Source organism: Camellia sinensis, chromosome 5, assembly GCF_055761805.1.
Source record: "Camellia sinensis isolate YWXY chromosome 5, ASM5576180v1, whole genome shotgun sequence".
Classification (NCBI taxonomy): Eukaryota; Viridiplantae; Streptophyta; class Magnoliopsida; order Ericales; family Theaceae; genus Camellia; species Camellia sinensis.
The window spans coordinates 14,780,171-14,924,349 of NC_138965.1; the positions used below are offsets into that span (position 1 = coordinate 14,780,171).

Here is a 144,179-nt window from a genome sequence, read left to right on the forward strand (position 1 = left end):
AAAAGGCATGAAAAGTGAATCTACTTGTATTAGTGTCTATAATTGATTTCTTATGTAATACTAATCAATAAGGCCTCATTGGTAAGTGCTACTACAAAGTGTAATTTACCTTATATAAAATGTATATTAAAATTATAAATATTTTTAAAGTCTTATTAACCGTCATTAAGTTTGTCATTAGCAAGAAATTGTATTAAGGGTAAATTACAGTAAATCTCTTTAAACTATGACTTATTTGCATTTTGTAACCCTAAACTTTAAAACTCAACGGTTAACCATTTCAAATTATTATATTCTTTCATTGAACCTTTTTTGTTAAAATCTATCAAAGATTTATACAAAATCAGATCATGTGTAAAGCACATGATATATTTATTAAAATTTTAAAACAATAATGTTCTTATCTGGTGATTCTATTTGCATTTTACAAATATGATAAGGGAGACAAAGTACAAATAAGATTACCAAAAAATGGTATTATTTTTAAAAAATCAATAACAAGTTAAAAAATCAATAAGTGTGTCACATGCTTCATACATGATCTGATTCAACTTAAATTCCTAACATAATCCTAATGAAAAGTGTCCAAAAATATAACAAAATAATAGTTCAAGTGGATTAACTGTTGAGTTATGAAATTCGAGAAGTAAAGTGCAAATAAATTATAATTTAAGGAGGCTTATTGTAATTTATCATTGTATTCAACTTAAATTCCTAACATAATCCTAATGAAAAATGTCAAAAATTTAACAAAATAATAGTTCGAGTGGATTAACTGTTGAGTTATGAAATTCAAGAAGTAAAGTGCAAATAAATTATAATTTAAGGAGACTTATTGTAATTTATCCTTGTATTAAAGCACTAAAGTCTCCTTTTGGGATGAACTGAAAAAGTAAACTTATGAGTAATTTTATTTTCACACACTAATTCTCTCCAATTCACATATTTAATGAAATTTTTCCTTAATACAATTTTGTCTTAGGATAAAAATACCATAATACTTTTTTATTCTTCCATTCAAACCCTAATTTTAAATACCACAACCATCCTTCATTGCCAGCTCCACCTCTCTCCTCCATCATTCCCTCTCATCGTCTATTTTCCCTTTCATTTGCCACCACCTTCTGCTATGAATCATATACTCCCACACATAACCCCCGCTACAAACCACCCAACTTTCGAGATTGATTATAGAGGTCTAGGATGGAAGGGAATGAGCTGAGAGTGGCGGCGGCGGCGATGGCAATGACGATGACGATGGAGGATTGAGAGTTGTGGCAAAGATGGTGTAGAAGGTGTTGGTGAATGGAAGAAAATTAAGATTTTGAAATCAAATATGAGGACATTATCAAAATAAAGAGATATATACTGAGATTTTACATTTTTTTGATGTGTGAATTGAGAATGTGTTCATTTAGTGTGTGCACCAAGAGAAATTGGTGTATATAAATAGAATTACCCAAACTTATTGGTTTATTTGGGTCAAATCACCTTTTTTACTTTTTGTATATCTTTTTCTAATGGAGGAAGATTCATTCCAGTCCAAAATCTGGTATGTAAGGGGTTGTTTGAGCTTGTGAAACTCACTACGGGCCTCGTTTCAATTATCCGAACTATTAATTTTATCGAACACTTCGTGTATTTCATCCACAAAAAAATTAGGTCGATCCGATAATTGCAAATTGTTCAATTTATTATTTTTGTCATAAAAAAAATATGGTTTATTTTTTATCATCTATTTTTTTTAGTGAAAAATTTGATAAATTGAATAAGTTACAGTTATCGGATCGATTTAATTTTTTATATGAATGAAATACATGAAATATCCAACAAAATGAACGATTCAAATTATCAAAATAGGACCTATAATGAGCCCGATAGGTTCAAACAACCCCCTTCAATTTAAATTTGTACTAAAGAGAATCCTCTTCTTTTTCTAATAGGTGAAACACCAATAAATCCCAAATAGTAATTTTATAAACAATTTGGTCCTCTTTTTTTTTTTCTTTTATTCTTATTTTTATTTTTTGGGAGACTTATTTATAAGTTCTATTTCGGACACTTATGCTATGTTAAGTCTTGTGTAATTTCTTATAGAGTTTTAAGTTCTATTTAGATAAGAATGTATTTCACAAGATCCTATTTACGAAACGTAATGTGACATGTTACATTACGTTTATGTAGGTGTCACGTTACATTACGTTTAGGTAGGTGTTACGTCACGTTACGTTTATGTAATATTCCATATGATATGGTCATGTTACGTTACGTTTATGTAGGTGTTACGTTACGTTTCGCAAACTTAATCTATGGTAACATTCAATTTCCTATATAAGAAATTTACACGAACAAGTAATATTTTCACATTCAATTTAAAAAATAAAAAACCTAGTAAATTTGCGAAACGTAACGTGACACGTTACGTTACGTTTATGTAGGTGTCACGTTACGTTTATGTAATGTCCCATCTGATATGGTCACGTTACATTACGTTTATGTAGGTGTCACGTTACGTTTCACAAACTTAATCTATGGTAACATTCAATTTCCTATATATGGTTTTATCATTATTTATGATATTAACAACTAATATTTAGGGTAAATGTGTCAACAAACTTCACACAGGACTTATGGGAACATAAGTTTTTTCGTAGGACCATATGTAGCATAAGTCTCCCTAATAGGACTTATAAATAATTTTCTCTTATTTTTTTAAAAAATTTTGTGGACTCATAGGTCCCATTCTAGTATGAATTACATAAAGGGTCAAACATAAACGCGCGTACTTTATGTGTTGAGAGACAAATGTGGGTCTTTTCATAATGTTGAAATTACTAAATGTAACATTTCAAACCAAAAAAAAAAACCCTTAATGTACTTTTTCCAAACGTAACACTCCAATGTAACACTCTAAAAATGTAATACTTTAAAATATTTCTTAGTATAGTTTTTCCAAACTTAATAACGTAATATTTCAAAAAAACAAAACTCATTGTATTTTTTCCAAACGTAACACTCCAATCAATGTAACACACAAAAAACTCTTTAGTATATTTTTTTTAAACGTAACACTCCAATATAACATACTAAAAAACTCCTTAGTGTATTTTTTCAGACGTAACATTTCAATTTAACATACTAAAAAATTGCTTAATGTACTTTTATCAAATGTAATAATGTAAAAAAACTCTTTACTGTATTTTTTTTTTCCAAACGTAACACTCCAATCAATATAACATACAAAAAAAATTTAGTGTACTTATTTCAAACGTAACACTCTAATATAACACTCCAATGTAACACTAGAAAATCACACTAATAAAATGTAGATTTTCACTCTCAACAACCAACATTTTAGCCACCAATCCCCCTCAAAAAAATCTTCCACTTCTCATCTTTCCATTCCTTTACCAAAAATTAAAAAATTAGCAAAACAAAAATGCTAGAGGCCTCAAAAACTTACCAAATGTCTCACATGGGTGTGGGATCCACATGGGACCCACATTGTGTGGCTTCCACACCCATGTGAGACATTTGGTAAACCTTTTGGTATAATATTTGGGGTCTCTAGTATTACTCTTAGTAAAATGAATCACAAAAATCATCCACATCTACCTTTCCATTCTTATATCAAAAATTAAAAAATTAGCAAAATGAATCACAAAAAGACATTCAAGAGCAATTTAAAAAGCTATAAAAAGCTAACTTTTTAGATTTTAACACAAAAGGACAAAAAAGTCAAAAAAAAAAACTAAATTTTAACCAATTTCTCAAATCATCCTTCATTTAAACTCAAATGGTATCAAATCAAATAAATATAATTTTTCAAAAAAAATGAACTAATTGATTATAAAAAAGGGGTAAATTACACTGACACCCCTTGAGGTTTATATTTATTACAGTTTCCTCCCTCATCTTTTGAAAATCACATCTCCTCCCTGAGATTGAAAGTTTCATTACAGATTCCCCCCACAGCAATTTAATTTTTTTAAATACCAATGTTGCCCTCATTAGGTAGATTACATTGATACCCCTCACATTTTAGAAATTACAATCCCCTCTCTAAGGTTTAAAGTAGCATTACCAATTACCCCCTCGATTAATATTAGTTGGAAAAAAAATTCATTGAAAAAAAAATTAATTGCAAAAAAAAAAAATTGTTAGTAAAATTTTTAAATTTTTGTTTAAAAACCAATGTAAACTCATTTTTTGAATTTACGTTTTTTTTCTCAAATTTATAAACTGAGACAACTATTTATAAATCAAAAAAATTATCAAATAAGTTTTTATGACAATTTTTAAAATTTTTGTAAATATAAATTGAAAATTGAAAACGAAATGGTTACCAAATAGGTCTCAGATGGTAAAAATGTCGTAAAATTAACAAATAATTAAATAAATTACCAACGTAACAAATGACTTATCAAAAGATTCTTAGGCTATATATTGTTTGATTTTTAGATTTTTTTTTAAAAAAATTAAAAATTAATTTGGTCAAGAAATAAAAAATAATTATCATTTAAGGGTAAAAAATAATTATCATTTTAACTTTTTGGCAGGTTATATACATACGTATGGCTGTTTCAATTTAATTTGTAAAGAATTATTTCTAACCACTGAAAAGATAAAAATTATATAAAAATGATAATTATTTTTTTATTTTTTATTTCTTAACCAAATTAATTTTTAATTTTTAAAAAAAATTCTAAAAATCAAACCATACATAGCTTAAGTAGGGGTGTGCATAATACCGCCGAAACCGCCGAAACCGCACCGAACCGCACCGCCAAGGCAAATTCGTTATTATTTGCCAATCGAACCGCCAGTTTTTGGTAAGAAAAATGGCAAATTCTAGTGACACTTTTATCAATCCGCCGGTTTCTATTTTTCTTCCAAACCGCACCGACCCGCACCGCTATTAAATCATGTTTTAAAAGATTCTAAAAATTCTTTTTTACTTAAGTTTGCTTATTGTTCTATACCTTAGAATATAGTATTACATTACTGTTCGAGGGGAATTCAAGATGTCGGTAATTCAAAATAAAGTTGGATTCCAATTCACTTTTCAATCTTTTTTTTTTCCTGGCCATGTTGCAAACTTGCATCAACTCACTTTTCAATCTAAATACTTTTCAACAGTAAACATTTTCAATATATTGTAAACCCTAAATGATATTAATTTTATGTATTGTATTTGATCATTGTAGCTTTCACAGATGCTTGTAATGAACTGATGGCATAGTCGTTGATATTATCATGTTGTTGCTACACTTGCTGCATCAGAAGAAATTTTCGCAAGATTCTTAACATCACGGTATCTCTCGTCTTTTTTTTACTCTTTGATTTAAGTTTTGTAATTTGAATTATATTTTTTATAAACCGCCAATCCGCCCGAACCGCCAAGGCAAATCCGCCATTATTTGCCAACCGAACCGCCAGTTTTTTATAAGAAAAATGGCAAATTCTAGTGACAATTTTATCAATCCGCCACCCGCCATACGGTTTCTATTTTTCTCTCAAACCGCACCGACCCGCACCGCGCACACCCCTAAGCTTAAGAATCTTTTGATAAGTTATTTTTTACGTTGGTAACTTATTTAATTATTTGTTAATTTTACGACATTTTTACCATCTGAAGCCTGTTTGGTAACTATTTCGTTTTTAGTTTTCAATTTATATTTATAAAAATTTAAAAAACTGCTATAAAAACTTGTTTGATAATTTTTTTGGTTTACAAATGGTTGTCTCAGTTTGTAAATTTGAGGAAAAAACATAAATTCAAAAGATGAGCTTACGTTGGTATTTAAACAGAAATTTAAAAATTTTACTAACAAAAAATTTTTTCAATTAATTTTTTTTAAATAATTTTTTTCCCAATGAATTTTTTTTCCAACTAATACTAATCGAGGGGGTAATTGATGCTACTTTAAATCTTAGAGAGGGGATTGTAATTTTTAAAATACGAGGGATGTCAATGTAATTTACCTAGTGATGGCAAAATTGGTATTTAAAAAAATTAAATTGTTGAGGGGGAATCTATAATGAAACTTTAAATCTAAGGGGGAGATGTAATTTCCAAAAGATGAGAGGAACTGTAATAAACATAAACCTCATGGGGTGTCAGTGTAATTTACCCTAAAAAAAACTCCTAAAACTAAATAGATTAACATTCCTATAGATAATTTACTAGTGGTAACCCCGTGCTATGCACGGTATGTAAAATAATTAATAATATATTTTTATACAAAATAATATAAATAGTTAAATTTTTATATGCAAATTATGAAAACAAAGAAGATTGGAATTTACAATTTAGGTCCCACAATTTTATCACAATTTATATATTATTTTTTAATTTGTCACAAATTCAATCATGTAACTTTTAACCCTCCTTGCTAGAATTACAAACTTAGGTAGGTTACCTAAGCAACTTGGGTCGAGCTTAAATTGTTTAAAGATTAACAACATAATTTTTAATTAAATGAGGGCCTGTACAGAAATTTAAAATTCAAATTAAATTTGAGTGGATTAAGCAGAAACACCAAATAACCTGAGCAATCAAAACCAAATTCTATATAAATATATAAATTATTTGCTAATTAATTTTTTTAAATAATAAATAAAATTAATTAAAAGTTTAATATTAATGAACAAAAGAAAAAGAAATATACTTAAGATTTTCAATAGAAATTTTCTTGAAAATATTTTTAAAAAATACACCTTTTAAAGAAGAATCATCGAATAAAGGGTTGCTTGAGAAGTGCTATATTAGCTCATTTTTTTTTATCTATTTATATTTTTTGGGTCACATCACATTTCTATTTTTTTACATATCTTTTCGTAAAAAATAAAAAAATAATTATTTTTTTAGGTCACATCACATCTCTATTTTCTTGTACATATTTTCATAAAAGTAAAAAAATATACTTATTTTGCACTTTCCAAACTATCACTAAGTTGGTATTAAAAATACTTTTTATAATGACATAAATAATTTAAATATGAAATTTAAAAATTACAATAAAATATAAAATAGAATAAAAACAAATTTCTTACTAAATAAAAGTATTTGAATTAAAAAAAGTAAGAAGAAAATTTAATATGATATTTTCATTTAATTTGAAAATAATTTTAGTGGAATAATAAATTATCACTTATAACTCCTTTTTTTTTAAATAAAAAAAATTTAACGAACTATCACTTTTAATAAAAAAAAAATTTAACGTTTCTTTTTAATTTATTTTAGCAAAAGTAATTTTTTAACAATTTGAACCAAAGATATCTTTATTCTTTATTTTAATTTTTTTAATTGACAAGTGAGATTAAAAAAAATCTAACAAAATCCACCATCTTTGGTAAGTACTAAAAAAGATATGTTTTGTTCTTTTGTTAAAAACAAAAAAATTATATTATAAAATATTATTATTCAAGTCCTTATAGTTTAGAATGATATAATTTTTTTTATAAAATTTAAAACAAAAAAAGAAAAAAAATTAATAGGGATAAATAATTTGAACACATGTGTTTAAAACAAATTATATTTAGATTAATAATATTATGACACATTATTATGACACATGTGAATATTGATCTCATTCTAATTGTAGTAATATAATTTGAAGAAGAATTTAAATTTGAAATTTTATTTTATAATTTAATAAATGAGGCAAAATTTAAGGAATGAATATTGATCTCAATCCGATTATAGTAACATAATTTAAGTAAGAATCCAAATTTAAAATTTTTATTTTAAGAATATAAATTAATTTATAAACCAATCACATTGTAACATGTATTAACAAAAATTTAAAAAAAAAATGAGAAAAAAGAATTACAACTTTCAACCTTAATGAAATAATAATATTTTGCAATTATAATAGTATATAGATAAATCATGAAATAGATAATTATTTAAAACTTATATATTATGGGATAAATCATTATAATTTTAAATTTAAATTAATAGAATGCTTTCCATATTTAGTGACACTCAAATTTAAATTTTAAAATGAATTAGTATACTTTCTGTTTTTAATTTTATATATTTGGTGTACTTTCCATTTGAAAGTCATAAATCAAGAGATATTAATTAATTTCTTTTGCTTGATAGAGAGATATAGAAGATTTTTTTAATTATTTAAAATTAAAAAATTAGAAATTTTAGTTTCAGATATTGAAGCTCTCACAAGACTTGTGGTTAGAAACTCTATTTTATTTATATAATATATAAATAGATAGATAGATTTAATAAGAATTTAAAACTGTTTTAGATATTTTTTAATATACAAATTATTTTTTTAGATTCTTTATAAAAATAATTTAATAATCACATCACTAATCATAGTGTATGGGAGAAGTTGAAAATGGTGTATCAATAGGTATGAGAGAAGCAAAAAAAACTTTGTGAGTTGGGAGAAGTCAATAAATGCTGAGTTTTTTTTTTAAATCAAAAAATTAAAAAATTAAGATTGAAATATTAAAATTTCTATAAAATTTGTGAATTAGAAATTTAATTTTCCTTATATAATATATAAATAAATAAATTTAAAACAATCCACTCATAAACCATATTTAAAATAAACGTAAATAAATAAAAAAAAATGTTTAAGTATACTAAAAATAGAATTCTAATGAGAGTTTTAATTATGTGACAGTAGACTTTACTGATAAATACGACTTTACTCATAAATAATTTGATATACATATTTTGTTTTTTTATTTCATACTATACCATTAAAGTCATTATTAAAATTTTAAAAGTTATGAATTGTTGTCATAAATAAAATTTTCACTGCCGTTCGCACACGTCACTCCGTACTTATAACGAACGTAAATAAATAAATTTTCCACTGCCGTTCGCACACGTCACACTTGGACCGCACCATACACAAAACGGGTAATTATTCAACGTATGGGAAGTTGAGTTTGAGGATTTTTTTTATAATTAAAATAGTTATAAAAATTAAAATAAATTTTTTAGATTAATAAAAAAATATATTATATTTACTCTATAATTATTATATATTTTTTTATAAAAAAATTAAAAAGTCAAAAAAATTAAAAATTCTTTTTAAATTAAGTTTTTTAATTTCAAATTAAAATAATTAAAAAAATCAAAAAGCAAAAACGTCAATCCACTTTCCAAATAAAGTTTTAATAATTTTAAAATATAAATTTATGATATTTTATAATATTATAATTAATGGAAAAAGTGTGTAGGTGAAATATTATGTTAAATAATTAAAAAATATTAAATAATAATTAATTAAAAATTACATACTCTGACGATATTTAATAATTTTCCACACAAAACACACCCACTCCGTACATCTCCCATACTCCACCGCCCACACAAAACTCCAGAAGTCCCCAGCAACGCCACACCAAAAGATCCCAACTCACAAACAACCAACAAACTCAAACATCTCTCTCTCTCTCTTTCTCTCTCTCTCTCTCTCTCTCTCTCTCTCTATATGTTCATCTCTCTCTTCCACCTTTATTATTAGGGCATACATATAACATGTACGTAATGTCTACAGAGACGGTTTTTTAGCTACACCTTCTCTTCTGAATCGCTCTGATGCGATCCACCTTCCGGTCACCCTCTACCATTCATTCACCGACTCTCACCGGTCCACCCGGTTGATTTCTGGCCCCACCCACTTTTCCTTCTAATCCTACCCACCTAAAAATCGTTTCTTTAATTCGTTTTTCCATTCAAAGCTGGTCCCAAAAAGTAAGTAAAAGTTGTTAATTATGGCTCTGTAATTCACATTCTTTTCATGAATGTTCATGCATGTCCTTTTCCCTATGTTTAATTTTGTCCGATCTTCTTGGTTGATGGGTTCTCAATGTTTAATTCAAACAATGAGGAAAACAAATAAATAAATTATGGGTTTAATCTTGTTTTTTGTGTTTTCCCCTTGTGTTTCTCAGCATTCAATTAGTGTATTAAGTTGGTAATTGTGTTGGGTTTTGAATCTTTTTGATCTGTTCTTGTTGTACACTGTAAATTTGGCATAGCAGAATTGAATGTGTTCTTTTATGGGCTTATTGTTGCCTTCTTTTCTCCTCTGTTTCTCATAATCCAACCAGAATTATTAACTTCGTATCTTTATGTCTCTTTTTTGTTGTGTTTTGGTATGTTCCATTGTGTACTGTGTGAACCTCTCATATCAGAATTGAATGTGTTCTTTTCTCTCTGGGTTTAGTCTCGTTTTCTTTCTCAGCATCCAACCAGAGTATTAACTTGATACCTTTATATATCTATTGTATTGTGTTTTTAATCTTTTGATCTGTTCTGTATTGTACTGTAAACTGGTCATAGCAGCATTGAATGTGTTCATTTATTTGTTTAATAATTCAATTATTTTTTTTAATGAATTACTTAAATATTCTTAATTAAACTAAAGATTTTTTACTACTTTCAATCCCAAACAATTAGGGTCTTTCTATGGATACTACTCAAAATGGTAGTGTTACTACTATAAGAAACATTGACTCACTATGTACAGTGGCTGAGATTGAAGGATGTGATTTCTCGAGGTTTTCGGATCGGCCGAGGCCATTGAATATGGAGAGGCAGAGGTCATGTGATGAAAGGTCACTTAGTGAATTGTCTGTTGGGCTTTCTCCACATCCCTCGTATAGAAATACAGATTTGTCTTTTCGATTCGTGGACCATTTTGATGGTGCATTTTCACCCGGTAGAAGGTCTGGATTTAATACCCCGAGGTCACAAAATGGGTTTGAGCCTCATCCGATGGTTGCCGAGGCTTGGGAAGCTCTGAGGCGTTCGTTGGTATACTTTCGCGGTCGACCAGTTGGGACAATTGCAGCGTTAGAAGAGAGTGACGAAAAACTTAACTATGATCAGGTGAATCCCCAATTTCTCTGCTACAATGTGTTTGACAGAAGTATCTTTAGTGTTCTTAGCTTTCTTGTCAATTTTGTTGAAGTTTTTTTTGGTAAAGCTATTTGAAAACAGAATAGTGATATAGAATTTTGGGTAAATTACTTAACCTTCTCTGAGGTTTGAGCTCTCGTAAGATTTTAATTCACATAACACTCTGTCGCCTTTCTGAGTTTCTATCAATTATTTGTTAGTAATATTGATGTTATCATCTCAATCAGACTAAAATATGTCTTACCCTTGATAATCTATGTGTCTTCATATTATCTGCATTATTTTTTGTCGCTTTAGCTTTCCTAAAAGAGAGATTCGTGTAATTATGTCAAACTTGTAGGACTTATTGTGTTTTTTTTTTTTCAAACCCTAAGGCTGTCAATGTAATTTACCCTATAATTTTTGTGTAGAATGATATGGTTGAACTAGGGAAAATCAAAACATCTATAAAGTTGGTTCCTAATTAAAAATTGCCATCGTCACATCATTCTAGATGCATTTTATGTATAATTTTTTCTGAAAATCTTTTTACTACCAGCAGCATGTTTTGATTTCTTGCACATCTTCTAATGTAAGATTATGATGGTGATGGTAAGGAGAAACCAAAAAGCTCCCTTATTTGAGTCGTTTATTTTTTATATTTATTTTAAATTTTAATCTTTTATTGCTAATGGGAGCATAGACAGACACGAATGGCATGCATGCATGAGTTTTAACATATTACCGCTTAAAAGGTGGGATATCTTATTATTCTATATAACTCAGGATGGCTTACTCATATCTTAAATTATGCTTATATTTTGGGATAGTTTATTTTGTTTCCACTGATAAGAAAGCTGCCTCTCTGCACCATTTGGTTGCTGTTGACATGCTGGAAGGAAAATCAGATATCTGAATATTGAATACATGCATTTGATGTTTTTCATTCTCTGTGGCCGTGGCAATGTCTTGGTGGACTTCTTGATTGAGCTTCCAGAATAATGGAATGCCTGGTCCTACTGGATGGTGCATCTTGTGGAAGCCAGTTCTCTGTAGGGCAGCTCTTTCATAATTTATATAGTGCAACCGGTAAACCAGCTGTTTGTGTGGTCATTTATTTTGCCAATTACTATTTATCAAAGCTCATAACCTCAATATACTTGAATCACTTCGATTAGTGGTAAATGATAAACAAATCACAGGGCTTTAGGGGCAGTAAGTTGATAAATTGACCTCTAACTTCTTCTGCCTGTTTAGGTGTTTGTGAGAGACTTTGTTCCAAGTGCATTGGCTTTTTTGATGAACGGGGAGCCAGAAATAGTCAAGAATTTTCTTTTGAAGACTCTTCGTCTTCAGTCTTGGGAGAAAAAGATTGATCGATTCCAGCTAGGAGAAGGAGTGATGCCAGCTAGTTTTAAAGTACTTCATGATCCTGTCAGGAATACTGAGACTATAATGGCTGATTTTGGTGAGAGTGCAATAGGAAGAGTGGCACCTGTTGATTCTGGATTTTGGTGGATTATATTGCTTCGTGCATACACAAAGTCTACAGGAGACTCTTCCTTGGCCGAAATGCCTGAATGCCAGAAGGGTATGCGCCTGATAATGAGTTTATGCCTTTCAGAGGGATTTGACACATTCCCTACCCTTCTTTGTGCTGATGGATGCTCTATGATTGATCGTAGAATGGTGAGTTTCTATCAGTTACTTCTTTATGTAATTATTTGTCGGCCATATTTGATATTTCTCTTAGGCTGTGCTTGGATCAGGGATTTGATTGAGGATTTGTAAAGGAAAAGGAACAATGAATGAAATATAAGCTATTTTTTTTTCACTTTTCCCCATTCTCTTCTTTCACTCTCCAAATCACCTCTCAATAATCCTTGATCCAAACACAGCCTTCCTAGCCACTGCTTGTCTTCGACTATTTGTTTGTGCCTTCTGATGTTGATGTGTATCACATGTGGAGATGAACTTTGTGAAGTATTACTTTTTTAGGTTTTTTAGTGGACCATGTAAGATCTGAGGCATTTGTTTGTGAACTTGTTTCGTTATGTGAATGACATACTTAGACTACTATGGGAAGAAAAGGTTATAGATGTGTTAATTGGTCAACAAGACTGGATGTGATTCAGTTAGGAAGTCAACAACTATCATGCAAGTGTTTGGTTTATATTTATTAGACTACAGCCTGCTTGAACTGGCTGTATAAGCAACATTGACATGTATAGTTATTATCTCATTGGCACAGGGCTTCAGCTCAATTTTCGACCGAACTGATACAAAGTATATTAGAAATCCATTTATTTTCTGAATTTAGATTTTATTTGTTTATTGAATTTCACTTCACCAATTGTTCTGATTTTTGGGTTGTATTTTTTGTCTAAATTTTGATGAATTCAAAATTTTGGTCAACTGATCTGAATCTTACGTTGTTTTTACTTGGGATTTTTCTTTATGCTTTTCTACAAGCCCCTCTTGCCACTTGATTAAAAAAATATGGGAACTCAATAGAATCTGATGAAGCTTTATACAAATTATATATCAAGAAATATTTTTGAGAACCTTGAGAAACATGTGCTGCTATTGTAGGAAACGATAAAATGGATATCAATAAACTTCAAAAACCTTGTACAATAAGAAGCTATCATTTCAAAGGGGAAAAACAAGATTGGTTTCAAGTGAAATATGCTTGCCTAAATCCATTAAGCTTTAAGAGTCAATGCAATGAGTAAACGGACAATAGATAAGTGTGTTGTGTTATCACGAAAGGAATATAAGAGAGGGCTGGGTGTCATGAGGCAATTGCCTCTCTTACCCATTCTTAGGTACAATGTTCACTTTGACCCAAATCCAAAAGCTTTACCCAGTTCCTCCGGACCACAGTATGTGACTTATATTACTTTTCAGTTTAACAATTCTATACTTATGAATCTATGATGGGAATCTGTACAAGATACGAAATTAGGGCTGCAAAATGAGCCAAACTACTCGAGCTTGACTCATATTTGGCTCGTTAAATGCTCATTGGAACTCAACTTGTTATGCAAACAAGCCAAGTTAGAACACATTTTAAAGCTTGTTAACTTATCAAGACAAGTTTGATCAATCTATTACTTGGCTTAATGAGCCTATATGTGCTATGAAAACCAAGCTACTCGAGCTTGACTCGTGTTCGGCTCGTTAAAATTCATTGGAGATTGGACAAGCTAAGCTTGAACTTTATGTAAACAAATGAAACTCTTTGGCCGAGGCAATGTAGTTGACAAAATTATTGGATGTTGGAGATGCTTAAATTACTTGTATTATTTTGATTAATTGTTTGGTTATTCTAAATTTTATTCTGTTTGTCTCACTGTATATTTGTTTTTAGGGTGTTTATGGGTACCCAATTGAAATACAAGCACTTTTCTTCATGGCTTTGAGATGTGCTTTGATTTTACTCAAGCAAGATGCTGAGGGGAAGGAGTTTGTAGAGCGAATAGCTAAGCGTCTTCATGCCTTGAGCTTTCACATGAGAAGTTACTTTTGGTTAGATTTGAAGCAGCTTAATGATATATATCGATACAAGACAGAGGAGTATTCTCACACTGCAGTCAATAAGTTCAATATTATGCCCGATTCTCTGCCAGAATGGATCTTTGATTTTATGCCAAAGCATGGGGGCTACTTTATTGGTAATGTTGGTCCTTCAAATATGGATTTCCGTTGGTTTTGCTTGGGAAACTGCATTGCAATCCTATCATCGTTGGCGACTCCTGAACAGTCTACGGCAATCATGGATCTAATAGAATCACGTTGGGAAGAATTGGTTGGAGAAATGCCGCTAAAGGTTTGTTATCCAGCTATAGAAAGCCATGAATGGCGGATTGTAACTGGATGTGATCCAAAAAACACCAGATGGAGTTACCATAATGGAGGGTCTTGGCCAGGTACGATTCTTTCATTGTAGGTTTTATTGTTCCGAAAATTGGGATTTGACTCAAACTGATAATGAGCCTTTTGGGAAACTGTAATTGCAGCTAGAAGAGTCTAGCTCATAGCATTAGTTAATCACATATGAGTTAAGAAGCACCGACACTCGAAGATGGGTACCGTGCCTGTGTCCGACACACCTGGGACACCCACATGGTGGGGACAAGTGTGTCCCATGTCCGACACACCACCTGCTTGCCATTTTTTTTAGGATACGTTGGGGACACCTCATGGACTCGCATGTCCTATGTTTGGATGTGCCTTAGGATACCTTTGTAGGGTTTGTGTTTTTTTTTTTTTTGGATGAGAAAATTGATTTGAGATCAGAGTAAAATATATGGAAATAAAGAGGGAATAAGTAGAAAAATAAAATAAAATACACTGGTTTCTCATATCTATGAATCTTAATTTTATATTTATATATGTAGTAAGGCCTCGTTTGGGAACCAACCCATTTAGCCAAAAAGCTAAAAAGTTACTAAAAAAATCAAAAAGCCAACAATCCATACAAAAAAGTCAAAGATTCTCTTTTCTCTCTACTTTTTGCACATCTTTTCGTAAAAAGCCAAAAAGTCATCCCAAACATACTAGTTTTTTTAGCTCATATTTTAGTCAAATAGCCAAAAAGTTACTAAATTAGTCTGTTCCCAAACGAGGCCTAAATAATAAAGGGTAAATTACCAATAGGTCCTAATAGTTGACATTCCCATCACATTCTATTGAAAATAAGTCCTAGTAAAATCGTCGCTAAAAATAATTTTTTGTGACGATTTTTTTGCATACGTCATTAAAAAGTTGACAATTAGTGACTTTTTTTTTTTGGGTCACGATTTTATAAATTGTTACTAAAATTTACAATTAGTGATGTTTTTCTATGACGAATTTTTCTAACTCTCGTTGAAAGTTGAAAATTAGTGACTTTTTTTTGTGACGATTTTTGTAAACTGTCGTTAAAACTTATAATTAGTGACATTTTTGTGACAATTTTCAAATTGTCGCTGAAAATATATTTAGTGATGTTTTTTTAAAAGTGTTTAATGCCATTAATTCTCACAGGCATCTTGGACAATAAGTCCACTTATTAGGACCTAGTAAGTCCTCCTAAATAAAAATATATAAGCATTATATATTTTTGTTGTGTTTCCTCCATGTGTGTCTTAATTTTTTGAGAATTAATGTCCTATGTTTGTTCTAGTGCCCGTATCCGTGTTTCTTGGCATTTGAGGAAAAAAAGCAAATATAGTATGGCATTTTCATATAATTTCAAAACAATTTTTTTTTCTTTTTCATAAAATTTTGAGATGATAATCACTTGATTTTTATCAAGATGGTCCTGTTTACAGTTTTTCAAGGATGATGTAATAATCAAGCATAGGAAGTTCTTATTATGGGGTGGGAATTGAGAAAGAGTGCACTCTGCTCAATGCTCCAAATTTTCAGTCTACTCCATTCTAATAATTTGGACATGACAATTTACGAAAAACATTAAAACTGAAAACCGCCTTATTATTTTCCTGTATAAACATTTTCTTACATATATTTGGCTCAACTGTTGAAAAATGTCCACACACACGAGGGAGAGAGAGAGAGAGAGAGAGAGAGAGAGAGAGGTGATTTCCGGCAACACTCCGGCAACCCATTTTACACTTCTAAAGTGTAGATCTACACTCCTAGAGTATAGATCTATTGTTTTCGGGTGTAGATCTGAATTTTTTATGTCCGAAATAGGAGTTTTGAGAGTGTTCCCCTATGATTTCGGTATAGATTTTTGGATCTTCAACACCTACAAGGGTTCCCTCCTCTCTCAAGCCTTCTCCCATACTATTGTGGGTATACTTCTTTCTCAACTCTTGCTTTTCTGGCTATGTTCAATATCCGGTGGCGGCGGAGTTGGGCAACAGCTAGGGGAACGACTAACTTTCAAGCAGATCTTACTTTCCAAACCACATCTTTGAGAAGATCGGTGGTTTTCCCTGGCTCGTTTTGGCTGATTTATTTTTTATTTTTTGTTGTTTGTTTTTTGTTTTGTTGTTTGGTTGGATGGCCCTCTGAAGTCTTATATTTATGTAATGTTGTTTATTAATATAATGTTTCCCATGTTCTAAAAAAAAAAGTTTCTGTTGTGGTTTTGCAGTGCTTTTATGGCTCCTCACAGCTGCATGCATCAAGACAGGACGACCCCAAATTGCAAGACGCGCCATTGAACTTGCGGAGAGCAGGTTGCTGAAAGACAGCTGGCCTGAATATTACGATGGTAAGCTTGGTCGATACATTGGGAAACAAGCTCGAAAATCCCAAACCTGGTCCATTGCTGGTTATTTGGTGGCGAAAATGATGCTTGAAGACCCGTCCCATTTGGGTATGGTATCGCTCGAGGACGACAAACATATAAAGCCCCTCTTGAAACGATCGGCTTCCTGGACTTTTTAGTACTTTTAGGTTTGAAGCTTCCTAGCTAGAAGTGGGGAAAAGAAATTGAAGAATAGTTTTCAGAGGCTTCGTCATGAAAAAAGTAGAGAAGTGAAGCTTTGAAGTTTGTTCATTCCATTGCAGTTGAGAAACTCTTTCAGCAAATAAGTTGTCTGTGGGATGCACTTTGTATTGTGCCCTTCATACAGGCAAAATATTACATTAGTTCTTTGAGTTAATCTTTGCTCACTTTTGTGGTATGTAGATGGTAGTGGAGTTATATTTGGTGTATGATATAATTGAATAGAGAACATTATAGAGAGACAAGAGTGGTAGATGTAGGTGGCAATTTGCTTGAATATGGGTAGAATGGACTTAACTAGTTAACTGGATAAATTGGTCTTTGCACATTACTTAAATTTAGGGTATAATCCACACCACAGCCTAGCCCTTCTCCACCCCACACCATCCTGACACCATAGTCGTCTAATAAAGAGAGGGATGACAAGAGAGATTGTGACACCACACAATCGCTACAAAGAGAGGTTACAAGAGAGGCTACAAGAGAGAGCGAAAGAGAGGCTTGGTGGTGTTATAGTGGTGCGGTAGTGGGTCGGGGGTCACAGGGATGGTGGTTGGGTGTGGGCGGGCGGTGAGAGGGATTGGGGTGGATAGGAGTGGGGCTGGAGGTAGTGGTGGCATTGGCGTTGGCGAGGTCAAGTGGGAAAGGGGCGGCTATTGGATGGGGAAGTTGGGGATGAATGGTTGGGGAAGATGGGGATGAATGGTTGGCAAGGGAGAGGGAGAAAGGATGGAGAAGGAGAAAAATAACTTTTCCTTTACTTCCTTGTTTTAAAAAAAAGGTTCTCTTCAAACTATACTCTTGTATAAAAAAAAGGGGTAAATTACAAATATACTTATTAAGATTTGCATAAAATATAAATTGCTTCATGTGGTATGAAAAATTACAAATACTCCTTTATTAGAATTTTTTATTTAACAAAATTAATTAAAAATATAAAATTTATAATTGCTTTCCTATACAATAATAAAATTACTTAAATTATTAATTGAAACATATTTTTAACATCATTAAAAACTATTAATTGACTTGATGATTTATTAATAAAAGGGGCGATTTGTTATGAAATTAGAAACTTCAAGAGGTGAAATGTAATTTTTAAAGTCACAGTAAGCGATTCATATTTTAATCAAATCTTAGGAAGTATATTTATAATTTACCCAATAAAAATAAAGAGATGGTTGGTGTTGGTGAACAACCACGAAGAAAAGTATCTAGATAATCTTATTGTTTGGTACATAGGACATAAACCGTTCTTTTTTATCATGCTTAACATCCGTAATTTTTTGAGATAGAAAATGCAATATATTGGTATTTGACAATTCAATGTTAAATTTGAAATAATTTTTGGTGTTGAATTCTGGCAATTTGAAGTTAATTCGAGCCTAATTTTGGTCTTATTCGAGTTTTATAAGGTATGCTGAAGTTTAGATAGAAGTTGGGTTTGACAAATTTTTTTATACTTTTAGAACTGAACTTAGATAAGTTTTCAATTAGAGAGGGACATCGATTGAGTTAGGTTAAAGTTAGAATTATAACGCATAAGAATATATGTGTCATCTCAAATTTAATTAATTTTACCTAACATTGAGTTTAATTTAGTCATTCCAAACTAATATTAAAATTTCTTTTTAGATGTTAAACAAGTTTACTTGATCTAGTATCAATGTAAATAAATTTTTGTTAACAATTTTTTTAAATTTTGACTTTCATACACGTGTCAATAGATATTTTGAAAGTAGGCATATATATATATAATTTAGTCTATGGCGTAATTAAATAATATAAAATTTTAAAATAATATTTTGCATAATATATAAAAATTTAAAATGTTAATCCAACCTTGTTATGCAGACAAAAATATTTACCTTACACTCTAAAATCATTGAGTTTGGTTGAGTGAGAAGGAAATTACTCCTTACTTTAATGTTCGAATTGCATTATTAATTTTTGTAATGATAAATCAATCAATGTGTAATTATTGTCAATTATTAAATTAAAATGAATGTCAGATTAATTTTAAAAAATTTATAATTTTTTTGGGTAGAAAGCAATATAATTTAATTTTCTACAAAATTGTTTTTTCATAATTTTTAGGATAAATTACAAATATACCATTTAAGATTTGCTTAAAATATAAATTACCTCATGTGATTTAAAAAATTATAATATCCTCTTACCATAATTTTATATTTAATATAATTAATTAAAAAATAAAATTTGTAACTGTTCTCCCATGCAATGATAAAACTACCTTATTAATTCAAATAAATTTATACCATCATTAAAAATTATTAATTAATTTAATGATTTATTAATAAAGGCGCCACTTGTTATCAAATTAAAAATTTCAAGAGATATATAATTTTCAAAATTATAGGAGCAAATTGTAAGCAAACCGCTGAATGTGTATTTGTAATTGGGTATGGCTTCTATCCAGTCCGAGACCGTACTGTTAGACTTGTGGGGGCCAACCACGGATCCTGTTTTGATAATTTGAACCGTTCAATATGTAGAAATCGTCGAGTACTATATGTTTATAAAAAATCACGTTGATCGGATATCGATAGCTATGTGATTAAAACAGTTTTTTGTCAACCATTAATTTGTTCACTGTCCAATTTTTTTAATACGAAACTGATTTGATCATATAGCTATCGATAGCCGATCAACGTGATATGTTTATAGGTATATAGTACTCGACGAGTTTTACACATTGAACGGTTTAGATTATCAAAACGAGACCCGTGGTGGGCCTCTACGGGCCTAACAGTACGGTCCAGTCTGATCCCAGACTGGACAGAAGCCATACCCTTTGTAATTTATCCTGATTTTTAATTTTTTCAAGGACAATAAAAGATAGTAATGGAATATTTTAACATGCACACCTTTAAACGAGGTGTACCAGATTGCACCTCTAATTATATTATTTTCTTATTTAATTATGACTAATGAGATCTGTAGTTATGTCTTATGTTGTGTTTAATTATGATAAAATATATTTTTTTTAATTATGACTCTAAAAATATGAAATTATTTTATTTTATTCTTTAGTTATAAGGTGCATATGGTAGAAATCCTTTGGATGTGTGTATCATAGTGTTTTTAGGAAATAACATATACGAGAAATACTAAAAAGTGTATGTCATATGCATCTTATAACTAAAAATAATATATAATTTTAATTTTTAGGTAAATTACAAACACACCCCTGAAGTTTACTTAAATTACAAATTACTTTTTATAGTTCTAAAAATTATATTATGCCCTCTAATGTTTTTAATTTCATAATAAATATGTCATTTTATTAATAAATCATTAAGTTAATTAATAATTTTTAATAATGTTAAAATTTTATTTCAATTAATAATTCAGATAATTTTATTATTGTATAGGTGAACAGTTAGAAATTTTAATTTTTTAATTAATTATGTTAAATAAAAAATTTTGATAAGAAAATATTTATAATTTTTCAAACTATAGAGAATAATTCATATTTTAAATAAATCTCAAAAAATTTATTTATAATATACCCTTAATTTTTTAAATCATAATTAAAAAAAAACATATTATGAGATAGATATGGCACACCTTTTAAAAGGTTATATATATTTTCATCTTATTATTAATATATATATATATATATATATTTTCATCTTATTAATCAAAAACTTAATATATATATATATATATATTTTTTTTTCATCTTATTAATCAAAAACTGTAATTACTAATTAGAGGAAGCTCAAAGACTCCAAGGCAAAGAACACTTTTCTCAGCCCGCAGTCGAAGGCACTTCTGGTTTTCCCACTATTCTCTTTCATTCCTAAATACCCCTTTCCCCACACTTTCCCTCACTTTCTCGCTTCCACATCTCCGCCGCTGACCGCCGCCCATCCACCGATTTGACCCACAGAGAGAGAAGAGAGAGCGAGAGGGGCAGCGGAGAGAGACACCATGAGGCCACCAAAGAGGCCGATCCACACCGTGTCGTTATGGGTACGGAAACAGCCGCCGAAGGTGAAGGCTTTCCTCGCGGTGGTGACGGGCATGGCGGCGCTGGTGTTGCTCCGATTCATTGTGCACGATCACGATAACCTCTTTGTTGCCGCCGAAGCTGTTCACTCCGCTGGAATCTGTGTCCTCATCTATAAGCTCACCAAGGAAAAAACTTGCGCTGGTAATTCAACAACCCTAACTATTCTGTGTTTGGTTGATGTTAAATAGAAAGGAAAAACTTACAGTCAATTTGAGTAATCTCAAACCTAGATTCCAAAGGAGACTTCTTTTTGATGTCTCGGTCCTTTGTTGTGCATCGGGTTTCTATTCATCAGGGTTTTTTTGGGTCCAGATTCAGATTGTTTAAATTATTTATTTATTTTGGGTTTCCTTTTTCTTATCGCCCAAGTCTAGGGTTTTATTTATTTATTTTATTATTATTTTTTTTGAAGGGGGAGATTGGATTAAATCGTTTCCAAGTTTTTATTTTTTTGGTGGAAAATTATTTTCTTTATCACTTTTTCTTGTGGGACAGATTTTAATCTGGCTAAATGAGTGCATATAAATTTTTATGTTGAGATTGTCACAGAGCTTTTGAAAGATACACAGTAACCAAAGACAAAGCTGAGGAAGCAGTTGGGAGACCTAAAGTACATTATATTTATTAAGGTTGAAGATGAAGTTCATGAAAGGCAGAGGAGTTATTTTGACCAGCTGTTTAATAAAAATTACTTAGGAAATTGAGTTTAAGTAATAAATTCTTTTGCAGTAGAATGTTAAGGATGCTATGAAGAATATGAAAGTGAAAATTTTTTTTAGAACCAGATGAAATTCCCATTGAAGTTTGGAAGTTTTTGTGTGATGAAGTGGCAATTTGGTTGACTAAATTGTTTAATAAGATCTAAAATTTTAACAAAAATATTTTGATGAGTGGAGGGAGAATCCGTTAGTTCCAATAATCAATTTAACGCAACCATAGATTTTCAGTTTGTTGATTCTGAACTCCCCACCCTAGTCAGATTTTTGCATCACAGCAACATAAATTTCCTTTTGGAAGTTTTAGTTTATTGACCATATGTTTACGAGCAAGAAAGATCGTGGAATCAGGGGTGAACTTTTGCTTCTGATTCTGTTTGTTAAAATCAATCAACCTCCTTGAGCCCCTCAGCAAGACAAAAAAAGCACAAAAAGGAATACAATTTTATTTTACCACATTGTAATTTGAAAATCTTAACAGGATTATGTGAAAAAGATCCTGCTTCACTAGCAACGAGTTATTTTGGCTATGCTTGTGAGATTGTATAGTCCATATATCTGCTCTGATTTCAAGATTATTCATTTTCTAATATTATCAAGACCTGCACAATAAATGGTTTTTGTTCTGTTGGGCATCATATTGATCTCAAGGGCTCGCTCTAAAAGGTTAAACTGGCGTGTCTATAAATATGTATGGTCAGTTTGATATTTGTGCATGCCCATATTTGCAAAACATTTATATACTAAGTTTTAATCTTACTGGGACTCGTGGTTTCTCCTTTGTGTGCCTATATGAATTTAAAATATCTATTTATTCTGCCTGATTTTACATATTTATTCACAAATTACAATCACTTGCTTAGTAGCCCACTCCTCATCTGGAAGCATGGACGATAGGTTATCATCTTACAGAGATTTATGATTACATTCGTTTTGCTTGACATTGAAATATCGGACCAATGAGGAGTTTTACATGAAATGGGACATAGAAGCCCAACTCACTTAAAAAAAATTCTTAATTAAGTCAATGGACTCTTTAACGGTTTGTCAGGTCCCCATTTTGTGATAATGATGTTGCATAATTATCAGTCTTGAGGGATGCATTGATATTACTCGTTACTTGTTATCAAGGTTTTCCTCTTTCTAGTGTGTGCATGCATATATTAACACATGCATTTCTATCTCATTATCCAACCATGAATGGATTTTGTGTGAAAGTTAAGCTCCATTTTAGATAATATTGAGTCTTCAGGGATGCATTGATATCATATCACTCGTTAGTTGTTATCAAGGTTTTCCTCTTCCTAGTGTGTGCATGCATATATTCACACATGCATTTCTTTTTCATTATCCAACTATCAATGGATTTTGTGTGAGAGTTAAGCTCTATTTTAGATAATATTGAGTTTGTATTTTCAGTTTGGATTCTAGAGCTTTATATAGTTGTCAAATCGGGATTTGAAATGGCTTTGTGCTGAATCACGAATCAAATCGGATTGTGAATCGTAAAGATTTAGTCACTTTTTCTATATTACTTAGAAAAATATATCTACACCTTTGAATGTTAAATATATCTTATAAATATGAAATATTTAGACTTAAATCAATAAAGATGTTGTTTTTAATGATGGTCATGTAGGTTAATAGGTAAGACGTTAACAAAGGTTCCTATGTAAGATCACTATCTTATCTTTTTCTTTTTTTTGATATTTCTTATCAATCATTCTTAATAAAGATAGTAAACAAAAACAAATTCTCAATTTTCAAAGTATCAATAATTTAACAACAATATTGATATTTAGACAATAAGTATGCATACTTTTCCAAGTAACAATGACCAAATAATAGAATTATTTAGAGTTTTTTTATTTTAAAAGCCTGAAACATTTTAAAAAGTATAACTGACCTCACTCATGTAATATTCAATTATATTTAATTTAATAAAATAACAATAGATAATTCATGGTGTAAGTTACTTTAAACTTAAAGAAGATATATTATGATTTTTTAAGGGAAAAAAAATGAGAAGAAACGTTAAAAACATGTTGGGTTTGACTGAATCTGATTAGATCCTATTAAAAATTTCGTGACTACTAAAATGACAACAAATCATGTATATGTATTGGTTATTTTGGTACTAAACGCTATTAGAAGTTGTATTATGTTATTTTCACTATAAAGATAGAGAAAAGAATAGTTGAAAATATGTCGGATATGATAGTTTCAAGAATTGCATGAATCGTAAAAAGTGAATTGATTCGTGAATCATTGTATTCACTTCCAAAATAGATTCATCCATAGATTCGTATTTATTTTGCAAAAATTGCGAATTGAATAGTGAATCAAATCACGAATTGTAAGATTATAATAACAGAGCTTTACATTATGTCACACATGATTTATTTCTTCTGAATAACCTGTTCCTGGATGTTTTCAGTGTATTTTTCCTTGTTACACAGTTTACTAACAGCACTGATTAGATTTAATTTACACTTCTGATTATTTGCAGGACTCTCACTTAAATCGCAGGAACTTACGGCTATATTTTTAGCTGTTAGACTGTACTGCAGCTTTGTCATGGAATATGATATACACACTTTGCTTGATTTATCGACATTGGCTACAACCCTCTGGGTTATTTATATGATCCGTTTTAATTTAAAGTCAAGCTACATGGAGGACAAAGACAATTTTGCACTGTATTATGTGGTGAGTCTACCTGTTACCATGTTTTTTTTTTGTGGGTTAGTTACATTTTACCTCCCGGATGTTTAGCTAAAGAACATAACCACATTCTGGTTGAAAAACCTACACATAACCCCCTTATGATCTGGGATGAAGTGCAAATCTTACGGAATCAGTTGAAGATAAACAGTGTGTTGCTCAACTGTGGGTAAGGTGCGTGGTGACTGTGTTTGAACTAATTTTGAGAGCAAAATTACTAAGTGCCCTTATTTAATTTTCCGCTCCTTTTTCTTCCATCTTCAGCTTCCTCAAGATTCAACCCCTCTTCCTCTATTACAGCAGCTTATATCTCCCCTTACGCCACATCCACTAACATGCATCACCACTTTGCCAACCAAGGAATCAAAACCACCACCAACCTCCACCAATAGTCCTCCTGGTGGAGCTACTGAGAAACTTGTCTAACTTGATCTTCGACGGAGATGATGTTGGTTATCCCTTGTACTGCCCAAATGGCTAAGATTACTTCTAAATTAAAATTGGGTACATGAATGCCATACATATATATACACATTAATGTATGTATGTAAAACAGGACTATCAGGAATGAAGTGTGTATTAATACATTAATATATGTTCATAATGTTTTTGTGTGGATGTATATATGTATGTATAATAGGCATCCGTGGTATCAGTTTTGGATAGAAGGATAGGTAGAAGTGTATGTACTAGGAAGAGGGATGACCTGGATCCATTTTTGGATCACTATTACTATAGCTATTTGTTCTGGAAAAAAGTTAGATCCATGTCCAATTACAATCTAGCTAAGCGGAATGAGTGGCTTGCGAGAAAAAAATCTTCACTGCATCTCCAATTAGTCTCAAGTCAGAAACCTTGATGTGCTCTACATTAAGACTCGTTGGGACAGTGAGATGCTAAACATATACATATATGACCATAAACAGAAATGAGATTTGTTCAGGGAGTGAGGGAAAGGGTGACTATTCTGGTTTAAATGGATGGCATAGAGAGAGATCAAAGGTGGGTCTAGTTTGGCTGACCATTTGGGCAATGAATTTTACAAACAAGATGGGGTTAATTTAGACATTTTGCATGAAACTTACTTCCATCCATTTTTTGCACTAAACCTTATACCATATGGGGGTTATGTGTAGGTTTTTAAACCAGAAGGGGGTTATCTGTTTTCTGGCTAAACCTCATGGAGGTAAAATCTAATTAACCCTTTTTAATGAACTCTTTTAACCCTCTTAGTTATTCTTATTCTACTCAATTTGTACTTATTGCTATCATTATCGTGGTTGCCAGAAGTTATGAAACCAAATGGCTACCGAGACCTTTTTGGTCTTAATGGCCAAAAGCCGAAAGTTCTGTACCTCCTGCATGCTGTAATTTGTCTTTATCTTTGCAATATATGCAGAATCTACATGCCTGTATTTATGTAATTTACATCACAACATTGCATCTTTTGTTTGATGACCTAAGTGCTGCTCTTGCACTCCAATTTGTTAGAAATTGCCTTTTAAAATTAAAGATTCATTTGTATTAGATTAAGGGTTGATTTGTACTATACCCATAATGTTGGACAACTTTTTGTGTGAATTGGGTTTGACTCCTTAATACCTCTAATATTCTATTTAATGGCTTAATACTTTTGTTTATTGTTGTAACCAATCTTGGGTTCTCAAATACAGCTTTTAAGATCCTTGTTTTAGATATTGTGCTAATAGTTAGGAATTAATGCTATAAATTGAAACAGTAGATTTGGTTTCTTTATAATTTTGCTTGGTAGAACCTAAGACCAACATTTGCATTATCATGTATAGGTTCTGTTTGACCATGGCACTGCATCTGGAACATCATCACATTTTCCCCTATATTGTGTTGATTTTGGCTTTTTACTAGCTTCAACTCAAAACATTATCGTCCATCACTACTTTAGCAAGTACCTCATCTTACCTTAGTAATGACTACAAGTTCTTGTCATTTCTTTTACTTTCCTGTCATTCATTCATCATTCATCCTAATGACGGTGCACATTTTGTTTATTGATTCCAAGCGTCAGGAAGCATGGGCAACTATATGACTTTTTATGACGTTATCCTGTTAGCAACGAAATGTGTCATGGATAATTATAAAGCTTCTCTTCATCTCTTCCATAGTGTAATAAAATAATCAGATACGCAGCATTCTGCAGTAAATGCTTATGCTGCCAAGCGTGAGAATGTGGGTCAAGTTTGGGTAATGTTCTTTTGCCAGCAGTATTGTTTTCCAGAACTTTTTGTAGGGTAGTCTAATTTTTAAAAAATAGCTCATAGTTTAAAGCTTATAAGTGCGTAAGGTATGTTAGATGTATTTACCTCGTATGAATGGATTTGTTGCCATACATTCCTTTCTATTTTTTTATTTTTATTTTCTTAATTTCCCTCACTTCAATATTGTTTTGTGCGTCTTACTTACATGTTGTACCTTTACTTCATTTTTTTTAAAAACTGATTACCTTGTATTTGATTTTATTTTCTGTTACTGATGATTGTGAATAAACCCCATGGATTTATGTTTTTGTGGTTGTTTTGAGCTGTGTATGTGGCCTATTCTGGCAGATCTCATAGTCCATTGTGTTGCTAAGGTTCCCTTGCTGTTTGATTGATTATGGGTTTAGTTCTTTGGCTGATTGTAAATAGGTACATTATGTGTGATTAAATCACTTTTACTTACTGAAAATAAATTTACCTTGTTTCTCATTTTGTTGTAGGCGGTGCCATGTGCTGTGTTGGCTTTGTTAATTCATCCATCTACGTCACATCATTTTATCAACAGGATTTTTTGGGCAGTCTGTGTATATCTGGAAGCTGTTTCTGTATTACCCCAATTGCGTGTCATGCAAAACACAAAGGTAAAATCTTAACATAAGTGTTTTTTTTTGGGATAAAGTATTAGTGCTTGGCTATGTAACGTCTTCCTTTTGCACTCTCAGATTGTTGAACCATTCACGGCTCATTATGTATTCGCATTGGGCATTGCAAGGTTCCTGAGCTGTGCACATTGGGTTCTACAGGTTTGATATGCGTACTTTTAATATCTAAATTTGTTTTGAGTGAGGAATTTGATCATATTCTTGTGTTTAAAAGTTTGTACATTGATCAACTTTTGACTGTTGGGGTAGTGCCGACAAACATCATCCCGTTCAACTTGAAATTTGGCCTGCGCTAGACCATCCAAAAACTACTATAATGATTATAAACTAGCATAAGTTTGCAATATTTATGGTCTATAGTAGTTGGGATTCATCCATCTTAATATTCCATCTATATTTTCTTTTTTCTCCTATGTACTTTCTTCTCTTCCTTGCCTTTCTTACATAATTTCTGACATGAAAACACTTGATATCTTGCTTGCTGGTGCATAGGTTGAGTTCAAACTTTGTTCACGTGGTGAACTATTTGATCTGTTATTTTGCATTGGTTAATTTCTATGAAGCACGGACACCTCCCTAGGCTTGCGTACGAGTGTTGGACACGAACACACATCGGACATGTTGTGGACACGGGTCCGGCAATCTCCCTAACGTGTCTTTTTTTTTTGAATTTTTCTAGTCGGACATGTGGTGGACACGCGATGACACGTTTCAGACGCACGAGGTGGATCAAAGATGCCCTAACTTGTTGGAGAGAGAGAAAGAGATTGAAGAAGCCCTAACATGTTTCGCGATGACCCGTTTCTTTATCTTCTCTATTCTTCTTATCCTCCTCCTCCCTTTTTTGATTTTGTCTCTCTCCCCTCTTTTGATTTTCTTTCTCTCTCCCTTTTTTGATTTCGCCTGTTTCCTCTCTTTCGTTTTTCTTTTTTTTTTCTCTCTCTCTCCTCCCTCCCTTTTTTTCCCTGATTTTGTCTATCTCCCCTCCTTTTAATTTCTTTTTGTCCTTTTTTTGGGTATCCATGTTTTTTTTCAATCTAAAATTCATAGAGCAAATTATTTTGACTTGAAAAAAAATCAATTTTTATTAAATTTTTTTAGGTAATGTGTTTATTAATTTTATTATTATTGTAATTTTATAGGAATTAATGATTTTTTTTAAAATTTTTTTTAGACGTATAATAAATAAATAAATAAATTTATATACGTGTCCCTAGCGTGTTGTGTCTCCCATTTTTGAAAATTTGTGTGTCCATGTTATGTCCCGTGTCCAGTGTCCGTGCATCATAGGTTAGATTGAGTTCTATTAAGTGGTTAAACTTTGTTCATCATCTCTGCAAATGGTGTGGTTGTTCATTATTCTGGCTGTTTATTATCTTGTGCACTTGGCTGGAACTTGCTGGATTTTGGACGTCCCACTCTGTTTGGATTGAGGAGAGAGTGAAAAGAAAAAGTTAGTTATGAGGGGAAGAGAAGGAAGGAAAAGGGAGGTATCCTTCTTGTTTGGTTAGACAATACTGGGAAGAAAAGATTATCTTTCCTTCTCCTTGTTTGGTTGGAGAATGATAAAAACAACGTCCAATTAGTAAACATTAATGTATGTTTGGAAAGAAAAAGATTGAGTACACACCTAACCTTTGGTATAGTGCATAAAGTGGTGGCCCCAAGACTTGAATCCATAACATTAAGGTTATTAAGTCAAGTTTTAACCATTGAACCAATGGTCACCCCTTGGAGAATAATCATAAAGGGAAAGTTAAATATGTATTGTTTAAAATATTAGTGGGGTTATACATTTATAAAAAAAACAATATATATATTAGTGAGGTTATAAAATATTATTATGGGATGCACTTCACTTCTATGTTTCCTCCCAATTTTGGAACGAAAGAGAAGTGCTCAAAATGTTTGTACTCTAAAAAAAAATCCAAACATGATGTTACCTCAAAATCCTTCAATTCCCGCCTAAACCATCACATCAATCCTCAAAATCCTTCACTTCCTTCCTAAACCATCAGTGCAAATGGAATCTTAATTTTCATAGAATTCTCCAATATGAAGGCTACATTAGAACTAGGGCTACATTAGATAGTGTTGGAACTATTGTGAATTTTTTAATCAATATAGTACTTGTGAAGGTATGTTGAATTGGTTGTTGACAATAATATAAATTTAGAGAATCTTGTGCATGATTTGAGTAGCTTTTTGCTTTCAGAAAGACCTGTTCGTATGGGTTGCTATGAGGGGTTGGATGTCCACTTCGGAAACAGTGTGGTCTCTCGAATGAATAAAATCAATTCCAATCCCGCACATTTATTATCAAAAAATTGGAGAAAAAATAAACAACTAAATAAGTGCATGGAGAATGCATAAACAGTGTTCTAAGAACAACAAATCTAAAAACAAACATGATTATGTTCATCACAAAAGTCGCAAAACTCCCATGTTATTGTTGGTAATAGACGTGAGTATTGGCCTAAAAAACAAATAGATAAAGATACGGCCCAACATAATGGTCAACAAAGAATTTTCAGGCCCAATAATGCAAGGAAAGGAAAGATACTGATGAAAACTGTTGATAAACCAAACATTCCTAATTCAAACGAAGCAAAGGAAGGAAATTGGAGTGTTGAACCATTTATTGAGCTCATAAACATAATCTTTAAAAATGAAGTGTTAATGCATTCATTGTTGTTCTAAATGTATGGGATTATGGGTCCCAAAATTATGATCAAGTGCAATCATGGTTCTTTATCTTTATGGACTTGACCTCTACAGGGGTTGTGAGTTTTCACTAGATTTTCGTTTTCGTGTGATTGATTGTATGATTTGCCATTATTTCTTTGTTTTTCTATTTCCTCCGAACAGGTTTTGGACAGTCGTGGCCATCTGCTGACAGCTCTGGGTTATGGATTATGGCCTTCAATGGTTCTTATCTCGGAAATTGTTCAAACTTTCATACTAGCTGATTTCTGTTACTACTATGTGAAAAGGTCAAATAAACTTTTTATGATGACAGCCAAACCTTTATTAAATGCATTTGTTTTTTCTTTTTCCTTTCTAAAATGTTTGTTATGGTTTGCAGTGTTTTCGGAGGACAGCTTGTTCTACGCCTTCCTTCTGGGGTTGTGTAACTGAAGATTGTACAAGCAATGCTGGCATTGGAAGGAAACCTTAAGTGTAACGCGCACTCTTCATTTTGTTACTCTCTCTTTATACTGTTCATGTTACTAGGTCTAGGTGGTCTGGTCCATCCATGACTGAAATCAAGTGGACTTTGTAAATTTTGCAATGGACATGGAGGGAACTTTGATGACGGGATAACGAAAAAAAAAAAAAAGCTTGGTTGCACCAGAAATCAGATTAATTTTTTTGTGTCAACACTAATATATGGTGGCTTTTATATAATGGAGTTTAAGTTATTTTTGGCTTCATGATGTTTTTTTGAGCTCTTATTAGTTGATAATGCTGACCTAAGTAGCAGCAGGAATATGGTGCTGGATTTTGGAGTGCCTTTACAAGTTCCATTTATTTTTGTTCTTAGTGAACTTTTGTTTTTTCTTATACTTTTGAAGTTCGTGTAAATTAGATGATACTAGGAATTTTTAGAAAGTGACGTATTTTCGGTTTATTTTTGTTCCTAGTTGCATCAATTGCCCTAAACCACCGTTACAAGAGTGGGTGTGGCTAATACTAATCCTAGTAAGAATGCGTGTTTAGTAAATAATATATATATATATCTATATTATATATAAGGTGAACACTTCTTATGGTGTCCTGAAGCCGGATTTAGGGTGTCTGCTGTGCTAGGTAGGCACTGTTGTGCGGCCTTATGGGTTTATTTTGGGATTTGTTTTAATTATTTGAACCGTTTACATTTTAGAGTACATTGATTAAAACATACTTGTAAAAAATTAAGTTAATTGGATATTGTTAATCTTTTCATCTATTTACATTTATATTTATTTTAATACTCTTAATCACACAATCATTTATTTTTGAAGATACAAATGTGAGTGAATGAAAGGGTTAACGATATTTGATTAATTTAATTTTTTACAGATATGTTTCACTTAATGTATTCTAAAATGTGAACGGTTCGAATTATCAAAACGGATTTCGAAATAGGCCCAAAGAGCTGCACAGCAGTGCCTGTTGTGCTGGGTGCATAGCAGGCACCCTAACTCTTTTGAAACCTTTATTTCTTATGCTGTCATGTATTCACTTTTTTATTAAAAAAAAAAAAAATTAGATAGATAAGAGGAAGAAACTTGAACTTTAAATTTATGTCAAATGAATATGAATCTTATTATTTGACTAGTACACAATATATTTTATTTTATTTTTATTTATTTAAATTGTACACGTTATGTGTGTCAACCGTCAGTACCGTTAGTGTGTATATATATATATATAATGTTTGTAGTTTCGAACAACAATAATGGATACTATCACGAGATGTTTTCATTTAATGGAATTGTCAATTTTTCATAATTTTTATTTTTTGGGTCATGTAATTATTAAGTTTTTTGTTATTGATTTGGCATTAAAAAAAAAAAAAAAAAGGTGGAATTCTTGAAAGGCATGATAATGATTTTCTCTAGAAGGACTTTTAAGAATAATGACTTTCTCTATAGGGTTTCCAAACACAGCACCCCATGTTTCGAGGGGGCATTGAATTGTATATATGTGTGTATGTAGGAAAATTTCAAATCAATTGAAAATAATTTTATTTTCATAAAAGAGCCATTGAATTGTATATATACATTTACTACTATTATAAAGTGTGAAGAATTTATTATGTTTTTTTTACTTTTTTTTTTTAAATTTTAATTTTATCCTCTCAATTTAATATATTTTTTAAAAGTTATGAAGAGTTGTATGTAAACCATCTCATTATTTTTGGAGTTGTACGTTTAAAAATAATATATCTGTTTTCAAGAATACTATATAAATATAAATAAATTATATCCTTTCTTATCAACAACCAAAAAAAAAAAAAAAAACGTCTCCCTATTTTTTATATTGATGATAATTGAAGAATAAAAAATAATTACTTTTTTAATTTTATTTTTTGTATCTGCTTCTATACTAATATATATAATATTTACAATTCTCCATCATGGATCAAATCACTGTAAATAATTTTGATTGAATCTTAAAGTTGTATGCATTTCTTTGAATTTAGATAGAGGAAAGCTCATGCATTTTTAAAATAGAGATTTGTATTGCATTTCAAAAATTTGCGGGTTATCTTTTATACACTTTCTTTTTTGTTTGAATTATATTTTATGAACTGTAACCAAAAAAAAAAAAAAAAAAAATCCAAACAAGAATCACTTTCGTTGGTTTTATTTTTTAAATATGTTTTTTAATTTTTGATTTTTCATATTTTTCAGTTTTGATGATTAAAGATATTGAAATTTCTTCATAGTTTATATTTAAATTATACTTTTACATGAAAATCTAATATCTAATAATCTAAATAGAATTAAAAAGTAAAGTATTGTGAAAAATCTAGAAATCCCCTAGATGTTGATTTGAGATTATGTATCAATTTTAAACAGTATAAAACAATCCCAATAAAATAATCAAGACAAATCGACACAATGATTTTACGTGGAAAAACCACAATTGGACACCTCCAATTGTGATAAAAAATCATGGGCAAAAGCCACAAAATAATCCACTAAAAAGACATAAAGGAATTACACAAATATACTCTCAATTACCTAGCGAATCCACGCCTGAATTGAACCAACCTCTATGTGTCTCTTCCAGCCCCGTCTTCACCTCGGAATTGTCTAGACGATGAGCCACTCCAGAATCCACCAAACCTTCAGGTTCAAATTCTTCAGAATCCACCGAAGAACAACTCTCTCCTTTGTATAGAATGAACAAACGAACCTTTGATGTATTCTTCTTAACCCATGAGTTGAATACTCAATTAAACATCAAAGAAAACTAGCAAAATATCCCTAGATATAAACTTTAATATCCAAAAAGAAGATCTGGAGCAGTAATCCTAAAATCTGACAGAAACACGTACTTATAGAAATCTGAGACTTCGAAGCTCGCTCGAGCGAAGACTCTCTCGCTCGAGCTAGGAACTAACCTCGCGTGTTTTTCCATAAGTGGCTTCGCTTGAGCCACACAACCTTTGCTCGAACGTACATTCATCCTTCTCAGGTTTTTTGCCAGACGCAGCCTTCGCTCAAGCGAGCTAGGGCGGACATGCAACTTCGAATGCAATTTTGCATTTTACTTTGGGGACGCTGTCCCTCGACCCCGCCGGGGCGCTGCCCCGGACCCGTCAAGGGGCGCTGCCCCTTGGACTCTTGCGAGCTGACCGAGCAGCTCGATCCCCATCATAATCAGCTAAGTGGCAATCTTGAAAGTATTAACATTACAAACTCCTCTGCAAAGCATAATTCGGGTTGGATTCGCATCTAAAAAACTCATAGCCTCACTAAAATAAAAAGTGCGAAAGCAAGTTCAACTGAAAGGAGTTTTGTCAACCGGGATTGTCAACAATAAAAACCTAACAATCTCCCCATTTGGCAATGCCGTGACAAAACACACCTAACAAATAAAATCTTAATCACCCCAACCCATTACAGCCAACAAAAACAAACTTCTTTCTCAAGGTCATAATCTGCAAAACAGCTATTAGTGCCACAATCTCCAAAACAACTATTAGTTCCACAAGAGTATATGAAAAAGCAATAAACATATGGTTAGATTATCTTGAAGTATGAGATGGAAAACATGAATAGATGCGACTTGGATGTAGCATGAATAGATGAAAACTAAGACATATGCACCCGACACATGACATGAATACATGAAATCATATGACACATGAAAAACAAACTTCTCCCCCTTTTTTTGTCACAAATTGACAAAGGAAGCTCAAACAACAAAAGTAAGATTATAAACCACACAAACAATGATATGATGATGTAAGTATCATGACCATGCAAGAAGGAAATAATGAACAAACAGTGCATAGCAACATGCAAAACAACTATAGCCAATCTCCCTTACCAAACAAATCAAAGTGTTCATGCTAACAAACTCTTGTAATGATAAACCAAACTCCCCCTCACTAAAAACAATGAACAAGAAGAAAACGACAAAAAATAATATGGTGGAGCAAGCAAGGAATTTCAGATTTGTACCTTGAAACACATAAGATTATCCAAGAAGCACAATTACTTGAAAACACAATGTGCACAGCCTCTAGAAAATTCATCATAAAAAAAAGTGATGCATTATGTAAAAAGCATAGATCCGATGAAAAAAGTGTGTGTGACTCTTAGAGTTCGACAAACATAGGATTTAAATCCTAGTAGTGATCTGATAGCTGGACCTCTGACAAGAGAATCTAAGCACAACTAAGGAAAGTCAAACTACTAGGAATCAAGGGGTATTTGTTGAGTAATAGCGGAGGCTTCCTCTCAATCAATGAATCCTTTATTTTGTCTTTTTTTTCACATCTTTTTCTTTTATTTCTTTTGTACATCTTTTTTTTCTTTTGCACATATTTTTTTCTTTTGCACACTCATTGGCGGCTGACACACTCAAGAGTATGGAAACCGAACCAGAGAAGCATGAATATAATAAGGATGGCCTGGTTGGTGACTCTGAGGTTGCCTTTTCCTTATGCCTGGACTACACAGAACAAAGGAGAAAGCCGTGGAGATGCAAAAAGATGGAAGGTGGTTTAAGAGATTCAACATCACCCATGATATGCTAGTATAGGTCAATTCCTCTAGAAAAACAAAAGATACAATGCCAGAAGTCCATAGAAAAAAAAAATCACTAAGGCGGAAGACTCCGATATTTGCTAATCCAAGAGTGTGTACAGAATGAGACATACTAATAAAAAAAAAACACACACTCCAAAATGAGTAATGACCACAGAAAGCACACACATATTAACATGTAATGGATATTCTTATCAATTCCAATATGCACCAAGGACCACTCAAAAATTTTAAGCTTGCAAACCATACAAAGAAAATCCTTTTGGTTTTTATTTATTTATTTATTTATTATTTTTCTAAACAAAGCAAGACAGAAAACGAATATGCACACGTTAAATGACTCAAAAAGAAAAAAAAAACACACAGAAACCTAAAAACTAAAAGGAATATACAAATTAACATAAGTCAAGTTTTCGCACCCAAACCGCTTTAGTATGAATAAAGTTTTGAGAATTGCGGTTCTTGGATGGTGTCTTGACGTTGTGGTTCCCTTCACTTTCAATGGGAACCCGTCTCGACTTGGTTTTCAGCTTCCTATTTCTAGGTCTAGGCAAATACAAACTCGCTCCAAGTTTGGTCTCAAGCTGATCAAAATAACGAGGTCTAATTTGACCTTTGACCTTTAACGTCATTGCTACCAATGAAGTGTTTCCTACCCCACGAGATGTTGTAATTTCTTACATCTCTATGAGACACTCTCCCATGCAACTTATAACAATAAGGGCGAATATGACCATGCATACCACAATGATGACAAATAAAAATAGGGTGTACAGGGTGTACCTTCTTTTCTATTACCTTACCAACTCTAGGAAGTTTGAGAAGTCCATCCTTATGTTGAATTTTTTGTTCTCCCTTTCCTTGAGTTCTTGTATCATGAGATGTAAATGCACTTTGTTTTTGCTCTTTGTTATCACCAAAGCCAATGCCACTCTTGTCACAACACATTTGTTGAGACCCAATGATATCCTCCAAAGTCTTTGATCCTTTGTTCCAAAGACCAATGGTAGCCATAGCATACTTGAGCTCTTCCTCATCACTTCTCGAGGATTCATTATGAGTGGCATTCTCAACCGGGCTCTTCGGATACTGTGTTCGTCCTTCAGTTTCGGAAGCCACCATGAAAACAAGGAATTGTTTATGTCCCTCTTCGCCTTGATCTTCATTGTCACTTTCATCTTTATCAGATTTTGATTCATCATCCCAAGTGATAGCGATGGTTTTCTTCTTCCTCAAATGAGTGGGGCATTCTTGAGCAAAGTGAACAAATCCTTGGCATTCATAACATTGGACTCTTTCAGAGTTTCCTTGTATCTTTCCTTTCTCCTTCTTGGCTATAGAATTAATTTTGAGTTTATCTTTACCTTTGGATTTATGAGTATGAGTAGATTCCAAAAGATTAGGATTCTTTTTCAGAAAAGATTTTTTAAATTGTTTTACAAAAGCATCCGTAATCTTGGAATCTATCTCACAATCTTCATCAGAATCCTCTCCAGCTCTATGAGCACTACTAAAAGCAACATCTTTTTGTTTCTTTTTGAAATTCCTATGTGCCTCATAAGTTTGGAGATTTCTAACTAAATGATCTAGCTTGAGGTTGTCAACATCTTGAGCTTCCTCAATAGTCGTAACTTTTAGTTGGAACCGATCGGGCAAGGACCTCAAAATTTTTCCTACAATCTTGGATTCCAGTATTTTTTCACTTAAATTGAAGCTGGAATTTACAATGTCACTCAACTTCGCATAAAATTCATCAAAGATCTCACTATCTTTCATTGAAAGGTTTTCGAAACTAGACGTGAGCCTTTGAAATTTTGAGCGTTTAATCGAAGGAGTGCCCTCATGAATAGTTTGTAAAATATCCCAAGCCTCTTTTGCGACTTCACAATTGCAAATCCGAGTAAACTCTTTAGGTGTGACAGCACAAAAGAGAGAATTGATAGCTTTACTATTCCAGCTACTATTTTGGTAATCAATTGTGTCCCACTTATCGATTGGTTTGGGGAAAGTTACTCCATCAACGGCAATCGTCGATTCAGTCCACCCATACATGACAGATTGCCAAACTTTTTCATCAATAGATTTTAAAAACGATCTCATCCGAGCTTTCAAAAACGAATAATTGGATCCGTTAAGTAGGGGTGGTCGAACCATAGAATTTCCCTCACGAATTGAATCCATTATCACAAATCAAATAAGATCTCGTTCAAAAGTTTTAAAAAACAAAAGAGTGACCCGCTCTGATACCAATTGAAAAATCTAGAAATCCCCTAGATGTTGATTTGTGATTATGTATCAATTTTAAGCAGTATATAACAATCCCAATCAAACAATCAAGACAAATCGACACAACGATTTTACGTGAAAAAACTATAATTGGACACCTCCAATTGTGATAAAAAATCACGGGTAAAAACCACAAAATAATCCACTAAAAAGACATAAAGGAATTACACAGGTATACTCTCAATTACCAAGCGAATCCACGTCTGAATTGAACCAACCTTTATGTGTCCCTTCCAACCTCGTCTTCACCTCGGAATTGTCTAGACGATGAGCCACTCCAGAATCCACCAAAGCTTCAGGCTCAAATTCTTCTGAATCCACTGAAGAACAACTCTCTCTTTTGTATAGAATGAACAAACGAACCTTTGATGTATTCTTCTTAACCCATGAGTTGAATACTCAATTAAACATCAAAGAAAACTAGCAAAATATCCCTAGATATAAACTTTAATATCCCAAAAGAAGATCTGAAGCAGTAATCCTAAAATCTGACAGAAACACGTACTTATAGAAATCTGGGACTCCGAAGCTCGCTCGAGCGAGGAACTAATCTCACGTGTTTTTCCATAAGTGGCTTCGCTCGAGCCACACAACCTTTGCTCGAACGTACATTCATCATTCTCAGGTTTTTTGCCAGACGCAGCCTTCGCTCGAGCGAGCAAAGGCGGACATGTAACTTCGAATACAATTTTGCATTTTGCTTCGGGGACGCTGCCCTGGACCCGCCAAGGGGCGCTGCCCCCTGGACCCCCGCAAGCTAACCGGGCAGCTCGATCCCCATCATAATTAGTGAAGTGGCAATCTTAAAAGTATTAACATCACAAACTTCTCTGCAAGGTATAATTCGGGTTGGATTCGCATCTAAAAAACTCATAGCTCACTGAAATAAAAAGTGCAAAAGCAATTACAACTGGAAAGAGTTTTGTCAACCGGGATTGCCAAGAATAAAAACCTAACATATTGATAAACAATTTATAAATTCAAACATGTATTGATTTTTTTTATTATATATATATATATATATATTTTGTTCTTGTTGTTGTTGTTGTTGTTGTTCATAATATTTTTTTTTCCAAAAAGAATACAAAACAAATATTTTCTAAGTGTGTTTAGATTAAATGAATCTAAATCTAAAAGTATTAATTAAGTGAATCTAAAAATAAAATAAAAGAGTTATTAAAAAAAAAAGCAGTGTTAAAGACAAAAAGCATGGAAATAAAAAAATTTAAAACAAAAATTTGAAAAAATAAATCAAACCAAACACTATCAACTTTTCTTTTTTTAAATCTCTCTTCACTAATCTCTAATTTTATACGAATTATGCACAAATTCATTTCATTTTTTATGTGAATTTAATAATCTAATTTAAAAATAGTGCATACACACAAAAATGTAACACTGAACATTTACATTATGACGAACTATTTAATTATGAATAAATAACTTCTCATTATCACCTGTATTATATTATTACAAAAGATTTCAAATATTATTTTTGTGATATCTTACATATATATACAAAAATATAAATGTAAATTTATATATGTTATTATATTCATACATTATCAATCTGTAATGCTACATTACTATCAGATACTTTAAATTTCTAACATGTATCGCTTTAGTAATATAGTTATATTTGCTAGAGAAAAACTGTGGAATTGTGTATTATTCTCCTATCAATTTATATTTAATATATATACGTACATGTCATATAAACAAGTGTCCACAACAAATATTTTCAATAACATGCCAAGACTTTGCAAAACACTTTTCTCATGACAATAATTGTACTTTTTTTCCCCTTACAAAAAAAATTACAAAGGAAATTGAATTTTGATATTCATAATAATATGATATCGCCTTAAACTCTTACTTATTAAAATATTTTTATTATAATGAGTTATAATAGTGAGTAAGAAGAAAAACAAGAAGATGATAAAACAAAAACTACAGAAGATCTATTGTAAGATATTCTCTAAGCAAAGTTAGACGAGTTGAAACATGAATTGTCCTATCTGTTATAAAGTTTAAGAAAAATAATATATTTCATGTACACATTTTATGTTTATAAAATTTCTCATTTATTATTTAAATTCTTCAGTCAAGTATGTATTAATTTCTTACTTAGTTATATTTTGGATACAGATCAATTTACCCATACAAGTCTTCATACTTTGTTTGTATACATATCACATATCAATTTAAGAGACATGTATAATTACAATATTAACAGTTGATGATGTTGGAACAATCTTCTGTGTAAATAAAATAAATTGAAACTAAATCAAACAAAATAAATAAACAACATACCGAATTTATTTATCGAACCGAATTTAAAAAATCAAAAATCAAGTCGAGTGTGTAACACTCTGTCCTTAAGACAGATTTGCCCGCTATAGTACTTATGGTTGAGTGGCGTCTATCTCCCAAGATACATTGATCTTCACAAATTTGTAGAAGCACTTCAAACAAATTTGTTCGGCGAACTAGAACCTGTGTTTTATACTCTCTTTATTATTTTCCTAAAACTAGAATGTAGAAAAATACACTAAATAAAAGAATTGGACAGCAACAAGGTATTTTGCAGATTTATTTTTCCGAATGTAAACACTGCTAGAATAGCAGGTATATATAGGCAAGAAAACCTGACCCGAACAGGTGTATTTCCGAAGTGAACAAGTGCAAAACATGGACAGATTCAGAATTTGAATTCAAACTATTTTACTGATCGTAGGGGTGGGCAATAGATATACCGATCTGCCAAAACCGACCGAACCGAACCGATCCGCCGCATTTTGGACGGATGCGTGATGACGAGCGGATGGTTGCGGATTGATTTTCTCCAATCCGCCAATTTGGCGGACGGATGGCGGATTTGAGGTTCCTTTGGCCACAACCGAACCGCCAAACCACGAGTACCCATAGTAATTTATAAGATTTTGTGTTTTCAATTTGTTTAAATATTTTGTTTGTGTTTTCAATTGAAAAAGAGTTCAAATATTCTGTTGAAAAAAAGTTTTCAACTTGAATATATTTTTTGAATTGAAAAAAATAAACGTATTATTTATCTATATTTTTTGGTTTTTAAATCTAACTCTAAAAGTAATAAATAGAAAATATGAAATATGTTGGTTGGTTTTAGTTTTCAAAACATATATAAATGTAATAATGCAGAGACATACAATCTCAACTATTGCTCTGTTCATGGTTTTTGTGGTTTGAATTGTTTTTATATTTGAAGAACCACAGATTGTAATACTTTATGTGGATGAGGCATGCTGTGATTGTAATATGTGGATGAGGCATGCAGTGATTGTGATATTCTAAAGTTTCAAACTTTCTTTCTTTGGATGAGGCATGCAGTAATTGTAATACTTTTTTAAGTCATTGACTGTAATACTTTTTTTTTTTTTTTGAGGAAGTGCACAAGTTGAACTATGTTGAAAATTTATAAAATTTCAAACCGCTAAACCGATTCGCATCCATCCGCCAAACCGCCAATCTGCCAATCCGCTCAATCCGCATCCGCCGGATTGGCAGACGGATGCGGATTGATTTTCTCCAATCCGCCAATCTGGCGGACGGATGGCGGATTGGAGATTTCGTGGCCGCAACCGACCCACGCCCACCCCTAATTGACCGTTACACATGGAACAAAATTCCTTCCAAACAATTTTGAAAAGTAGCCGTTGGTTTGTGGAACACAAATAAACCTGTCGAACTTTATTACATAAACTATTTTGAATATATATATATATATATTAAACAAATTGAATAGTTTAATAAATAAAGAAAGATGTACAAATTTTAGGAAATCACTTAGGAACCCAAAATTTGAATTTAGAATTAAATTAAATTCCCACAATTACAAACTTTAGGAAACCACTTAAGAACCTAAAATTTGAATTTAGAATTAAATTAAATTTCCATAATAATTTTTATTGAAAAAATTCAAATGAATTTTATCTAAAAAATTAATGTTAGACCCGAAAACGACGTCAACTTCCCATTCACTCATAAATGGTTTTGACGTTCCGTCTTTCCCTTGTGACTTGCCACGCGGCAAGAAACACTTCACCTCTTCGGACCCACCCCAAAAGACGTTTGGGTCCACTCAATTTTGGGCTCAAAGTCGGCCTAAAATATGCCTTATATAAACCAATTTTCCAATAATCCCCCACATGAATGGAATTTGACGGAGAGAAAATGCAACAACATGATCTAAATACAGAGAGTACAAAAATTGGTAATATTCTGCAAAGGATAGGTAGCTTTTGGCTTTGAACCTTCCCTTGTGAGACATTATCGGATTTACTAGCTAACCAGTGAACATGATGTCTTGAACTGTTCAGCCGTTTGTGTAAACCAAGACAATAGAACTCACACAGTATATACCCAGACACAGTTTAGCTCTCACTATTGTGTTCATTTTGGCCCTGAACAACCTGGTCTTTCATGAGTGTGCTAGAGAATTGTAGCCTTTCACAAAGCTCATAGAGCCGGCCCAGTTCACACTCACATAGGTGATTCTTATGAAGAGTATCCTACCATACTCCACTAGGTTTACCTAGTTATAAGAATCATTAAAATTTTACTTAATCTCAAACGCTGTAGACATCACTATTTCATCAAAGAAATGGGTAGGAGTTAGACTCCCCAGTGATCCTTCTGAGTCATTCACAACTCGGTTGTCCCTTTGAACCTAGATCTTGGGATCTCCAGTCAACTAGGTTGGGTTGCTGTTGTGGTAACTCTTATTTAATAGGCTTAAGTCCCATTCCCCGCGATGAATTCTCAACTAACTCTCTTGCTAACCCTTTGGTTAGTGGATTCGCTATGTTGTCTTTAGACTTAACATATTCAATGGAAATAATTCCATTAGAGGGTAGTTGTCTCACGGTGTTATGTCGACGACGAATGTGTCGTGACTTACCGTTATACATATGACGCTGTGCTCTACCTATAGCTGATTGACTATCACAATGTATGCATATAGCAGGCACCGGTTTTGGCCATATTGGAATATCTTTAAGGAAGTGGCGAAGCCATTCTGCTTCTTCCCCAGCTTTGTCTAATGCTACGAATTCTGATTCCAGAGTAGATCTAGCAATGCAAGTTTGTTTGGAAGATTTCCAAGATACAGCCGCCCCACCAAGAGTAAAGACATACCCACTGGTGGACTTCGAGTCTCTAGTATCCGATATCCAATTTGCATCACAGTATCCTTCAAGTACTGCTGGATATCTAGTATAATTAAGCCCAATGTTACGAGTAAATCGGAGATACCTTAGAACCCTTATAATTGCTTTCCAGTGCTCTACTCCCAGATTACTCGTATATCTACTTAATTTACTTACTGCATAAGCTATATTTGGGCGAGTGCAGTTCATCAAGTACATTAAGCTTCTAATAATTTGGACATACTCTAATTGAGAAATACTTTCCTGTACATTCTTAAAAAGATACAAATTAACATCTACAGGTGTTCTAGCAAGATGATCATCATCTTTATTGAATTTGTCAAGTATTTTCTCAATGTAATGAGATTGTGACAAAGCATAACCTTCTGATATTTTGGTAATTTTCGTACCAAGAATTACATCAGCAATGCCCATGTCCTTCATGTCAAAATGTTTATTCAACATTTTCTTAGTAGTTTTAACCATATCATTATTATTACCTATGATGAGCATATCATCTACATAAAGACATACAATGACATAACCTTTGTCTGTGTTTTTAATATAAACACATTTGTCACACTCATTAATTTTAAATCCATTTGACATCATTGCCTTGTCAAATTTCGCATGCCATTGCTTTGGCGCTTGTTTTAAACCATATAATGATTTAACCAATTTACACACTTTCTTTTCTTTTCCTGGAACAGAAAACCCTTCTGGTTGTTCCATGTAAATTTCTTCCTCTAACTCACCATTTAAGAAAGCGGTTTTCATATCCATTTGATGAATTTCTAGATTGTATAGAGATGCAATGGCAATTAGCATTCTAATGGATGTTATTCTAGTAACCGGTGAGTATGTGTTAAAGTAATCAAGACCTTCTTTTTATCTAAAACTTTTCACCACAAGTCTTGCCTTGTATTTGTCAATTGATCCATCCACTTTCAATTTCCTTTTGAAAATCCACTTGTACCCAAGAGGTTTACAACCTGGTGGCAAGTCCACTAATTCCCAAGTGTGATTTTGCAAGATGGATTCAACTTCACTGTTGACAGCTTCTTTCCATAAAGGAGCTTCAGGACTGGACATAGCCTCTTTAAAAGTTAAAGGCTCATTTTCTAATAAATATGTTAGAAAATCTGGACAAAAAGATTTTGAGGTTCTAGCACGTTTACTACGCCTAAGTTCCTCTTCCTCATTTTGATCTAACTCTTGTTCTTGATCATGTTCTTGATTCTGACTAGTAATAGCATTATGAGATCTTTTATTGTTACTAGTCTCTTGTCCAGTCTTATTTGGAAATACATGTTTTAAGAAAGATGCATTTCGAGATTCAATAATAGTATTTACATGCATTTCGGAATGTTCTGATTTATGAATCAAAAACCGATATGCACTACTATTCTTGGCATAACCAATGAAAATGCAATCAATGGTCTTAGGACCCATCTTAATCTTTTTAGGACTAGGAATAGTCATTTTAGCCAAACACCCCACACTTTTAAGTATTTGTAGGATGGTACTCTTCCATGCCACAATTCATAAGGTGTTTGATTCACTTTCTTTCGAGGTACTTTATTAAGTATATATTTTGCAGAAAGTATTGCTTCCCCCCACAAGTTCTGAGGTAATCTAGAACTTATTAACATGACATTCATCATTTCTTTTAAAGTCATATTTTTCCTTTCAGCAATTCCATTTTGCTGAGGTGAGTAAGGAGCAGTAGTTTGATGAATTATTCCATGTTCTTTACAAAACTCACCAAAAGGTGATTTATATTCACCACCTCTATCACTTCTAATTTTCTTGATTTTCTTACTAAGTTTATTTTCAACTTCATTCTTATATTGAATGAAAGTTTCCAAAACTTCATCCTTGGTTCGAATTAAATAAACATAACTATATCTAGTATAGTCATCTATAAAAGTGATAAAATATTTTTTCCCACCTCTGGTTTGAATTGATTTAAAATCACAAATGTCACTATGAATTAATTCTAGTGGTTTCGTACTTCTTTCAATTGAATGAAAAGGAGTTTTAGATAATTTTGCCTCAACACAAATTTCACATTTATGATTTGAATCAATGTCAAATTTAGGTAAACATTCCATATTATTTAATCTACGCAAATATCCATAATTAACATGTCCTAGTCTACCATGCCATAAATTTGAAGACTCAAGCAAGTAAGAAGAAGATGTATTATTATTAATAACTAAGGACACAACGGTCATTACTTGTAACTTGAAAAGGCCATCAGACATGTAACCTTTTCCTACATACATCCCATTCTTAGTAAGTACAAATTTATCACTCTCAAATACTAGCCTAAACCCATTCTTACTCAACAAAGATCCGAAAACAAGATTCTTGCGAATGTCCGGTACATGCAGCACATTGTTGAGAGTGAGTTCCTTTCCTGATGTCATCTTGAGAACAATCTTTCCTTGTCCTTCAACTTTGGAAGTTAAGGAGTTGCCCATAAAAAGTTGTTCACCATTGTCCACTGTAGAATAAGATGTGAACATTTTTTTGTCGTCACAAATATGATGAGTAGCACCAGGGTCCACCCACTATTCTTTAGGATTTCCGACAAGATTTGCCTTGGAAACAACTACAGAAAGATTGATGTCATCGACACCATTGGAAATATTGTCCACTTCGGTCATATGGGCTTGAGCAGGCTTCTTGCTTGTTCTCTTTTTGCTATTGCCTTTGCCACGGCAATCTTTGGCCCGATGTCCCTCTTTGTCACAAATGTAACATTTGCCATTAAACTTGTACTTTTTATTTTCCTCCCCTTTAGAGCCTTGTGATGAACTTTCTCCAGAAGACTTTCGTTTCTTGGTTTTGAAGCATGTTCCACCACATTTGCCTTAGACTCCATAGGATGCTTACCAACCCGCTTTTCAGAATTGTGGTTGTCCTCCTCAATCCTTAAACACACAATTAACTCGTCCATAGAAATTTCTTTGCGCTTGTGTTTGAGGTAGTTCTTGAATTCCTTCCAACCTTTTGGTAATTTTTCAATTAAGGCTGTAACTTGGAAGGATTCATTGAGAGACATGCCTTCTGCGTGAATGTCATGCAGAATGAGTTGGAAATCTTGAGCTTGGCTGATCACAGTTTTCGAATCAACCATTACAAAATCCAGGAATCTGCCAACCACAAATTTCTTTGAGCCGGCATCTTCCGTTTTGTACTTTTTCTCCAACGATTCCCAAAGTTCCTTTGCTGTCTTGATTTGACTGTAGACGTTGTATAATGTGTTGTCAAGTCCGTTCAAGATGTAATTCCGGCAAAGGAAATCGGCATGTTTCCAAGCATCAACCGCAGCAACCGCTTGCCGGTCGGTTTCATCCTCTTTCAGGATAGGAGCATCTTCACGGAGGAAACGAGCCAGGTTCAGAGTTGTAAGATAGAACAACATTTTCTGTTGCCGTCTTTTAAAGTCAGTTCTTGAGAATTTCTCTGGCTTCTCTCCATGATTTATTGGTACTGTCACCACGGGAGAGGGGGTTGGTGCAATTGCAGCCACCACAGTAGTACTTGTTTGGGCATTTGTTTCAGTAGCCATCAATTCTAATTTATAAAACAAAATTATAATTAGAATTTACACTACATAGAAAATTAAACCAAATTCACAGAATTAAATTCTGTAAAAAATAAAAGAAACAAGAATGTAACTTTTATTTTTCAATTAATTTGGAAATAAAATAAAATTTGATTCAACCAAATTAATTCCACACAGGAAATTAAATTCTGTAAAATAAAAGAAATAAGAATATAACTTTTATTTTTCAATTAATTTGGAAATAAAATAAAATTTTATTCAACCAAATTAATTCCACACATAAAATTAATTTCTGTAACACTTCAATAATTAAAAAACTAAAAACAGAATTTTAAGTAATGAATACTCAGAAAATAATTTCTAAAACCCAAAATTAATTTCTGAAAAAATTTCACAAAAATATATTCTGAATTGTTAATGACACCAGTATCGTACTACTAGTTGTCAAAGAAAATAGACAGTATATTACTACTATCTGTCAAATAGTATATAATCACTATTTGTTTTTCCAACCAGAATATTATTTTGTAAATTTACAGAAAATAATTTTCTTAAAAGAAGAAAGAGAAAAGGAAACAAATGAAAAAATTCTGTAAACAGAATAGATTCGAATCTGTCTTAAGATTGTTGAAACAATCTTCTGTGTAAATAAAATAAATTGAAACTAAATCAAACAAAATAAATAAATAACATACCGAATTTATTTATCGAACCGAATTTGAAAATTCAAAGACCAAGTCGAGTGTGTGACACTCTGTCCTTAAGACAGATTCGCCCCGCTACGGTGCTTACGGTTGAGTGGCGTCTATCTCCCAAGATACAATTATCTTCACAAATTTGTAGAAGCACTTCAAACAAATTTGTTCGGCGAATTAGAACCTGTGTTCTATACTCTCTTTATTATTTTCCTAAAACTAGAATGTAGGAAAATGCACTAAATAAAAGAATTGGACAGCAACAAGGTATTTTGTAGACTTATTTTGCTGAATGTAAACACTGCTGGAATAGCAGGTATATATAGGCAAGAAAACCTGACCCGAACAGGTGTATTTCCGAAGTGAACAGGTACAAAACATGGACAGATTCAGAATTTGAATTCAAATTGTTTTACTGACCGTTACACATGGAACAAAATTCCTTCCAAACAATTTTGAAAAGTAGACGTTGGTTTGTGGAACACAAATAAACCTGTTGAACTTTATTATATAAACTATTTTGAATATTATATATATATATTAAACAAATTGAATAGTTTAATAAATAAAGAAAGAGGTACAAATTTTAGGAAACTACTTAGGAATCCAAAATTTGAATTTAGAATTAAATTAAATTCCCACAATTACAAACTTTAGGAAACCACTTAAGAACTCAAAATTTGAATTTAGAATTAAATTAAATTCCCACAATAATTTTTATTGAAAAAATTCAAATGAATTTTATCTAAAAAGTTAATGTTAGACCCAAAAACGACGTCAACTTTCCATTCACTCATAAATGGTTTTGACGTTCCGTCTTCCCTGTGTGACTTGCCACGCGGCAAGAAACACTTCACCTCTTCGGACCCACCCCAAAAGACGTTTGGGGTCCACTCAATTTTAGGCTCAAAGTTAGCTCAAAATATGCCTTATATAAACCAATTTTCCAACTGATGAAAAATCATGTGTCACGTGTAACGCACGCGACCAATTACTAATACATTAGAAAATTTCAAAACAATTGAAAATAATTTCATTTTTATAAAAGTGCAAGTTCTTTTTTATTAGGTGCAAGTCCTAGTGCATTCAAAAGATTCTTATATATATTTTAATTATTTTTTAAAAATATTTCACTCAAATGCTATTTTTTTCATATGTATATAAATGGGGTTTTGATAAAGTGGCATTAGTGTTCCAGCTGGGAAGCACATACAGACATACTCTGGATGTTGGAGCTAGAGGACCCCTCCATAATATTTGCACAACGAACAAGTAGCTAGCTATTTGGTGAACCCATCACATTTTGACTTTGTCTGAATAGTCCAAGGCATCACATAATAAACAAATGTATTTATACAATCATCTATGTTGTTCATTGTTAGCTCACTCAAAATCAATTGGTATTAAGGTTGTAAAGGGTGGTACCTTCTGCAATTGTTTAATAAAAGCTTTTAAACCTGTCAACCACTTCAATAGATTTATTGGAGGTATTTAATTTAAAATCAATTGGTATTAAGTAGAGAGGCCTTTAGACTATATCACTATATTAAATGAGCTTATGTGACTTAAGAAAACATGTAATTATTCAGTAATTTGGGAGTACGGTCACGTGGTATTTTATGGTAATATGATTGGTAAAAAATGTAGAGTATTGATTATTTGTATTGAGTGATTGAGGAACATGAGAGGGTATAATGAATAGTGATTGGTGAATGAGTATGACCACGTAGTACTCTGGGATTATGACCACGTAGTACTCTGGGACTATTGTATAATTTTCCTAAACAACAATGTTGGACAAGTTTGTAATACTCCCTTACACCTACGATAAGGTCACATGTGGAGGTGATAGAAAGATAAGAGATAAAAGAAATAGATCAGGGATAAATTTATGAGGTCGTCTAAGATTAACTCTGATGTCATGTTAGATTTATTAGAAACATCTAACGCAAAATCAATTGACACTAAGTGAGGAGACCCTTAAACTATATTAACTAAATTTGGTGGACTTAGAGAGACGAAGTACAGCAAGATTCTAAAATGGACCTCGTACTATTATATGCTAATAATTTCTAGTTAGATGCATAATTAAAAATTAAAAAAATATTAAGTAGTCATAGAATATTACATGACATTGGGGTTGTTTGGTAGCACTTAAACGCAACTTAAAGCTGCTTTTAGCTTAAATTAAGTTATTTTGGTGTGTTTGGTAAAACTTAAAGGGATAGATTATAGCTTTTATTAAACTATTTTCAGCTTAAATTTCTAAGCACCTCAGGGGGTGCTTCTTGGTTCAGCTTATACGGGAAGTTGAAATGGGAGGTGTAAAATGACTTAAATGCCCTTCCTAATTGATGCTAATTACAAGTGTGCCATGTATATAAACCATTTCTTACTCTCTTACACAAACGAGAGAGACGATTTCCGGCAAGCTAGGGTGATTTCCGGCGAGCATGTCAATTTCCGACGACCGAACTCTGTCTCTGTCTTTGTCTCTCTCTCTTTCCAGTGTCCATCGCGATCGACAGCGTCAACCCTAGCTCTCTCTTCTTATTCACGATCGATGCCGGCGGCGCGATTTGAACCATCGCGATCGACAGCGTGAACTCTAGCTCTCTCTCCTTCTTCGCGATCGACGCCGACAGCGCAATTTGAATCATCGCGATCAACAGCGTAACCCTAGCTCTCTCTCCTTCTTTGCGATCGACATCGGCGGTCTATCTGGCTTTGGCTCTCCCTACGGCTTTGGCTCTCTCTCTCGGTCAATCTGAAACCCTAGCGCCGGTTTGTCCCGTCGGAGCTAGGGTTTTCAGTTTTTTTTTTTTTTTTTTTTTTTTTGTCGTTGGAAGTTTTCAGTGTTCTTTTTAATAAAAAAATAATAATAATTAATGAATAAAAAATAATAATTGATGCTATTTAATAATTTTAATTGACACTAATTAATTTATAATGAAAAAATGAAAAACAAATTATATACCATTAATAATTTTACTATTAATTGATGCTTATTAAACCATTAATTGCCACTAATTAATTTATAATGAAAAAATGAAAAAAATTTATAGTAATTGATCCTATTAATAATTTTACTATTAATTGATGCTTATTAAACCATTAATTGCCACTAATTAATTTATAATGAAAAACAAATTATACTAATTAATCCTATTAATAATTTTACTATTAATTGATGCTTATTAAACCATTAATTGCCACCAATTAATTTATAATGAAAAAATGAAAAAAAAAATTATACTAATTGATCCTATTAATAATTTTACTATTAATTGATGCTTATTAAACCATTGATTGTCACTAATTAATTTATAATGAAAAAAATTATACTTTTCATAATTAAAAAAATTATTTTTTAGAATTAATATTTACTAAAAATGAAATATTACTAAAAATAATTAAAATGAATAATAATAAAGAATAAAAATAATATGAAAAATAATAATAATTGATAGACAAATTGATACTAATTTTAATAATCGATTAATAAATTAATAATAATAATAATAATAATAATAATAATAATAATAATAATAATAATAATAATAATAATAATAATTGATGCTAATTTTAATAATTGATGAGCAATTGATAATTTTTATACTAAAATCACAATTAATAATAATAATAAAGAAAAGAAATACAGAGAAAGAAGAGAAGAAAAAAATTAATAATTTTGATAATGAATATATGAAAGATAATATGTAATGAAATCATAACATTAATATAAATTAGAATATGAATGTTAATTTTAATGAATTAATAAATTAAAAAAGAAAATAAGGTGAAAAAGAAAAGAAAATAAAATAAAATGAAAAAGAAAAAGAAAAAAATGTATTATAAATGAAATCACAAATTTTATATCTTATAAGGGAAAAAACGACAATTATACAAAAAAATCTTTTTACAGCTTATTTACCAAACACTACTCTGCTGCTTAAATCCATAATCCCACAGCTGAACCAAACAGGTTACTAGCTTATGTTCACAGCTGTTAGTTATAATCTGTTAAAGTTATAATCTATAATCACTTTCCCACAGCTCTACCAAACGGGGCCTCTTGATAAGTGAAAAGCAAAAGACATTATTAACCATCCTTATCTCTCAATTACCTAACAAAAGTAAGTGACAGTAATATATGTAAGTCTGAATCTACTGAATAATTAACTATGAAAATCTTTTGCTTTAAAACTTGACTTGGATGGTTGATTACTGCTATGAATTTACAATTACCAAAGTATATATTGTGCACACTTGGGGAGTTGGAATTTCTCAAGTTTTTGGTAGGTAGGTAGGCCATATTGCCAGCCTATATGCATAACCTCTGGTTTGCTTTCTGCCTGGCATTGCCAATAGTATGCCCATGCATGCAATGCCACCTTTCTTCAGTTTTGCTATCTTTTCTCCTCCCTCAAATAAGCCTGCCCACCTTTCTCTCTCTCTCTCTCTGAGACTATAAATACAGTTAATATCTTCATTCTATGTACCAAGCCAAAAACCAGAGAGACTCATAGGTTCCTGCATATTACACCAAGCTCTCTTGATCACCACCACTCTTTTCACAACAAATTTATCATCAATGGCAATCTCTAAAGCTCTTATTGCTTCACTACTCCTTTCTCTTCTCCTTCTTGACCTTGCCCAAGCAGCGACCAATCAAGCAGTGGTAAACCTCTCTCAATCCCTCCAAAACAAAGCACATTGCATTAATCTTTTTAGATCTATTGTAATCATATTTTTACTAACCATATGCTACATGCACTATGCAGACTAGCAATGGTCTAACAGATATCAGCAAGCCCATGGGTAATTGTGCTTGTTATATATATTAATTGTGATATCCATTGCAGCTTCTGGTTTCAACTATTTTTTGATTGAATTTGAAAGTGAATTGTATGTTTTTTTATGTGTATAGATTGCGGGGCAGCTTGTGCAGGAAGGTGTAGATTGTCAAAAAGGCCAAGACTCTGCAAGAGGGCATGTGGGAGTTGCTGTGGGAAGTGCCAATGTGTTCCTCCTGGCACCTCTGGCAACCTCAACGCCTGCCCTTGCTATGCCACCCTCACCACTCACTACAATCAACGCAAATGCCCTTGAAAACTACCTAGTTCTGTTTTTGTTGCGAGCAATGCTAAAAAAGCCGTTTAAATTTACAAAGCAATGCCAATAAAAAAAACATGAAAGTACGAGTAATTCATGTATTAGAGTTGTGTAGGCGAGTCTTGTACTTCCATGAATTTGAAATTTTTTTTTTAATTTTAAATTTCTCACTTTTTTGATATTCTCCCTAAAGTCATTATGGTTTTTGGATATGTAATTTTGTTGTCGTTGTTGTTGTTGTTTTTTTTTTTTCTTTTCTTCTTCTTGTGTGGGTTGTGATTTGATGATATAAATGGTGCTCAATAAAAACTTGTAAGAACATTTTAGAGATGTCAAATTTTTTGTGACAGTTTGACATCTTATAATTTTTTGTCTCTAAAAATAAAGAACTCTACACAATATGCCGAATTTATTATTTTATTTATATCTTACTTTTTCATTTCGTTTTTTCTATGAAATCTGAAATTTATTTTTATTGGGGAACCCCCTATTAAGTTAATTAAAAAAAAATCTAAATATGTTGTCACATGCTAGAAAAACCATTGTGTAACCTAAATTCATTATGAAAATATATGCATATATTTCACACACATGCTTCCAAGATAATCCCGAATCTTTTGACAAACCAAAAATGGGACATTGAATCTATGCCCCACCCTTATGGAAAAATTATTGAGGGTACCATGTGACATTGTTGGATGGTATCTTCCATCAATCACAGATGCACACTTAATATAGATGTAATGAACCACATTGTTGAGTCAATCACGGTAGATGAAGGTACCGCATGACATCTACACTCTGCACACAAAAATTTCATGGTCCTATGATCATGTCCAACATCACCTTCTAAGACCAAGCTCACACCTTTCAACTGATCATGGCGACCAAATGCACAACTAGTTTGCCAATAAATTACATCTACTGATTTATTTGTATACCCAAAATCACTACACAAATTGAAAGTAGAAATTTGATCATTACAATTGAAATTCGCCTTTATACACGATTGCATGCAAGCATGTTCAACCGATCTTAGAGAAGACAGGAATTTCAAAATACAAAAATTCAAGCCAATACAATTATAAGTAAAAAAATATTGGAGGGCAGCATTGTAAAGAGCAAATCAAAATTAAAATCAAACCAGTAATGTTTTGAGAGTCAAAATGATCAGAAAAAGAAGTATGAAGTGGTGGTGAGTAGGTTTTTGGCTCAAGCTTCCATTTGGTAACATAGGGAATGTGTCTGGAAGAGGCATTTCACAGTTGTCACCATTGAAATAAATTCTTTTTGGAAAGGCCCATCCATTTCTCAAGGTGAATGACTTCGAGTCCTTTTCCAGGAGTACCTCTGTTGTCACTGAGCCCAGTTGCTTTTCATCCGCAGTCAACAGCTGACTGTTGTAGTGTTCTAGTCCCCAGAAGAGTGCAACTTCATCTGCAAAATTCCCATGAATGAGAATTTCAAAAACATCTAGTACGAGAAAGGAAAACGGGTTGAAGCAATAGTTTTAGTAAAATGGAAGGATTCGGACAAGAAAACGTTTTCTACAATCATGAAAACAGGCTTTCTAGATTTCGCATCTAATTGAATAGTGGGAATATGAAAACCAACTGTAGCAGTCAAGTAATGCCCTTTGATTTCACTTCTTTCAGCATGTGCTTTATACATTACTTTTGCACGAAATAAGAAAGTCTCTCCAATGCATAAATGGTTGGAAGTTCACGTTTCTCATCATATTTGGTAAAATCAAGCCTACTATGGAGACTTTCATAAATTGCTCTGCCATAACATTTAGCATATAACCCCAATCTAAGTTTAGTGGTACATCCCAACAAGGAATGGCCGTGCTTGTTCAATTTATTTCTCATCTTTTGTGAATTATTAAAACCCAACTCATCAGACTGACAGATTTTTAGTTTCTAATCTGAAGCTAGTAATGAAAAGAAAGTCTACATTTTTTTTAATCTTTTGGTCTATTGGGATTTGGGAAATAATCCTGATTGCATAATCTTTTCCTAGAAATACAACAAACAGCGAGGATAGAGAATTCAATTATTAGGCAGTTTGATTAATATGCTGCCGTCATTGTCAACAAGTTAGCATATCACAAAATAGTACAAATGAAAATACGGACTAATGTCACAACTTTGTTGAGTTATATATCAGGTTTCTGACAGCAACTCCAACACTAATCGGCAATTTGCCCAACAAAAGTACATAAAAAAGTATACTTCGTATTTTGTCTAACCACTTTGCCTACTGTATACTCCAACAACACTTTCTATTCTTGAAATTGGTTTAACTAGGTTCCAAAACTCTTCAAATGTAGCTAGCCAAGAGAGGATGACGTAAAATGCGTACTGTGTTGTCTATGATGTTGGAGCTCCATTCTGTGATAAGGCTATGCAAAATGCCTAAAATTCTCTAAATGCTTCGCCCATTGAAGATCCTCTAGGCTCTGCCCATACAGTCTCAAATTTGCAAGGTTTGGGACCATAGGTGCCACAACTTGGCATAATCGTGCAAAAATGCTCTAATGATCTCTCAGAAAAACACACTGTTAACTGCAAACTTTCCCCACAAAACATTGGGATATTTCATGGCTCTAAACTAAATTAGTGGCCATTTCAAAAAAGGGCGACCCAATGCATAAGGTTCTCAATAAAGCGGGGACTGAGAGAACAAAAACTTGTCTCATGTGATACTGTTTTGACACCGGTAGCACAGTGATTCATAAATGTATTGCTAGGCTGTGCCCCAAAAAAAGGCTCATAGGAGAGGATCCAATTGCTTGATCAAAATACATACAGGCACAATGATATATGTATTTATCTCTATATATCTGTCGTTCTCTGCTTATGGAATTTCTGGTAATTTGAGTTGAATTTGAATACTGCTTTACTTCACAAACTCTAATCAAAATTCAATTAGTAAAAATCTGTTTTTGAAAGTGAAGTGAAGAAGTAGTATGAAGTACCTGTGATGCCAAATACTTGATCAACATACATACATGCACAATAATATATAGGAATCCTATTTTCCTTAATCCCTTTCCTAAAAGAAATCCTTAAACTTTTTTTTTTTATAATTATAGTTATTTATTATTGGATTTGATCCACTCCTTTTATTGATTGTATAGTATCTCAAAACACACAATACCTTCTCCGCTCCTACTGCTGTCCGGTTCTTTTGTCATTTTGAATCTAAATAGGCACAATTCAGTTCAGTTGAAGTACAAAACTCCTCCCCTTTTTGAATCTAAATAGGCACAACCCAGTTCAGTTGACGTACAAAACTCCTCCCCCTTTATCTTCTTCCTACCATCTGGGGGGAGAGGATGAGATGGAATAGCATGTCATTTTGGAACCATTCATGAGTGCGGCCCGTTAGAATGTGTTAGGATATGTACCATTTTTATTCGTTCAGTCTCTATATTTGCTGTAATGGGCCTTTATTTACGCCTTAACTTATGTTTATGATTTAATATAAAAGGGTATGATTAACCACTCACACCCTAATCTTTTCTCTTCTAAAATTAACATAGTATTAGAGCTGAACTAGAAGAAGAAAAAAAAAAAAAAAAAACTGTAGCCGTAGCCGTACCACCACCAAGCCACAGCACCACCACCACAAGCCCCCGGCGAAGCCACCTAGGGTTCCGACAGCCCAAGTCGGAGTCACGACTCCAGTCGCAGGCCTAACCTAGGGCTCCGACAGTCCCAGTCGAAGGCCCCTAGGGTTCCGACAGCCCCAGTCGGAGTCGCGACTCCCGTCGAAGGCACCCTATGGTCTGTCCTCGTGGACATCTCTCTCGGTCTCTACATGTCACTCCGTCTTCATCTTTCTCTGTATCTTCGTCATACGTAAGCCTCTCTGAGTCTGTAATCTCTCTCTGTCTTCTATAAAAAAAAACAAACAAAAAAAAAAAAAACCAAAAAAAAAAAAAAAAAAAAAAAAAACCCAAAAAAAACAAAACGTTCTATTAAATTTATTTTAAATTCATTATTATTTTTTTCCTATCTTTCGGGTTTGTGATTCACTCTGGATGTGTTTGTGAGGGTTCCGTCGCGACGTCATTATGGCCGAATTGACTAGTGAGTCTACTACCTCGTAGCCTGCTACACAGGGCGCGAGTCCTCTTTTGACTACTTCGATGACCGATTCTCTCCACCCTGGCCAGAAAATCACCACCTCTCTTTAATGGTCAGAATTATCTAGCGTGGTCACAGAGTTTGACTATAGTTTTGAAGAGTAAAGGGAAGATGGGATATGTTGACGGGAGTGTTCAAGCTCCCAATATCACCGATACAGGTTATGATCAGTGGGAGATTACCAATTCTCGTATCATGGGTTAGTTGATACACTCTATAGCTCTGAAGATCGGTGAGGGATACTTGTCTATGGACACAGCACAGGATATTTGAGAGGCTGTGGCCACTACGTATTCCCGCAAAGGTAATTTCTTACAGACTTTTGAGTTACGACGCTCTATTGACCGGTCTGTTCAAGGTGAGATGACTATTCTCCAGTATTTTACTTTCCTTAACAATGGGTGGAAGCGACTTGATCATCTTCAGGACTACAAGCCTGTCTGTCCCACAGATTCTACTGGTTACCGAAAATTTGTTGAACAAGTGCGGGTCTTCAAGTTTTTGGAAGGTTTGAATGTGGAGTTTGATCCTATTCGGAGTCGTGTGCTTGGTATGGATGCTCTTCCTTCTCTCCAAGAAGCGTTTGCTTATGTGCAGAATGAGGAGAGTCGTCGTTCTGCTATGCTTCCGGCTATCTCGTCTAATCGATCTGCCCTAGTTTCTGCCCCCTCTCGAGATGGGGATCGTGGTTCTCGCCCTCCTTCTGAGAAGGATACTCTCTTTTGTGATTTTTGTCGTCGCCCTCACCACACCCGTGAGACTTGTTGGAAGTTGCATGGGCAACCATCTGGAGGTCGTGGAGACCGTTCTAGTTCTCGAGGGGGTCGCTCCGGACAGGCTCGAGGCCGTGGGCCCAATGCCCGAGCCCATCATTCTGATACAGTTGAGCCACAGTCCATAGCTCCGGTTGATTCATCTGCTGATATCTCGGGGTTTGCTACTTCTGAGTTGGAGGTTGCTCTTCACCACTTGCTAGACCGCCGGGCCTCTAGTTCATCTTCAGGTAATATTGCCCAGTCAGGTAACTTAGCTTCTTCTACAAATGCTTTCCTCTCTCATCAAACGTTACCTTGGATTATCGATTCTGGTGCTTCCGACCACATGTCTGGTTCTTCTGATTTGTTTTCCGCGTATACCCCTTCTTCAGGGCAGGATAAAGTTCGAATTGCTGGTGGTACCATTTCTTCTGTGTCTGGAAAAGGTTTAATTCATGCCACTGCTTCTCTCCCTTTATCTTCTGTCCTACATGTTCCCAATTTTAGTGTTAATCTTTTGTCTTTGAGTTGTATTACTCGGGACTTAAATTGTAGTGTGACCTTTTTCCCTGACCATTGTCTATTTCAGGACCTTATCACGAGGAAGATGATTGGCAGTGGTAGACGCGAGAATGGTCTCTATATCTTGGATCAAGCAGACAAGCTGGCTCACTCATCCATTCAGTTTCCATCTACCAAGGAAGACATCTGGCTGTGGCACCGCTGTCTTGGGCATCCATCTTTTTTGTTACTTAAGCATCTTTTTCCCTCTGTTTTTTTGAAAAATAATGTTTTTGAGTTTCATTGCGAGTCGTGTCAACTTGGCAAACAACACAGAGCTTCTTTTGCTCCTTCTATTAATAAAAGTTTAGTTCTTTTTTCTTTGATTCATTCTGATGTATGGGGTCCCTCTCGTTTTGTGTCTTTAAAGGGTCAACGATGGTTTGTCACCTTTATTGATGATTGTTCTAGGACCACCTGGGTGTATTTTATGAAGGACAAATGTGAGGTGTTTTCTGTGTTTCAAAATTTTCATAAAATGCTTTGCACTCAATTTGGGGCAGTTGTCAAAATCCTGCGTTCTGATAATGGGAGGGGGGGGGAATACATTGATTCTGGACTTGCCAGCTATTTTGCCACTCATGGTATTATTCATCAAACTTCTTGTACTAATACCCCTCAACAGAATGGTGTTGCCGAGCGTAAAAACTGGCATCTTTTTGATATTGCACGTTGTTTATCCTTTGAAATGTGCATTCCTCGATCCTTTTGGGTGGAAGCGGTTCTCACTGCTGCGTTCCTCATCAATCGGCTTCCTACCCAGGTTCTTCATAAACAAACTCCTCTTCAGGTTTTGTTCGGCTTCCAAGCTTCTACTGCCTTCTCCATTCCTCCCAAAACCTTTGGATGTGTGTGCTTTGTTCATAATCATTCTCCTACCCGTAGTAAGTTGGATCCTCGGTCTCTTCGGTGTGTCTTCTTGGGTTACTCCGCCACTCAAAAGGCCTACAAGTGTTATCATCCCCCTTCTCGCAAATGGTTTGTCTCTATGGATGTGTCTTTCTTTGAATCTCAGTCTTATTTTCTCTCCTCCCCGGTGTCCCCGTCATCTTTTCAGGGGGAGCCTTGGTGTGAAGAGACTCCTGTATCACTACCATCACCATCAGTTATTGCGACTCCTGAGACTATTATTACTGATGATCCAACTATTGAGAATGCTGACTTTTCATCTGCAGTGAAAGACGGCAAAGTGTATGTCAGGGACAAGAGTAGATAGAAAGTTACTTGGGTACAAGAGACCAATTCAGATTCTCCGCTGCTATCTTCTTCTTCTGATGAGTGTCCAGAATCCTCTCCTTCTGGTGAACCTCCAAGTAACTCAATTCTTTCTGATCTAGATGTTCCCATTGCTAAAAGAAATGGGGTTAGGTCGTGTACTCAACATCCTATTTCTCATTTTGCCTCCTACACTAATCTGTCTTCTTCCTATAAAGTTTTTTTGTCTAAAGTTTCTTCTATGAGTCTTTTTTCCAATTTTCAGGATGCTCTTTCTACTTCTGGGTGGAAGCATGCCATAATGGAGGAAATGAGAGCGCTTGCTAAAAATGGCACTTGGGAATTGGCTGCGTTACCTAAGGGCAAACGACCTGTTGGATGTAAGTGGTGTACACTGTAAAGCACAAAGCCGATGGTTCAATTGAACGTTACAAGGCTAGATTGGTGGCCAAGGGTTTTAATCAGACTTATGGAGTAGACTACCAGGAGACATTTGCACCGGTTGCTAAGATGAATTCTGTCAGAGTCCTTCTCTCCCTTGCCTCTAATCTTGACTGGCCTCTCCATCAATTTGATGTAAAAAATGTTTTCCTCCATGGAGATCTGGCAGAAGAAGTGTACATGGACATTCCTTCTGGTTTTGAGGATGTTAAAACCACAGGAAAGGTGTGTCGGTTATGCAAGTCACTTTATGGCCTTAAGCAGTCTCCTAGGGTTTGGTTTGAGAGGTTTACTTAGGCCATGCTGAGATATGGTTTCAAACAAAGTCAAGCTGATCATACTTTGTTTGTGAAACACTCCTCAGATGGTAAAACGACAGCCCTCATCGTCTATGTGGATGATATTGTACTCACAGGGGATAATATTGAGGAGGTTTCTCGGTTAAAGGAGTATTTGGCTAATGAGTTTGAAATCAAAGACTTAGGCAAACTGAAGTACTTTCTAGGCATTGAGGTTGCTCGGTCCAAAGATGGTATCTTCATATGTCAACGAAAGTATGTGCTTGATTTGCTAAAAGAAACTGGAATGCTTGGAAGTAAAGCATGTGATACACCATTAGAACCCGGACTAAAGCTTAGTGAGGATGAAGGAGGCGAGCCAGTAGACAGGGGGAGATACCAGAGACTAGTGGGTAAGCTTATTTACTTATCCCATTCGCGGCCTGATATTGCTATTGCAGTGAGTATGGTTAGCCAGTTTATGCACGCTCCACGTGCAACTCACTTAGAGGCGGTTATGCGGATTCTGAGATCCTTGAAATCTTCTCCGGATAAGGGTCTTTATTTCTTAAAGCATAATCATCTCAGTGTGGAGGCATATACAGATGCTGATTGGGCTGGCTCAGTAACTAATAGAAGATCCACCTTTGGCTATTGTACCTTCGTTGGCGGAAATATAGTCACTTGGAGAAATAAGAAACAAAATGTTATTGCGCGGTCTAGTGTAGAGGCCGAATTCAGAGCTATGGCTCATGGTGTGTGTGAGCTTTTATGGATTCGATTATTATTGCGGGATTTGGGGATTCATCAGACAGATTCTATAAGGCTATACTGTGACAATAAGGCCGCCATTAATATAGCTCACAATCCGGTTCAGCATGATCGAACCAAGCATGTGGAGATTGATCGGCATTTTATCAAGGAAAAGCTTACTAGTGGCGCTATATGTATGCCTTTCGTACGGTCTAGGGATCAATTGGCTGATGTTCTTACCAAAGGATTAGGGATTAAACCCACTACAACAAAAAACACTATTGGCGACTAAAATGGGAATTTTCGTCGCTGAAAGTCGTAGAATTGGCGACTAAAATGGAATTAGTCGCCAAAATTGGTCACTTTTGCCGACTAAAAGAGTTTAGTCGCCGAATGCAATGGTTTTAGCGACTAAAAGGCAGTTTAGTCGCCAAAGGGGGGGGTTTTAGCGACTAAAACATTTTTAGTAGCCAAAGGTTAGGGTTTTTGGCGACTAAAACCATTTGGTAGCCAAAAATTAAGGTTTTGGCGACTAAAAACCACTTTGGTCGCTAATTGTACCTGTTTTGGCGACTAAAAACATTTTGGTCGCTGAAGGTCAAGCTTTTTAGCTACTAAAAAAAAATTAGTAGCTAAAAACAGGTTTATGGCGACTAAAATTCACTTTAGTAGCCAAAGGGGGAGGTTTTTGGCGACTAAAAACAGGTTTAGTCGCCAAAAGGGTAGGTTTTTAGGCGGAATAGCTTTCTTTAGCGACGGAAAATTAATTAGTAGCCCAAAAATAATAGAATTGGCGACTAAATAATTTTTTTAGTCGCCAAAAGTGATCTAAATTTTTTTTAATAAATAATTTATTTTTTACATAAATTATATTAAATATATATAAATACATTTATATATATAGTTTTGTATTAATACTAGTGAAAGTAATATATAAATAATATAAGTTGCAACTATAATTATGAGATGGTTCAGTGGCATAGTGGGTTGGAGTGTGTGGTTAAGGTTTGGAAACCTGGAGGTCTCAGGTTCGAGGCGTGTCTGAGGCACAAAGGGAAATTTTTTTTTTTTTCAAAAATGCTTTTGGCGACTAAACACTGTGGTCGCCAAAAGATTGAGCATTGCCGACGGAAAAAATAGTCGCCAAATGTATAAATAATAAAAAAATTAATTAACTATTGGCGACTAAAACCTTTGTCGCTGAAGACCTGTGTATTGCCGACTAAATGTTTTTTAGTCGCCAAAGGTATTGCCGACTGTCTGTTCGCGACAAACCCGGCGACTAAAAGATTTTGTCGGGAAAAGTGGAAATTTGACATTTGGCGACTAAAAAAGGACTTTTGGCGACTAAAAATTTAGTCGCCAAAGGTGTATTTTCTTGTAGTGACCGTTCCGTGACATTCTCGACAAGCTGGGCATGAGAGATATTTTCGCACCAGCTTGAGAAAGAGTGTTAGAATGTATTAGGATATGTCCCATTTTTATTCATTCAGTCTCTTTATTTGCTGTAATGGGCCTTTATTTAGGCCTTAACTTATGTTTATGATTTAATATAAAAGTGTTGGGATCTGGGATCCCGCCCAAGACCTTATAGAAATCATTGCAAGCAGAAAAACACACCCACACACAAGGAGACACAATATTTTACGTGGTTCGGCCCAATGCCTACGTCCACGGGAGAGTAACCGGTTATCACTATACCAATGAGGAGATTACAGAAAGATTACAATAGAGGAGGAGCTCACACTCTCCTCACTCAGCCACTCTCCCGTCTCCCTCGCTCACACCGAGGGAGACGGTCTCTCCGCCTCACATCTCTCGCACTCTTTGGTTCACGGTTTTCTTCCTCACTCTCTTACTCACACTTTGGCCTCTCCTCTCACCCTCCATTTATACACATTGGAGTAGGTGGGAGTGCCTTTGGGTAGCCTCCATGCTTGACTTCGGCAGCCTCCTTCTTTGACATGGTTGGTAGCCTCCTTCCTTGACCTTTGTGTGTGTTCCCATGGAAGAGAGTCACCTCCTTTACATGGGGTGAATTCAACAAATCACCCCCTCAACCCATGTGAGGTGATCCACTGCACACACTGCTGCTAATCTTGTCACGCCCAAATTCAACATAGTTTGCATCTCCTCACTGAGACGCTGCATCCCCTGAAGCTAGAGATAAAACACCAGAGATACAAGAGGAGGAGGGAATCCGACATCCTCAACTCAACTCACACCACTCTCTGATTTGGAGAGAGCCACTGCTCCTATCTCCCACAGATCTCTTCCATGCTTCCTGTCTCGGATGTCTATACCTGCTATGCTTGAACTTGCGCAACCAAGATATCCGACACCCCCTGATTGGATGTCCTGCACCCCCTGCTGGAATGCCCTTGACTGTCATGCATTACCTCGCAGGACTAGTCATTGGAGCAATAGAAAACTCGTTGTTTATCTCATCAACGTCCTCTGTCTTCTTTGCTCGGAGCTTTTCCTCTGAACTTTCAGCCTTTGCCCTCTGCACTTCTGAACAACCTCCTGGCGTTTCCACATACGCTTGTTGTCTGTGCCTTTGCAATCCCTGATTTGCTGTCCAGTAGATTGATGGTTGACAGTAGCTCCATCTGTCAAAGCATCGTCAGCTATGCAATTCCTTGCATAGTGCCCGTACCCATGGCTTCTGGTCTCCTTGCGTCGAGCTCGCCTGAGAGATCCGCATCAACTCTATCCTCCGCTGCCATGGAACTAAAGAAACCACCATAGAGAAATAAGACTTGCCACTCCTTGGCACGCACTCTTGCGTTTTACCTGTCTCAATTTCTCTGTCTGGAAGTTCCTGTGAACTGTCAACAACCCGCTGCTGCACACTCTTCTCGCGCCTCTGTACGACACTCTAGCGTACCCTTGCACTGTTGCACGTCTGCAATTGTACTTCTGCGCTTAGTATGCTCCTCTGCAACTATTGTTCTACATGTCCACATACCATTAGTACCTTCTCGTATACAGTAGCTCCAACAGCCACAATATTTCCCTGAGCCTGTACTGGTTGCCAAATCATCTATCCGTCGATGAATGGTCTTCTCTTTTGATTGAACCAGATCCTCCGATCACCTCAACAACCAGGAAAGTTCCCAGGAAAGACTGGTGGGGTCACAACCGGTCCCACTTAAGAACCAGTCTCCTTAGACAGTGTCTTTTTGACAGAACTTTCCTAGACCTTTGATCTTGAGATAATCATGTCTGCAATCCTCTGATCGCCCCTGACCAATCCTGATCTCCCTCGATCTGCCATTTGATCAAGCCTGATCTCCTCTGGTCTTCAATGATCTATCTCAATCTGTATCTGGTTGTCCAATCTGGTCAGAATCTGCCCATTCTAACCTCGTCAGTGAATCCGCAGCGTTCCACAATATCCGGCAACCTTCCTTCGAGTATTGAAGATGACAAACACCCATGTTTTGACAATCTTTCCAAACCGTTCAGAATTTCACTATTCTGTCCTCGCGGTTGCGTCCGGAGCGGTCCGTTTAGCTAGAACCAACCTTCGCTGCATTTCCAGGGACCTCACTGAAAACTATCCCCGAAAGCTGGGCCACACCACAATTTTCTGAAAATTCTGGGCCAAATTACAATTTTCAGAAGTTCAGGGAATATTCCGTGTACCAACAGAATATTCCGTCCACTGCCCCTGACGCCGTCTGCCACTTTAATCTGCCTTCTTTTTACAGAAACTCCATCTCCAAAATCTGACCGTACGGATGTGTCCGGAATACTCCAAATAGTCGGAAACCACTATTGGATCACCAAAAACGGACTCCAAATGGCTTATATCTAGCCAAAACATTTTGTACGCCTCAGATCTGCGGCTGTACCTTCGCCGCGAAACACAGGATTCTGCCTCCTGCGGATGACGTGGCTGCTGACGTGGCTGATGACGTGGCACGCGCGTGCCACACACGCGCCTCCCCCACTCGTCTTCTTCCTTCTTCCGCGCGTGGGGCGCGTGCCTGCGACTGGGCCGACGCGCCGGCTGCCTTCACGGCGCGTGGCGGCGCGTGGAGAGACTGGGCCTCACGCGCCTTCTTCAGGCGGCGCGTGAGAGCGCGTGATAGCTCCTCTGGGTGTCTGCTTTATATGGTTGGACTCCTCTTCTCGAGCCCTTGCTCCTGGTATGCTCAAAACCTGATTTCGAGCAACTTGATTTCTGGGCAGTTTCGGACAACACGCTGTTTTTGTTCCGAAACGCCACCGACGAGGCTCTGATACCACTTGTTGGGATCTGGGATCCCGCCCAAGACCTTATAGAAATCATTGCAAGCAGAAAAACACACCCACACACAAGGAGACACAATATTTTACGTGGTTCGGCCCAATGCCTACGTCCACGGGAGAGTAACCGGTTATCACTATACCAATGTGGAGATTACAGAAAGATTACAATAGAGGAGGAGCTCACACTCTCCTCACTCAGCCACTCTCCCGTCTCCCTCGCTCACACCGAGGGAGACGGTCTCTCTGCCTCACATCTCTCGCACTCTTTGGTTCACGGTTTTCTTCCTCACTCTCTTACTCACACTTTGGCCTCTCCTCTCACCCTCCATTTATACACATTGGAGTAGGTGGGAGTGCCTTTGGGTAGCCTCCATGCTTGACTTCGGCAGCCTCCTTCTTTGACATGGTTGGTAGCCTCCTTCCTTGACCTTTGTGTGTGTTCCCATGGAAGAGAGTCACCTCCTTTACATGGGGTGAATTCAACAAAAAGGGTATGATTAACCACTCATACCCTAATCTTTTCTCTTCTAAAATTAACACGGCCTTCACTTAAAAAAAAGAAGTAAAGGAGCAAAAACTCTTGAGAATTGGACCGAAGGCATCACAAGATTGAGAGGCGGTTGAGTCACCACTAGCTTGGGGAAAACTAAGGTAGGAGCTCCCTTTCTCTCATCCCTCTCTCTCTCTCTATATATATATATATATATATCTGTTTCTCTCTTCTTATGGATATTCGGGTAATTTTAGTTGAATTTGAATACTCTGCTTTAATTCAGTGGCTCTTATCAAAATTCAAATAGTGAAACTCTGTTTTTGAAAGTGAAGCGAAGCAGTAGTATGAAGTACCTGTGATCCCAACAGTGGGAAGCACTGTACTGTTGAAACTATAAGTTATTGGGGACTGGCTAAAACCAGGATGCTGAACTACCACATTCCAGTCTGAGTAGCTCTTCCCATAGTTGTAATTCGATATTGTCAACTTCACTCTCCATTGATCCTTGTAATTGTTCTTCAAGTGCCAGTGGACACGAAGTGGGCACATATGATCAGTGCATTGCACTATATCAGGTTTACTCGCAAGATCTGACTGCGTTACCGGATTACCTTTACTGTTAAAATACACATAAACATGCAAAAAGTGTCGATTAAATCTATAAAAAACTAGCATTGTTGATAAACATAGATATTCACAAAGAAAAACATGTTTTCACCCAATGCATGACATTGGATTCGGATTTGATGATCTGCAACAGATGCACTGAGGGCATGATGTGATGATAGGATTGTAGAATGTTGAGTAGGAAACACAACAAACTGGTGCTTTGTTAGCCAAGTAACTAGAGTATGTGCATGATGATTTCCATGTCCCTGTAAACCACAACATCATCATCAGATTCTTGAAAAAAAATAAAAATAAATAAATAACTGATTTTTGAGAGAATTATAATCCTAAAACAGTAACAGGGCAAAAAAAAGCCTTTCTAGTCAGTCAATTTCATTGCACAAAATATTCAATTTTTGTGCTTCTAAACACACTAGGCCGCCTTGCTTTTTCGTAATCAATTGTTCATCCCCAGTGCTCTCTTTTTGTTTAAAGAGTGGAAAGAAAGTATATTCATTTTTGTTTTTCATGTTTTTGGAAACAAAAATAATGACAAATTTAAAAAGACCCATTGTTTTCCTACAACTTTCATTTTTTGTGAAAGCAGTTTTCAAAAATTCGGAAGCATCTTTTTTTTTTTTTCTTTCTAAAAAGTGGTTTTTTAAAAAAAAAAAAAAATTAATTTCCGAAAACACCAAACCAGTTTAATATTGTGTGGTGAGTTTCAGGTGTGATTATGCAACTTCAATGATTGGTAACATGTTTTGACTGACTTCAATTTCTTTGGAATAACTTAATATTTGCTTCATTTCATCTATAACTGAAAGCCTCGAGAAAAAATCGAAGCATCATAATTCGAGAAAAAAGGGGGATTACAATCTCAAGGAGGAGATCGGATTTCACATTGTGGGGGTCAACTATTTTATCCCCAAAAAATATTTTTCAAGACCTACATTGTGATAGACAATAGCAATATCAACCTGATTGAGGAAGAACATTGCACCTTCTGAAGATCAAATGTGATGTAATACAGCAGTATATGTACCTGATTGTATGCAAAAATTCCTTAATGCCAAAACTAAACCTCATTTAATAATTGTATCTATCAAATTTATCAAATGCTTCACAATCATGAGAATCTTATATGCCATAGTATTGGATCACCAAACCAGGTTTACTTTTCATGTATTAAATGATTGTCATTAATATTAGTATCTAATTTCTAAGCATTACACTTTTGAAAATGTGAAGTTTCACAGTTTCAAAAACTGTAATGTGAGAATTCTCAGTTTTGACTTTGAATATAGTTTTGAAATTTTACACTTTTTTTTTTTTTTTTAATTATTTAGAAATTGAACTTGTGCAATTTTTCAGTGACAGTGAAGTACTTACTGAACACCTGTTCTTGTCTTCTACCCCCAATAACCGAAGAAACTGTGGGATCAGTGTCTTCCAGTTGGCCACAAGTGTAACCGGGTCCTGGTGCCATTAAAGTAAGATTTAAAGGTATGTACCGGTAGTATTCCCTTCTAAGTGGCCAACCGTGATTTCAAATGATGAGAATGATTGTAAAGGATTGATAGCCCAAGCAGAAAGAAGCCCACCGCGGCAACAGTCACTCGATTTGTTTTCGTTTGCAGCATCTGGCAAGAGATCAACTATAACGGGGTCTATCTTGCAGGAGTGTGGTATTTGGGACGTGAAGGTTGAGCAATCCCCTTGTTGGGTGGCAAAAGCACCGTTCATTGACCAGATGACCTCATTTTTGGTCCATGTCCATCCTAGTTGCCAACCAGGTTTATCAACGTGACGGTATTGATAATAGTTTTGGATAGTTACCCGTGCCTAAAAACAATGCCTGCGTTAGAGACGAGTAATTTAAATAATAATAGATGCAAAAAATTTGGTGACGATCCCATGAAAAATTAAATATCCACCCTGTATTACTGGCAATGGTACAGACAAGTTGAACGTGTGGAAAGGATTGGCCATTTCAATCACCTTATCAAAGTAGATCATTGTAGGAGAGGGTTCAAGAAAGGAGTTGGAAAATTCGAAGATCTTCAAAGATCCTTGAAGAACAACTTCGAATTCTCTAGAATATGATGAGAGGCTTAGATTCTTCAATAATCTCAACTTAGGAACACAACAACAAAGGAGATGATGGAGATAAGAGATTGGGTGAAGAAGAAGGCAAAATGGCTAGAGAATAGAATAATGGCAAGGCTCTCCCATTGATCTCCCACTTTCACTCTCAAGGTTGATAATGGAGAAGGGAAATTAGTTCTTTCCCAAGAGTTGAAAAAAAATCTCCAAAATTCATCCCTTGTAAAGCTATGGGTGGGTGCTATTTATAGGCACCTCATGATGTAGGATGGAGCCCATGTGCAAGGCACATGGGGGATATTTTCTCTAACCACCTTGTCCGAGGAGGTGACCTCTCCGAGGAGGTGACTTCTCCGAGGATGAGAAAACCCCGAAGAGGAGATCACTCCCTCGGCGAACCCTTCTTCTTAGCCACACCTAACCAATGATCCCCAATCATCCCAAAGGGTCAGGGGTAGTCCCAGAGGACGTCCTGCCGCAAAATATTGCCGAGTCTCATGGACCCCCCGGGGTCGTGCCACCTCGACCCGGGTATAGGCTAGTTTAACCGAAGAGTGAATTTGTCTCCACTCACCGTCCTCGGGATCGGGTCCTTTGTTCGAACTCCATTACGCCCATGGTTCTGGTGCGTAGATCCCGGAAAGCTCCGAGCCCGCAAGTGTTCTGGGACTCATTAACGGAGCGACTTCTAGATTACGTCTGAATCCGTTCGAAGCCAAGTGCTTCGGATCTCTAGATTCGTGGGTCCGAATCCTTTCGAGTCCGAGTGCCTCGGATCTCTAGGCTTGCTTAATACCCTTTCGAGTCCGGGCCCGAGTAAGTCTCTAGGTTCGTGGATCCGAACCCTTTCGAGGCTTAGAGCCATTCAGCCCGTTTGACGGCGATAAATCCAAGCCCACCAATCTTGGACTTGCGATAAATTTGGGCCCACTAATCTTGGGCTATTGGGCCTAAATAATTTAGTGGGCTTAAATTAGCTCCTCTTACATTTGCCCCTTGCGTGTGCGAGAAATTGTAATTTTCTCGGACATGCATACTGTCATTTCTTCGACCCTGCGTCGCGTCACGTTTTCCAAAAAAAAAAACATGTTGTCACGACAGAGCCTATGGATAAAGTTGATGACGCACTTCAATTTACAGAAAAAATTGACAAGCAAAAATTTTCTTTCCCAAGAGTTGAAAAAAAATCTCCAAAATTGCATACTGTCATTTTTTTTTTTTTTTTTTTTTTTTTTTTTTTTTTTTTTTGGTACAAAATTAGAATATATAGATGTATATGTTTTTTAACCAAAGAATAAAGAAGCATTTTTTTTTTTTTTTTTTTTTTTTTTTGGCTTAGAAAACAGTAGGCACATTATATATATATAGACTAATAGAATAATGCCACAAACCAAACTTCTTCTTTTCCAGGCTGGCAACACAACAGACCCCTTTTTTTTTTTTTTTTTTTTTAAAGAAAAGGGACCAAAAACCTAATTGATAGCTCACTTTTTTTTTTTTTGTTATAGCCATTGCGGCGCCTTTTTCTCTGTAAACTGAGAGACCACCCCAGGTTTCCTTTCTTCTTCTTTAAGAAAAACTTGTTTCTACAATACCAGAGCCCATTTCGGCATACTTTCTCTGCTGCGATTTCATCACTTCTTGCACACCACTGCTGCTTCCAGCCTTTGCTGTCCAGAGATAGTCTCGGAGTTTCCTTGCAGAACTTCCACGAAGATCTATTCCCCTCTTTGAATTCAAAAAGAGGAAGAGGAAGCTGCGATTTCGCCGGAGTCACAACACTGGCCGTCGGAGATTTCATCTCCGTTACCGGAGAAACTTTCAAACGGTCAGGACTCGGCGACGTCGTTGCTCTAGTTTGCTGTGGCTTTTCCAATTCAATGGAAACCGCCGGCGATCCAACAGAATCCAGGGAATCCACCGCCGCTGTGGGAGGTAGACGCTTCGTGGCGTATAGTCTCTTTCCTGACAAAATGTGGTTGCGATCAAAGCGCTGGAAAAAAACCAGCCATACAACCCATCTGTTTCTCTATGTGCTTCTCCAGATTTTGGTCATGGATTATACCCGTCGTCATTTTCCGGCGATCGTCGTAACTTCCAGTCAAGTTCTTTATCTCTCTATATGAATGCTTTTGCTTTATCTGCTCCAAACACTGTCTACTTTGCCACTGCCAATCGGTGCCGTTACTTCATCACAGCAATGTCTTTGCCGAGCGCCGTTCACCGCGCCGTCAGCCTTCAAGAGAACCAGCCGCAGTCTTGCCTTACGTGGACAATCTTGACTTATGGCTTATGCCATTTGTTGTTTCTTCCTTCTTTTAGCTTCACGCCTTAACCATTGTTACATTAGATCTGTGAGCAAGTATTTGAAGTCCTCTTTTTGAACTTTTTATTTGTATAAACTCTGATTTATAAATTTTTGGATAATGTAACCCATAAATTTCTGCTGTTGCACATCTTGATGAAGAGATCTTGATTTTTTTTTTTTTTGTGTGTGAATATTGGAATAATCAATGTTGAATCCTTGCTAATTTTATTGAAGAAATCTGGCTTTGTTGTCTTGAATCCATGCTATTGAATCTTGAACCTGTGCCGATAATTTTGACAATAATTTTGACACACATACAGGTCTGATGTTGAATAATTAATTATTGTCTTGTCGATCTTGTAGATGCTCGGAAGATAAATAGTGGATGCCCGATGCTTTGCCTTCGTCTTCGGCTGTTCAACGCGAACCACACGTCGCCCACTCAACGCGATATGTGGTTTTTTGCCTAACACCATCCAGCTCGTTAGTCTCACAGCCCGGCGCTATTTTTTTTCAGAGTTTGAATCTCGGTTTTTGCATACTCACTGGTTCCAGTTCCGATCACTGTTGACTTCGACGGTTCCAACGCACACCACACACGTTCGCCCTCTCAACGCAACGTGTGTGGTCCTGCCAAGCCTAGCCCAGTCTTGTTGATTACAGTCTGTAAAGCCTCTCTGATTTCAGCTTAAATTTCCAGTATCGGCTTCAGACTTCACCTCTCTAACTGCCCAAATTTGTAAGTATGAAATTCGGCTCCCTCTTCCTCTCGTTGAATAATAAAGATGATATATTGTTGTTTGTTTAAATAGATAATTATTATTTGTTGATGTTGCCCCATTCTGATAATGATATTGTTTGTCTCAGTTGTCGGCTTTGCTATTTCAGGCAAATGAATTCTTGATTGAAATCCACGACGTCGGGGCCTTTGGAACCCGAACTAATGAGAGCAAGGGCTGTTCCTCGGAAGTCCGAACAGAAGCAAGACTGTCCCTCGGGAGTCCGAAGGTAGTACACACCCTACTTTGGCAAGAAAGATTCCTCTGGAAGATAACCGAGTCTACCAAGCTTGCACCAACAGAAATAAAGATTGTCTCCCAGAAGTCCGAGCAGAAGCAAGGCTGTCCCTCGGAAGTCCGAGCAGAAGCAAGGCTGTCCCTCGGAAGTCCGAGCAGAAACAAGGCTGTCCCTCGGAAGTCCGAGTGGATGCGCACTTCTACTTCGGCAGCTAATGGAAGCAAAGGCTATCCCTCGGGAGTTCGAGCAGGAGACAAGGCTCTCCCTCAGAAGTCTAAGCAGAAACAAGGCTATCCCTCGGAAGTCCGAGTGGATGCACACTTCTATTTCGGTAGCTAATGGAAGCAAAGGCTATCCCTCGGGAGTTCGAGTAAGAGTCCACTCTACTTTGAAAAGAAAGATCCTCGGAGCTCGTATTGATGAAATCAAGAGCTGTTCTTCAGACCCGCACTAATGAGAGCAAGAGTTGTCCCTCAGAAGGCTCTCCCTCAGAAGTCCGAGCAGAAACAAGGCTGTCTCTCGGAAGTCCGAGTGGATGCGCACTTCTACTTCGGCAGCTAATAGAAGCAAAGGCTATCCCTCGAAGCTCGCACTGATGGAAGCAAGATCTGTTCTTCGAAAGTCGAGGCGGAGAACACACTCTACTTCAACAAGAAAGATCCTTAAAGCTTGAACTGACAGAAGTAAGGGCTATTCTTCGGAGGTCGAAATGGGAACACACACTCTACTTCAATAAGAAAGACCCTCTAAGCTTGCATTGATGGAAGTAAGGGCTATTCTTCGGAAGTCCGAGTGGGAGCACACACTCTACTTCAGCAAGAAAGACCCTCAAAGCTTGCATTGATGAAAGCCATGGCTGCTCTTCGGAGGTCCGAGTAGAAGTATACTTCTACTGTGTCAAGAAAACTCCCTTCAGGTTGGTAATTGAGTCTACCATTCCTTTTTCTTCTTTGAGGGGCAACAAAATTGAAAACTGTTTCAAGCAAAATAACACAATGAAGATATACAATGTAGAGAAAATAACTTTTAATGGAGATACATAATATGGAGGAAATAAATTTCTTCATAACATAAGAAAGATAGAACTTCATGGACAATGCAGTAAATGCAAACTGTAAATGTCATAGATAGACTTCTTTTACGGAATGTTGAAATTTGCCCCTAGAGTTGCAAGATCATTTGGAAAGCTTTCACCAGCTGCTCGGGTTGTGGCCATCATGCACCATCATAAATAGTACACCATCTTGCCTCCTTCTCGAACTTTCATCACCTTCCGAGGAATAGGCGGACTTTCTGGTCTAGACATTGCCTGCTTACTTGACTCTGCCATCAGCTCCTTGTCATCTTTGATATCCTCCCAACGAGGAATTTTGACCCCTCGAGGCTTAGAGGTGGTGGGAACTTCTTCGACAGCCAGTTCGGTGAAGTAGATGGCATCAGAATAATGAGCTTCATGGATCTCGAAAGGCCTTTCTGTAGCCTGAATTGTCACCGTCTTCTTTCCCCATTTTGCCTTAACACACTGATGATAACTCGATGGTACAGCCCCATATCTATGCATCCAGGTCCTCCCTAGAATGATGTGATAATTTGTCTCAGAATCGATAATATGGAACTTGGTGGCCGAGCGAATCTCTCCAACGGCTAAATCAACTGTTACGCATCCGATAGTAACTCTCCTTTCTCCACCGAAGCCAGTGATGACTATCGGCTGCTTCACAATGCGTTCTTCAGAGATTCCGGCCTTTTCTAGAGTAGCGCGAGTCATAATGTTGATAGAGGCTCCACTATCTAGAAAGGCCCTTTTGAACTCAACCCCGTTAATAAAAGCAGTCACATAAAGCGGGCGATTGTGAGAAAAAGGATACTTCCGATCAACCTCGGAGAAAGTAATGGCACTAGACTGCTCTTTTGCCTTCCTCGGGATAGATCCCTCAGTCGACATGCATCCCTCATGGTGTGCCTCGGCTATATTAATGATAGACTTGGTGATTTCTGTTCTTGCCTCCTTGGAAAGTCCAAACTGGTCAAAGAACTGCTTGAACTTTACACAGTCTTGCAAGGTTTTGGCATAGTGATCCGGATCTTTTTCCACTCTTGGAGGCTCGTAGTTAACCATCTCCTCGGTCTCTTCAAAATAAGATGCCACATAAACATGGTGTCCTCCTCTTCCGTAGTACTCTTCTCCTCCTTCTGGATCAAAGGGATCTTCGCCATGAGTCATAAATGTTCTGCCCTCTGGATCGAGAGCACTTCCATAGCAAACTTGCTCACCCTCTGGCTCGAGGATGTCGTCCAGATAACAATCATCGTCATCGAGATTGGCGATAGCCTCGATCATCGGGCCTTCATAAGCTATCATAGCAACATTCTTGCCCTTGCCTCGGTGTTGAGGATATGGTTGTTCTCGGATGTCTTGAGTCCCTTGCTTTTTGAACCTTAATTCGTCTGCCTCGACTTTATCTCTGAAGATTTTCCTGAGAGTCCAACACTTCTCTGTCGGATGTTTCAATGTACGATGGTAGACACAGAATTCAGGGCTCTCACGGTCCTTTTTTGATGGCATTTCTTCAACATAAGGCAATTTTAACTCTCCGTCAGCCACCCATTCCTTAACTAGAGCTTTCACTTCCTCGACTCCACATGGATAAGAAACATTCCCCTTTTCACCATTATATTGCTTTCTCTTCTGGCCTCTATGACCTCCTCCTTGTGAATTTCGGGTATCTGGGGCAGAGGCAGCAGCAACAATAGGTCCACGAGACGATTTGAAACTAGTCTTGTAACTGGCTTTAAATCCGGACTCCTGAGCCTGAGGAATGCTAATGTTCCGAGCTGCTTCTATTAATGCCGAGAAGGTGGGTAGCTTGTGATTAACTAGAAACATTTTGTACCTGCTCAATGCCCCTTCTAGACAAATTTGAACCAGATAACTCTCCTCAACTGCTTCATGACAATCCACGGCCTTGTCCTGAAACCTTTTGACGTAGTCAATGATGTCTTCACTTTCTTGTTGCTTCTCTTTACACAATGTAAGTGTGGTCACCTTCTCCACCACTTGAAAGAACTTGGAGTGGAATTTGTTAACCATTTCCTCCCAACTTCGGACAGAGTTTGGGGCCAAATTAACATACCAACTATATGCTCGGTCGGTGAGGGACTTAGAGAATTCTCTCAGTCGGAGGACGTGGTTTGAACCATGGATACCTAGAGTCTCGATGAATCGCACAACATGTTCTCGGGCATTTCCTTGTTTGCCGTCGAACTTGATGAACTTCGGCACTGTATACCCCTCAGGGTATGGATAACTCAGCATCTCAATGGGGTAAGGCGGCTTGACGTCTGGATCAGGCAAAGAGGGTAAGGTCCTCTTGCCCCGTTCGAGATCGAACATGGCCTGCACATCGGCGAGAGTGAGAAACTGTTGGGGGAGAGAGTTTGATGGTGGTATTCCCGGGACTTGGCTTATGTACCCGAAGACTGAGCTAGGGGCGTCTTGGCCATTCTGGTGCTGCGAATTCATCATTGGTGAGGACATTTGACGATACTGGCCATCAGCGCCTATAGACAAGCCAGTTGGTGATGGGATATTGAATTGAGGCCCATAGAGTCCACCGCACGGCGCCGCTATACCGGGTTGTGCTTGCAGATTTGTTGTCGGCACCAAAGGAGGCCCGCTTGGTGCTTGGGTAACATTTACTGGTGGCGTGACAAGATTAGGTACGGGCAGAGCTCCCTTTTGCGCCATCACGCTCCTTATGTTTTCCTGGACACCAACAGTCGCCGGAGCACCATTCATTACACTAGAAACTCCCCTAGTCACCATTGGATCTTGGCTTGGCACGCCATGGAGCCCGGGCATGGGCAAACTGCCGCCGCCTACTGTGGTTTGAGCATGTGTTACTGTGGCCGTGTTGCCATGAGCCATAGGCTGATTGGGGCCTGCTTCTCCTTGGATTTGATTTTGCGCTCCGGCGGGAATAACTCCACCACCCGTTTGATTTCCGTTTGGCGCCGGTGCAAAATTAGAACTCATCACTAACATGGTGTGAGTGAGATTCTGAAGAGTGGTAAGAATCTCTTGCTGAGTATTTTGAAGTCCTTGAATGGCTTCAAGTAAAAGTGGTTGATCTGGAGCCATGGTTCTGTCATCACCACCATTAGAGGATCCTTGTTGGTGAACTTCATCTTCTCCCGCCATCCTTGTTGGAGTTGTGTGGATTCCAGATCTCGTTGAGACCATTAACCAATCCGCCTCCCCAGCAGAGTCGCCAAAATGTAGGAGAGGGTTCAAGAAAGGAGTTGGAAAATTCGAAGATCTTCAAAGATCCTTGAAGAACAACTTCGAATTCTCTAGAATATGATGAGAGGCTTAGATTCTTCAATAATCTCAACTTAGGAACACAACAACAAAGGAGATGATGGAGATAAGAGATTGGGTGAAGAAGAAGGCAAAATGGCTAGAGAATAGAATAATGGCAAGGCTCTCCCATTGATCTCCCACTTTCACTCTCAAGGTTGATAATGGAGAAGGGAAATTAGTTCTTTCCCAAGAGTTGAAAAAAAATCTCCAAAATTCATCCCTTGTAAAGCTATGGGTGGGTGCTATTTATAGGCACCTCATGATGTAGGATGGAGCCCATGTGCAAGGCACATGGGGGATATTTTCTCTAACCACCTTGTCCGAGGAGGTGACCTCTCCGAGGAGGTGACTTCTCCGAGGATGAGAAAACCCCGAAGAGGAGATCACTCCCTCGGCGAACCCTTCTTCTTAGCCACACCTAACCAATGATCCCCAATCATCCCAAAGGGTCAGGGGTAGTCCCAGAGGACGTCCTGCCGCAAAATATTGCCGAGTCTCATGGACCCCCCGGGGTCGTGCCACCTCGACCCGGGTATAGGCTAGTTTAACCGAAGAGTGAATTTGTCTCCACTCACCGTCCTCGGGATCGGGTCCTTTGTTCGAACTCCATTACGCCCATGGTTCTGGTGCGTAGATCCCGGAAAGCTCCGAGCCCGCAAGTGTTCTGGGACTCATTAACGGAGCGACTTCTAGATTACGTCTGAATCCGTTCGAAGCCAAGTGCTTCGGATCTCTAGATTCGTGGGTCCGAATCCTTTCGAGTCCGAGTGCCTCGGATCTCTAGGCTTGCTTAATACCCTTTCGAGTCCGGGCCCGAGTAAGTCTCTAGGTTCGTGGATCCGAACCCTTTCGAGGCTTAGAGCCATTCAGCCCGTTTGACGGCGATAAATCCAAGCCCACCAATCTTGGACTTGCGATAAATTTGGGCCCACTAATCTTGGGCTATTGGGCCTAAATAATTTAGTGGGCTTAAATTAGCTCCTCTTACAATCATATAGTGAAATTTCCACTGTAATCCTAAAACATTTTTGACATAAATTTAGCATAGGGAACTGTTACGATCCCACATCGGTGAACAAAATGCCTTAGTTATGTGCATATAAATCTCTTGGGCACCCCCCCTTTCAAGCTCTGTTTTCAATGGAGAATTTTACCTAAGGGTTCATATTATTTGGTATCAGAGCTAGCCACCACATTGAGTATGGGATCGGACACAACCTATGCGAGTATGGGATCACATGGGTTGCTACTCAGTGGTCGAGTCACGGATGGAGCAACCTGTGGAGGGCTGTAACGTCTAAGAGATAGGGTCACCTAGCTGGGAACGATGGGCCACTAGGACGTCGGTTGCCTCTTGGGCATCCTCCTCTTGCAAGCCCCTTTTCAAAGGTGAGTTCTACCCAAGGGGTTTGTAGACTTAGCTAGATGGAATTAGAAACAATAATGGACTCATCAGATGTAGAACATAATATAATGGGATTAATCAATTTTCGTAAGATGCGCATACACTTACCAATTTTTAATGTTAAACAGCTGCAAGATATTTCATAAAATAATTGACAGCATGGTTGAACCAAATAACATCCAGATTATTAATTTTGATACCAACCACATAGCCATCTACTGTCCATTGGAGAATGTCGAAGGTAACTGTCACATTACCATTTGGATCCAAGGGGTCATAGCAATCTGCGAATCAGAGAAGTAATCTGATTTTTAGCAAACAGTTCTTCACCCAAAAGGCCAAAATCAAAAAATGAAAAAAAAGCAGCAAAGGAAAAGTATGATGCCTGAAAAACTGCACAGGGAAGCTAATAATATCAATATCAGTACAGAATGGCATATGCGAGAATTGATTAACCCCATGTTCCCTTGGAGATTAACAGGCTGAGATGGATTGATAGTTGTTATAGTCTGCTTAGATGAATAGGGTTTTCGTGGACTTTATTATCAAGGAAAAACATTGTTCTAATATATATCTATAACCTGCTGATCTATGTTGACCATCCTAGTTTGAAATAAACGACAATCATAGGAAACATCAACAAACATTAACAGACAATTTTAAAAGATAAAGTACGAGGCAATTGGATATTCTATCAATCCATGCAAACAAAATAAGCACCAGCACATTGAGGATTTGGAAGGCCTCCTTTGTCTTCTTCACTATCTTTTCTTATTCGAAGAAGGATGTACGGCACGCATAAAATTCAGAACACATGGCAGAGCAACATAAGATAAGTTAGATTACTAAAACAATTTAGAGCTGTTTCTGTTACCAATGAATAGATTAATAAGTATGAGTTGGCATTTGTTCTAGGAATAATTGGTGAAACTTCTGTCTTGCTTCCCAAACTAGTGGAATGAATATGCCTAAATAAAAATTCTAGTAAATCAGCTTCCAAAAACTAGTCTTTATATGGATAAATTTAAGGTATGTAAAAAATTTAAAACACTTTCTATTTTATTTGCTTTTCATATGTTTTTCTCACTATTCAAATCATTTGATTGTCAATTTAACATGGAAAAATGACTCGTCAAACAAGAAATTGAATAACAGTCAGTCCGAACCCAACTTCACCAGACCAAGGAAGGAAAGAAAAATCATTTTGCCACAAAATCTTGGCACACTGATTTGTAAAGTCACAATTATATTTCAAATTCAGTTTTCAACAAATAAATAATCAAAAGCACTGGGTAAGCACAAAATTTCAAAACTAACAAATGATATGTGTAAATCAATAATGAAACAGTATAAAAATTTAGTCATCATAGCATTATTATATATAAAAGCTCAAAACCATGTCAAAAAAGAGGTTGATTCACAGGACCCGAACCCATGTCAAAAAAGAACTGAGACAAATGAGCAATTGTCATCATGCTAAATCACGACCTTTAAAATCTAGTTAGTAAAAGTGTAACTTGAGATTTTTATCCAATTTTACAATTAAATCCAATAAAAAAAACAGTGTAGACACACCTATCAACAAATCAAATTATCCCAACAATATCAAAGCAATAAAAAAATTAAGATATATGTAAATCAGTAATGACACACATTATTATATATAAACGTTCAAACCCATGTCAAAGAAGAGGTTATTGATTAGAGTGACTCAAACCCATGTCAAAAAAACACCGAGACAAATGAACAATTGTCATAGCGCTAAATCACGATCTTTATCGAATTTTGCAATTAAACCCAATAAAAAAAGAGTGTGAGCACACCTCTCAACAAATCAAGCTATCCCAACAATATCAAAAACAATAAAAAATAATAATAATAATAAAGGACACATTACATTGAATTGTAGTTCAAGCGAGGCAAATTTTTTTTTTTTTTTTTTTGGTTTAATTGAATTGTAAGTAATGCCATTGAAGCATTTCTACAAGCATCTAGAGTGCACTGGTTGACGGAGATTTAAAAGAAACAACTGGTGAAGATGGCGTGATGACACTTGTCTTGCCTCGATACACCAATGTATGGAGAAGTTAGTCATTGATCCTGGGCTCAGTCACATAGTGCCACGAGTATTTAGAGAGAGTGAAATTCACAATTTTGTATTGGATGATTGAAAATATGAGCAGACATGAAGATATATGATTCATCATGTGTGGTATTAGAAACCCTAAAAATTCAATCAATATTTTTTATCAAAGGTCTCACACGTGTGTGAAATTCACACATGTAGGTCTATGTAAGCCTCACACTTATGTGAAATATTTAATAAAAATTTTAATAAAATTTTTAAAATTTCTAACATTTTTATTTTCCAGTGTATCTGTTGCAACTTTGGGAGACAACAAGGTGCCAACCAACCAAGGGTGTGGGAGTTCACACTACTGAGTTTGGTAGTCTAGCGAGTTGGAGTTCACTCTCACTCACTGAGTTGATGAGCAAGTGGCTCTAAGTTTACAGCAATGATTGAGAGTATTAATTTTGATATTCTAATGAAACACTAATGACATGATAAGGTGAAAAAAAAGAAAATGAAAAAATCAAGGCCAAAATATCATATCACAGTGGGTAGAGCCTACTGCCAATTCATTATAACTGACTTTAGAGCTCAAAAATTAGAGCTCTAAAATATTTTTCCTAAGTTTATATGGGCAACACGGTTTTATCTCTATCTCCTCTCCTCTGGAGTTTTGTTTGCTGGGACTCTGATGAGTCAAGTTATGTTACAACTCCAAACAAACCGAGTCAAGTTGAATCGAGTTGAGTTTTAAAAATTTTGAATTCTACTCTCTTCGTTAATATTAATTAAGTTTGAGCTTGAATCGGTAATGAATTTTTTTTATTATTATTCACATTATTTTGATATATAAATACTACATTTTTATATTATTTATAGTATTTAACATCTAAATCATAGATTTATATTATTATTTATACATATTTATATATTATTTAATATATAAATAATATATTTATTCTATAATTTGAATAAAAACAAATGAGCCGAGTTTATTCAAATTCAAATCCGACTTATTTACTAAATGAGTTTAAAAGTTAAGTTCGAACTCATTTATTTATTTAACAAATTGAGCCCTTATGAGCCAGGAGTGCACAAAAGGAATTGAATTAATTCAACCTCGTTGGGTTAGGATGGTTTATTTTTTAGTAAATTGATTTAATTGTGAATTTTCAAACCATCAACTTGACTCATATGTATAAAAGGCACGGTATAATTAATAATGAGATCAAAATATAATTGATTATAAAATTATTGAGTTAAAACGTAACTTATCAAATTTGTTGCTAAAAATTTGATGTGAAAATATAAATACAAGTCCGATTAGTTATCCGGAAATAAAAAAAAAGAATGTTATCTTTGTCACTGAGGTGGACTTTTTCAGTCTTTAAACAAATCACACCATCCCCATTATATGTCTTATCTCTCATTGTGAAAAGATTACATTTTAATAGTAAAACTAAACTATTTTTTTTTTTTTTTGCTAATAGAACCCAATTTAAATTTTGAATTCAAATTTCTTCACCAAAGAAAAAAACATTTTCCAAAAAAGCATCTTTTAATTATATTTTGATCTCATCATTAAATATAAATATTTCTAATGATGTTTCGTCTCTTAATAACCAAATAACTTCGATTTTTTTATTTATTTAAATTTTGAATTCAACTTTGTAAACTAAAAAAAAATTCCACATACATTTTTTAACATGACTATAATCAAACTCAACAGCACCAGCTAGCACACAAAGCAAATGCAAATGCAAATGCAAAAGCAAAAAAAAAAAGAAAAAGAAAAAAAAAGAGAGGACCAATTTCACATGTCCTTTGCCTCTAAATCCCTCATCCATACTTTTTCTTTTTTATTATTATTTTACCTTTCCTATACTAACTACAAAAACCCATAAATCTAGGGTATACTCTTCACTTTTAAGAGCATAAAACACAAAAACCCATAAATCTAGGGATGCCTGGGTTATAGAAAGAAAAAAATAAAATAAAAAAAGGGGCAAACTTCACTTTACCCCCTATGGTTAGGCCATGTGTGGATTATCCTCCTGACTTTCGAATATCACTACATAACCCCCCTGTGGTTGATGGAGTAATGTGCACCGTTAACACCGTTAATGGCAAACATAAAAAGACCAATTTGCCCTTATATGTGTGTGTGTGTGTGTATCTAAGCTTGCTTACCATTTTCACTTTCAACAGTCGTGCATCTGAGAAGAGGAAAGTGAAGAGAACAAGGGTTGTTCGATTAAAAGATTCAATAAATTAGGTTAGTTCGATTGAACAAATTAGGGTTTCAATCGAATGAAATAGTGTATAGATTTGAGAAAGTAGGGCTTGGATTGTTCGATTGTCACTGATTTGGAGATTTACGAAGCAAACGAAGTCCAAAAGTTCACGAAGAATAAGTTGTAAGGTATTTTTTCGATCATTACTTTTATTTTGTATTTCATTCGGTTCGATTTGTTGATATATATATATATATATATATATATAAAATGTTAGTTGATGTACTTTTTGTTACTGTATACTGTGGTCCCGTATATTTTGTATATTAGGGTTTGTGTGCCTCCTTTTTTCGTATCATTAGTGGTTAATTTTTTGTTATGGACACTGTGTTCGATGCAGTTGTTCATATCCTGTTGCTATGGTGGTTTTGTATATATGAAGTTGTTCATATACTGTGGTCCCCTATGCTTGTTTGTTTATTTGTAGTGAATGATGTCAGTGTATTACTTTGTTTGTTTATTGTTATTGTGTTTTGTGTGAGATATGCACTGAAAATGTGAAGTTTATCCCTAATTCTCAGTGTATTACTTTGTTTGTTTCCTTCTTCAATTAACTTTTAACTTTATGCCTAAAGAATAGGTTTTTTAATTCTATTACTTTATGCTTGTCATATACTGTAGGCATTTGTATTGTATGACTTTATGCTTTTATATTTTGTTTGTGTTTTGTGTAATTTGTTTGAGGATTAGAGATTATTTATTATTTTAGTTTATGTTGGTTACATGCATGACTATATCTTTGTTTAGCGTTTAGGGTTGTGGGTTGTAATCCCAAAATATATTGATAAAAGTCTTTTTTGCTTTAGGAGTGAATGCTGAAAATGTCAAACAAATTCATAATTGTTCAAATGCACCATGGGGGACATTTTATCATTCATCCACATGTTGTTTATGAGGGTGGTAGGGTGAATGAAATAATTAACTGTGACTTTGACAAAATGTCCATGTTTGAGTTAGAGACCTTTATTACGATCTAGTTGGTAGAAAAAGAGCAAACATAGATATGTACTATACATGACCTGGTTATAGTTTAGATGTTTGGTTGAAAACAATTTATAGTGATGCCGATGTGATGAAAATGCTTAAGGCTTATAAGGGTTTGGATTATGTAGTAGTTTATGTAGAGAATGGTGTAGATCCTATTATGGTTTTGTCATCTAATGATAAGTTATTGTCAGATCCCAATGGTGCAGAACAAGGTGGTAATGCCGTAGGTGGTGGTGACACAGAACAGGGTGGTAATGCCATATGTGGTGGTGACACAGACATTATTGATATAAACTTGTCTGATATTGACGTTATAGTTGATGACATTGGGAATGACTCGGATGATAGTGCAGAGGTAGCTGAAAGTGAGGATGTGGGTAAAGAATGTGAGGGTAGTGAGAAATCAAGTTAGAATCAGGCTAGGGAGAATCAAATAGAAAGGGAGCATGAGGGTAATGATACACAACATGAGGTTGATAAGAGTGACAGTGCATAGAGTGAGACTGGATTTTTGACTGATGAAAAGAGAACTGATAGTGATAATTCTGAGGACTTGGACTATATACTTAGTGAAGAATATAGTGATACCGAAACTTCTGAGGATAGTGCAGAGGAAAGTGATGACCAAAGTTGGTTGTATGAAGACCTAAAGGGTCCAAATGATGACATTTTTTATGAAACCTCACACAGAATAATTAAAGGACCACCACAAAAAGTCAATCTACCATATGATGATGGTTGGTATGCAGATGTTGATAATGATGATAAATTGATTAGTCTGAAAGGGTCATCAGATGAGGCATGTGATGCTGGATACCCAAAATACAAAGAAGGGAAGATGAAGGATCCCAAACTTGTAGTTAGAATGAAATTTCCCAGTCTCCAAGTTTTTAGAGATTATTTGAGGGAGTTTAATATGGTGCATGGTTATGATATAAGGTACATCAGAGATGAGAGTGCTAGGATCACTGCTGTTTTTAGGCATGGGTGTACTTGGAGGATACATGTCTTTCCATTTGGGGGAAACACAACCTTTCAGATCAAAACTCTAAAAGGGAAACACACATGTGAGAGGCATTACAGTAACAAACAAGCCAACTCTAAGTATTTGGGGAAGAAGTTTGTAGATGAGGTGAGAGATGACCCTTCCACTAACATAGTCTCTTTCAAGAAAAAAATTAGAAGAGAGATAATAGTGGATGCAAGTAGATTTCAAATATATAGGACAAAGAGAAAGGCAAGGGAGATAATTGTAGGGGATTTGGTAGAGCAATATCATAGGATTAGGGATTATGCAACTACAGTTATTAGGAAAAATCCAACCTCACACATTTTAATAACAACTAATATTGAAAAGACAAAGCTTACATTTGAAAGAATGTATTTTAGACATGGTGTACAAAAAGATGGATTTCTAGTTGGGTGTAGACCAATAATAGGACTAGATGGTTGTCATTTGAAAGAGATTTTTGGAGGGCATTTACTCAGTGCTATTGGGAGAGATGGAAATGACAACATGTATCCTACTGCTGTGGTTTTGGTTGAGATAGAATGTAAAACCTTTTGGTGTTGGTTTCTTGAGGAATTGATGAGTGATATTGGGAGTGTTGAGGAGATAGGGTGGACATTATATCAGATAGACAGAAGGGGTTGGTTGAAACATTTATAGAGTTATACCTTATTGCATATCACAGATACTGCTTGAGACATATGTATAGTAACTTCAAGACAAAATACAGTGGTTATGTATTGAAAGACTTGTTCTGGAAAGTTGCATCAACTGGAAATGTGCATGAATTCAATTATTGGATAAAGAAGATTGAAGAAGCTAATCCTAAGACTGGAAATATGAAGATAGCTGTGGAGTGGTTGAGGGAGACTGACTCTGCTTTGTGGGCAAGGTCACATTTTTCTCCAAGGAGCAAGTGTGACATCCTTGTGAATAATTTAAGTGAGTCATTCAATTCTTACATTCTAGAAGCTAGAGAGCTACCAATAATCTCCATGTTTGAATGGATTAGAAGGAAATTGATGCAAAGGATTCAAGTTAAAAAGGCTGGAATGGCAAAATACAGTGGTGAGATTTGTCCCAATATTCATGACAAACTTGAGAAGTTGAAGGTGGAATCAAGGAACTACTTTGCAACCTGGTGTGGACAATTAGAATTTGAGGTTGATCATTTTCAAAGGAGGTACATAGTGGACCTAAGTACTAGGACATACAGTTGGAAGAGATGGGACTTGTCTGGTTTGCCTTGTAGTCATGCCATCGGTGCCATTCAAATCAATCATAAGCAGCGAGAAGCCTATATGCATGAGTATTACAGCAAGTCTAGGTACTTGGATACTTATGCATTCATGATACACCTAGTTCCAGACATGCATGAGTATGAGGAAGGTGGCCAGAAATTGAACCCACCAGAAGCAAAGAAATTAGCAAGCAGACCAAAGAAGTTAAGAAACAGACAAGCAAATGAGCCAAGAAATCCACACAAGGCATCAAGGAAGAACATCAATGTGACATGTGCTAAGTATCTGTAAAAGGGGCACAATCAGAGGTCATGCAAGAACAAACTGCATCCTAAGTCCAAAATGGTGAAGGTCAGTGTATACTTATGCATTCATTTATTGTACACATGTTGTTATTTGTTTGTTGTATACTTAATTTATTGTATACTTAATTTGTTTGTTGCAGCAGAGATGTATTAGTGGGCAATCATCTCAACCTGCATCAACTTCTACTCCTACTCCAACAACAAACATCCTTTCAAATGAGGTAACCAACTTTTAATGTTGACTTGTAACTTGAAGTAGGAAACTAATAGTAGTTTGTCCAATTTGTTCATAACTTGAAATTTTTTTGCCTCAGATGTCCAGTAACAGCCAAACTAGAAGAGGAGGCCAAGTAGCATCTCAGCCGTCAATGAGTACTGCTTCTATTGGACTAAAGAGGAGGAGTACTAGGTCATCTACTCAGGTAACTCACTTGTTTATATAACCAACTTTTTTATTTTGTAACTTTTCAATTTGTTATTTGAAAATGTTGTTACAGCCCACAAAACTACCAACCCATGGTGGAAAGGCTTTAAGTGGTCTTGGCAAAGGACCTGAAATCAAAGTTTGTGGGAGGGGTAGAGGACCAATTAATGCATCTGCATCTGCAGTCAATGTTGGAAGAACTGGAGTGAATGCTGGAGTGAATGCTAATGTCAGAGGGCATGCTGTTTCAATAACTTCTGTACTAGAGACAATCAAAGCAAGGAGACTGGACGAAGAGCTAGCAACTGGGTCAAAGTAGACTATAGGATTACCTGTTATTATTTATGTTTTTGTAATGAAACAATAATGTAGGCTGTGTTATGTTTGTATTTAAGCTAAGGAATGATAGACACACACTTAGAGTTATGGTTTTTATATTTAGAGTTATAGTTTTTGAGAATGGTTTTCAAATGCAGCATACTTCTGTAAATGGATTGGTATTGAATAGCATTGTCAACATACTTCTGTAAATGGATTGGTATTGAATAGCATTGTCAATCTTAGTTTTTTTTTTTTTTTTTGTCATTTTTGTTCTATTGTTTCAAGTGTATTGATTTGGAATGAGGCATGTTGTTTTGCAAATTAACTCAGTAGGGTTACCATTGCTTCAAGTATACAGTCAGTTTGTTTATGTTGGAAATGTTGGTTGTATACTTGGTATTGGAATGCAGTAAAAAAAAATTAAGAATTTGTTGATTTTTTTCCAATTAAACTTAGTAGGGTTTGTGTTGGAATAATTTTCAATGCATTTTCACGTTGTAGTAAAAAAGAACATACAAAAATCACAAATTTCATAAACATAATTTTATTGCTTTCAAACATACACCAAGTACATAAAGCACCTTACAAATTCTTGAAATTCATTTTATACTAAACATTAACATGGTGGAAATGAAACACACAAGCAAAACCAACATCGATGTCTTCATCATCAAGGTTAGTGCCTCCATCTTCATCTCCAGCTTTATCAGTCTTCCATTAAACTGCACATCTTTTTCAACTCTTGGCTTCTCATCATCAATCTCATCTCTTCCATAGATGGGAGTATGTCTAATTGGGTTGCACCAAGCCCAGAAATCACAACCCCTCAAACCCACTTTTTCACAAACATAGTACAACCTACCTTTTAAAGGCTTCTTGGACTCCACAATTGTAATGGCTGTTTTTTTCCCACAACGACATTTCTTACTCATGAACCTCAACATTTGTCCTTCTCCACCTCCAATGCTTGAAGATGACATTTTTACTGGGTAGACTAGCCTGTAACTCACCATACAAAGCGATGAGGCAATATAAAAAACAATCTTCTTGGGTAAGCTTTTACGTTTAACCCTAGGGGCATTTTGGTCATTTCATTGTGAGGGAACATCATCAATTCATGTCCACTTGCACCACACTCGCGTGCATTGCATAGCTGGTTAGAATACACAGAAAAGCTAATGGTGCACATTACTCCATTAACCACAGGGGGTTATGTGGTAATATTTGAAAGTCAAGGGGTAATCCGGCCTAAACCATAGAGGGGTAAAGTGAAATTTGTCCTAAAAAAAATAATGTTTGGTTTCTCACTTCTCTTCCTTTCTCTCTCTACCTTTTACTCCCAACCCCTCCAATTCCAAACTTTCCTCCTATAATTTCTTCCAAAACCACAATCTTTCTCATGGATAACAATCCAAGATTCAAAAACTCTCATTGTTGATTAGAATCCGAAATCACCCTCTCCGTACAGTTATACACCCTCACCGATAACAACCCTCTCTGAAACCACCCCCACTGCCACCCCAGAACGCCTCTTCCACGTCGCCTCCAACGCGACACAATAGGGCCAAAACCTTATCCGCGGCTATTTATGACAACATTACCACCGGCCGCGACTTTAGCAAGTATCATATGGCAACGATTCGTCTGAGTCTAGTGCTCCCCGTGCCGAAAATGCTACACTTAGACCGACCAAATCTTCGATCTGACCAAATTGACTTGCCGAGCTGCAACAACCGTCCGATGTGTCTTTACCAAGTATTGTACAGCAACGATTCATTCACAGTGAGTGATTTCTCAACCGAAATGTTGACGTTTCAAAAGATCGGAGTCCCTAACGTTGTTCTCCAATGCGGTCACGACAACAAAGGCTTGTTCGTCGACGCCGCCAAGTCATTAGGTTTGGGCCAGGGAAAGTGAGGCTGGAAGACAAAAGAGAGAGTGTTTAGTGAGGTTGGAAATTGGGAAATGAGGCTAAGAGCCTTAAGAGCGATAGGAGAGTTTAGGGAGAAAGTGAGAAGAGCTTGGGGAAGAGAGGGAGTGAATGTGTGTTTTGAAATTTAAAATCTGGAAAGTGTGGCTGAGAGAAAGATAGATAGGAGAGTGTAAAGAGAGAATGAGGTAAGACATGAGAGAGAAAGAGAGAGGATGGGTGGGTGCAAAATTTTGGATGGTGATGTTAGATGTGAAGATGCTGCTGTGCATAAAGCAGAGCAACAACTACTACAAATGGTATGGTATCGTTTTGTTTCTTTGTTTTGTTTTACTTTGTTTTATTTTGTTTTAACTCATTGTTATTGAATGGTATTGGCTTTTAAAAATATTCCTCATGGCAAAATGTCTTGTTAATTTTCTTATTGGTTTCATTTCTTTAAAGAAAAAACCTTTGACCAAAATATTACTGATTTTCTTGTTGGTTATTAAAAAATATTATGCTTACAACACATATCTGAGTATTTGTTCAAAATCAAATAATGTTTGAAATTTTTAAATTTTTAATACATATTTAAATATATATATATATATATATATATATATATATATATAAATTATATTAAAAATGTAAACATGTATATAATAATATAAAAGTGTGTAAGAATATGTAAAATGTGTATTAAAATTTTAATTTTTGAACATTATTTAATTTCTAACAATTCGTAGCCTAGTTTTGTTTTAAATACAACCAATAAGAAAATCAATAATAATTTGGTTAAATTTTTTTGGGGAAATTATAAAAAAAAAAAAAAATCCTACGATTTGACCCTTATAACAAAATAAGCCTTAGATTTTAATTTTATCAATTTAAACCCTAATATTTTGATTTGTTTTCAATCTAAACTGTTTATTTATTTGTATGAAGTAAAACTAATGGAAAAAAAATAATATTTTAGCCATTAAACTCAAAAAAAAAAAAAATTGATATTTTAAACATTTTATGTGTACCTACATTAAGTTTAATGGCTAAAATACATTTTTTAATGTCGGTTTTTTTAAATAAAAATAGAAAAATAATTTAGATAAAAAAGTAAGGGTTTAAATTAAAAAAATTAAAATCACAAGATTTATTTTATTACTATGGTCAAACTCTTAAGACTTTCTTTTTTTTTTTTGTGATTTGTCCAAGTTTTTATTTTTATACTGCAGTCAAACTTTATCCCAAAAAATACTTTTAAAAGTCCACTATCATTTTACACACACACAAAAAAAAATTAAAAATTAAAAAACAAACTAAAGACTCATTCCCAAAGACGACAATTGCATTGGAGAATGTAGTGCACTTGGAAAAAAACTAAAAAAAAGAGGAAGGATAGTGTGGGTGAATAAATGAAAAGACTCAAAATATATATATATATATATATATATATATATATATATATATATATATATATATATATATATATATTTTTTGGAGAGGGGAAGCAAAAGTAAAGAAGCCATATTGACCCTTAAATTTTTAGATGAAAAAAATCTGAACCATTAATTCAAAATATATCTTTAATATATTTTGAGACATTTTTAAAAATCGTCATGCGTTATTGTTTAGATATTTTCCGTTCGAATAATCAAGCCTAAATAAAAACATTCTTTGTCAAAAAAGTCGTGCAAATTAATTTTTTTTTTTAAAAAACCCCTCATCTAAAGGGCCAACAACGAAAACCGCCCAATGGTAAATACGGTAACCCATTAATCGAACTTAATTAGAAGAATTAATAAACAAAAAAAAAAAATGGAGATTTATTATGAAATCTTTTTTTAAGTGTTTGTATTCTAATTAATTCTCATATTTAAGATATTTTACAAATAATTTTATCGTAACAAATATTTTTTGAATAGTAACTTGTTGATGTGAACATTTATATTTGATACTGTAAATATTTATATTGATTAAGGCTGTGTAAAATATTGTCTAATTGTTAAAATCATATCGATGCACATCAATTCTCACCGTTCTATCCACTAATCACAGTTTAAACTTTAAAATTTATAATTCGCCTTCGAAATCGCTCCGCTATGCTATAATTAATACATACATATATATATATATATATATATATATATATATATATATATATTTTAATTTATAATAAAATATCAAAGTAAAAATATGTGTGAAAAAGATTTAATATGTAAAATTTATTACAAATTAATAGTTATATATATGAATAATTAGTTTGTATTATATATGTGAAAAATACCATACAAAATAGTGTTATATATTATGTAAAGACTTAATAATTTGTTAGCATATTTTTCAAACTGCCAATCTGTCTAAAACTGCTCAAATTACAATTTGTCAATCTACTAATCCGTTATTCCGTTTATAATTTTACTCTTAAACCACTGGAACCGCATTGTGTACACGCCTAATATTGATAGTGTAAATGTTTTTATCATGAAATATTCACACTATTAATGTGGATATTATTTTTAGGAATATTTTGATAATTATGTTATTCATAGGATTCATTAGAACATAAAAATAATTTGAATTAAATAGAATATAAGTAAATAAAAAGAGATTTATGAATAAATATTTTAATAAAAAATAAATATTAAATAAACAATTTAGGTATAGGCATAATATTTAAATATAAAAAACTACTTTTAAAATTTCGGCTAAGATTCCAAAGTGTTGGGCTGACCTTGGTCTTGAGAGAGCACGTGTAGTTTCCTTATGAGGTAAAAAGAAAAAGACCAGGATAAATAGAGAATGTATAGTATAGGTGACATAACGGGGGGTTGGGCAAGTAAAATTTTAGTTTGGTTTAGACTAAAATTTATAAAATGATAAAATAGATTAAAATAATTAATAAAATAAAATATTATATTAAATTTATAATTATTTTATTTTCTCTCTCACATATATCATATCTAACTATAAAAAAATTTAATTATTTTTTCAAATACAAATATTTTAATTTATTAAAATAGTCAAAAATTAAAATAACTTGCTAAAATAACAACTTTTTAAATACCCACAATATTAGGGAAATACTTAGGTAGCTTGGCTGTCACCTTTGGAAATGGCACCCACAAATATAGGTATTTCAGTGCCCCATATTTGTAGTTGGTCTCAATTACATCCACGAACCAATGATCATGCTGATTTATTGTTTTTGTCTGGGTCGTACTGTAGCATATTAGAAAATTAGTGTCAAATTTGGCAACTTTAAAATAATTCATCTTTTTATCTTTTTTCTATTACATCATCTCTCTATTTTTTTGTACATTTTTTTCGTAAAAAGACAAAAAGTACACTTATTTAGGTCATCCCAAATAACCCCTAAATTACATTATCGTGACATTTTCACCTCAAAGAATAATTGCATGAATTAAATCAACTAATTTGATCCAATCGTATTGATTAATGGGACTAAAATTGAATTATTTGATTATAGAAAATTCAAAACCCAAAATCTCCAAAGGGTCCTAGCCCCAATTAATGGGTGGCATTATAATTGATCCAGCCAACTATTTTGTGTTATTAAGAGGTTATTTGAGATGTTCTAAATAAGTATACTTTTTGTTTTTTTGGACTAAAAGGTTGAGGAAAAAAATATGGATGTTTGGGTTAACTTTTTTATTATTTATGAAAAAATGTGTATTAAAAAATTGTATAAATAAGTGTATAGGAAAATAAAGTAATGGTATAGGCCGTACGGTTGGAAGCTTAAAGGGCAGCGCAACAGAGGGCGTGTAGGAGATTGATTCTCTACTTTTTGAGCATAAATTGGTCAGTTCTATTCGGCAATGGGGACCCACCACAGTCCCTTTTTACTAATCGGAACCGTTCAATGTGTAGAACTCGTCGAGTACTATATGCATGTAAAAAATCACATTGATTGGATATCGATAGCTATCTTATCGTGTTAGTTTTTTTTGTTAACTGTTAACTATAACACCATCCATTTTTATACAAAATTGATTTGATCATGTATTTAGTGATATCCGATAGAAGTGATTTTTTACAGGCATATAGTACTAGACGAGTTCTACATATTAACGGTTCAGATTATCAAAACGGGACCCATAGTGAGCCCCCACATGCCCAACTCTACCATCCAATTTAATGAATATTTTACTCCCTTTTTTTTTTCCCCGGTCGCTGACAGGCCCATCATGTCTATACCTTATTAATTATATTTTTTTTTATTTGTATTATTATGTGGATATTATTTTTTAAATATTTTTTTGCTAAAAATAATAACTTTTTAATTTTTTTTAATAATTTTTCAACTTTTTAAATTTTTTAAGAGTTTTCAAACCAGCCCAAGAGTGGCATTATTGCCAATACAGTTGTGGCTTTGTTCCCCGACAAAATTGCTTTTTTAATTTATGTAGGTTGTTTTGAGTTTGGAATGGCTTCATCTAGTCTATTAATTAGATTAGAGAGTCCTATTGATGACTTGAACACATCTAATCTATAATTAGATTAGAACATTAATTTTGTGACGATGACTTAAATTGTTCAAATTTTAATATCTTTCGAGCAGGTGAATAAATAGATCATTCATGTAAAAAATTATGTTGATTAGGGCCTCGTTTGGGAACAGGCAAATTTAGTAACTTTTTAGCTATTTGGCTTAAAAAGTAGGTAAAAAAAACTTATATGTTTGGGATGACTTTTTGACTAATTACAAAAAAAATGTGCAAAAAGTAGAGAGAAAATAGAATCTTTGACTTTTTTGTATGAATTGTTGACTTTTTGGCTAAAAAAGTAACTTTTTGACTTTTTGGCTAAAAAGGTAAGTCTCCAAACGGGGCCTAGGTATAAAAAAATGACGATCTATTCTTAATATCATACTTGTTATCTATTTTTTTTAAAAATAAATGTGATTTAAATATATAATTACTGATATCTAATCAATTTGATTTTTTATTGGGATGATCTAATTGGAAGATACTAAAACTTAAATATTTCGAATCATTAAGACGAATCCAAAATGCACCCCTAAAAGCATTAAATTGGATCCTTTATTCCAATTAGTAAACTAGAGAGAAATCTGTTCCTGCTTAAGGGTGAGAATGAAAAATAATGAGGTGGTCGGACCTTGAGGACAACTCAATCTTGGTTTGACAATTTTGAAGTTTCACCTACCTGCTACGCCTACAATTAGAACTTAGAGATCATATTATGGGGCTTCAAGGTAGGAATGTTGAGTATCAAGGATCACATTAGGAGAGTTTGTGGTTGAAAAATGCCTCATACACCCACTGGGGGTCGACCTCCAGTGAGGTCGCACTCCATTATTGGCCAAAAAAAAAAACTGTTTTTTTTTTTTTTTTTTTAAAGTTTCAACCAGTGGGGGCGCGACACCTCACTGGGGGTGCGACCCCCACTGGGGGTATGCAGCATTGTTGGTTTGTGGTTTTAGGTATGATACAACCCCCAAAGTGTAATGTCGTGATAAACAACTTGTTTCAGATTGTCAGACGTGAAGTCACCCCCAAAGAGATGAGCCAAACAATCTTGATGTTCCTACAACTGTAGCCTCTAAATTACATGCTCCCTAGTGATCCAAGCAAGGATACCTAACCCTCATACTAATCTAGATAGTTATCATTATTAAATCCATAATCATTTTACTTTTTCTCTCACAAATATCACGTCTAATAAAATTATATGACTTAAATTGTAAATATCAATTTGTTCGGTAATGACCTAACAATGGTCACTTAAGCCTTGTTTGGCAACTTTTAATTTTAGTAAAAAAAATTAAAAAGTCACTATAAATTATCATATCACTCTCTTTATTTTTTTTACATCGTTTTGTAGAAAGTTGAAAAATTACTCAAATAATTTGTTTCCAAAAAATCAAAAAGTCACCATATTGATCTGAACAATGCTTGAGACCTCTAATTAGAAGTGTCACCAGTGATGCGGCAGTGGGTCCCACCCACTGCCATTGTCAGTGCTGTGTCTATTGTTTTTTTTTTTTTTTTTCTTTTTTCACCTCATTAAAAATGTGTTTAGAGTCTCTAAATTAAACGTCTCTAACATCACTGATATTGATCTAGTGGTCATGTTTCCAGCAAATGTTTTTGGGCAAATTGCATTTGGGGGGCCCAAACATGTCCCGCACAGGCCCACAGTACATTAGAACGTTGAAATAAGAGCCCACCTACTGATATTCCGCCCAAAGAAGTAAGGAGCATGAAAAGTATATATCACATGGCATGCCTCTTACCAAAAAAATTTGTTATTTTTTTCTTTTTCATTTTTGAAACAATTTTAATTTTTGAGTTAATTACACTTTTCACCTTCCAGTTTGATCCAAATTTTACTTTAGTTCCTATAATTTCAATTTGAACAAGGTCTTTATATTTTAAGTTTAGTTTCAATTTGGTCCTTTTGTCTTAATTGGAGGTTTTAACAATTTTAGAATACTTGTCAACTTTTTAATGTTTCAATTTGGTTGTTCCATCTAAATTAGATGTTAAAATTAACAAATTTGAGACCCTTGTTAATCTTTTATATTTTCAATTTGAGACACTAGTTTATTGGGCAAATTACATTTGGGGGCCCAAACATGTCCCTCACAGGCCCACAATACATTAGAATGTTGAAATATGAGCCCACCTACTGATATTCGGCCCAAAGCAGTAAGGAGCATCAAAAGTATATATCACATGGCATGCATCTTAACGAAAAAGAAAAAAGAAAAAAAAAAGAAAAAAACGCATGTTTCCAATAAAAAATTTTATTTGTTATTTTTTTTCCCCTTCTTCCTTTTTCTTTTTGAAACAATTTTAATTTTTGGGTTAATTACACTTTTCACCCTCTAGTTTGATCTAAATTTTATTTTAGTTCCTATAATTTCAATTTGAACAATTTGGTCTTTATATTTTAAGTTTAGCTTTAATTTGGTCCTTTTGTCTCAATTGGAGGTTAAAATTAATTTTAGAATACTTGTCAATTTTTTAATGTTTCAATTTGGTTGTTCCATCTAAATTAGAGGTTAAAATTAATAAATTTGAGACACTTGTCAATTTTCTAATTTTTCAATTTAATTCTTCCATCTAAATTGGAAGTTAAAATTAATAATTTTGGGACACTTATTAATTTTCTAAGGTGTATACATAGACAAAATAAACAAAAATTTAGACAAGAGAACCAAACTACACTTAAATTATAGGGACCAAATTATTCAAATTAAAACTATAGAGGAGACTAAAGTAAAATTTAGATAAAACTACAGGGTGAATAGTGTAATTAACCATTAATTTTTTAGAAAAGATAAAGAATTTATTTGACGAATTATGTTTGAAAAACAACTATGACATTCATTTTTTAAGAAGCACAACAAAGTTAGGAAAGCAAATTTTGTACAAAAAAAAATGATAAGAAAATATTGGAGTCTTTTTTGGAAATTATTATTACTTTTTACTCCAAAAATATGAAAAACAAAAACAAAAAATAAAAACAAATAAAACAAAAACACTACCAAACAAACTCGAATTATTAGTGGGAATTTTCCCTTACACTATACTTCCTAATACCTACTACGAGATGGGGCAGTGGTTGATTATACCTAAAAGTGGTTATAATCAATAACTTAGATTATTAGTTTAAATCCAACTGTTGAAAATAGAGAGGTGTGAACCATTTGATCATAAATCGTAATCAATATTTTTATAGAAAACACCGAAATAAATAATATTTAATTTTGATTTGACAATTTACTATAAACTCGTTCTAAACTCGACCTGTTACCTATTCTTACTTTCCAGCTAATTGAGAACTTTGCATTCTACAAGATGTAACTTACATTTCAAAAACAAGTGATAAAGATTGCCTTCACAATCAATTGTAGGTTGTGTGGATCATGAATTTTTTATAGAAATTTTAAAATATATAGAAAAAAATTTCGCTTATATTTTATTTATATTTTCTCACATTTTCTTTTTTTTTTTCCTCTCTCAAATTTTTACTCAAATTTATAATTCAAACACAATTATTATTATTATTATTTTAATCTTGATCTTGGAACTGTAGGACAATGACATTTCCTTGTAAACATATGGGAATTTTTGGTGAGTATAATTAACAATTAAGAGAATGGAGGGACAGATAAGTCATTTTATAAGTGCTCAAAATGCAGTGTTGCATTCATATTAAATGAAGTCTCAAACAATTATTTCACTATATACATATAGGAATTTTAGGCGAGGATGTGAACAATGACATTTTATTATAACCGATGATCAAGAGTTACTCTAGGGACATATTAGTCTTATTTATAAAAGTCCACTGAATACAGTGTTGCATTCATACTAGAGGAAGCCTTGAACCATGACCCTTTTTTGCTGTATACATATGAAAATTCTAGTTAATACAAACGACATTTTATTATTACCAATGACCAAGAGTAAATGCAAGGACACTAAAATTTTAATTTTTTTTTTTTTTTCATAAAATTACACAGAATGTTTCTTTCATACTTGATGGAGCTATGTACACTTCACAGAGATGAATGAGCAATTTTGTGCACTTTTTATATTTGTAGCATAATTGAACACTATGATAACAATTGAGTACTAGTGATAATTTGTAATGAATAAAGATTGAGATTTCTAATTTTGGAGCTCTAAAGAGAGCTCTAGTGATGTGGTAAGGAGTGAGGCTTACAAATAATGTGATGTGTGTGCCTAAGTTTTTATTTTTTGTTTTTCTTTCTATCTTGCCACATCACTAGAGCTCTCTTTAGAGCTCCAAAAATAGAGCTATCTATCGTTATTGATTTGTAATTGGTTCTTCTTGTTCTTGACATGGCCAAACTTGGACATTGACATTGATTGGAGTTAAGCTTCACTACATGCTCTTCTAGGGACCAAAAATTATTTAGTGAAATTAGGTATTGTTGTAATAACATTAAAGGTTACAGATTTGTATGAAACTCACAAAATTATTGAGACAACAATATTCCAATGGCACTGTAAATTATAAGATTTGGGTGCACATATGCCATGTAAATGGAAAATAATTCACAAATATAAAATTTATATAAAAGGTATACTCAAAATTACCTGTCATTGGTATTGTTGAAAAACGTAGGATAGTGGTAGGTGTTTTAATTGAAAATAAAGGAATTATAAGAAACTATACATTTTCTTAAATAATTTATTTATGGGTCTTACTAAAAAGTGTCTTTGGTGCACAAGAAAAAGAAAAAGAAAAAGAAAAAGAAGAATACAATATACTTTTTACCAACGCTCCATTTCTTTGGGTAGAAAATATTTTTTGCATTTTCTACCGTTTTATACAATGGAAAACAAAAGTCAACAAAAAATATTTTCCATAATCAATGGAAAACAAGTTTATTTGAGAGGAAATGTTTTCTACTTTCAAAAAGTAGAAAATATTTTCTGAACAAAAGTTTTATTAGTGTCACCACATTATCACCACTACCATTATCTCCACCACCACTATTGCATAACCACCATCACTACCATTGCCGCCACCACCTCCACTGCCCTATAACTACTGCCACTACCATCTCTACCTCATTACCACCACCACCACCACCACCACCACCACCACCAACTCCTTCACACCACTACTGTTGCCTCTAGCACCACCGCCGCACCAATACCACCACCACCATCCCCCCTTCCCACACCTCCACTTTCCTCTCCACCTTACCGCCGCCACTACCACTACCACTAATACAACAATTAATATATTAATTTTAAAAACACAATTGAATATAATAAAGTATTTTCGGTCGAAATAAATGGAGCGTAATTTCAAAACAATTTTTATTGATTTTAAAACTTACTTTATTTTATACTTTTTATCATTTTTAAAATAATTTTTACACAAATTATATTACTAAACAATGTTGCAGCAACATTTTTCTTAGCCTTAATTTTGAAGTCGTCACTAGAACTCATTAAAAGTCCATTGTATTGTAACTATAATTCTCAAAATCAGGATTTTGATGAGTAATTTCAATGATATCACCATGTTCAATATCCAAGAATCACGTAATTTATTTATTTTTGGATAAGTCACTTCCATGCGTTGTTGTAACTATCCATGTATATATCATTTTTCATATCTATATCTGTATGTGCGGTGGCTGCCCCTATTTATTAGACTCCCCCCCCCCCCCCCCCCCCCCCCCCCCCCCAACTTATGAGGCCAATTAACCTAGGAGAGTTGACTATTAGTTATAGGTATACAAACATAAAAAATTTAGGATACATTAAAAATACATCTCTTGAGATTTGTTTAAAATATGAATTATTTCTATAATTTAAAAAATTATAAATACTCCTTGTCATAATTTTTTATTTAACAGAATTAATTAAAAAAAGTGAAATTTCTAACTGTTCTATTATACAATAATAAAATTATCAGAATTATTGATTGAAATAAAATTTTAACATCATTAAAAATTGTTAATTAACTTGATAATTTATTAATAAAAGAGCCTATTTGTTATGAAATTAGAAACCTTAAGGGGCATAATGTAATTTCTAAAATCATAGAAATAATTCGTAATTTAAGTAAACCTCAAGGGGTGTGTTTGTAATTTACCCTAAAATTTTATACACAAATTCTACCGGAATTAGAATCCCACATCCATCACTTGAAAATATACTATGACAAACTCCCGACTTGTTGATCTCTTTAGATTCTAACCCAAAAGCCACCTCTATAATAGAAGTGTCATATTTTGTCTTATAAGTCTATTTTAAACATTATTCAGAGCCAATATGTAATGTCAACATTTTCACCTAGGGATGGCCGTGGGACGAGTTTGGGACGGGTTTGTCATCTCCCGCCCCCGCCCCCACTTCTGCTTTCAAACCCTAAACTCGCTCCCGCTCCAACCCTGTTACGGGTGAGATTTTTCAACCCAATTCCAGCCCTGCGGATACCTAACCACATTTCAAATAGCCAAAAAAATTGAGAATTATTTAAATCCTTAACACACTAAATAATTTCTCTTATTTCTATATATATAAATAGTGAGACTTTTAGGATTATTATTTATTTATATTTAAATAGAATCACAGACTTTTAGTATGCCTTTCTTATATCTAATTATATTATATATATACACTCATATATTATTTATTTATTTATTATTAATTATATCGGGTCGGGTTTGGATCGAGGATGGCGATACCCACATCCGTCCCTGCCCTACCCTCGTCCCGGCTTCAACCCACCCTACCCTTCCCCACCCCTGTTGCAGGTGATCAAAATATAATCCACCATCGCCCTACATAAATATCTGGTCAGGTAAAATGGTCATCTCTTTCACCCACCCCACCCCAACTGGTAGGGACAGACCCTCATAGATCAGACTAAAATGGTCATCTTTTTCACCTTAGCGTACCCTAACTGGTAGGGACAGACCCTTACAGATCGGACTAAAATGGTCATCTCTTTCACCTTAGCGCATGTATGATCTTGACTCTTATATCATGTTAGACATGCGACCTAGTTATATAGAGTATTATTCACTATCACGTAACCTAACAAGTAGCTTCATAAGTATGTTCCTTTGGACTTAAACCCAAAAAGTGCATCCGCAATGGAAGTATCATGCATTGCTTATTAGTTCACTATAAACATAGTCTGCAAGCAATATGGGAACGAGTATAAAAACATAATTTGCATGATCATATTAATACGAAATCATCTAATATTTTGTTCATTCTAAGAAACAAAATTTGTTATTGTGGGGACATATTTTTGGGTAGTCCACATGACTGAGGTTGTTAGTCGAGGTGCCACGTAGGCGGACTATGGTGTCGAGATATGATGCTGTAATACTGGAATCTGAGATATTTGGATAGAGGACTAAAGTCCTAGATGACATCAAGCTACATAGTTGGATAGAGACGAGACTCTTGAGGAAATTCATCTTGATCTGAATAGTGTGAGTTATGATAGATGTTTTTTTTTTTCTTTCTTTTTGTGAAGGATAGAGTCCTATGAAGTAAAACTTCTAGGAGAAGTTGGACACTGACTATTATAAAAATGAGGCACCCCCGTGGGTCTAAGGTATACTTTTATTTGTGATGTGATTTATGTTGTGAGCTCTTGATTTGAGTTGATGATATCTTGTGAGATAAGTGGCTGACTTGATCGTTGAAGTGCCCTCAGATGGACGAACCACCGCAGTATTCTCATATTCTTGCTGGCAGGTAGTTGGTTAAATCTATTCTGCCGCGTGCTCTCCCGCTAAGTTTCCTGTTTGGTTGTGTGGTCAGAAATCAACACCCACAATTTGGCGCCATCTGTGGGAACTTAGTTAGAATAGATGATCATCATTGTGCAAGATCAACGTGTCGGCGACGATGAGTTCAGTGAAGATGGAGAATGCGTCAACATTGACGGAATGACGACCCTTCCAAAAGGGATGAATGCAAAAATTACAGGGCATGAGCGCTCCTGAGGATATGAAGACGACCTTCAAGTAGAAAAGACATTGGCTTAGGTGAAGCAGATCCTAGATCCTAGAAGACAAGATCTCGGTCTAGATGAGTAGGTTTGAGAAGACAAGAGCTCAGCTTAAGTGAGTAGATCTCAGATCCTAGAAGGCAAGATCTCGGCCTAGATGATTAGGTCTGAGAAGATAAGAGCTCAACTTAAGTGAGTAGATCCCAGATCTAGAAGACAAGATCTCGGCCGAGATGATTAGGTCCTAAAAAACAAGATCTCAGCCTAAGTGAGCAGATCCTAGATCTAAAAGACAAGATCTCGACCTAGATGAGTAGGTTCGAGAAGACAAAAGCTCAGCCTAAGTGAGTAAATCCCAGATCCTAGATCCTAGAAGACAAGATCTCGGCACAGATGAGTAGGTCTGAGGAGCCAAGAGCTTAGCCTAAGTGAGCAGATCCTAGATCCAAAAGACAAGATCTTAGCCTAGATGAGTAAGTCCAAGAAGATAGGAGTTCGACCTAGGTGAACAATTTTTAAACAATCAGAACTTATCGGGGACGAACATAGTTGAGATAAAACAAAGCTTACGTGAGATTAGAAGATCTTGACGGTAAGAGATTGTCAAGGCCATAGAATGTGGCTTGATGAAATTTGGAGCTCGCTTCTAATGGTGTCAATAACCTTAGCTGAAGTATTAATAAAATACTAGTATCAACTTTGTTCATTACAAAATGTTGTTGAAATTTGTGAGATAGGACTGAACAGTCTTATAATGATGTTCCCATGGTGAACATGACGAATAACTTAGACTTGCCATGATGGTAGAGTTGAACTAAGTTTGCGATGTTTCGGTATGAAACATGGCGAATAACTTAGACTTGCCTTGATGGTAGAGTTAAACTAAGTTTGCGATGTTTCAGCATGAAATATGACGAATAACTTAGACTTGCCATAATGGTAGAGTTGAACTAAGTTTGAGATGTTTCGGCATGAAACATGATGAATAACTAAGACTTGCCACGATGGTAGAGTTGAACTAAGTTTATGATGTTTCGGTATGAAACATGACAAATAACTTAGACTTGCCATGATGGTAAGGTGGAGCTAAGTTTGCGATGTTTAGGCATGAAACATGATGAATAACTTAGACTTGCCATGATGGCAGAGTTGAACTAAGTCTGCGATGTTTCAGCATGAAACATGACGATTAACTTAGACTTTACATGATGGTAGAGTTGAACTAAGTCAACGATGTTTCAGTATGAAACATGAGGATTAACTTAGACTTATCATGATTGTAGAGTTGAACTAAGTCAGTGATGTTTTGACATGAAACAAAACGAAACTGGCCATGCAGTTTGCAAGAAAAGCTAAGGTAATTAGTATCCTTAGGGCACTAAGGTTAAGCCTTAAGTGCTTCGTTTGGGCGAGCCAAATGTGATGACCTCGATCTAAAGTGTCTAAGTAAGACTCAGGTGATAACTAGGCAATGCGTCATTAATGTGAACATAAGTGGTACTTAGGTTTACATTAGGGGGTAGGAAGTAGGAATAAGCATAACACTTGCAAAAATTTGGGAAAATTTTGACAGGTTGAAGTTATTCGAGATAATTGAAAGAGACCAGGTTGTTAGATTTGGAAGGGTGACGTCTTGCCAGAAGACAGTAAGTACAAGTGAAGAAACAACACTCATAAAAAATTATTGAGAAATTTTTATAAGTGTAATTCGGCCGACATAAATTGACACGAGCTGTTGTTCGAGATATATCAATCTGAGATGATTTATATCCAAGATATGCTAATCTGAGGTGATTATTCAAGTAAGTTGTACTTAGAAGTATTTCAAAAAATATAAGTATAGAAACATACAAGACAGAGACGATATAGAAAGCATACATGAAAACAATATTCAACACTTAGAAGAAAAGTGAAGACTTGCATTGAAAGGAGACAGCTTATTCAAGTACATAAATAGGCACATCGGCCAGACAAAACATATACTGTTCAAAACAGAGAAGAAAATTCAACTACAAAGAAAATAGTACAATGAAAAGAAAAATTCCTAAGTGCTAGGATCTTGCGCATTGATCTCAAATTGCTCAATCTCGGCTGTTAGCATTGTTTCGACCTCGGCAGACTTCTCGGCTGTGATTTCGGCGTCAATTTCCAGAAGAGTTTAGCCCAGGCTCTTTGCAGCGGCAGTGATTTTAGTTTTAGAAGTGACTGCCTTCTTTGGCGAGGTGCTCTTTAAGACCTCATCCCCATTCTCCTCAGTCAAGTCCAGAACTTGATCATATAGAGTAGGGGACTTGGTCTCAGCAGTAGCTTCAGATTCTTTCTCTACAACCTCGGCCTCAGCCTCTTTCTTGTCTTCGGCCTCCTTGTTATTGGCCTCTTCTGCTTCTTCGGCCTCATCTTCAGATTAATTAACAGTGGGAGGGAAAGGGACATTAAGTTGACCGACGTCACGAAGGGGTGAGTCATTAGGAATTGATAGCTTTTTGAGGGTTACCATTCAGCCGAGATAGTAGCCTTTGTTACAGGCCATGTTGACTTATTTTTGGTACGCATCCTGCACATCGGCCTATCCCTCAGAGTAGGCCTTGGCGTTTACTTCTTGCTGGTTAGTGCCTCTGCTAGTTTCTTCTCAACTTCGACAGCTTTCTTTTCAGCGACATTAGTAATGGCCTCGGCTTTGGCAGTAGTAACTTAGTCCTCTTGCTTCATGTGCTTCTCTTGGGAGATATTGAGTTGCTGGAGGCATGAGCATGTTGGATTGACTATAAGGAGATGGCGTGGATTGCATAGTTATGACATCAAGGATGTCAGCAAGAAGGTCTTCTACGACAAGAGTTCGGTGAGACATGTCGTTATTGGTCACGGCGATGGTTACTCGCAGGATAGGGCGATTGGAGGATTATCAAGTTCTTAGGCAGGGAGCTTAGGACCTCGGTGTTTTTTGTTCCTGGTTCTAGCTGCAAGATTGTCACTATGTCGATGTTTGCACTGCCATTGAGATGGTGGGTTGATGCGTAGAGCAACTGATGAAATGATTGGCTGCTAGTCTGGTTTAGATGGTAGAGTTTGAACCTTGGGCGTGAATGGAGTATTCATAGTAATGAATGCTTCAAGAACAACGATGATAGTTTGCCGAGGCCAAGAGAGAAAGAGAGAGAGTCTGGGGATACAGAGAAAGACAAAATAGAAAAGTGAAAAGGTTTTGTTGGAATGGAAATAAGTGACAGATTATAATGATTCAAGTTTATTGGGAGACGTGTGATGACTGATGTTAAGTGACGTATTGGGAACCAATGACGAGGTGACACGTCATGATAACGGCTGAGATGACAGATTTCAAATCTTGATGTTCTTAAACTAGCGAGTTACGATCTCGACTAGTAGTGCGATCTCAGTTGAGACGTTGATCTTGGTTGAGATGATGATTTCAGTTGAGATGTTGATCATGGTTGAGATATTGAATTTGGATGGGACAGACCTTGTTTGCTCTTGGTTCCTGATGAGTTGATATTGGAATCTTGATGTTCTTGAACTAGCAAGTCATGATTTCCGCTAGTAGTGCGATCTTTGTCGAGATGTTGGACCTGGATGAGATAGAACATGATGGTTCTTGGTTATTAATTCTTGATTCTTGATTCTTGATGAGTGGACATTTGAGTCCTTGTTTCTTTACATCGGCGAGTCACAATTTTGGTCGGGAAAATATATCTAGCATGTTGTTTAGCCGACATGTTGGAAGATGTAACGATGAAGGTTTCATTACCTCAGGTTGCCAAGGTAATAGAACCTAGGGGGCAGTTGTGGAGACATATCTTTAGGTAGTCCACGTGGCCAAGGTGCCACGTGGGTGGACCATAGTGCCGAGATATGGTGCGGTAATACCGAAATCCGAGATATTTGGATAGAGGACTAGAGTCTTAGATAACATCAAGCTACCTATTTAGATAGAGATAAGACTCTTGAGGAAGTTCATCTTGATCTGAATAGTGTGAGTTGTGATAAATGTTTTTTTTGTGTGTAAAGAATGGAGTCCCATGAAGTAAGACTTCTAGGGAAAGTTAGACACTGACCATTAGAAAAGTGAGGCACCTCCGTGGGTCTAAAGTATGCTTTTATTTGTGATGTGATTTATGTTGTGAGCTCTCTATTTGAGTTGATGATATCTTGTGAGATAAGCGACTGATTTGATCGTCGGAGCGCTTTCGGGTAGACGAACCACCGCGGTATTCTCATCTTCTTATTGGCAAGTGGTTGATTTAATCTATTCTGCTGCGTCATCTCCAACTAAATTCTCTATTTAGTTGTGTGGTTGGAAATTAACATCTACAGTTATGTTTTTTATTTCCATTTTCATGTTTTTAGAAACAAAAGTTGGTTGTTTTAATTAAAAAAAATTCCATTCCAAACAAATTTATTTTTAATTTTAAAATTGAAAACAAAAATAAAAGTCTTGCCATACCAGTTGTCGTCATCGTTGGTCACCTTTCAAATTATTATGCTTAATTTGCAAAGAAAATTAATTGATTATTTTTTTTCATATTAAAAATATTAAAGTGTAGCTGTATAATCATATTTGATTATCATTCGAGAATCGAGACTTGGTTTTCGTATCCATAAATAATTAATAATTTGATAAAACATGAAAATGTTACCAAAATATATCTATATGTGATTTTCTTCATCTTTGCTTGGAATTCCAGCAATAGTTTATTTGGGCATGTTAAGTGCACTTCTCTCAACCAAGGGGTTGGCTTACTGGGTGTAATTAAGGGTCTGGGGTGTGTTCCGTTTAAGTTTTAGGTTCAATTTTTATTAGGAGTAATTCACTCATTGAGGCTATACTTGCGGATTCTGTTCGAGATTTGCCTGATTTACGTGTCCGATTCACATGGAAGGGGTGCTTTACGTGAGTCTCGGGATTGGTCGAGGTACACGTAAATTAGTTCGGACACCCAATCATAAACAAAAAGGCGCACTTATCTCATTATTTGTTAATAATTTATAAGATATTAAATGAGATGATTTCAAACAATAATTTATAAGACTAATTGTGACACAAAGTATACAAACAATAAATGAGATGATTTCAGCAAGATTTTCATTCTTTAAAAAAAAATTATTAATCAAAGAACATGGGAAAGACAAGATATAGCCATGACTCAAGAGCTACACTTTGCTTCATGGTGCAACAAATATTATTTTATTTTATTTTATTGGAAATTGATGATACTATTTGTTCCAGTGAATGGATCAGACTGTTCCAAGCTCCTCAGGCCCACGTCCAAATGATCAAGCCCACCGGATAACCTGCAAACAAGTTCAGCGGGGAACTGGGTAGTCCTCCAGCGAACCATCCGACGAGCACGTTAGGGAGAGAGGTAGAGTGTAGAGAGAGAGATTAGAGATAGAAAAGCTTAACCTTCTTCTTGCCTTCAACGTTTGCTTATATCCTTTGGTAATCATTTCGCTGTCCCTTCCGACCTGCCCTCCTCGCCGAAAGTCTATGCTGTAGCTTACCTTGTTCAGGGTAAGGGGGTCCTGTTCCGACGGAGAGGTGTTGTCTTAATAAATGCTGTGATGGGCTGCATTAATGGTGATGTGCAGTGGCAATAACTTTGCACATCTTTGTCTGCTGATGTGGCTCGTCCCTCACTTGCTATGTGTCTGAATGTCATTGGCTCTTTATGCCATGTTGGACTCCAGCTGCCCTGGACCTCACCAGCTAGGTTACGCATTGGGCTCCAAGCGATGGGCTTGGATTGTTCATAGTGATTCGTGGCCTTTGTAGGCTTATACATGTCAGTAGTCTCCTATTCCCGAGTGCAGCTTTAGTCCAACGAAGGGAATATTAATGAAGTAGATGAGGGCATTAGAGATTGGCAGGATGGAGGTCGATCGGCAGGGGTGACCGGGGGGTGAACCGACCGAGAGGTGGTCCGACCGTGCAGGGCGACCGAGTGGAGGGGCCGATCACGGAGAGGATCTACCGCAAAGGTTTGGCCGAGTGGGAGAGTCAACCACGAGGAGGGCCGACTGCGAAGGGGGCCGACCGTGGGGGTTGGCCAAGTGGGAGGGTCGACCACGAGGAGGGCTGACTGCGAAGGGGGCCGACTGCGGAGGTTGGCCAAGTGGGAGGGTCGACCACGAGGAGGGCCGACTGCGAAGGGGGTCGACTGCGGGGGTTGGCCGAGTGGGAGAGTCGACCACGAGGAGGGCCGACCGCGGGAGGTGGCCGAGTGGGAGGGTCGACCGCAAGGAGGGCCGACCGCGAAGGGTCGGGTGGAGGGGCGTGGGGCTCGAGAGGCGGCGTGTCACGTGGTGGTTTGAAGTGGAAAAGACAGGGTAAGGGGAAGAGACAGTGGATCGTGGTCGTACACGTGGCAACATCCCGCCGGGGGGGGGAGATTAGGTGCCAGATCAGAAATGAAACGATAGGTCATTAACGATAGGTCATTATGGGTGTTGAAAAGACAATTTTGGCGGATGATTTGAAAATTTTTCAAACTGGCAAAAATTAATTGGGATCCTTGGAATACGGGCAAACCGTGGGGGCTTTTGGCATCATTCGATTCACTTACTTGTTTACAAAAAATCAAAACATTCCAAGTGTTAATTCCTTTGTTGCTCACGATACACCTCTGCAACACTTTTTCAATTTTCTTGCACCTGTATCCGAAGCGATTCGCAGACATACCATAGAGATGGCCCAAGAAGAAACTGCGAATGTCAGGGTGGATCCACTTGGTGATGATGATGCAGTGGAGTTAGTGCAGCAGTACCGGACGGAGAGGGTGGGGGAGTTGGTGGGACGATCCCATGGTTCCACCATGATAGCAGCTCCAAGGCCAATCAGCCAGGAAGAACCAGATCACTGGCACACAAAAGCAGACAGATCCATTCTTACACTGGCGGAGTTGGAGGAAACAAGGGGGAAGTACCAGATTCCTTTGGAAATAGGGTTGAGGCTGCCGACATCTACCGAGAGGGCGTCGGATGTACGGCCGGGGGAATTTAGCTTGTACGAGGAAGCATGGCTGGAAGGCATGAGGCTACCGCTGCCTCAAGTTTTGGTTAATGTATTGAATGAACTAGATGCGGCACCAGGTCAGTTGATGCCAAACGCCTGGAAAATATTGATGGCGTGCGCGAGTTCCTGGCCGCAAGCAACGGGAGGGTTGGCCTTGACGGTAAATGAGTTCTTCTCGTGTTACAAGGCATCCGGCCAGCAGGACACTTGGGTTACACTGCAGGCGGTGGCGGGGCGATGTCTGGTGGCGGGTCTGCCATCTTCGGTAAATGGCTGGAGGCCAAGGTGGTTCTTTGTGGCGGCGAACGGCGGGGCGAGAGTTCGTACAACTTGGAAGGTGCCCACCAAATCGGTCGAGCCCAAGCTGGACAAGGCGACTGAGGACCGGGTGAAGAGGGTGAGGGATTGGAGGGAGGAGAAAGGAGTAAGGTGGGACAAGCTAGTCCTACCGTCGGTGCTGTTTGCCTTAAACTTGGGACCGCAGCCGTTGGGAGGGGATCCAGAAATGGAGGAGTTGGAGGTGCAGAGGAAAGCGGAGGAGGAGAAGGAAAGGAGGTTGTTCACGCGGCTGGACAAGTATAAGGAGTCCCAACTGGGGCCCGCTCCGAAGCCGGTCGTGAAAGAACGGGCGAACAAGGAGGGGGATGCTCTGAAAAAGAAAAAGATGAGGGTGGGGAGGAGTCAAGAAGAGCCTGCCCAGAAGAGAAAGAAGGAAATGAGGGCAGAAGAGGCCAGTATGGCAAAGGAGGCAGAGGGGGGGGGAAATGGAGGAGACCGTAGGAAGAGTAATGGCCCCAGAAGCGGTGGACATTGCCTCAGAGGTCAGGGAAGTTGTTCCAATAATGGCGGCGATCGCCGTAGGGGTCGCGAGGGTCGCCCCTGAAGTGCAGGTAGAAGGTGGGGCAACTGGCCCTGAGCCAAGGAGGGGAGAACAGCCGCAGGGGGGGCCTGTACCCCACGAAGGGGGAGTTAGCCTGACCACTGCGATCAACCACACTCGCGCAGTGGCTGGGCGGCTGAAGGGAGAAGAAGGCCCAGCCAGGGCGGGGGCAGACCGCCTTGTTGGAATTATAGAAGAGGCAGCCTTGCGCTCAGCAGCCAGATTCAATGAGGCTGAACTGTTGAGGGGGTTATGCTCCGCTCAAATGGAGGTGACCACCTTAGCAGGGGCTCTGCTGAGGAAGGCGGAGGCTGCCAAACTCAAGGCAGAGGAGGCTAAGACGCAGCTTGCCAAGTTGAAGAAGAAGAGTGCAAGTTGGGAGAGTGCCCACTCTGATCTGCAAACGGTCAAGGTGGAGTTGGAGGACACACGCTGCCAGGTTGTGTCGCTCGAGTTCCAATTGGCTGGCGAGCAAAAGAGGTTCGATGAAGCCTAAAAAGCCTGCGCAGTCGCAGTCGAACGACATGAGGAGGCGATGAGTAGTAATGAAGAACTGGTCAGACAGAAGGATGAGGCAGACATGAAGATTGGCGGTCTGCAAAAGGAGCTGGAGGGCGAGCGTGCAAAGGCACTGGAAGAGAGGGAGAGCCTTCAGAAAGAATTGGAGGCAGAGAGAGACAAGGCGACTGCTGAGAGGGAGACCTTGAAGAAAGAGTTGGAGGCAGAGAGGGCTAAGGCAGCCTCTGAAGCAGCGACCTTGTAGAAAGAGCTGGACGAAAAGAGGGCGAAGACAGCCTCTGAAAGGGCGGCTTACCCCGATCTGTATATGGCAGCGGTGGATCAATTCAAGGGGTCTGCTGAGTTTCAGATGGCAGTGGATGCCGCGGTCGCCAGCAGCTTGGCGAGGGAGGAGTCTGGGGGGGCGGGCCCATCGAGGACGACCGCTGGGGGCAGAACTGAAGCGGAAGTGATTGAGAGCTTCCAGCAGTCAGACTTCTATAAACACGAAATGGCTGAGTTCTGGGACAGTGGTTGGAAAATGTTCAAACGTAGGGCTGAAGAACTATTCCCAGACTTAGACCTCAGTAGTGTAACAATTGGTGAAGATGATGTGGCCCAGACCCCCCTAGATGAGGGTATTGAAGAAGAAGACTTGGTCTCTAGTGAGGAGGAATGAGTGGAGTGAAGAAAGTTTGTACTTAAAAGTTTTTTTTTTTTTTTTTTTTTTTTTTTGTTCTTGTTTTGAATGGCTGTAATGAACTCATGTACAAATTTCTGAATAAATAAAATTGCAATTATGCTTTCGTTTGATTGTCTGTGCTTGTACAGCTGAAATGAATGAGGTGTATAACTCATTGTGAAGTGCAAAGTGAAGTTAAACTTGTAATAAGAACTAAGTGTAAGAACTCCTCAGTGTAGAGTGAAGTTGAAGTTGTAATAAAAACTCAATGTAGAATGAAGTTAAGAACTCCTCAATACAGAGTGAAATTGAACTTGTAATAAAGACTCAATGCAGAGTAAAGTTAAGAACTCCTCAATGCAGAGTGAAATTTAAAACGTAATAAAATTATAAGTTTGTGTTTGCCACACTGCTGAAGTAGATTAGTGGTTTATTGGAGTGAGGCTTGGCATGTAAGGGAACATGCTGACTTGTAAGAGTTTGATTGAGAAGAAAATAACCTGACTTGTAAAGAAAACGTGTAAGAACGTCTTTGGAATTTGACTAAGCAAAGAGTGGTGTAAAGACTTGGACCTGGAATTGTGAGTGTGTCAACTAATTCCACAAGTATGAAGTTTGCATAGATGTCTTTGACCGAGCCCTGCGCACGTGCTTAGTTGGGGCTTAAGCTATGATGCACTGACGTCGTAAGGAACTCAGTCTGAACCTGGAATTGTGGCGCTTGGTCCGGCTGAGACTTGTTATGCTTAGGCTGGCAGAGGCTTGGTCTGGCCGAGTGCTTTATGCTCAGTCTGGCTGAGACTTTATGATGCTCAGTCTGGCTGAGGCTTTTCAGTGCTCAGTCTGGCTGAGGCTTTATGATGCTCAGTCTGGCTGAGGCTTTATGGTGCTTAGTCTGGCTGAGGCTTTATGATGCTAAATCTGGCTGAGGCTTTATGATGCTCAGTCTGGTTGAGGCTTTATGATGCTCAGACTGGCTGAGGCTTTTTGATGCTCGGTCTGGCTGAGGCTTTATGATGCTCAGACTGGCTGAGACTTTTTGATGCTCAGTCTGGCTGAGGCTTTATGATACTCAGTCTGGCTGAGGCTTTTTGTGAGTGCTGCAATCAAAACGTCATGGAGACACCATACAGATAACTGAAATATATAATGGATGACAGGAGAAGTGTAACCCAGTTAATTGAAAAGTTACATTGCGTAAGGAGATATCAAGAATGTGTAAATTTGTCGAAAAGAAAATACAATAATTGAGCGATACAAAAGTAGGAGCTTATTGAAAGTAACGTTTCAGGTGTTCGGCGTTCCAAGGGTGGGGGAGGTCTCGACCTTCCATGTCCTAAAGTCAATAGGTGCCCGGACGTGGTCGGGCTTTCACAACATAAGGTCCCTCCTATTTGGCTGCCAGTTTACCCTCAGTCGGATTTTTGGTGGCAAGAGTTGCTTCTCTCAAGACAAGGTCCCCTACAGCGAACTCCCTTGGTCAGACTTTCCGGTTGTAGTGTGTTCTTATTTTTTGTTGGTACGAGGCCAGTCTGACAGCGGTGGTCTCTCTGAGTTCTTTGATTAGGTCCAGGTCTACCCGACGAAGCTCTTTCGTTTGTGCTGGATCCAAATGTAAAACCCTGGGAGTAGGCAGACCGACTTCTACTGGAATAACCGCTTCAGCGCCGTATGTTAAGTAAGCCCGGAGTACATTCGGTAGTTCCTTAGCCCAAAGTCCCTTAGCAGCTTCGAGCTTAGTTTTGATGATCTTCATGAGAGAACGGTTGGTGACCTCGACTTGGCCATTGGCCTGGGGATGACTGGGGGAAGAGAAACATGGTTGAATCTGGAGGTCGGCACAGAACTTCCTGTACTTGGCGTTGTCAAATTGTTTGCCGTTGTCGAAGATGATGGCCTGAGAGATGCCAAATCTGCAAACAATCGACTGCCAAATAAACTTGGTTGTGTTCCGCTCGGTAATGGTGGCAAGGGGTTCTGCCTCTACCCACTTGGTGAAGTAGTCATTGGTGACGATCGCGAACTTGGTCTAACCTCGCCCGGTGGGAAGTGGACCGACCAAGTCGATTCCCCATTTAGCAAACGGATAAGGGCTGCAAAGTGTGATCAACTCTGTAGGAGGAGCATGGGGGATGTTGGCAAAACGCTGACACTTATCACATTTCAGCACGAAAATCAGTCGCATCTTGATTGAGAGTTGGTCAGAAATAACCGGTATGGAGTATTTTGTGGGCCAGAGACCTGCCTCCCGAATGATTACCACAAATTCCCTCATGGATTTCCCGCATTACATAGGTTGCTTGAGCCGAATTGAGGCATCGCAGGTATGGGTGTGAAAAACCACGTTTGTACAAGACGCCACTGACCAGGATGTAATTGGATGACTGGGCCCTGACTTTGGCGGCCTGCTGTTGGTCATTTAGGAGTTCTCCCGTTGTCAAAAATAGGAAGATGTTGGAGGCCCAAGAAATGGGTTCATTTTGGAGGAACTGCACTTCTTGTAAGTCGGATGAGATGGCCGGGTGGGCTAGGTATTCGAGGCGGACACCGTGGCTGAGGTCGAACTGGTCTGCAGAGGCCAACTGAGCCATCTCATCTGCCTTGGAGTTTTCTGCCCGAGGTATGTGCTTGATGCAGAAGGTATTGAAGAGGCGAACAAGGGGGAGGGCCATATCCCTGTAAGCCCGCATTGTGTCCTCCTTGGCATCGAATTCCTCCGTAATCTGGCCGACGATGAGTTGGGAGTCGCTGAACATCCGGATGTGGCTGACTCTGATGTCCTTGGCGAGGCGGGGTCCTGCTATCAATGCCTCATATTCGGCCTCATTGTTACTGGCATTAAACAAGAAACGGAGAGCACATTTGAAATAGCCGCCCTCAGGTGCGGTGAGAATGAGGCCGGCCCCACTACCTTCCCTGCGGGATGATCCGTCCACGTTGAGAGTCCATGAATGCGGGTCTTCTGGCTCGGTAAGGGTTGGTGGGGGTGGGGGTGGGGGTGCAGCGGTTGGGGTAAGATTAGTGAATTTCAGGATGAAATCTGCGACGGCCTGTCCCTTAATTGTTGTTCGAGGCCGGTAGGAGATGTCAAACTGACTGAGTTCCACTGACCACTGCATGAGTCTGCCGGAAAGTTTTGGTTGTTGCATGACCTTCTTCAAGGGTTGGTCGCTGAGAACCACTATGGAATGGGCCTGGAAGTAAGGACGGAGACGTCTGGAGGCGGTGACCAAGGCCAAGGACAATTTTTCTAATAGCGAGTAATTCTGCTCTGCTCCCCTGAGAGCCCGACTGATGTAGTAGACCGGCCGTTGGACGGAGTCGTCTTCCCTGATAAGAGCTGCACTGACTGTGGTGCTTGAGACGGCTAAATAAAGGAAGAGGGGCTCGCCCGTAATTGCTTGTGAAATGAGGGGGGATTTGCCATGAACTGCTTCAACTGCTGAAAAGCTTCTTCAGATTCCGTTGTCCATTCAAAAGTTTGCCGGAGAACTTTGAAGAATGGTAGGTACTTATCTGTTGCGCGAGAAATGATGCGGTTGAGGGCCGCAACTCGGCCAGTGAGCCTTTGAAGCTCCTTAACCGTTCTGGGTGATTGCATCTCAATCAAGGCCTTAATCTTTTTAGGGTTAGCTTCAATGCCCCGCTGACCGACCATAAAACCCAGAAACTTCCCAGATCCTACGCCGAAGACGCACTTCTCTGGGTTGAGCTTCATTTGGTACTTGCGTAGGGTGGCGAAGGTCTCTCGCAGGTCAGACAGATGATCAGTAGAGAGTTTGCTCTTGACTAGCATGTCGTCGACGTAGACTTCCATATTCCGACCTATCTGATGATGGAAAATGGCATTGACCAACCCTTGATAGGTGGCCCCAGCATTCTTCAGTCTGAATGACATCACGCGGTAGTGGTAGGTACCTCGGTCGGTAATGAAGGATGTATGTTCTCTATCGGACGGGTGCATCAGGATTTGGTTGTACCCAGAGAAAGCATCCATGAAGCTGAGCATTTGATGACCGGCCGTGGCGTCGACCAGTAGATCTATGCGGGGAAGAGGATAGCTGTCTTTGGGACAAGCGCGGTTTAGGTCAGAGTAATCGACACAGAGTCTCCATTTGCCATTATTCTTGCAGACTAGGACCACGTTTGACAACCACTTAGGGTAATCCATGTTTTTAATGAATTGGGCCTCAAGGAGCTTGTCAACCTCTGCGGCTATAAGTGTATTACGCTCTGGATGGAAAATGCGCTACTTCTGGCGGTAAGGTCGGAAATGGGGTTCGATACTGAGGCGGTGAGTTATGAAAGAGGGGTCAATGCCTGACATGTCTGAATGGGTCCAGGCAAATACATCATTGTGCTCGATCCGAAGGGCAGTAAGGTTGGCCTTAGCCTGGGGGGATAGTTGGCTACCGATCTTGGCAGTCTTCATAGGGTTTGTGGGATCGATGGGAACCTCAACGAGCTCCTCCACCGGTTCGCCTCTAACCAGCTCGTCCTCATCTTCAAGTCCTTTAATGATTATGGCCTCCTTCAGCTTGACTTCCTTGAGTGAGGCGACATAACATTCCCTGGCTACAGTCTGCTCTCCCTTTACTGTCCCGACGCCCAGGTCGGTAGGGAACTTTATGGCGAGATGGTAGGTTGAAGTGATAGCTTGGAAAGCGTTGATGGCGGTGCGGCCAAGGATGTTGTTGTAGGTAGAGGGACAGTCGACCACAAGGAAAGTGACCAACTTAGTAGTCTGCCGTGGGTATTCGCCGATGGTGAGGCGGAGATCGATAGAGCCGATGGAGGTCACCCGGTCGCTAGTGAAACCGACCAAAGGGGTTTGGAGGGGAGACAGGCTTTCCTCCCCAATCTTGAGCTGGCGAGAGCAGTTGAGGAATATGATGTCTGAAGAACTGCCGTTGTCGATGAGAACCCGTCTGACCTTATAGTTGAAGAAGAGGGCATAAATGACAAGAGGGTCATCATGAGGATAACGAATGCCTGTACAGTCGGCGTCCGTGAAGGTGATGGGCTTTGTCCACTGCTTGGGCTGTTTGGGGGGCCAGTCTACCGTGGCAACCGCTCTATCCGAGCCTTGCCTTATCTTCTTGAGTTCTACCCTCTGAGCGGAGCGGGATGGTTCGCCACAAGCAACGCCACCTGAAATGACTTGGATTTCACCAACTGGCAGAGGGGGATTACCTGGCGGCCGAGGCTGTTGTGGGGGGCGATCATGGCCTTGGTTAGGTTGGGCTGGCTGCTGGGGTGGGATACACCGGCGGTTGTTTCTGAGGGGCTTAGTTCTTTGCCTCTGTTGTGGGCGGGTGTCCGTGAACCGGCTAAGACGCCCTTGACGAATGAGGGTCTCGACCTGATCCTTGAGGTTGATGCAGTCATCAGTGTTATGGCCATGGTCTTAATGGAAACGACAATATTTGGACTAGTCTTTCCGATTGGAAGGGGTTTGGGAGGGTAGGGGCCATTTGAGGGGGTAGTCCCGTTGGATCTGGTGGAGGACTTGTTCCATAGGAGAATTAAGGGACGTGTACCGCTCGAACCGACCGGGCGGTCGGGCAGGTGCCGACTAGTCAGTGCGAGGAGGTCGATCGGTATAATGGGGTGTTTGGCTGTTATACTGGGTGTTTCTGGGTTCTGAGTCTTTTCTCTGGGGGTCGGGTTTTTAGATATGGGATCTTGCCGAGCGGCTAGTGAATCTTCGGCATTCATGTATTTCTAGGCTTTGGAAAGTAGGGCTGCCATGGAGGTGGAGGGGTTTTTGGAGAGGTAGAAGAGGAAATCGAATGATCGTAGCCCGGTTATGAAAGCCGTGAGGATGACCTTGTCATCGTTCTCCGCTACTTGTAGGGCTTCGGTGTTGAAGCGGATGACAAAGCTGCGCAGCGACTCCCCCTCGGTCTGACGAATGTTGAGGAGTTGGGTTGCAGGGTGGCGTTAGCGTTGGGCTCCAATGAAATGGCTAAGGAAGGAGTTGCTGAGATGCTGGAAAGTGGAGACAGAGTCTGCTGGTAACTAGCTGAACCACAGTCGAGCTGAGCCCTTTAGTGTCACGGAGAAAGCCCGACACATGATCTCGTCAGAGAAGGCATGAAGGATCATGAGGGTATGGTAGGTCTCCGGATGGTCGACTGGGTCCGTCGTACCGTCAAAAGAGTCAATGGTGGGCATTTTGAACTTGGCGGGCAGAGGTTTGTCCCGGATGGAGGTAACAAATGGTGAGCTTGCCGTGGTAGAGGGTTTATGCTGAATGTTCTGCATGACCCCTTGGAGCTAGAGCTTCATTGCTCGGAGTTCAGTGTCCCAGAGGGGAATGTGGTCGCCATGGTTAGTCAATGGGAGCTGGACGCTGCTGGCTTCCCCTTCAGGGGCTGGTGCCACGACCAAAGGGTGTGGGGGGAGGTGGTAGATTTATATGCGGGGGAGGAGGTTGCAAACCTTCCAAGTTGGGTGGATAGGGTTGCGGAACAGTATGGCTCGGGGCTCTTTCTTGGTTGGGTGGAATATCTGGAGGTGGTGGAGGAGGCATCGGAAGGTTTCTTTGGAGTAAAGCATTTATCAGGGCCTGGTTTTGTTCGGCCATGCGGTTAATGCTGTTGGTAAGCTCAATGATATACTGTGGTGGGTTATTTGGATTAGGAGGGTCAGTTTGATGGTCGGCAGCATTATGGTGAGAAGCCATGGATCTAGTCGTGACCATACACTTGGATGGGTAGAAGAGAAAGGTTGTTAGGACAGGGTCTCCGCGACAATGAGCACAACTGACGTCCGGATAAGAACCACTTCCCACAGACGGTGCCAATTAATGATACTGTTTGTTCTAGTGAATGGATCAGACTGGTCTAAGCTCCTCAGGCCCACGTCCAAATGATCAAGCCCACCGGATAACCTGCAAACAAGTTCAGCGGGGAACTGGGTAGTCCTCCAGCGAACCCTCCGACGAGCAAGTTAGGGAGAGAGGTACAGTGTAGAGAGAGAGATTAGAGATAGAAATGCTTAACCTTCTTCTTGCCTTCAACGTTTACTTATATCCTTTGGTAATCATTTCGTTGTCCCTTCCAACCTGCCCTCCTCGCCGAAAGTCTATGCTGTAGCTTACCTTGTTCAGGGTAAGGGGGTCCTGTTCCGATGGAGAGGTGTTGTCGTAATAAATGCTGTGATGGGCTGCATTAATAGTGATGTGCAGTGGCAATAACTTTGCAGATCTTTGTCTGCTGATAAGGCTCGTCCCTCACTTGCCGTGTGTCTGAATATCATTGGCTCTTTATGCCATGTTGGACTCCAGCTGTCCTGGACCTCACCAGTTGGGTTATGCATTGGGCTCCAAGCGATGGGCTTGGATTGTTCATAGTGATTTGTGGCCTTTGTGGGCTTATACACGTCAGAAATAAATTTTTTTTTTAATATACGTTATCTGAGGAGTATTTTTTAGAACAATACATCTAAGGTGAAAAACATCTATGAATTGATTTACAGTAAATTACAAATTTAAAATACGAATTGACGCCTATGGTTTCGGAAATTACATTCCATCATTTCAAGCCAATTAACAGTTTTTAATAATATCAAAAGTATATTTCAATTAATAATTCATGTAATTTTATTATTAAATAACAGAGTAGTTGTAATGACCCCAAAGTGCGTATAGGAAGTATTCCTTATTTAATTAGGGGTTAATGTGTTTGCTATCAGAATTGAAGAACGATCCGTTGGGTTATGCCTTTGAAACTGGAATTTGTGACCTTTACCAAAAAATCTGGAACTTTTTCCCTCCGCTCGAGCGGAGCAGTAGGCGCTCGAGCGTACGTTTGGGGTTTCCAGCAAATTGTGCAGACGACCTGAGATTCTGGGAGTTGTGCTTTTCCACTCGAGCGGGGGAGTTGACGCTCAAGCGGACATCTTTGTTGGTCTTCGCGCTCGAGCGCAAGGTTGGGCGCTCGAGCGGGTCTCCAAGTTGAGTTGTATTTCTGAGGCATAGGGGTTCGTTTTTGGACATTTTTATTAGTGTTTTGGAACTTTCTATTTTATTTTGGAGTATTGGTTGAGGTGGTAATATGATGGTAAAGTAAGATTGGACCAAAAGCTTGAATTAGAATGATTTGTCTGCGACCAGCCGTCACTCTTTTGTCCTTTTCTTTTTCCACACTTTGAATTTGGATGTGAGGTTAGAACCATTGGAAAGCTTATTTCCGGGGCTTCAATTTGGACACAAGAACGACCTAAAACGGAGTTCGGATGAGAGAGTTACATCTGTTTGAAGTTTTGGAATCTGTGCTGAGAGCAGGTCCGCTCGAGCGGGAATAGGGACGCCCGAGCGGGATTTTCGGGACAGCAGCTTTAAAAACGGGATGTTGGATCATTTCTTATATTTTATTCTTCCCTCTCCCTTCCTTCTTGCCTAAGTCCGAAACCCTAACCCTCAAACCTTTGATTTCATCCATTTTTACCAACAATCCATCATGGGTCGTGCATCAAGGGTGAAGAAGAAGTGAAGATCAACTTTTCCAACCAATTAGATTTTGGGATTTCGAGAGGATGCGTTCAACCTAGCTTCTTTGCTTTTAATTTCGAGGGTCAGCTACAAGGGTGGACCAAGCATCTGAACACTGTGAGTAATAGTACTGTAACCGTACGTTTACTTACCGTTAATAATTCTTATTGTTAATGCACTGTTCTTTGTTAGCATTTATGTTGTTAGGGATCGGTGAGAACTTTAAAAGATGATGTGTACCTCGGTATGACTCTGAAACTACTGTACATTCCGGTTAAGGTTAATGGTTAGCATTAATGTGTAATAATCTGTAACTTACCTATGACTCTGCACAAGAATTATTAATACCATGCGACTGGTTAACCTTTGAGGAATTATGAATATAAACCCCGCTTAATGGGGATATGATATTTTGAACGTCCTATCCTGGACTCCTACAGCCTTATTTAGTTCGATACATGTTTTATGACATAGACATCTGCCTAGAATGGATTAACGAAATGAAAATCGAACAGAACCATGGGTTGCCTTAAACGTCAAAGAATTGAATATCAATAACAATGTTATATGACTCACATTACGCTGTGAATTGTTTTATCCCCATGAATAGTACTGTAACGACACATGTGTTTGTGTAAATAATTATTATTAGTGCTTTGTTATACGTATGACGTCTATGGCACCATGTAACGACTCATAAAGGGAAATTTATGTGCACCATTGTGAACGGTATTCGTACGAACCTAGCATTATTCTATTCTGTTTATCCACTTCGTTTATGCCATGACATGATATGAATTGTTCAGTCTTCAAGAACTATTGATTTCTAGTATGGAACAAAGTGCTGTACGAAACTAAGTGCTGCAATGCGAGTCACCTCTAGAATCCGTACGAGTCACCCCTTGAGTCCATACCTATGTGAACTGGGCTTAATGCTGATGTGAAAGATGTGAGGCCTATGGCCGTTCTATCCAAGATATAATTTGTGAAGTTATGAAGGATACAATTTGTGAAATTATGAAAGATATAATTTGTGAAGATATGAAAGATACAACTTGTGAACTTATGAGGCCGAGGGCCACTTTGTGAATTTGTGAACCTAGGAGGCCGAGGGCCAACTTGTGATTTCTGAAATTATGAGGCCAAGGGCCAACTTGTGAAATATGAATCTGTAACTTGTGAAACTATGAATCTCAAAGGCTGAGGGCCAATTTGTGAAGTTGTGCATCTAAGTTAAGCCAAGGGCTAATTTGTGAATGTGTGAACCCATCAGGCCAAGGGCCAATCTGTGAAGCTATGAATTGACAAGACTGTTCTGAAATGTGTACAGAATCAGACTAACCACAGGATTTTTGCATGTACTTATGTAATTAGATGAATGCGTACATTGTAAGTAAGTTAAGTTAATCTTTAAGTTGTTTATGTACTATTATTCACTGAGTTTTACTCACTCTGTTTTGTCTATTTCTGTAGGTAATCAACTGGGAAGCCAGTCCTGACTTAAAGGACTTGTCTTCTCTTGTCAACCTCAGTGTGTCCAGGTATGACGCCCCAAATTTTTTGAAACATCAAGGGAGGTTAAATAAACAAAATGACTTAATAAACCAAAAAGTTGACATCTTAATAGGGTAATCCAACTCTCGTACATAACCAAATGTCCAAATAACAAAAGATAAAAACATAAAATCATCCAAATACAACATCAAATGAAATTATAAAGTCCTTAATAGCTATTATATAAAATAATATAATTTATTCGGCTCTACTCGGGGTTTCAGGTCAGCCAAGGCTCTACGTTAGCGTCAACTCCATTTCAGCTTTAATTATTTTCTCGCCAAGACCTGGCATAAAACGCCAGGGCAACAAAAATATATGTCATGAGTTTTGCAACACAGTAAGAAAACATAACCAACCTACCATTCTTTTTAAGAGAAAAATAATGAGATTATAAACACGAGATAATAATGTAATTGTAAACATGAATTACAACTATTAAAATAATTTCAATAATTTTAATAAAGTAGGTGACACTCGAAATCTCACCGAAGAGATTGAACTTACCAACCACTAAGCATTGCAACGGTTAATTTGAAACCCTCCCTTTGTCAAATATTTAAGTGTTACCAACCGTAACTACCAGGGGTGCCCACGTCCGGAGTTATATACCCAAGTAGTAGCATCCGTGGTCTGCCCCAAGGAAACGGTCTGCCAGGGGTACGTAACCTCCCTGTGTGCCACCGGCACATCCACCCTTATTCCAAAACCAAATACCGTTCAAATAAGTCCCGTGCCATCTTAGAGTTTCGCAACACAATTTACGTGAGAATTCTCAAAACCAGGGCTCACCCTGAACAACCGGTATTAACCGTCAACCCTTAATTTCGTACACTCTTTATAACCAAGACTCACTCTGAGCAACTGGTATTGACCGTCAATTGTTAACTTCGTATATGCCGTTAATCATTTCAGTTAATTTTGATATTACTCACAAATAATTCCAATTTTTAATCATAATTGATGTTACACCAACTCATTAAAATTCCCAACATAAAATATTACACATGTCACACAATAATAAATAAATGTACAGCATTTAAATAAACAATTTATTTAAACCATGATATGAAATAATAATTTAGGTACAGGGAAAATAAACCAAAGTCACACACGTGCATGGATTTTTAATTTACAAGATTAGACTACCACAATATTAAATAAACCACAATACACCTATACATGGATTACTAATTTACTATATTTGATGAATTGGACCAACACAATAACTGATTTTTATCCGAATAAATAATTGAAGTCATGATCTTAAACCTGTCTATAAATTTTCAGGTTATACCTTAGGTAATAAAAATTATAAATAAATTATTTATACAGTTCTAAAATTCGTGAAAATGTACAGAATATTCAATAAATATGTTTGGGTCATTTTTCAGAAATAAATTCCCAAAAATAAGTTATAAATAATTCTGTAAAATTCCCAGAAATTTTATGACACAGATTTATCACATTTTCTTAAATTAATTCCATACTTAAATTTATAAATCAGATCCATAATCTAAAAATTTAGTATGAAATTAGACTTCTCAAATTTCATATTTTAGTTAGAAATTACCAGATTTGGCTTAATATAGAATTTTTAATAAGTTTTTAAACATATACTAAAATCTGTCTTACAGTAGCAGATTTAATTATAAATTCGTACCAAGCTCAATAATTGTTAAAAAAAAATTCCTGGATGAACTAGACATCATTCTCAACAACTTTGTAGAAGAAATCATTTCAAAATTTTGAGCATAAAATTGTCTAAAAATTCGTACAAGTTTCTGGCAGATTGAAGAGTTATATAATCAAACCAAATAAAATCTTTAATCATCTCTTTAATGGCATAAACTACACATGCAAGTCTAAATCCAAGATTATATCATGATTTTAAGGCTACTAATAAAGAAATGACTTTCAAATATTTAACATACCAATCACAAATTTACATACAACTATAAACAAAATTTTATCTAAAGTTTTAGCTATGTTAACATATGAACACAAATCTAAAAATTTAACAATTAAAAAGAATGAGACGGTTATGAGAGTTTTCTTACTATGTTAGGTTGCTAACGATTTATCGTCCGAATTTGATTTATGATTCTGATCATAAGATATGATTGTCCTGGCTCCATGATCGTCTTGCTGAAATTTCACATCAATCGGACGCGATCTCACCGTTGATCTGCCATTGGATTCTTTTAGAACTTTTAGTTGTTGATCATCATCTTAGACTCAGAATTTGCAAGATCTAACCCCAAAAATGGATTCTACATGTCGAAAAACCTAAGGGTGGTCATCCCCAAAGTCATAGGACCACTCGATTAACCTAAATGTGCTAGGATGCACCGTAGCACCATGAGCCGAGAAACACTGGATAAAAATTTAGTTCATCTTCTCCAACCGCCACAGCATGCACGACAGAGAGACCCAGAATTTTAGTTTCAATGTTACCGGTTCAAATGCTTGTATCTTCTTCATCGTAACTCCGTTTTATCTTATTTTTCTGTCATTGGATTCACCTCACGGCCTAGTTTTTGGTTCACTACTCACACGCCTAGTTCTGTCTCTTTTTGCATGCCGTCGGATCTCCAAAATTTGACCAAAAATAAGATTATTTTCCTACCGTCTCGGACATTTCTTCGAACCATCTTTCGGACCCCATAACTTTCTTAATTCTTAACAGTTTTACTTCATTCTTTCGCCAATCTCTTCAACTTACTTCGTACTTCATCTTACATGGCCTATTTGTCTCACTTCTTCCCAGAATGGATGGTTTTGGCATGCCGAAAGTAAGCCGAAAACCAACTTTTGAACTTCAAAATAAACTTCTCTAACTTTGCTTCTTTCTCCTCCATCTTCCTTCTTCTTCTCTTTCTTCACCTACAACACTTTGTGAATGGTGGTTCTAGATGATAATGGAAATAGGTGATGGTGGTGGTGGTGGCGGTCCGACGGTGCGCCAATGGTGGTGAAGTTCACGGGTTGATGGTTCGGATGGTGGTAGTATGGGTTGAGGCCGTAGCTATGGAGGTCGGGGGAGGAGGAAAAACATAGATAAGGAAGGAGAAAGAGAGTTTTGAGAATGAGAGGTGGAGGGAGAGGGAGAACCGACGGAGAGGGAGAGAAAGATGAAGCTGAAAGTGAAGGAAAATATGAAGGAATGTGAAGAAAAGTTTGGTTCAATTTATGGGAAAAAATGAGGAAGAGTAAGAGAAGATAAAAGAAAATGAAAAGATTTATTTATTTTTTTTTTTTAAAGGAAAGAAAAAGAAGTTGAACACTTGGTGGTATGAAGTTGAACACTTGGTGGTATGCCTTCAGTATGTCCAGCACGTTGTTGTTTTTTTTTTTTTTTTTTAAAGGAAAGAAAAAGAAGTTGAACACTTGGTGGTATGAAGTTGAACACTTGGTGGTATGCCTTCAGCATGTCCACCACGTTTTTTTTTTTTTTTTTTTTAAATTTTTTTTTTTTTTTATTTTTTTTTTTTTTTTTATGTTTTATTTTATTTATTTATTTATTTATTTATATTTTTTTTTTAACATACATAAGATGATTACACGTTGAAGGTGGAAAGCGAGAAAACTTGGGGAGCAAACCCATGGTTTTTGATTGGGTTTTAGTATAGAAAATATTAAGTTCCAGTGTAATTTGATTACAAAAATATAGAGAAAATGATAATAAAAATATCATAAATTTCAAAAATTAATACTGAGCAATAATATAAAGTAAAAAAATATTTTATTTTATTTTATTTAAAAAAAATGTTCAGTATAAAAAATATACAGACTATTAAATTTAAAATATTGTGAATAATTATTTAAGAAAATTAAAAATATATATTATTTTTATTATATAAAATACGGGGTTTCACACGAGGCACTTAGGATGGAGCCCACGCATCTAGTAAAGCTTTAACTAGGTTTTTGGTTTGTGCTTTGATGAGTTACTTATGGTTGAATGTAAACGATCCTTTCCCTCTTTTGTACTTTTGGGTGAATGAGGATCACTGTAACTAAGCCCGGATATATGCTTCATGTGTATTATATATTTAATGTAATGATTGCGGTCTTGGCATAGTAGTAGTAGCTCAATGGATGTTATATTTAAGTTAATTTTTTTAAATTGCTAATGCTTCCGTTCGGGCCCCACTTATTATATATATCAGGTTAAATGTCCGTCTTCGAATAGGTCATGCCCAAATCTTTTAGGGGCGGGATTGGGGCGTGACAGTAGTTATAAATTTTATTTTTATGTTAATTTCGTTAAATCTATACTATGTATTAAGCAAAAGGGGGGTTTTTAACCCCCAAGCCTTGTGGGAGCTCCAATCTCCCAATCTAAATTTCTTGTTTTTTTGATTTAAAAAAAAAAAATCTTAACATTTATTAAGTTCTCTCAACGCCCAAGTCTTACTCTCATAATAACACTTTAATGCATTAAGGCCAAGTTTGGGATATTGAAAAAAAGCTAAAAAGCCAAAAAGTTACTCAAAAAGTTAAAAAGTTAACACTATTCACCAAAAGTCAACAATTACGGCTGCATAATTTCCAATCCTAATTTTTCCCTACAAACCAATTTTTACAATTTTTTAATACACATTTTTCCATAAAAAGTCAAAAAGTTAATCCAAACATCTATATTTTTCTTCTTAATTTTTTAGTCCAAAAAAATAAAAAGTGCACTTATTTAGGACACCCCAAACAACCCCTAAGATCAAGCATAAAAAAAATTCTTTGAAATCCAACACATATGAATTCCTTAAAAAGTCCCAACATATATGATTATTATCTCTCATAATAATACTTTAATGCATTAAGAACAAGCATAAAAAAAATTCTTGAAAAGTCCAACACATATGATTATTATGAAAATATTAAACTTTAATATAATATAATAAAAAAAAGACATTTAATTCCTTGAAAAGTCCAACATATATGATTATTATTAAAATATTAAACTTTAATATAATATAAAAAAGGAAAAAAAGAAGACATTTAAAAAAAAAATTAAAAATCACAATTCACATATATAGATAATTGTAAACACAATCAGTACATAACACGGGTGATATGCTAGTAAAAAATTATGACAAGGGGTATTTGTAATTTTCACGATCATAGGGAAAAATTCATATTTTAAACAAATTATGTAAATGCTCTGGCGTGCATTGCACACTGTATGTAATTTTATAAAAAATTATGTAAATTTTTACGAACTTACATAAGTGATCTCTTAAAAATATGTAAGTTGAACACAAATTCGCATAAGTTCGTAAAAACTTCGGTTAATATGTGAATTTGTATTTAATTTACTCATTTTTATGAGATTATTTATGTAAATTTTTATAATTTTATATAGAATTACATATTGTATACAATGCATACGGGAGAATATTTTAGAAGGATGAAACGAATAAGAGTGTTACATTTTATAATCAGCCAAATCCAAAGAACAGAAAGTCTACTGATGTGAGGATCGAACGAAAGTAACAATCTACCAATTATAGTAGTCTCATTCAAGATCAAATACCCAATCAGTTTCTGTAAAAATGATATTCCACAATCTCCATTCATACTTCAATAATCATGTGTACAAAATATGATTATTTTGAAATAATTGTGTGCGTGTGTGGTTATTTTAAAGAATAGACACAGTGATAGGAAGTAGCCAATTACATTGTATCGAGAATGAATATGGTGTTGCTAGATAACTATGTTTATAGCTGTTAGCACCATAAATCTGTAATTTTATTATTGTTTATTTTTTATATAATTGTAGGACACGTGGCATCCTCTTATTCATTTGGAAATTAAAAGAAGTTATGGAGATGGTGGAGAATATGAAGGACAAAGTGGATGAGTGGAAGGACACATGGCAAGACAAGAATGAAGATGGAAGAAATGGATAGTTATTAAGTAGTTATTGCTGTATTTTTTCCTCTATAAATAGCCATTAATGGCTACATTGTAAAGGGGCAGAATTCATAATCAAAGACAATTGATTTCAATATTTCTTGTCATTTTCTTTATCTTAGGAGTAGTTTAACATAGATTTATATTTCGAAACATTTATTTTCAGCATTTCCATTTCGAAGTATTTTATGCACTTCCTTTTCGAAACATAGGAGCAGAGGTAAGTAATTATTATTTTGATTGTTCACTCAATCGTCTTTCTCCGTCTCCTACTTTCTTCTTTTAATTTTTCTTTTTTCTACACTTGGCAATTTTGAAGTCCTCTTTGTTGAGGCAAAAGAACCGTCAACGCAATCGCTTGATAATTGGCTTGAATTTAATCTGCAAGGATTTTTCAATCCTTGTTGGCACGCTCGCATTTATGGTGTTTTCCTTTGTAGGAAAAATAAGCCAACAATTTTTGGCACGCCCAGTGGGACGTCAAGTGTAAGAAATGAAAAATGAATTGAATTCGTCCGTTTCAAATAGCCTAGATGAAATCTATTGGCGTAAACAAAAAATTTTGGATCTTCAAGAAGAGATCCATTTTATTTGTGAAACAAACTTCCATCCATTACAATATTATTTGGTGGAAGAAAAAAGACATGATTTAATTGGAGAAATTCATGAACTTGATATGGAAATTTGCTAATGGAATGATGAGTTGTCAACTCTCACTACCAAGTCTTTAACTGAGGCTTTAATGGTCGGAATTGGTGAATTTTTTCAAAATTTTTCCATGGTTGAAAATAGTAAAAACAAAGTGTTGATTTCATCAATGGCTCGGGAGGTTCAAGAGCCCGTTTTTAAAGAGCCAAATTATGAAATTAACATAACGAAAGAGCATGTTTTTGAGCCAAATTTAGCTAAGAATGATGTTTCATACATGGCTCGGGGGGTCCAAAAACCAATTTTTAGAGAGTCAAGTCATGAAAATAACATTCTTATGGGGGATTTTCATAAGCCATTAATGGCTAACATTGAAAAATAACCCACTTTGCAAAAGAATTATGAAAATCAATTCGGCGAAAGTCATGTTTTTAAACCAAACATGGTCACGAATAATGAACAAGCCACTGTTCATGAATTCAAAATTTTTGAAATTTTTCAAAGTGTCAAAAAGTATGAATTTTCATGGTCACGCTATACCATGACTTTTGTTGTTCAAAATCTATTTTGGATTTGTGGATCACATCAAACGTTGACTTTGATGGAATGACTAGCAAATAATATTTCGTTATTGAAATATATTGGGCAAAAAATATGGTTGATCCATAAAACCATCATCATTTGTTTTGTGGTTACTTTCAAAATATGTCCCAAGACACTTCGAAGCATGTTATTCATTGAAATATCATTTTATAGCCATTAATGGCTTGTTAAAATGCCAAACTAATTTCATAGTAATCCAACTCTTTGGATTTGGTATGAAGAGATGTCGTGAGCACTTTCGAAGGACGACTTTGATCCTTTAGTAACATATGTGATTTTCGAATGATGGTTTTGTTATCAATAAACACCTTCGAAATGTAACATGGGGCGAGAAAACTTTCGAAATGTGTACCTCTCTTCAAATATATGTAAAATGGCAATTAATTAGTTGTCGAATAATGCCTATTTTTGGCATGATAAGTTGGTTCGAAGAACAACAGTTTTAGTGTCTTCGAAGAATTAATAATTGGTTCGAAGCACAGAATTAATGTTTTCGTTAATTATGTATGAACTAGAACATACAAAATTTGAATAACTACAATGTTGGCCAAAAGTTGCTTCGAAGGCCCTTTTGCCATAATTTTGTAAGCTTCGAAGCACTCCATCTTGCATTAACAGCTTCGAAGAAACAATAATGGTGGCTGTGAACCTTTGAAACTTTACCGAGTATTTCCAAAGATGTAGTTTGTCCTTTGTCGGCACTTTCAACCTTCGAAAGATGATTTTGGTCCTTTATACCACCTTCGAAGCTTGTTGCTAGTCCATAATAGCTAGCATTCGAGTCATCTAGTCATAATTTCATGCTCATTCGAAGCACTTTTTTGGTGTTGTTATATCATTTGAAGCACTTTGCTGCTTAGGTTAGTCATGTGCTTGGTTCGGCCCTTCAAAAATTCAAGTAAACATCATTTTTAAGGGTCGCGGGGGGTAATGTTAGCACCATAAATCTGTAATTTTATTATTGTTTATGTTTTATATAATTGTAGAACACGTGACATCCTCTTATTCATTTGGAAGTTAAAAGAAGTTATGGAGATGATGGAGAATATGAAGGACAAAGTGGATAAGTGGAAAGACACATGACAAGACAAGAATGAAGATGGAAGAAATGGATAGTTACTAAGTAGTTATTGCTGTATTTTTTCTTCTATAAATAGCCATTAATGGCTACACTGTAAAGGGGCAGAATTCATAATCAAAGACAATTGATTTCAATATTTCTTGTCATTTTCCTTATCATAGGAGTAGTTTAACATAGATTTATATTTCGAAACATTTATTTTCAGCATTTCCATTTCGAAGCATTTTTTGCACTTCCTTTCGAAACATAGGAGCAGAGGTAAGTAATTATTACTTTGATTGTTCACTCAATTGTCTTTCTCCGTCTCCCTCTTTCTTCTTTTAATTTTTCTTTTTTCTACACTCGGCAATTTTGAAGTCCTCTTTGTTGAGGCAAAAGAACCTTCAACGCAATCGCTTGATAATTGGCTTGAATTTAATCTGTAAGGATTTTTCAATCCTTACTGGCACGCTCGCATTTATGGTATTTTCCTTCGTAGGAAAAATACGCCAACAATAGCATTATTTGTAGGATTATACCAATGTTTTGAAACTTAATTTTTGAATTTTTTGATGGGGCAAAGTTTTTGTATTTTTATACTTAATTAAACAGAAAAATTGCAGCTTGTTAGTGACTTGGAAAAAATTATTAGATATTCTTAAAATCAGAAGTGGTACTGATCCCACAATCCCCCCCACTTGTGAGAGAGAGAGAGAGGACGAAAAAAAAAAATACATAATGACTGGTTACCAATCAATTAAGGGTGTGTTTGATTGGGGGGATTAGGAGGGGGGACTATCCACTATTTGGATTGTAATCCAAATAGTGCACCTTATCCGTCGTTTGATTTTTTTTTAGTCCGGCGGACTCCATGTCCGGCCGGACTCCATGTCCCCCATATGGGGGACTATCCTGTCCTGGGGGGAGGGGGTGGGACAGAAAGTGGGGGACTAATCACTGTTTGGATTATATGCGAAAATGACCATTTTGACCCTCTACTATTTAATTATGTATTATATTTAATAAAATTCAATAAAATTTAAATGTCTCAATTTAAAAAAAAAATAATTTTATTTAACTTTTTATTAATGTTTTATTTATTTAATTTTTTAAAATAATTTTTTATAGATATTTTATTGATGTTTTATTTTAAAATTTTGTTTATGTTTTATTTAATTTCATTGTTTAAATTTAATAGATGTTTTAATAGATGTTTTATTTAAACAATTAAATGTTTAATTTCAACAATAAATAATTTCATTTATTTAAATTATGTTTTATTTAAACATTTAAACATTTGTACATCAACATGTTTATTAAATTATTTCAACATCTGTACATCAACATGTATATTTATTTAACATCTATTAAATTATGTTTTAATACGTCAACATTTGATTACATCTACATTTGTTAATTGTTAATTACATCAACATTTGTTAATTGTTTAAACATAATCTATACATCAACATTTATTTAATTGTTAATTGTTAATTGTTTAAACATAATCTGTACATCAAAATAATTTCAATGTTAATTGTTTAAATAAAAATTTAAACATTTAACCATTAGTATGTTTAATTTCAACAATAAATTTTTATTTGTTTAAATAAAAATAATCTATACCAGTCAATTTTTTTTTTATCAATATTAGTATGTTTAAATATCTTTAAACAAAATTTAACCATTAGTATGTTTAATGTTTACTAAAAATAATTAAAATATTAAAGATATGTTTAATATTACTATTACATAGTAAACAATTGAAAAAGGGTAAAATAGTCTTTTGTTCATTTATCCTATCCAGTCCGTCTAACCAAACGTTGGATTCATTGAAAATAATCCTATCCAGACATCTAATCCCATGAAAAAATAAACACAGGATACATATCCAATCTGACTAAATAGTTCGGGGGATTCACAGTCCCAGAATTCAAGTCCGATGGATTCTAATCCCCCTTTTCCAATCCGTCTAATCAAACACACCCTAAGGGTCATGAGGATCATCTATTTTGAGAGTCTCAAGCATTAATGTTCTCAAAATATCATGTAATTAATACTATTTACATGCTAATTTTAACTAGAAAAGAAATCACAATACATGTGTCGAACTGCCTAACAAAAAGATGGACCAACAAGATAAATATTGGGTATTTCCACAACAGCAAGTCACATTGCTTTGTGGTGGTCCACCAAACCAAGGTAGGATGACTTTTTCGATGAGATTCAATGACTCACTTTTATTAGGTAATTAAGACACAAGTAATAATATATTTAGAGTAGATTTTATCAGGAGCACCATACCAGCAACATTACATTGTACTTTGAGATGATTAATAATTTTTGAGACATTTACATACAAATCTTATTTTATGAATTTATAATCCATTAAATCTTAGATAAAATTATTTACTCTTTTAAGTCCCATTAATTTTTAATAGATCAATTTACCCAACCAAACCTGAATTTGGGAATCAGATGGTCATCTTCCAATCCACGATCGAGCTCCCTCAGGTCGCCGTCGTCGGCAGCCAAAGCAGCGGCAAATCCAGTGTCCTCGAAGCTCTTGTCTGCGGTGATTTCCTCCCCAGGGGTTCCGATATCTGTACTAATGGTGTTTTGAGTTATTTTTATGATCTGATCTCACAGTCAGAACCATCCAACTCTGAAAAATCAGAAGATCAAGAGTCAAAGACAGGTTCTTGATCTGCTGCTTTGTCGGTCCAAATGAGTGCGTCGAGGTTCATAAAGTGCGTCACGGTTGGTGATGGTGCTATCGGAAAAACCTGCATGTTGATTTCATACACCAATAACACCTTCCCTACGGTGAGCTCCAAGACTTGTATTCCATTTCATTCCATTTCCTCTCAATTTTTTGACTTCTTTTTAAAGTTTTTGCCATCTTTTGACTTGGATCTACCTCTCTGTGAAAGAACAATGTTGATTTTTTCAATTTTATTTTTTTGGATATACTCTTGTTACATGTTGGGTTGTATCTTGAAAGATTGTAGACAAACTGTTTAGCTGAGTCTTGAAATTGAGAATATTCTCCGTTTATAATATTTTCAATTTTAATTATGAAAAAAATTTAATTCAGCAATTTAATGTGTCAAGTTCGCAGAATTATCTTTCTTTTTAATTCCATACTTTTCTCAGATGCCAAACAGATTATGATCAAGCAAGAAGAGAACACATACCTCTTAGTTCATCCTAAGAAAAAAATTGAGAAATTTCTTAGTTTTGAAAATTGAGAACATTCTCAGTTTTGAAATTGAGAACATTCTCAGTTTTGGGATTAAAGGGCAAAACGTCTTTTTACCTATAAATGAAACTTATTGATTCAAAATTTTTTTGACAGGACCTAAGCTGCCAACAAATATGCAGACATGACTTTTTGATAATTAACTCATAATTTTTTAAGTCACCCGTAAAATTTTATAATACTTGATATAATCTATAATATTTTGAAATTATTAAATAATTATAAAAAAAATAATAAATGAAAATTGTGAATGAAAAATTAGAAAGAGAGAAAATAATAAATGAATTGAAAGAGCACAGTTGAAAAGTAACTTGATAAGACAAAGCAGAGGTGTGTCAGACATTAATATGTAACTGCATATCCAAAAGTAATTAATTTTTTTTAAAAATAAAATTATTGAGCCGATAATTTAGATTACTAAAACAATTTAGAGTTGTTTCTGTTACCAATGAATAGATTAATATGTATAAGTTGGCATTTGTTCTAGGAATAATTGGTGAAACTTCTGTCTTGCTTCCCAAACTAGTGGAATGAATATGCCTAAATAAAAATTCTAGTAAATCAGCTTCCAAAAACTATTCTTTATATGGATAAACTTGAGGTATGTCAAAAATTTAAAACAGTTTCTATTTGCTTTTCATATATTTTTCTCATTATTCAAATCATTTGATTGTCAATTTAAGATAGAAAAATAACACGTCAAACAAGAAATTGCATAACGGTCAGTCTCAACCCAACTTCACCAGACGAAGGAAGGAAAGAAAAATCATTTTGCTATGAAATCTTAGCACACTGATTTGTAAAGTCACAATTATATTTCAGACTCAGTTTTCAACAAATAGATAATCAAAAGCATTGGGTAAGCACAAAATTTCAAAACTAATAAATGATATGTGTAATTCAATAATGACACAGTATAAAAATCTAGTCATCATAGCATTATTATGTATAAACACTCAAAACCATGTCAAAAATAGAGGTTGATTCATGTGATCCGAACCCATGTCAAAAAAGAACCGAGACAAATGAGCAATTGTCATCATGCTAAATCACGACCTTTAAAATCTAGTTAGTAAAAGTGTATCTCGAGATTTTTATACAATTTTGCAATTAAATCCAATAAAAAAAAAGTGTAAACACACCTCTCAACAAATCAAAGTATCCCAACAATATCAAAACAATAAAAAATTAAGATACATGTAAACCAAATGACACAATATTGAAATTTGGTCATTATAGCATTATTATAAATAAATGCTAAAACTCATGTCAAAGAAGAGGTTATTGATTCGCGTGACTCAAACCCATGTCAAAAAAACACCGAGACAAACAATGGTCATGGCGCCAAATCACGATCTTTATCGAATTTTGCAATTAAACCCAATAAAAAAAGAGTGTGAACACACCTCTCAACAAATCGAGCTATCCCAACAATATCAAAAAACAAGAAAAAATAATAATAATAATAATAATAATAATAATAAAGGATACATTACATTGAATTGTAGTTCAAGCGAGGCAAAATGATTTTTATTTTTTTTTAATTGAATTGCAAATAATGCCATTGAAGCATTTCTACAAGCATCTAGAGTGCATCGGTTGACGGAGGTTTAAAAGAAACATCTGGGGAAAATGGCGAGATGACACATGTCTTGCTTCGATACACCAATGTACGGAGAAGTTATTCATTGATCCTAGGCTCAGTCACATAGTGCCACGTGTATTTAGAGAGAGTGAAATTCACAATTTTGTATTAGGTGATTAAAAATATAAGCATACATGATGATATATGATTCGTCACGTGGTATTAGCAATCCTAAAAATTCTATCAATATTTTTATCAAAGGTCTCCCATGATATGTAAAACCTACACGTGTGGGTCCATATGAGTCTCACACCTATATAAAACATTTAATAAAAATTTTAATAGAATTCTTGAACTTCTAATATTTTTGTTTTTCCAACGTATGTGTTGCAACACTAGGAGACAAGAAGGTGCCAACCCACGGAGACAAGAAGGTGCCAACCAACCAAGGGTGTGGGAGTTCGCACTACTGAGTTTGGTAGTCTAGCGAGTTGGAGTTCACTCACTCAGTGAGTTTGATGGTATTTTAATAGAGCATTAATGACATTGTAAGGAGAAAAAAGAAAAAGAAAAAATTAAAATCAAAACATCACATAACAGTGAGTGGAGTCTACTGCCAACTCATTAGAACTGCCTTTAGAGCTCAAGAATTAGAGCTCAAAGTATTTTTCCTAAGTTTATATGGGCAACGCGGTTTTATCTCTATCTCCTCTCCTCCGGAGTTTTGTTCGCTGGGACTCTGATGAGTCAAGTTACGTTACAACTCCAAACAAACCAACTGAATCGAATCAAGTCGAGTTTTAAAAAATTTGAATTCTACTCTGTTCGTTAATATTAATTAAGTTTGAGCTTGAATCGATAATGAATTTTTTTATTATTATTCACATTATTTCGATATCTATATACTACATTTTTATATTATTTATAGTATTTAACATCTAAATCATAGATTTATATTATTATTTATACATATTTATATATTATTTAATATATGAATAATATATTTATTCTATAATTTGAATAAAAACAAATGAGCCGAGTGTATTCAAATTCAAATCCGACTTATTTACTGTTAGCAAATGTTTTAATATTATAATGTGTTACAGATTATATTGTATGATTGGGCTCCAAATAACTTGTTCTCTTAATTAATCTTTTCTTTTCCTCTAAGAAAACATGCCCACCAAGTCTCCAAGTTAAGTCTTCATTCTTATCCACTAAGCCTCCAAGGAAATTTCCTACCAATTTCCTCTCCTATATTTTTCCTCCAAGTTAACCCCTTTCTTGGTAACCAAGCTTTCCTCTCCTATAAATTGAGTCTTTCACCTCTCTTATTGTAGCTCAAGGTTTTTATTTGTGAGATTATCAGGCAAATTAAAAAGGGTGTATGTGATAAAGCTTGGATTCAACCAATTGTGCAGTATTGGTTAACCATACGACTTAGTCGGGCTGTTGTATCCTAGAGGGAGCAAGTCAAGGTTTTTTTTACTGTATTGGTGTGAGGCTTTGCCTAACCGCAGAGAGCTTGAATCTTTTTAAAGAGAGCGAATTTCCCGCGCCTCAGCCCTTTCAATAATTATTGTAATTTTTTTTATTTGTATTTTTTGGTGTTTTATTTGTAATTATCCCAACAATTTTAAGGAGATTCAAACAGTAAAATTCATGGAGCCAGTATTGGAGAAGCCCAACGAGAATACCGGTAATCTCAACAAGCCCTTTCGATTCAAGGGAGCCCATTTCAAGAGATGGAAAGGTAAGGTGCTTTTCTACCTTAGTCTCCTCAAGGTGGCCTATATTTTGACCGAGAAAAATCCAAACAAAGTCCCCACTGAAGAGATGACCGACGAGGAGTATGCCGCTCATCTTGAAAAAATCGAGAAATACAATACAAATGAGTATAAATATTGGTATTATCTTTTAAATTGTCTTTTGGATCAATTTTATGATTATTATGATTCTACTTACACCACTGCCAAGAAAATTTGGAAAGCCTTGTAGAATAAATATGACACTGAAGAGGCAGGCGCTAAAAAATATGCTGCAAGCCGTTTTTTCCGCTATCAGATGATAGATAGAAAATCAGTAGTGGAGCAAGTTCAAGATTTTCAGATGCTAGTGGCTGAAGTTAGATCCGAAGGCATCACAATTGGAGACATTCTTGTTGTAGTAGGTATTATTGACAAACTACCATCATCTTGGAGGGAGTTCCAAAAGTCAATGCGTCACAAGGAAAAAGAGACGTCCTTGGAGACTCTAATCACACGGATTTGGGTGGAGGAGGAAGTACGAGGACAAGATGCGCTTATGACACAAGAGCATTCCACTGCAAAGGTAAATTTAACTTCTAAAAATACTTTACCTAAAGGCCGATTTCATAAAAATAGTTACTTGAAGCCAGTTAAGAAAATCTGGAAAAATGCTAGAAGGCCACAAAATAAAAATTACCCGAGGCAAAAGAAATGGAACCAAGAACCCCCTTCACAAGATCTGACAAATGTGACATGTTTTGTGTGTAGCCAAAGTGGGCATATTGCTCGAACTTACAAATTTTGGAAACAACAGTCTCGACCACAGAGTAATGTTACCGAGGAACCATTTGTGGTTATGATCATAGATATTTTTATGGTTCAATCTGTGGAAGGGTGGTGGGCAGACTCTAGTGCCAATAGGCATGTCTGCTATGATAAAGATTGGTTCAAAGATTTCACTCATTTTAATGAGGAGATGACTGTTATGCTTGGTGACTCCAGTTTAACCAAGGTGCTCAGGTGTGGGGATATTGAGTTGAAATTTACCTTTGGACGTGTGCTTGTTTTTAAATATGTGTTGTACACACCGTCCATAAGAAAAAATTTGATGTCGAGTTATTTGCTCAACAAAGCTGGTTTCAAGCAGACTATTGAATCTGACCAGAATGTAATCACTAAAAAAGGCATATTTGTGGGGAAATGGTATGCCTATGATGGAATGTTTAAATTAAATGTTGAGAATAAGAAAGCATATGTTTCTGTTTACATGTTGTCTTCTATGAATTTTTGGCATGCTCGTTTGTGTCATATTAATAGCCGATATGTGGGAGTCATGAGTAGTTTAGGATTAATTCCTAGAATAACAAATAAGTTTGAGAAATGTGAAGTTTGCAGTCAAGCAAAAATAACTAAAAGGCCTCATGAAAGTGTGGTGAGAAATACTGAATTGTTAGAATTAATTTACACTGATTTATGTAAATTTGAAGGAATTTTAACACGTGGTGGAAATAGATATTTTATCACTTTATTGATAATTTTTCAAAATACACTTATGTATACTTGTTTAAAAATAAAAGTAATGCTTTTGAAAAATTTAAAGAATTCATTCTTGAAGTTGAAAATCAATTCAGTAAAAAGATTAAAAGATATAGAAGTGATAGAGGCCGGGAGTATGAATCTTTTAGATTCAACTCGTTTGCTCAGTCTTTGGAAATAATCCATGAAACTACTCCATTCACTTGTATCTAATGGTGTAGCAGAAAGGAAAAATAGAACTTTAACGGATTTAACAAATACTATGCTAATTGAAGCAGGTGCTCTTTCAAATTTGTGGGGAGAAGCAATTTTAACTGCATGTTATGTTATGAATAGAGTACCACATAAAAAAATAAAAGTTACACTTTTTGAGTTGTGGAAAGGGCATAAGTCAAATTTGAGATATTTGAGGGTTTGGAGTTGTCTAGCTTTTGTTAGACTTATGGACCCTAAAAGATCTAAATTAGGTGTGAAAGCTGCCACTTGTGCTTTTCTTGGATATGCAACAAATAATACGACCTATAGATTTTTTGATATTGAAAACAAAATAATTTTTGAATCAGGTGATGCAATTTTTCATGAAGAAAAATTTTCTTTTAAATCTAAAAATGATGGGGTTCAAAATTATCAAGAAAATATTTTATCTGAAACCGGTTCCTCCACTCCTCTTTTACAAAACCAAGATACTGTAATTTTTGAATCTAGAAGGAGTAAAAGAGCCTAATTAGAAAAAGATTTTGGTCCTGATTATCATGTTTTTAATGTGGAGGAAACTCCATTAACTTTACAAGAAGCTTTGACATCTTCTGACTCTGTTTTTTGGAACGAGGTTGTAAATGATGAGATGGAATCATTATTATCCAATAAAACTTGAGTATTAGTAGATTTACCACCAGGTTGTAAAACTATTGGCTGTAAATGGGTTTTGAGAAAAAAACTTAAACCGGATGGAACTATTGATAAATATAAAGCAAGACTTGTTGCAAAAGGTTTTAAACAACAAGCAGATTTTGACTTTTTTTATACATTTTCTCCGGTTAATAGAGTTACATCCATTAGATTATTAATTGCAGTGGCTGCAATTCATGATCTAAAAATTTATCAAATGGATGTTAAAACAGCCTTTCTAAATGGAGACCTAGGTGAAGAAATCTATACGGATCAACCTGAGGATTTTGTGAAACCCGGTCAAGAAAACAAAGTGTGCAAGTTAGTTAAATCCCTATATGACTTAAAACAGGCCCCTAGACAGTGGCATGAGAAATTTGATTCCTGCATGATTGAGAATGGCTATAAAACAAATGAATGTGATAAATGCATCTACTATAAATCTGAAGAAAATTCATATGTCATTATTAGTCTCTATGTGAATGATTTACTTATATTTGGCTATAATTTGCATATCATCGTGGAAACTAAAAATATGCTTAGTAGCCATTTTGATATGAAAGATTTTGGTGAGGCTAATTATATTTTGGAAATGAAAATTACCAAAACCTGTGATGGTATATTTCTTGATCAGTCGCATTATGTTGAGAAAATTTTGAGAAAATATAATTTTTATAAGTGCAAGCATGTTTTTACTCCTTTTGACCCTCATGTGCATTTATTTCCTATTGAAAATAATGAGGATGTAATTAATTAAAAGAAATATGCTAGTATGATTGGTAGCTTGCGTTATGCGACTGACTGTACTAGACCTGACATTGCCTATGTAGTTGGAGTACTTAGCAGGTTTACTAGCAAGCCTGGTAGTGATCATTGGCTAGCCATTGAGCGTATTATGAAATATTTATTTGGTACCATAAAACATGGCTTGTTTTATAATAAGTATCCTGCAGTACTCGAAGGTTACAGTGATGCCGATTGGAATACCTTGTCAAATGATTTATTATCAACCACTGGTTACTTATTTACATTGGGAGGTGGTGCTATAAGTTGGAAATCGAAAAAACAAACCATTATTGCTAATTCAACAATGGAGGCTGAGCTCATTGCTTTAGCTACAGCCAGTGAAGAAGCAAATTGGTTAAGAGATTTGTTAAATGAAATCTCTTGTTGGGAAAAACCGATTCCACCTATATTGATTCATTGTGATAGCACCGCAGTAATTGGTCGAGTTAATAACCGTTATTATAACGATAAATCCAAACCTATCAGAAGAAAACACAGTACTGTGAGATCTTCTATGAATAATGGCATCATAAATGTGGATTATATTAAATGTGGTGATAATCTTGTAGATCCATTAACTAAGGCCTTAACAAAAGATAGAGTCTGGAATACATCGAGGGGGATGGGATTGAAGCCCATTGAATATAGCAGGAGCCATGTATGAGGATACTCAACCTAGGAACCAGAGATCCTGCAACTGGATTTAATGAGAAAAACGATCATATGATGGCCGTGAGAAATGCACTAAATTACTTTTTACCCATCCCTATGATATAAGTGCATTTATCTTGTAACGTTGTCGATGTTGAGTTATTAAAAAAACTCTTAATGAATTTCTGGAACTCTTATTGAGTAGGGTGTCATAGTTATAGGAGCACCCTTGACAGAATTCACCTATGTGAGTGTGGTAGTGGGGCCGTTACCTATGAAATTTGGACTAATTCTCAAACACACTCATGAATCTTGAGATCGCACAAGGCCATAATGTGCTGGCTCTTAAAGCTTATGTGAACACCTGGAATATTATGTGTGTGCAATAATTATTTATTTCCCTTAAGCAGTCATAGTTCAACGCTGAGCATACTATTGGCTCTGGAGTAGATATTATTGTTTCACTAATGGAGGTTCAATGTAGAGCACACCTACCATGATGCATAATATCCTTCTTTGCCTAATAATCTCGGATTTGCTACCTGTAATATTAAAATAAGTGGGGGAATGTTAACAGATATTTTAATATTATAATGTGTTATAGATTATATTGTATGATTGGGCTCCAAATAACTTGTTCTCCTAGTTAATCCTTTCTTTTCCTCCAAGAAAACTTGCCCATCAAGTCTCCAAATCAAGTCTTCATTCTTATCTACCAAGCCTCCAAGGAAATTTCCCACCAAGTTTCCTCACCTCCAAGGAAATTTTCCACCAATTTCCTCTCCTATACTTTTTCTCCAAGCTAACCCCTTTCTTGGTGACCAAGCTTTCCTCTCCTATAAATTGAGCCTTTCACCTCTCTTATTGTAGCTCAAGTTTTTTATTTGTGAGATTGTCAGGCAAATAAAGAAGAGTGTATATGATAAAGCTTTGGGTTCAACCAATTATGCAGTATTAGTTAACCATACAATTTAGTCGGGCTGTCGTATCCTAGGAGGGACAAGTCAAGGTTTTTTCTGCTACACTGGTGTGAGGCTTTGCCTAACCGCAGAGGGCCTGAATCTCCTTAAAGAGAGCGAATTTCCCGCACCTCAGCCCTTTCAATAATTATTGTAATTTTTTTTATTTGTATTTTTTGGTGTTTTATTTGTAATTATCACCAACATTTACTAAATGAGCTTAAAAGTTAAGTTCAAACTCGTTTATTTATTTAATAAATTGAGCCCTTATGAGCCAGGAGTGCACAAAAGGAATTGAATTAATTCAACCTCGTTGGTTTAGGTTGGTTTGATTATTTAGTAAATTGATTTAATTGTGAATTTTCAAATCATCAACTCGACTTATATGTATAAAAGGCATGGTATAATTAATAATGAGATCAAATTATAATTGAGTATAAAATTATTAAGTTAAAATGTAACTTATCAAATTTGTTGCTAAAAATTTGATGTGAAAATATAAATACAAGTCCGATTAGTTATCCGGAAATTAAAAAAATATATATTATCTTTGCCACTGAGGTGGGCTTTTTCAGTCTTTAAAAGAATCACACCATCCCCATTATCTCTCTTATCTCTCCATGTGAAAAGATTACATTTTAATAGTAAAACTAAACCATTTTTTTTTTTAACAGAACCCAATTTAAATTTTGAATTCAAATTTGTTCACCAAAGAAAAAAACATTTTCCAAAAAAGCATCTTTCAATTATTTTTTGATCTCATCATTAAATATAAATATTTCTAATGATGTTTCGTCTCTTAAGAACCAAACAACTTCGATTTTTTTTATTTATTTAAATTTTGAATTCAACTTTGTAAACTAAAAAAAAATTCCACAAATATTTTTTAACATGACTATAATCAAACTCAGCAACACCAGCCAGCACACAAAGCAAATGCAAATGCCAAAAAAAAAAAAGGACCAATTTTACGTGCCCTTTGCCTCCAAATCCCTCTTCCCTACTTTTTTTTTTTACTTTTCCTATACTGACTACAAAAACCCATAAATCTAGGGCACATAAACCCATAAATCTAGGGCATGCCCAGGTTATAGAAAGAAAAAAAATAAAATAAAAAAATAATGCTTGGTTCCCTCCAATTCCAAACCTTCCTCCTACATTTTCTTCCAAAACCACAATCTCTTTCATGGACAACAACCCAAGATTCAAAAACTCTGACTATCGATCAAAATCCAAAATCACTCTCTCTATACAGTTATACCACCCTCACCAACAACAACCCTCTCTGAAACCACCCTCACTGTCACCCCAGAACACTCTTCCACGTCGCCTCCAACGTGACGCAATAGGGCCAAAACCTTATCCACGGCTATTTACGGCAACATTACCACCGGCCATGACTTCAGCAGGTATCATACGGCGACGGTTTGTCTAGATTTAGTGCTCCCTATGTCGAAAATGCTACACTCAGACCGACCAAATCTTCGATCTAACCAAATTGACTCACCGAGCTATAACAATTGTCAGATGTGTCTCTACCAGGTATTGTACTGCGACGATTCGTTCACGGTGAGTGATTTCTTAACCAAAATGTTGATGTTTCGGAAGACTAGAGTCCCTAACGTTGCTTTCCAATGCGGTCATGACAACAAGGGCTTGTTCGTCAACGATGCTAAGTTGTTAGGTTTGGGCCAGGGAAAGTGAGGCTAGAAGACAAAAGAGAGAGTGCTTAGTAAGGCTTGAAATTGGGAAATGAGGCTGAGAGCCTTAAGAGAGATACGAGAGTTTGGAGAGAACGTGAGAAGAGCCTGGGAGAGAGAGAGAATGAATGTGTGTTTTGAAATTTAAAATCTGGAAATTGTGGTAGGGAGAAAGAGAGATAAGAGAGTGCAGAGAGAGAATGACGTAAGACGTGAGAGAGAAAGAGAGAGGGTGGGTGGGTGCAAAATTTTAGATGGTGATGTTAGATGTGAAGATGCTGCTGTGCATAAAGCACAGCAGCAACTGCTACACATGATACAATATCGTTTTGTTTTTTTGTGTTGTTTTGTTTTTGTTTTAGCTCATTGTTGTTAAATAGTATTGGCTTTTAAAAATATTTCACGTGGCAAAATGTTTCATTAATTTTCTTATTGGTTTCATTTATTTAAAGAAAAAATCTTTGACAAAAATATTACTGATTTTCTTATTGGTTATTAAAAAATATTATGCTTACAACCCATCTTTGAGTATTTGTTCAAAATCAAATAATGTTAGAAATTTTTAAATTTTTAATATGTATATATATATATATATAAATTATATTAAAAATGAAAAAATGTATATAAATATATAAAAGTGTGTAAGAATATGTAAAATGTGTATTAAAATTTTAATTTTTGAATATTATTTAATTTTTAACAATTCATAGCCTAGTTTTTCTTAAATACAACTAATAAGCAAATCAATAATAATTTGGTTAAAGTTTTTTGGGGAAATTATAAAAAAAAAAAAAAAAAAAACTCCTACAATTTGACCCTTATAACAAAAATAAGCCCTTAGATTTTAATTTTGTCAATTTAAATTCTAATATTTTGATTTATTTTTAATCTAAATTGTTTATCTATTTATATGAAGTAAAACTAACGGGAAAAAAAATGGTATTTTAACCATTAAACTAAAAAAAAATGATATTTTATACATTTTATGTATACCTACATTAAGTTTAATGCCTAAAATACCTTTTTTATGTCGATTTTATTTAATAAAAATAGAAAAATAATTTAGATAAAAAAATAAGGGTTTAAATTAAAAAAATTAAAACCACAAGATTTATTTTATTCCTATAGTCAAACTCTAAGACTTTTTTTTGTTGTTGTTGTGATTTGTCCAAGTTTTTATTTTATTTTTTATTTTTGAACTGCAGTCAAACTTTATCCTAAGAGGTACTTTTAAAAGTCTAATATCATTTTATACACAAAAAAAATAAATAAATAAATAAAAGTTAAAAAACAAACCAAAGACGCATTCCCGAAGAAGACAATTGCATTGGAAAAAGTAGTGCACTACACTTGAAATAAGGAACAAGACTAAAAAAAAGAGGGAGGATGGTGTGGGTGAATAGTAGGAATGTAATTTGGGGTCGTGGCCTGCGGGCAGCCCGAGGTGGGCCCGGCCTGTTAAGGCCCGTTTAGGCCCTAGCCCAAGTCCAGCTCAAGGCCTTGGCTCAGGGCCTGAGCCATCATTTTGAAATCCGGCCCGACCCATGGGCTCGACCCATAGGCCCGCTCAAAGCTCATCCAAAAGTCCGGCCCATCCAATACCCAGTGTTATTTTTAATGGAAAATAATAAAATTTTGGTGCAAAAAATAAAAAAAAATGTTTAAAAAAATAGTTTAGGCCCGCCCAAGCCTGTCCAAAGCCCGAGCTTAGGCTCGGCCCACTGGCCCGTCTAAAGCTTGAATACCCCTGGGCTTGGGCCTAGTTTTTTTGCCTATGGGCCGGGTCGGGTCGGGTCGATTTTTTGGCGACATGGGCCCGGCCCAACCCGAGCTCGGATGGACGGGGCCAAAATTATTACACCCCTAGTGAATAGGTGAAAAGACTCAAAAAGAAGAGAAAGAGAGAGATATATATTTTTTGGTGGGGGGAGTAAAAGTAAAGAAATCATATTGACGACCCTTAAATTGTTACATAAAAAAATCTGAGCTGTTAAATCAAAATATATCTGTAATACATTTTGAGACATTTTTAAAAATCATCATGCGTTATTATATGAATATTTTCTGTTCGAATAATCAAGCCTAAATAAAAACGTTCTTTGTCAAAAAGGTCATGCAAATTAATTTTTTTTTTTTAAAAAAAATCCCTCATCTAAAGGCCCAACAAAGAAAACCGCCGAATGGTAAATACGGTAACCCATTAATCAAACTTAATTAGAAGAATTAATAAATAAAAAAAAGAAAAATCGAGATTTATTACGAAATCTTTTTTTAAGTACTTGTATTCTAATTAATTCTCATATTTAAGATATTTTATAAATAATTTTATCTTAAAAAATATTTTTTGAACATTTAGTAACTTATTGATATAAACATTCATATTTGATAGCGTAAATGTTCATATTGATTAGAGCTATGCAAAATACTGTCCAATTTGTTAAAACCGTACCGATCTGCATCAATTCATACCGTTCTATCCACTAACCACAGCTTAAACTTTAAAATTTATAATTCGCCTTCGAAACAGTTCCGCTCCGCCACTCTCCTCTATAATTAATACATATATGTTTTTTAATCTATAATAAAATATCAAAGTAAAAATGTGTATGAAAAAGATTTAATATGTAAAATTTATTACAAATTAGTAGTTATATATATGAAAAATTAGTTTGTATTATATATATGAAAAATATTATGTAAATTAGTGTTATATATTATGTAAACACTTAATAATTTGTTAGCATATTTTTCAATCCGCCAATTTGTCCAAAACTGCTTAAACTGAAATTTGCCAATCCACTAATCCGTTATTCCGTTTATAATTTTACTCTTAAACCACCAGAATCGCACTGCGTACAAGTCTAATATTGATAGTGTAAATGTTCTCATCATGAGATATTCACACTGTCAATGTGAATATTATTATTAAGAATATTTTGATAATTATGTTACTTATAGGATTCATTGGAACATAAAAAATAATTTGAATTGAATAGAGTATAAGTAAATAAAGAGATTTATGAATAAATGTCCCAATAAAAAATAAATATTAAATAAACAATTTAGGTATAGACATAATATTTAAATATAAAAAACTACTTTTAAAATTTCGGCTAAGGTTCCCAAATGTTGGGCTGACCTTGGTCTTGAGAGAGCACGTGTAGTTTCCTTATGGGGTAAAAAGAAAAAGGCCAGGATAAATAGACAATGCATAGTATAGGTGACAAAACGGGGTGGTTGGCAAGTAAAATTTTAGTTTGGTTTAGGTGAACATTTATAAAATGATAAAATAGATTAAAATAATTAATAAGATAAAAGGTCACATTAAATTTAGTTATTTCATTTTTTTTTTTATAAATATCACATCTAATTATAAAAAAATCTAATCATATTTTCAAACACAAAATTTTAACCTCTTAAAATAGTCAAAAATTAAATTAAAATAATCTACTAAAATAACAACTTTTTAAACACCCACAATATCTGAGAAATACTTAGGTAGCTCTTGGCTGTCACCTTTGGAAATGGCACCCACAAATATAGGTATTTCAGTGCC

The 144,179-nt window shown here is 35.7% G+C and overlaps 4 protein-coding genes across 8 annotated transcripts; 3 read left to right on the forward strand and 1 right to left on the reverse strand.

The window, feature by feature from the left end:
* The first annotated feature begins 9,324 nt into the window (after positions 1-9,324).
* A/N-INVB (Plant neutral invertase family protein) lies at positions 9,325-17,529 on the forward strand. 5 transcript variants are annotated; one of them, XM_028238877.2, is made up of 5 exons: positions 9,325-9,736; positions 10,445-10,876; positions 12,143-12,574; positions 14,259-14,817; positions 16,995-17,529. In XM_028238877.2, exons 2-5 carry the CDS (start codon positions 10,454-10,456, stop codon positions 17,288-17,290), a joined length of 1,710 nt encoding a protein of 569 aa, XP_028094678.1. In that variant the 5' UTR covers positions 9,325-9,736; positions 10,445-10,453; the 3' UTR covers positions 17,291-17,529. The 5 variants fall into 5 exon arrangements, with proteins under 5 accessions (XP_028094678.1, XP_028094680.1, XP_028094682.1 ...); XM_028238879.2 differs by having other exon boundaries at positions 10,515-10,876; XM_028238881.2 differs by having other exon boundaries at positions 10,530-10,876.
* Positions 17,530-21,034: 3,505 nt separating this feature from the next.
* On the forward strand, positions 21,035-31,148 carry LOC114294709 (uncharacterized). Its single transcript, XM_028238859.2, has 6 exons — positions 21,035-21,531; positions 24,616-24,815; positions 27,565-27,705; positions 27,787-27,867; positions 30,595-30,719; positions 30,812-31,148. Exons 1-6 carry the CDS (start codon positions 21,309-21,311, stop codon positions 30,858-30,860), a joined length of 819 nt encoding a protein of 272 aa, XP_028094660.2. The 5' UTR covers positions 21,035-21,308; the 3' UTR covers positions 30,861-31,148.
* Positions 31,149-51,717: 20,569 nt separating this feature from the next.
* LOC114294716 (snakin-2) lies at positions 51,718-52,716 on the forward strand. Its single transcript, XM_082867916.1, has 3 exons — positions 51,718-51,917; positions 52,021-52,057; positions 52,167-52,716. The coding sequence occupies exons 1-3, from the start codon at positions 51,831-51,833 to the stop codon at positions 52,346-52,348; spliced, it is 306 nt and encodes a 101-aa protein (XP_082724042.1). The 5' UTR covers positions 51,718-51,830; the 3' UTR covers positions 52,349-52,716.
* Positions 52,717-53,254: 538 nt separating this feature from the next.
* LOC114294717 (COBRA-like protein 3) lies at positions 53,255-67,511 on the reverse strand. Its single transcript, XM_028238871.2, has 4 exons — positions 67,263-67,511; positions 65,980-66,136; positions 65,615-65,877; positions 53,255-53,788 (listed from the first exon to the last, which is right to left on the reverse strand). The coding sequence occupies exons 1-4, from the start codon at positions 67,357-67,359 to the stop codon at positions 53,490-53,492; spliced, it is 816 nt and encodes a 271-aa protein (XP_028094672.2). The 5' UTR covers positions 67,360-67,511; the 3' UTR covers positions 53,255-53,489.
* Between the last annotated feature and the right edge of the window lie 76,668 nt (positions 67,512-144,179).

What these genes read in the sequence shown, in the direction of transcription:
- A/N-INVB (XM_028238877.2), top strand. Translation starts at nt 10,454, where the DNA reads ATGGATACTACTCAAAATGGTAGTGTTACTACTATAAGAAACATTGAC. An exon ending in AAAAACTTAACTATGATCAG is followed by an intron (nt 10,877 to 12,142) that starts GTGAATCCCCAA and finishes CTGCCTGTTTAG; the next exon opens with GTGTTTGTGAGAGACTTTGT. An exon ending in CTATGATTGATCGTAGAATG is followed by an intron (nt 12,575 to 14,258) that starts GTGAGTTTCTAT and finishes ATTTGTTTTTAG; the next exon opens with GGTGTTTATGGGTACCCAAT.
- LOC114294709 (XM_028238859.2), top strand. Translation starts at nt 21,309, where the DNA reads ATGAGGCCACCAAAGAGGCCGATCCACACCGTGTCGTTATGGGTACGG. An exon ending in ATTTTGCACTGTATTATGTG is followed by an intron (nt 24,816 to 27,564) that starts GTGAGTCTACCT and finishes ATTTTGTTGTAG; the next exon opens with GCGGTGCCATGTGCTGTGTT. An exon ending in GTGCACATTGGGTTCTACAG is followed by an intron (nt 27,868 to 30,594) that starts GTTTGATATGCG and finishes TCCTCCGAACAG; the next exon opens with GTTTTGGACAGTCGTGGCCA.
- LOC114294716 (XM_082867916.1), top strand. Translation starts at nt 51,831, where the DNA reads ATGGCAATCTCTAAAGCTCTTATTGCTTCACTACTCCTTTCTCTTCTC. An exon ending in CAGCGACCAATCAAGCAGTG is followed by an intron (nt 51,918 to 52,020) that starts GTAAACCTCTCT and finishes TGCACTATGCAG; the next exon opens with ACTAGCAATGGTCTAACAGA. An exon ending in AGATATCAGCAAGCCCATGG is followed by an intron (nt 52,058 to 52,166) that starts GTAATTGTGCTT and finishes TTATGTGTATAG; the next exon opens with ATTGCGGGGCAGCTTGTGCA.
- LOC114294717 (XM_028238871.2), bottom strand. Translation starts at nt 67,359, where the DNA reads ATGGCACCAGGACCCGGTTACACTTGTGGCCAACTGGAAGACACTGAT. An exon ending in AATCCAATGTCATGCATTGG is followed by an intron (nt 65,878 to 65,979) that starts GTGAAAACATGT and finishes GTATTTTAACAG; the next exon opens with TAAAGGTAATCCGGTAACGC. An exon ending in TCCCACTGTTGGGATCACAG is followed by an intron (nt 53,789 to 65,614) that starts GTACTTCATACT and finishes GGAATTTTGCAG; the next exon opens with ATGAAGTTGCACTCTTCTGG.